Source organism: Suncus etruscus, chromosome 1 (genome assembly GCF_024139225.1).
Source record: "Suncus etruscus isolate mSunEtr1 chromosome 1, mSunEtr1.pri.cur, whole genome shotgun sequence".
NCBI lineage: Eukaryota > Metazoa > Chordata > Mammalia > Eulipotyphla > Soricidae > Suncus > Suncus etruscus.
Window position 1 is genome coordinate 7,469,369 of NC_064848.1, and position 142,544 is coordinate 7,611,912.

The window sequence follows — 142,544 nt, forward strand, 5'->3', positions numbered from 1 at the left end:
TCAAAATTTAAAATAAAAATGGCAATCAATTTTATAAAATGAGAAAATAGTAGAGCTAAATATAAGGTGTGATGCCTAAAAGAACTTGAACAATATTATATTAAAGTTACCATCCTGGGTTTTTGTTGTTGTTGTTGTTGTTGTTTTAGACCCACACCCTGCTGTGCTCAGGGACTCTGTGCTCAGGGATCATTCCTGGTGGGATTCCAGGGACCATCTAGTATGCTGGGGATCGAATTAATGTCAGCCCCATGCAAGGAAAACATCCTATTGGCTGTACTGTCACTGACTCCAACCATCCTGGTTTTGAACTTTATACTACCATCCTTTTGGGGAAGCTGAGAAAGAGTATCCTGAACCTCTTTACACTATTTCTGCAACATTTTGTAAGCTTGCGACAATTTCAAAATAAGTATTTCCAAAGATTCAACCCATTTTGTAAGATTTGTAATAGAAGTGGAGTTAATGGTGCTACTGGAGAACCACCTCAATGCCAGCAAAACAGTGAAGTGCAGGGCCCATGACCCCACAACACTGCAGTGGCTAAGGATGCAAAAGAAACAGGCAGAGATGGTGCTGCCAGGGCCAATATCAGACAAATACAAGAAAATTCAGGGGCCAGAGCAATTGTACAATGAGTAGGGCAATTGCCTTACATGCTGTGGACCTGGGTTCTATTCTGAGTCTGCCAAGAGTCATTTCTTTTTTTGGGGGGGGGGGTTTTGGGCCACACCCATTTGATGCTCAGGGGTTACTCCTGGCTATGTGCTCAGAAATCGCTCCTCGCTTTGGGGGACCATATGGGACGTCAGGGGATCGAACGGCGGTCCGTCCTACACTAGCGCTTGCAAGAGACACCTTACCTCTAGTGCCACCTTCCCGGCCCCAAGAGTAATTTCTGAGTGCAAACCCAGTAACCCCTGAGCACTGCCAGTCATGGCCCAAAATACCCTCCCCAAATAAAGGAGGAAGAAAACTCAGGGTGGCTAGGAGATGGCTCTGTGGGCTGGAGACTGGCTTTGCAAACGAGAGTCTGTACCATGTTTCTCAGGAACCACCAGGAGTTGCACCATCACACACATCAAAAAAAAAGAGAGAGAGATTAAAGAAAATCCATAGTGGTCCTGGATATGGTCCAGGCCTTGTACCTTGTAACCTTATACACATGTATTCTGTGCATGAGACCCCTGGTTTGACCCCCAGCACTGAAAATGATTAGAAACACCAAAGCTCCTTTCCCCAAGACATGGTATAGATATCAATGCTAAACTCAGAGATGATTTATCTGGATACTGTAAATGACTCTACAATTGTGTCCATTTCAAATATATGAGTCATTCTATAACAAAAACAATTGAATTATATTTGAAACTAAGAAACCATTTGAAATAAGAATTATGAATAAATTCTGTGAGTCCTCCACCCTTGCCATCAGAAGCAGGGAAGGGAATGGGGGGGACAGTTTGCCAGTGAATTGGCCAGGCCAGGGAGAGAGTAACCTTCGACTTGACCCTGAATCTTGCTACTATTTAGCTGCTTTTCTTTTTGAAATAATGAATCCAAGTCTGTCTGCACTTTCACTTCAGGATATGAGTGAACAGGCAGTAGAGGCTTCTGATTCCAGACAGGCTTCTCTTCTCCCCAACTCTGGTCCAGAAGCAGAGTTTATTCTGACTTTCCCACAGCTCTATATGTATCCTTAGTCCCAATGTTATGTGAGAGCCAGAACCTACCACCTTCTCAGGGTGCTAGCGCCTGAAGAAAACTTTTCTCACCAACCCTTATATCAAGAGTAATTAGCCTTTGAGCTTGTAAATCCCACAATTTGGGGTGAGATGTGAGGCTTGGGGACAGCAGGACTGTGAGGAGCTAAGAAGTGTAGCCAGGGGTCGGGTAGGTGGCGCTGGAGGTAAGGTGTCTGCCTTGCAAGCGCTAGCCAAGGAAGGACCGCGGTTCGATCCCCCGGCGTCCCATATGGTCCCCCCAAGCCAGGGGCGATTTCTGAGCACATAGCCAGGAGTAACCCCTGAGCGTCAAACGGGTGTGGCCCAAAAACCAAAAAAAAAAAAAAAAGAAGTGTAGCCAACCTAGAAGGAAAGGCAGGACCAACATACATGTGACATCCATCTAAGGGACCAGCGTCGGGGCACATCACAGTGTCTGTGAGGCCAGTGTTAGCCCCAAGTGTCACAGTGTCTAAAGAACCAATGTAAACATGTCACAGCATCTATGAAACCAGTGTCAACACATCATAGGGTCTGTGGGAACCGTATCAGGACAAGCATTGTCTATGGGACCAGTGTCAGAACATGTCACATGGTATTTAGGGACTAGTGTCAGCATTTTATAGTGTCTTCTGGGCTACGTCCCTGGCTTCAGCAAAAACCGTTGGAAGCCCTTGAAACGCCTCCAAGTGCTGGTCCTCTTCTATGTCTGGTCCCCACTCTGGCTCACATAGCCAAGCATCTCCTGGGGGTCCTCGGCTCTGCATTCGCTTTCCTCCGGATGCTTTCTGCCAAGAGAAGGAAGCTGTCACTCCTTCATGCCTGGAGCCTGGGTCCACTGGGGCACAATCTGACTGTCTACCAGAGCGTGTATTGAAAGTAATGTCTGTACTATCTCTTTGGCCTCAGAACTTATGTGTATGAGTGTATGTGTGTTTGTGAGTTTGTACAAGTGTGTGCATATGAATATATATATGGTTATAATTTTGTGTATATGAGTGTATATGTATAAGTGTGTGTGATTCTGTGTATATGTGTTCATGTGTGCATGACCAGGGGATCAGACCCAAGGCCTCATACATAAAAATCACAGAGCCTGTTCCCAAATACATAGCTGTTCCTTTCTTTGCTCTTGGAGGTCTTTTTCCCTCCAAGATTGTGTAACAATCTCTCATAGATTGATTAGATTAATCCGAGCAATTATTCAGATTGTGTAAGCAATCAGAAATGACTCAGGATGCTTTCAGCTGTAGCACTAGAGCAGTGTCAAGAGCAGGTGCAGAGCACATGTGGGGTCCTTGACACCTCATGTTGTGGTCCCGCTGGCCCCGAGACTTTTGGGCCCCAGCACTGCCAATGTTGCCTGGGTCCCTCTTGGATGTGGTTCCTGTAAGAAAACAATCAGTCTGCTTCTCTCTAAATGAACCAGCTATTTAGTCTCTATTGTTGTTGCCAGAGATGAGATCTACCCCCACCCCAAGCCCTGTTTATACAGAGCTGCACCCCTCAGCTTCTGGTCTATCATGATGCTGGTTAAAAAAAAAAAAAGTTGGGCTGGAGAGATAACATAGTGGTAGAGCATTTGCCTTGCATGATGAAGGATGGCGGTTCAAATCCTGGCATCCCATATGTTCCCCCGTGCCTGCCAGGGGTGATTTCTGAGCATAGAGCCAGGAGGAACCATTGAGTGCTGCAGGGTGTGAACCAAAAATTAAAAAAAAAAGTCAACAGAATCAGAGTCATAGTTCAGCAGGTAAGGGACTTTTCTTGCATGTGGCAGACCCAGGTTCTTTGGTACCACATATGGCTCCCTTATCTCTGCCCGGAGTGATCCCTGATTGCCGGAGCATCTCCGAATGTAAACCAAATTCAAACAAATAAAACATCAAGAAAGACCACAGTGGGCCTGGAGAGATGGCACAGCGGCGTTTGCCTTGCAAGCAGCCGATCCAGGACCAAAGGTGGTTGGTTCAAATCTCGGTGTCCCATATGGTCCCCCGTGCCTGCCAGGAGCTATTTCTGAGCAGACAGCCAGGAGTAACCCCTAAGCAACGCCAGGTGTGGCCCAAAAACCAAAAAAAAAAAAAAAAAAAAAAAAAGAAAGAAAGACCACAGACTGTTCCATCCTTATTCCAAACTAACAGGGGGTGGGGGGAATCAAACAATAGAAGGCTAGAGAGGAAGAAATGTTGGGCTCAGTGTCTTGGGGCTGGATTGACCAGGGATCATTAGTGCCAACACAGATGAAGAAAATCAGGCCTCTATAGGCATACTCATTTGCTCAAGGCGACAAGAGTTCACAGTCACCACCTTAACATGGGGAGGGGGGTGTCTGATGGGACTTTAGGGAGTGTCCTGAATTCCATTTCTGACCAGGAGCCAGGAACTTGCTTACCTGCCAGCTCCCTCCTGCCAATGGCCATGAGACCCTCGAATAGTCCTTTGCAAGGGTTCTCACTGGCAGTGGTCACCCCATGAAGCCAGATGAGCAGCATCCGGTGACCGTGCTCTCGGTAACTCTTGGTGCCTGAAAACCACAGAGGGAGAGAGTGGTCATGAAAGGAACCCACCCAGATGGCTATGGCAAGCCCAATTGCAAAAATGCCTCAGCCAACAATATCTACCCAGAGATGCTGAGGGCCTCAAAAATGAAAAATTATTTTAAAGACAAAGATACCATTCATACAGATTTTTTTGTTTAGTTTTTGGACCACATCTAGTGGCTCTCGGGGGTTTCTGCTGGCTTTGTGCTCAGAAATCACTCTTGGGGCCGGAGAGATAGCATGGAGGTAAAGCATTTGCCTTTCATGCAGAAGGTCATTGGTTCAAATCCCGGTATCCCATATGGTCCTCCAAGCCTGCCAGGAGCGATTTCTGAGCATAGAGCCAGGAGTAACCCTGAGTGCTGCCGGGTGTGACCCAAAAACCAAAAAAAAAAAAAAAATCACTCTTGGCAGGCACAGGGGACCATGTGGGATGCTAAAGATTGAACCTGGTTGGCTACAAGCAAGGCAAATACTTACCCTATCTGCTGTGCTATTTTTCTTTTGCCCCTATATAGGATATATATATATATGTATGTATGTATATATATATATTGCTTTTTTGGGAGGGCCACACCCGATGACACTCAGGGCTTACTCCTGGCTATGTGCTCAGAAATCGCTTCTGGCTTAGGGGATCATATGGGAAGTCAGGGGATTGAATCATGGTCCGTCCTAGGTTAGCGCTTGCAAGGCAAACGCCCTATCGCTTCTGCCACCACTCCGGCCCCCATATAGGATATATTTTTAAGGGGGGAAAAATAAGGCAAGGAACAGGGATTGGAGTGATAATACAGCAGTTTGGACACTTGCCTGCAGGCAGCCAACCTAGCTTCAAGCCCCGGCATCCCCATGAGCCTTGCCAGGGATGATCCCTGAGTCTTCGAAGAACCAGGAGTAACCCTGAGCATCACTGGGGAGGGCGAGGGAAATAAAAAAAAAAAAGGAACAGACAAAAACATTCCAACTCCCAACCCAACCATGATGCTTGCATATCTTAGATTTAGTCGTAATTTTTTTTTTTTTTTTTTTGGTTTTTGGGTCTCACCCGGCAGTGCTCAGGAGTTACTCCTGGCTCCATGCTCAGAAGTCGCTCCTGGCGAGGACGGGGGACCATATGGGACACCGGGATTCGAACCGATGACCTTTTGCATGAGAGGCAAACGCCTTACCTCCATGCTATCTCTCCGGCCCCGATTTAGTCGTAATTGATTTGTTTTATCCCAAGTTTAAAAGTTGACTCTTCTAGACTTCCTATATTTGTGTTTTTTGGCATTGACAAATTTCTTATCCTTATTAATATTTACTCTATTTTCCCCTTTATTGGGGGGGGCATCACACCTGAAGGTGTGCAGGGGTTACTCCTGGCTCTGTTCTCAGGAATCAAACCTGGCCAAACCCTGGTGATCAAACTGAATAAGCCTGAGTGGGCTGAGCGCAAGGCAAGCGCCCTGCCTGCTTTAATATTGCTACAGCCTATATTTAGTCCTTTTTTTTTGGGGGGGGTCATACCTAGTGGCACTCAGGGATTACTCCTGGCTCTGTGCTCAGAAATTGCTCCTGGCAGGCACGGGGAACCATATGGGATGCTGGGATTCGAACCTATCCGTACTGGATCTGCTGCATGCAAGGCAGATACCCTACCACTGTGCTATCTCTCCAGCCCCTATTTAGTCCATTTTTATGTCTGTAGACTGCCTTCATAAAGGATCACAATTCCTAAGTGAATGTCGATGGCCCAAGCTGCCCCTCTTCCCCAGGAATGCCTTGGGCTTACTGTGTGCAGATGGTCATGGCTGAGACTAACTTCACAAAGTTCATGGTCCATGCAAAGGCCTGGGAGTCAATGAACATGGGTTGAGATGTATCAAATGCGGCCTGTAGTGTTGTGGGGCTGCTCATGCCAGATTTGTCCCCCTCAACACAGAAGTCTACACACCCTTCCTGTGTCCTGACCCCTTGCCACCAGTGGTACCTGTCCACTGCTGCTCAATGGCATGGATCTGGGGCTCAGTGAACCCCCAGCAATCCGCAAGCTGCTTCCACTCGTGAGGCCGCAGATATTTGGAGGCCAGTTGCCATAGCACAGACCGCAGATGCCGTGTTTCGGGACGATGGTCCAGCCTAAAGGTTACACTCTTCCCAGCGGGGTCAGTGGAGTCCTCACATGTCAAGCGCTGAGCCTATGGGGTAGAGCCTCAAAGTCAAGAAGTAGTCACAGGTCTGGGGGCTTCGGGACCACTCGGGTTTTTGACTCCCTGACTTGTCTGTCTTAGAGCTGAGTTTCTCACACTCAAACTCTCCCAGATCCTTCTTCTTTCCTCCCTGTGCTCTTGCCTCCCCCAATGCACCTTTTCCATGAAGCCATGGCAGCCCACTTGCCCCCATGACCAGATCCTGGGAGTTAGAATGACTCCACAGTTGTGGCTCCAAGCAGGTAGGCTGGGCTTGCAAATCCTTGCGACTGTAAGGGCTACACATGGATTCTGCCTCACAAAGCACATGGCAAGAGGCAACGTTATAAAGAACCATGTCATCGTACTGATGAAATCCATACAGGCCTACAAAGCCCTTAGAAGAGTGTCAATTATTAGTGCTCAGGGTGAGAAGACCAGAAAGAGGACAGGGATTAAGGCCTTTGCCCTATATCAGTCATTCTCCTGGTTCAATCCACACCACACTTGGTTTCCTGAGTTCTGGCAGGAGTGATCCCTGAGTGCAGAGCCAGGAGTAAGCCCTGAGCACTGCCAGGTGTAATTCAACCTGTGCACAAGAGCTCTCTCTCTGTCTCTCTCTCTGTCTCTCTGTCTCTCTCACAAACACACACACACACACACACACACACACACACACACACACACACAGAAGTTCCCAGTACAGTGGTGTCTCAAACCTGACATTAATATCTTACAGTTATAGTTTAAAGGACCCGTAAGGCTAAGGAGAACTTTCAAAGAGCTGGAGTTTGAACTCCCCAGGCACTGAATCATCAATAGTCCCTGAGGGTTTTGGGGTATAATCTCCAAACCTAAGTAAATTAAAACCCTTAAAGACATTAAAAATCTTCCCACTTGCTTCCCCTGGTTAACATCTGGGTCAGCAAAGCTGCTACTACTTCTGCTTATCCACATCACCAATTAATCTCAGACATCACCAATTAATCCCAGAACACTTTCTGGGCCCAAGAAGTCACCTAAATACACACAAACTGCAGAGTCATCATCAGAAGAAGTGAGCAGTTGACTGATCCTAGTAACCATCTATTTCAGGGGTGGCGAACATGTGGCCTCCAGCCAAAATGAATGCAGCTCTTTGCCTCTTATCATTATTTTGTATCCTGTGACTCTTTGCCAAGTTTGGATTTTGTTCTGCTGCTTCTGAGGAGGGACCTCTGAGGAGAGATATCAGAGCCCGTAGTCCCGCCTCAGGCTGCGTCCTCCCGTCTCCCATCCCTCGGAAACAACTGTACGGGCCAGCGAGTGGGAGACCCGTGTGTCACATGTTGGATCACATCTGGCCATTAGTTCTTAGTGTGGAGGACGCAGCACACCCTCACCATGACTGCAGGATTTTGACCCTCACTCAAAATGGCAAAATGCAATATGTGTTTCATAGATTATTGTTAAAATGAGATGCTTTTGTGTGAGTGTTTGTCTGTTTTGGCAGGTCACTGTGTGGTGTGGCTCTCTGACTCTCACAGTTTAAAATTTTGGCTCTTTGTGTCAAACTTGTTCGCCACCCCTGATCTATTTGATGGCCATACCTGAAGGTGCTGGGGTTGGGGGGTAGACACTGTGCAGTGCTAGGGATAAATTGAGGGAGTCCCTCAGGCACAGCACATGTTCCAGTCCCTTGTGTCATCTCTATCCACATTTGCACACATTCATTCCTCACTCAGGAGAGATAGCAGTGGTCTGCATCTCCATATGACCTGAGCCTTGTTCAGCTGTGATTTAGTGTTATTTGTTCAGTCTTTAAAAAACATTTTGGCAAGAGATTCAGCGAGAGAGAGAGGGGAGCAATGCTCGGCGTTTATGCTTGCCTCTGTGCCCAAGGATCACTCAAGAGCTGCTTTGGGGATCGTATTTGGTGCCAGGAATTGAACCTGGGTTTCTCAGGTATAAAGCCAACACTTAATTCCCTATACTGTTGCTCTGGCCCCCGATTCAATGTGCTTTGGACAGTACCATCTCTAGTTCCTCACACCAAACTTAGCAGAAGGCAGGATAGGGATTCTCACTTGTTGGAAGTCAAGGTCAGTGTTGGAGTTCAGATAGCTCCACCTGGAGCCAAGCACCTCCCTTTCCCCTGAAGTAGGACCAAGCGCTTGTACCTGCTCTCGTTTGTAGAAACGTTCAGCTTTTATGATCATGTCCACCAAGCTGATGTGATTGCTGCGTGCAGCCACGGCCAGCGCGGTCTTTCCTTGCTGTAAGTAAGAAGGGAGTCATCAAGGACTGCTCCAGCACTCATCAAACACTCCCATCTAAAGAAAGTGGCTTCCAGCCATCTACACTGGAGGATAGTAGACTTGGCGGGGGTGGGAGCAGGCAAGAAGCACAATGAGGGTTGTGGTAAAGTCCAGCAGTATAAGGCAATCACCATCATTATCATCATCCCAGAAACTACTTTCTCCTTTCCTTTTTCCCTTTATTCCTCTCTCCTTCCCACCCTATCTTCATTCCTTTCTCCCTCCCTTTTACCCTCTCTCTCTTTTCTTTCCTTCCTTCCTTCCTTCCTTCCTTCCTTCCTTCCTTCCTTCCTTCCTTCCTTCCTTCCTTCCTTCCTTCCTTCCTTCCTCTATCCCTTTATTCCTTCCACTCTCCCTCCGTATTTGCTTTCCTTTTCTATTGACCATATTATTTTCTTTTTGGTACAGGGCTTCTCCTGCACCCAGAAGTCACTCCAGGTGGGGCATGGTATACTGCAGACAAAGACAGGCTTAAGAGTCTATGATGAGGGCATGTTATGTGGCATAGATTTGTTTGGGCTCACTGAAAATGAGCTACGTGTCTCAGGATTCAAAGTTACACAGAAAGTTTACTGAGTGAAGACAGGAAGGAGAGTGAGGAAGCACGAAGGATGGCTGCCGTGGGGCTATAGGTTCCCTTCCCCATGGCACTAGCTGGGACCACTTCACTATGACAAATGGTGTCAATAAACTTGTGCCACACTGAGACTCCTAGATAGAATTTTATAGACACTTCTGATGTTTCATTGATGTGCAATACAGCTCTGAGCCTTCTTTACTTCAGCTTTCTTTTTCTTTTGGATTTGGGGCCACACCTGGTGATGTTCAGGGCATACTCTTGGCTCTGCACTCAGAGATCATTCCTGGTGATGCTCAGAGGATCACCTGGGATCCCAGGTCAACCACATGCAAAGTAAATGATATGCCCTCTGTGCTATGGAGATGGCCCTGTTGACTTCAGCTTTTAGTTGAGGCCTTTGAAAGCTGCAGGGTCCCTCCAGAAGCTCAGAAGAGATTTTGGGGCCTATTTGGTACTTTATTTGGCCTGCAAGGATCAATTTCTGGCTGATTCTTGATTCTTTCCCTGCATTGACTTGTGAAGAATTATACCCAACAGCACTGATTCTCTAAGAATTCATTTTTACAAATAAACTTGATTTGAAGGAAGAAGAGTGATGGGGAATTTAAGGTGGTTTAAGGTCGAGTATATCCTGACAACTGAGCAGGAGAAAATGAGGAATCCTCTCTCAAGAGGACTGAACCTGGACTTCCTGCATGAAAAGCCTGAGCACAGCCAAGATCACTTCTTATGTTTCTTTACCACTGAAGAATTGAAGCGTGAGCTATAGAATAGTGGATATGGAACCTTCCTTGCATACAGCTGACCTGCGATTGATCCTGTCACCCCATAGAGTCCCATGAGTCCCACCAGGAATGGTCCCTGAGCACCAGCTAGTGTGGGACCAACCCCTCTCTCCCTCCCTTGAAAAATAAACCCATCAGCATCGATTCTGAATAGGTGTTCGCAACCCAGAGTCATAGACAACCCTAAGCCAGAGAAGAGGGCTTGGGCTCCTTCCTCTCTGTGCTGGCCCCTCCTCAATTCAGGTTCTTTGCTCTAGGCATCCTCACTTGGTCACAATCCAGAACACCCTAGTGCCACCACCAGCCTTCACTTTCTGGCCCTCCAGCCCCCTGAGAAGGACCCATGATGGAAATCTCATGAAGCAGGTGCTGTCAAGATTGTTCCCCATGAAGGGGGCCAGGTACTGAAAGAGTCTTTTTTTTTTTTTCAACAGACCCACCAATTGATCAGGGCTCAAAGTCTAATAGAGACCCTGGCACCTCACAGCCATCACAAGAGGGACCTGATAAGAATGTAGGGAAGGTGGTGAAGAGCAAAAAGGCTTTTTGGAGATGATAGCCTTTGTAGTCATTCATGAAAATATGGGAGGTTGTCAATACTTTAAGAGCAGGAGACATTTACAGCAGAATCTCCTGCAATGAAGGAGCCAAGAAAGCTCATATGGAAGGTCACATGTGAACAAGGTACCTTATCTCGAAGGTTTAAGTTCACTCCAGCGATGAGGAGCTTCTCCACGATGTCCTGATAGGCATGTTCTGTGGCAATATGGAGGGGTGTCTGCTGCTTCTGGGGAAGGAGTTAAGGGGACAGGGAGGTAGAAAAGCAGTGAGGGGTGACCTGTGGGGCTCAAAGTCAAGACAGGATCAGGCAGGACTTAGCAAAAGTTCTCTAAAAGTTATAGGAGCTGGCACACTGGGTTTAATCAAACAACACTGGGCAGAAAAAAAATTTAAAAAGAGTAGATAGGGGGCCGGAGAGATAGCACGGAGGTAATGCATTTGCCTTTCATGCAGAAGGATGGTGGTTCGAATCCCGGCATCCCATATGGTCCCCTGTGCCTGCCAGGAGCTATTTTTGAGCAGACAGCCAGGAGTAACCCTTGAGCGCCGCCAGGTGTGACCCAAAAATCAAAAACAAAACAAAACAAAACAAAACAAAAGAGTAGATAGGGGACAAAGCAATAGCACAGCAGGTAAGGTATTTGCCTTGCACGTGGCCAATTCAGATGTTATCCCTGGTATTCCATATGGTCCCTCAAACCTGCCAGGAATAATCTCTGAGGGCAGAGCAAAGAGTAACCCCTGAGTGCTGCAGGGTGTATCCCCAAAACAAATCAAAACAAACAAACAAAAAAGAGTGGATAGAACAAAAAGACCAAAATGAGAGAGAGGCCACTTGCCTTGTCGGTGGCTGACCCAGGTTCAACCCCAAATGGTGCCATGAATCCCACCAGAGTGAACCCTGATTGCAGAGGCATGAGTAAGTTCTGGGCACTACCAGATATGGCCCCAAAACAAAACAAAACCAAAAGAGGGGAAAATGTCACTAGCTACTCACTCTATAATCATTTTTTCTGGTACATTGTCCCTAGTAATTTCTTGAACTCAGGGAGTCAAATAGTGCAGGATCGAACCTAGAGACCCATACACAGAAGATTCATGCTCTGCCTGTAAGTTTCATCCTTAGGCTGAGATCTATTCTGTCTGGACCTACCCTGCCACTTCCCCGCTATTCAGGACCTGAGCCATTTTTACCTTGACAAGCCATGAGCAGTGCCACAATGCAGATATTTGCACAGTTCCATTTTTAGGTCTGCAATTGCTGATGGTTCTCAAGAATTGTCAAATTGCTCCCCATCATTGATGGTGCCTGAGAGCTCTGAGCACAGAGCCAGGAGTAACCCCTAATTGGTAGGTGTGGACTGTATGGACAGGGGCATCAGAGAAGGCAAAAAGAACTATGACAGATCAGTGGAGTGCCTCTTGCACAAGGTGAGTTGGGAGGAGAAAGGCTGCGTCCTGGAATATCTCTAGATACAAAACAAAAGAGCAAGCCCTGAGAAACAAAACAAAAGAGTAAGCCCTGAGCATCACCGGGTGTGGCCCAAAAACAAACAAAACATTATTTTTCTTTATTACTTTCTTGCTTGCTTTCCACACCTGTAAGTGTTCAGGATTACTTGGGCTCAGGGGACCATAGGGGATGCCAGGGATCAAACGCAAGATGGTAAATTCAAGGCAAATGTGATACTATCACTCCATCCACATCTACTTTTATTTTGTTGACCTGGGGGTTACTGAAAATTCTACTTAGTATCCATATGTTTGAACTGTTTCTAGTTTTCTATTTATGATTGAATTTCTAACGTCAAAGCACTACATTAAGAAAAAATATTTGTGGGGCCTAAGAAATAGTGCAGTGGGTGAAGTAATCACTTGCACTCAGCCAACCTGGGTTCAGCCCTGGCATGCCTCACCAGGAGTGATCACTGAGCATAGACCAGGTGTAAGCCAGCCCTGAGCACAACCGGGTGTGGATCCCAAACCAAAAACCTAACAAACAAACAAAAACAATGCTGCTTCCTTCCAGTTCTTTCAGTTCGAATACTGCAGACTCTGAGTGAAGGCAGGAGACAACTAACTCCTCCCTGGAAGGCCTGGTCATGCAGTGTAGAACAAAGTTCTCCATCACCCAGCGCAGGTGTAGGGAGGAGAGGTGCCTCTTCCTGAGGAGAAGCAAGAATGCAACAAGTTCCCCGAGTCAGCTGTGGATAGATTCTGCTTTTCCAAAGGTCTCTCTCTCTCTGTCTCTGTCTCTCTCTCTGTCTCTCTCTCTCTCTCTCTCTCTGTCTCTCTCTCTCTCTCTCTCTCTCTCTGTCTCTGTCTCTCTCTGTCTCTCTATCTCTCTGTCTCTCTCCTCTCCTCTCTCTTCTCTTCTCTTTCTTCCCCCCCCCCCCTCTCTCTCTCTCGTTTTCAGGAATAACTGACAACGGATAGTGCTGTCGGGACCATATGAGATGCCAGAGTTTGAACATGGGTTGGCTGCATGCAAGGCTAATGCCTTACTTGCTGTATTATCACTCCAACCCAGAAAGAAAAAAAAATTTTTTTTTTTTTGGTTTTTGGTTTTTGGGCCACACCCAGCGGTGCTCAGGGGTGACTCCTGGCTGTCTGCTCAGAAATAGCTCCTGGCAGGCACGGGGGACCATATGGGACACCGGGATTCGAACCAACCACCTTAGGTCGTAGATCGGCTGCTTGCAAGGCAAACACCGCTGTGCTATCTCTCCGGGCCCCAGAAAGAAAAATTTAAATACCTGAAGAAAAAATTAAAAACGTGACAAAAAAAATAAAAAAAAACATGAGCTCTTCAAGCTCACTTTCTCGAACACATTTCTCGCTTGCATGTCTCTATATGTTTCTTTGCTTAATTCCACTCTGGAGAAGCTTGCGTTCTCTCTTGAGCATATACACTTCTCCCTCACAGCTTTCTAAATAAGTTTCAATAAAAACTTCCTTGCTTCACTTAAAAAAATATTAAGTCAATTTTAGTTGAATTAAAATGCCAAATTCAGAATTTTATTTGTTCTCCTGGACTAACAGAGAAGTTAATAGTATTGAAGGCCTCATAAAAAAAAAAATCAGGGGACGGAGCGATAGCATTTGCCTTGCACACGGCCAATCCAGGATGGACCTTGGTTTGATCCCTGGCATCCCATATGGTCCTACCGAGCCAGGAGCAATTTCTGAGCGCACAGCCAGGAGTAACCCCTGAGTGTCACAGGGTGTGGCCCAAAAACAAAAATAAATAAGTAAATAAATAAATAAATAAATAAATAAAATAAAAATCAAGGGCTGGAGAGATAACACAGCAGTAGGGCGTTTGCCTTGCATGCGGCCGACCCAGGACTGACGGTGGTTCTATCCCAGCATCCCATAATGGTCCTCCAAGCCTGCCAGGGGTGATCTCTGAGTGTAGAGCCAGGAGTAACTCCTGAGCACCACCGAGTGTGATCCAAAACAAACAAACAAACAAACAAACAAAAAAAATCACAAACCAGTTAACCTTAAAGCAAAAAGAATTGAAAAGAAAAATAATAAAATCAAAAGTTTAGTAAAAAGAAGACAAAAATTTAAATAAAAACTAAAATTTAAAGAAATGAAACCCCAGGGGCTGGAACACTAGTACAGCAGGTAGGGAGCTTGTCTTGCACATGGCCAACCCAGGTTCAGTCTCTGACAACCTAAGTCTCACAAAGAGCACTGAGCTAGGAGTAAGCCCTGAGCATAGTTAGGTATGGCCAAGAAAAAAAAAATATATATATATAAGCATTCAAAACAGTATAATATGAATAAATAAACTATTCTTTTTTATTATCAAAAAATAAACAGGGACCAGACTGGTGGTGCAGGTGGTAGGGCATTTGCCTTATACACACTGACCTAGGATGAACCTTGATTCAATCCCCCAGTATCCCATATGATCCCCCAAGCCAGGAGCGATTTCTGAGTGCATAACTTCTGAGCATCACCGGGTGTGGCCCAAAAAACAAAAAAATAAAAATAAAAAATAAATAAACATTTTAGACTTAAATTTAAAAAATTCTAAAAAATAAGAAAAAATAAAAAGATTGCCCAAATGATAGCACAGCAGGCAGGACATTTGCCTTGCATGTGGCCAACCCAGGTTCCATCCTTGGCATCTCATCCTATATGGTCCCCAAACCTGCCAGGAGTGAGTGATTCCTGACTGCAGAGCCAGAGGTAAGGTAGTACTGGATATGACTCAAAACCAATAAGAGAAAAAAGAAAAAGAAAAGGAAATGTAAGAGGAGAATTGGGGGGCCGGAGAGGTGGCGCTAGAGGTAAGGTGTCTGCCTTGGAAGCGCTAGCATAGGACGAACCAAGGTTCGATCCCCCCGAGTCCCATATGGTCCCCCCAAGCCAGGAGTAACCCCTGAGCGTCAAATGGGTGTGGCCCAAAAAGCCAAAAAAAAAAAAAAAAAAAAAAAAGGAGGAGAATTGCACAGAGTATAAATCAATGGCATAATATATGAGAGGTCCTGAAATCAATTCTAGAACACACACACACACACACACACACACACACACACACATAAATATTACGAGAGAAACTATAGAAATATAAAAGAAAATTAATACTAAAGTATAGTATTATTCTGATATTAAAACTAGGCAAGGCAATCACATGCAAAAAAGGAAAATTACCTTCAATGAATATAAGAAACTAGAAACTCAAACCCAACAAGACATCAAAAGGACCATATAGTATAGCCAAGTGAAAATGATTTCAGGCATGTAAGGATAGTTCAATAGATTCAAATCAATGTCATATCCATCAATAAAAAGGAAGACAAAGATCATAGGATAAGGGCCAGGAGATAATTTAGAGGCATCTGCTGCACATTAACGGAGACACAAGCCCATGCCTACATGCCCACATTCACCAAACACGATGAAAAACTCCACAGCCACACCACAATCAAGTCTACGGAAACACTAACTAAAGAGCACAGCAAGAACCACAACTGAAAATCAGGTGCATGAGATCCACAGCTAGCTAAGCAAGCACAGTCCTTGGTGAGCAGACCAAATGACCTGGGTAAGCACCACATGCAGGCATGTCAACTAAAGGAGTGCAAACCTTGGTGAGGCATCTCAGCTAAAAAAAAATATGCAAGTAGCTGGTGTAAACCCCACTCATTGGAACAACAGTGACAACGATGAGGAAAAAGTGTGTGTGGAGGGGGATTGCGAAAGGGGAGGAAATAAAACTTCATTAAAAATTTAAATTTCTGGGGCCGGGCAGTGGTGCTAGAGGTAAGGTGCCTGCCTTGCCTGCGCTAGCCTTGGATGGACCGAGGTTCAATCCCCTGGTGTCCCATATGGTCCCCCAAGCCAGGAGCGACTTCTGAGCGCATAGCAAGGAGTAACCCCTGAGTGTCACCGGGTGTGGCCCAAAAACCAAAAGACACAAACAAACAAAACAAAACAAAACAAAAAAATTTTTAATTTCTTTTATTTGCAAACAAATCCTCTAATTTTACAAAAAGCAATCTAGGGCCCGGAGAGATAGCACAGCGGCGTTTGCCTTGCAAGCAGCCGATCCAGGACCAAAGGTGGTTGGTTCGAATCCCGGTGTCCCATATGGTCCCCCATGCCTGCCAGGAGCTATTTCTGAGCAGACAGCCAGGAGTAACCCCAGAGCAACGCTGGTGTGGCCCAAAAACTAAAAACAAACAAACAAACAAAAAAAAGCAATCTATACATTTAATGAAACCTCAATTTTTAAAAATCCAGTTAAGTGGGAGTTGAAGAAATAGTAGTAGTCCCCTGAGCACTTACAGGAGTGATCCCTGAGCAGAGTCAGGAGTAAGTCCTGAGCACTACCAGTTGGTCTCAAAAAGTAAAAAAACCAACTAAAATTTAAAAATAAATAAATAAAGATAGAGCTCTCGGAGAGATAACACAGCGGTGTTTGCCTTGCAAGCAGCCGATCCAGGACCTAAGGTGGTTGGTTCGAATCCCGGTGTCCCATATGGTCCCCCGGGCCTGCCAAGAGCTATTTCTGAGCAGACAGCCAGGAGTAACCCCTGAGCATCGCCGGGTGTGGCCCAAAAACCAAACCAAAACAAAACAAAAAAGATAGAGCTCTAATATGATCCAGCAGTTCACGTTTGAGCATCTATCTGAAAACTATAAAACATATCTTCACCCCAATGTTTACAGTAGTATTTACAAAAGCTAAAATAGATGATTAGATAAAAAGAGGAAGCAACACATTCTGCAGTAGATACTTTCAGCTATGCAAAAAGATAAAATTTTGCTTTTGAAGCAAATGGAAAGAGTTCAAGGGGATTAAGGGAAGTAAGTCAGGAAGGAGAAGACATGTATTGTTGGATGATTCCTCCTACGTGTGCAACTTAAGAAAACAAAACTGGGGGCCGGGCGGTGGCGCTAGAGGTAAGGTGCCTGCCTTACCTGCGCTAGCCTTGGACGGACCGCGGTTCGATCCCCCGGCATCCCATATGGTCCCCCAAGCCAGGAGCGACTTTTGAGCACATAGCCAGGAGTAACCCCTGAGCGTCACCGGGTGTGGCCCAAAAACCAAAAAAAAAAAAAAAAAAAAACCAAAAAAAAAAAAAAAAAAGAAAACAAAACTGAATAGATAAAAAGAAATGTCAGATTAGTGAATGCTGACAACAGAACTATTTATTGATGCAAAAAAAAGAGAAAGTAGGAGGTGCGTTGAAAAGATAATGGGGGGGCCGGAGAGATAGCATGGAGGTAAGGTGTTTGCCTTTCATGCAGGAGGTCATCTGGTCCCCCGTGCCTGCCAGGAGCAATTTCTGAGCGTGAAGCCAGGAATAACCCCTGAGCACTGCCGGGTGTGACCCAAAAACCACAAAAAAAAAAAAAAAAGAAAAAAGAAAAGATAATGGGTTTGGGGGCCAGAGAGATAGCAGGAAGGGTGCTTGCCTTGTACATGGCCAACCTGGGTTTGATCCTGGGCATCCCATGTGATCCCCTAAACCCCTCCAGGAATGATCCCTGAGTGTAGAACCAGAAATCAGCCCTGAGCATCACTGGGTGTGGCAAAAAAATTAAAACTCATAAGATGATGGGTTTTTACTTGTAAGATCAGTTAATTAAAAAATTTATATAAAAGGGGCTGGAAAGATAGCACAGCCATAAGGTGTTTGCCTTGCAATCGGCCCACTCAGGACCTATGGTGGTTCGAGTCCCGGCATCCCATATGGTCCCTCATGCTTGGCAGGAGAGATTTCTGAGCACAGAGCCAGGAGTAACCCCGAGCGCCACCGGGTGTGGCCCAAAAACAAAACAAAAGCAAAAAGCTCCTGACTAATCCAAGCTCTGGACTCAGGGGCCCAACAACCTCTTCTACAACTCAACTACCCTGCACATTGTCCCTAAGGATCACAAAGTGAATGATGAAAGGAAGAAGGTCACTGTGATGTCACATATACTAAAGCCAAAGCTTGGAAACAATCCATATGTTTAAAACGGGGACAGTTAATGCAATGACATTACTGCCAACATGCTCTTCACAGGTCAGAACAGTGTCCTGCAGCTCCAGAGATCAGAAGATTTTTGCAGCCACTTACGTTGTCGGTGACATCCAGGTCACAGCCCGCATCGATGAGGAGCCGCAGGAGCATAGGGAAGTTGCGCCTGACGGCAAGGTGCACAGGAGATGTGTCCTGCTGCAGGACAGACATCACCTATCATGGCTTCCCAGGGACAGAGTAGTGCTGGGGGTGGACTTCCTCTCTCCGACCACTAGGATGCTAACTTCCCCAAAGCTGTAAGAGTCCCTCCCTAAACTCAAAGCTGACCATAGAGCAGAGTAGGGTCCTGAGGGCCCAAAACTCACCACTCCATTCCAGAAGCTCTATAACTGATTCAGGAAGTCATTTATTTCCTTTCTCTGTTATGTGATGAGTGCTTCTTGCTAAAGCACAATGTTCTGTTCCCTCATTCCATCCATTCATGAACCCGGGGGCAAATTATCCTGGCATTTGCCATTATTTTATTTTATTTTATTTTATTTTTGGTTTTTGGGGCCACACCCGGTTACTCCTGACTATGCGCTCAGAAATCACTCCCGGCTTGGGGGACATTATAGAATGCTGGGGGATCAGATTGCGGTCTGTCCTAGGCTAGCACAGGCAAGGCAGACGCCATACCGCTTGCATCACCACTCCAGCTCCTTGCCTTTATATTTTTATTTTATAAATGGAACCACTGACACTCAGAAAACTTAGCCAACATGCCCAGGATATGTGACTAACGAGACCTTGTGTGGCTGTTAGTTACCTCAGTACCGAGATAAAGGCTTAATCATTATTTATAAATGGAATAAAAGGGGCCCGGAGAGATAGCACAGCGGTGTTTGCCTTGCAACCAGCCGATCCAGGACCAAAGGTGATTGGTTCAAATCCCGGTGTCCCATATGGTCCCCCGTGCCTGCCAGGAGCTATTTCTGAGCAGACAGCCAGGAGTAACCCCTGAGCACCGCCGGGTGTGGCCCAAAAACCAAAAAACAAAAGTAAATAAATGTAATAAAAGGGGTGCAGGGAAGAACTGGCAGTTCAGGTGCAGTGCCTGGATTCCAAATCTAGCTCTCACAGGAATGAAGGTCCTTAAAGATGGCCTGGACACCATGTCCGCCTCAGCAGTGTCCTCTAGGTGTCACTGTAGCACACAATAGGACCGTACAAAGTCAGAAAATTGTTCTATATCTCTACTTCCTATACAGAGGTACCCACACTCTTGAGTATAAAAAACTGTCAGAGCAAGCTGGAGTGATAGCATGGCGGGTAGGACATTTGCTTTGCATGCAGCCGCCCCCGGTTTACTCCTCAGCATCCCATATGGTCCCCCGAGACTACCAGGAAGAATTTCTGAGGTGCTAAGTCAGGAGTAACCCCTGAATTCTGCCACAGGTGGCCAAAATAAAGCAAACAAAACAACAAAAATAAAAGTAATGTAGGGGCCGGAGTGGTGGCGCAGGACGTAAGGCCTGCAGGTGCTAGGCCAGGACGGACTGTAGTTCGATCCCCCAGTGTCCCATATGGTCCCCAAAGCCAAGAGCAATTTTGAGCACATAGCTAGGAGTGACCCCTGAGCATCACCAGGTGTGGCCGAAAACCAAACAAACAGAAAGTAATTTAAAAAATTAAAAATTGGGTCCGGAGAGATAGCACAGCGGCATTTGCCTTGCAAGCAGCTGATCCAGGACCAAAGGTGGTTGGTTCGAATCCCGGTGTCCCATATGATCCCCCCTGCCTGCCAGGAGCTATTTCTGAGCAGACAGCCAGGAATAACCCCTGAGCACCGCCGGGTGTGGGCCAAAAAAAATTTAAAATACCAGAATACAACACACACATACAATGATATCTTTTATTTATTTTTTGTTTTGTTTGGGGGTTTTCTTGGTGGTTTGTTTTTGTTTTTTGTGCCACATATTTAGTGCTCAGGGCTTATTTTTGGTTCTGAATTTAGGAATAAGTAAATAATAAGTGGTGGGATCAGAGGACCATATAGGAATGCCAGGCATAGAACCTATGTCGGCCGTGTGTAAGGCAAGTGCTCTACCCACTGTACTATCTCTCCCACCCCACATTTTTACCTTGTGATCTGAGAAAAATAGGAAGTTTAGCAAAATTGGTAGGAGAGTTGTGGAGTCCCCACAAAGGTTAGGGCACATGCCTGTGTGTGGACCCATTTCAATCCCATCACAGGCTTCCTGAGCACCAACAGGTATGGCTCTGGTGGTCTCTCAACATTGGCAATTTCTTCCTGCTCGGGTCCCCAAGCAACACAGAGCCTTTGGGACCAACACTAGACCAACACACATTTGGACAACAATGGCTGGAAGTGACCCCAGCTCCTCTGAATACTACTTGGGTGGTTCCACCAAAAAATATCTGGCATGATACCTGAGTGCAGAGCCAGGAGTAAGTCCTGAGTACAGGTGGGAGTGAGTGAGTGAGTGAGGGAGGGAGGGAGGGAGGGAGGGAGGGAGGGAGGGAGGGAGGGAGGTAAGGAGGGAGGGAGGAAGGAGGAAGAAGGAAGTAAGGAAGGAAGAGGAAGAAAGGAAGGAGGAAGGAAGAAGGAAGGAAAAAGAAGGAAGTAAGAAGAAGGTAAGAAGGAAGGAAGGAAGGAAGGAAGGAAGGAAGGAAGGAAGGAAGAGAAAGGAAGAAGGAAAGAAGGAAGGAAGGAAGGAAGGAAGGAAGGAAGGAAGGAAGGAAGGAAGGAAGGAAGGAAGGAAGGAAGAAGGGAAAAAGAAGGAAGGAAGGAAGGAAGGAAGGAAGGAAGGAAGGAAGGAAGGAAGGAAGGAAAAAAGGAAGGAAGGAAAGAAGGAAGGAAGGAAGGAAGAAGGGAAAAAGAAAGAAGGAAGGAAGGAAGAAGAAGGAAGGAAGGAAGGAAGGAAAAAGGAAGGAAGGAAAGAAGGAAGGAAGGAAGGAAGGAAGGAAGGAAGGAAGGAAGGAAGGAAGGAAGGAAGACTGGCTATAAACTCAACAAGCCAAGTTCATGCTTTGCCTTCAGAAAGTCCAAGTTCAATCTTCAGCATCATGTGTGAACATGAGTATATCTGAACATGGCAAAGAACAATCCATGAACACCAAGCACGGAGTAGTCCCTGAACCCAGCTTACCTATGTTCAATCCCTGGCACCACAAAGAGTCCTGTGCGCCCATATAGTCCCCTAAGCACCACCAGAAGTGATCCCTGAGCACAGCGTCTGGAATAAGCCCTGAATATATCCAGGTGTGACCCTAAAACAAAACAAAAAAATTCTTGGATCATGGATTTATGGAAATTTAAAATTTGGCCTTTGAAAGATAATTTAGCCCATCCATTGCCACCATCTTTCCAGCAGAAAAATGGCCCAGCTCCTCCATAAAGCTCTAAAAGAAAATAATGGCCACCAATGCCTCCCAAGTACCTCCTGGATCAGGGCTGATGCCCCTGTGGCATTCTCAGAAAGTAGAGTCATTCTCATTTCTACATAAACTACAGAAGCCCAACACCACATCCTACACCCTCCAACAGAAACAGCCAGTTTTGGGGGCCAGAGAAATAGCATGGAGGTAAGGTGTTTGCCTTGCATGCAGAAGGCTGGTGGTTCAAATCCGGCATCCCATATGGTCCCGAGCCTGCCAGGAGCGATTTCTGAGCATAGAGCCAGGAGTAACCCCTGAGCACTGCCGGGTGTGACCCAAAAATTAAAAAAAAAAAGTGACCAGACTGATAGAACAGCAATAGGGCATTTGCCATGAACGACGTCAACCCGGGATGGGCCTGGATATGATCCCTGGCATCCCTGAGTCTGCCAGTAGTGATTTCTGAGTGCAGAACCAGGAGTAACCTCTGAGCACTACTGGGTGTGGCAAAAAAAATTATTATTTATGGGCAAGTATATTCAGTTTCTAAACATAGAATATGTTTTTAAATAAATAAATAAATAAATAAATAAAATAAAGAAGGGGCTTGGGAGGTGGCTGAAAGGGCTGAAGCACAGCTTTGCATGCAGGAGGTTTCTATACCATATAGTCCCCCAAACACTGCCAGAAGAGAGCCCCAAGTACAGAGCTAGGAATAGCCCCTGATTACCAGAAAGTGTGATACAAACCAAAAAGAAAAAGATTATAAAAAAAAAAAAAAAAAAAAAAAGACCCCGGGGCCAGAGAGATAGCATGGAGGTAAGGCGTTTGCCTTTCATGCAGAAGGTCATCGGTTCGAATCCCGGCGTCCCATATGGTCCCCTGTGCCTACCAGGAGCAATTTCTGAGCATGGAGCCAGGAGTAACCCCTGAGCACTGCTGGGTGTGACCCAAAAAAAAAAACCACACACACACACACACACACACACACACACACACAAAAAAAAGACCCCACCACCAAAAATTAAAAGAAGATCATAAGACTTAATTTATTTAGGAATAAAAATATTTCTGTTTTAGGATAAGAGGTAACAGCAGGCAGGGCTCTTGACTTCCATGTGGCCTACCCAGATTCGATCCTCAGCACCCCATATGGTTCCCCAAGTCCCACCTGGAGTAATCTTAAACAAAAAGCTCAAGAAATAAACCCTGTATACTATGAGGTGTGTCCCAAAAATAACAATAATAACAACACGTGTGTTTGTAAAACTAGTCAGGAAAGAGAAAACATGGATTTCATCCTTTTTCAGTCCTGTGTCTTTTGTCCAAACACAAACCAACCAACCAACCAAACAACAACCAAAAAACCCACAAGAAACAAAAGAATATAATAAATAAATATAAGGGCTGATAAGATAGTGAAGGGATTTAGGTAACTGCCATACATCTCACATATGGTCTCCCAGCACCTCTCATTCAGGAATGCCTGATCACAAAGTCAGGCATAGTCCCCAAGCATCCAGACATGGCCCCAAAACAAACAACAACAAACAGTATAAATACATAGGGAGACAAAAACATCATCAGTGTGAAAAGAAAATAAGTCAGGCCTGGAGAGATAGCACATCGACATTTGCCTTGCAAGCAGCCGATCCAGGACCAAAGGTGGTTGGTTCGAATCCCGGTGTCCCATAGGGTCCCCTGTGCCTGCCAGGAGCTATTTCTGAGCAGACAGCCAGGAGTAACCCCTGAGCACTGCCGGGTGTGGCCCAAAAACAAAAACAAAACAAAACAAAAAAAAAAAAAACGAAAAGAAAATAAGTCACTTAGAAGAAATCTTGGGGGGTGGGCTGGAGTGATAGCACAGCATTAGGATGCTTGCCTTGCACATAGCCGACCCAGGACTGACGGTGGTTCGAATCCCAGCATCCTATATGGTCCCCCAAGCCAGTCAGGAGCAATTTCTGAGCATAGATCCAGGAATAACCTCTGAACGCTGCTGGGTGTGGCCACAAACAAACAATAAAATAAATCTTTGGGCAGGAAAAAGAATACAGGGATTAAAGCATTTGCCTTGCTCGTGGTCCACTCAGGTTTGATCCCCAGAATCAAATATGGTTCCTCAAGTCCACCAAAAAATGGTCTCTATCTCAGAACCAGGAGTGATCTCCAGTATTAAGCCAGGAGTAAGCCCTGAGCAACTCTGGGTATAGTGCAAACCCTCCAACCACACACACACACACACACACACACCCCGAAAATTGAGGCCAGAGATAGTACCATAGGTAGGGCTGCTCTTGAATTTATTATTTATGGTTGAATGGTTAGAATCTACTTCAATGGCTAGTCATGGAGATGCTCTGTGATGTGGTCACTGAACCAATGAATCACACATACTTACAATATCTTCCAGATAATGGGTTTGACCCCAGAACCTTGGAATGGTTCCTTGGAAAACTAAGTAGCAATAGTTGATGATGGCCTGGGAAAACAATGTTGATCTAGAGAAAAATTCTGGCATCTTCATGGGTAAAAAACAAGCAAACAAACAAGCAAATATCCCTCCCTCGTAGAATTCTTCCTTAACTTGTATTTTTTCTACTCAGAGGTGCTACTGAAGCAGACAGATTGGGAGGTTGGCCATGAGCTCTTGGGAAGGAATAAAACCAAGATGTAACCAAAGAAGTTAATCTATCACATATTCTAAAGTAGAAGAAAGCATGAAGCCTGGACCCACTTTATGGACACTGAGGTTTATCAGTCTAAGTGGCACAGCACAGACCAGAGAAGTCTGGATCCCTTCAGAAAGAAGCTCCAGGGTCAGAGAAATAGCATGAAGGCAGGACTTTTGCCTCTCATGCTAAAGGACCGTGGTTCGAATCCCGGCATCCTTTATGGTCCCCCGAGCCAACCAGGAGCAATTTCAGGGCATAGAGTCAGGAGTGACCCCTGAGCACTGCCAGGTGTGACCCAAAAACCAAAAAAAAAAGAAAAGAAAAGAAAAGAAAGAAGCTCCAGCAGGAATAACTGACTGTGATAGGAACACACAAGTGGATACACACTACCAAGGACTTCTCCTAGACAAGGCCATAGCAATGGATATACTTATTTACATAAAAACTACTTACATAAGGGACAGTTTGGAAGAAAAACTATAAAAATAACTCTACAGAAGTAAGTGGGGACCTCCCTATTCTGGGAGTGGAGATGCCACATCTCTACTTCATGCCCCCATTCCATTCATTCTCTCTCTCCCTCCCTCCGTCCCTCTTCCCCTCCCAGGCTTCCTCATAATTTCTAAATAAAACATTTTATTTTATTATTCATCTCCTCCTGAAGTTCTCTCTGAAAAAAAAAAGGCAGTGTTCCTGAAAAATCCAGGTAGAAATGAGATTTTTCTTTTTTTTGTTTTGTTTTGTTTGGGGGCCACACTCAGTGGTGCTCAGGGATTACTCCTGGCTATGCGCTCAGAAATCGCTCCTGGCTTGGGGGACCATATGGGACACTGGGGGAATCGATAACTGTGGTTTGTCCTAGGCTAGAGTGGGCAAGGCAGATGCTTTACCTCTTGCACTACCGCTCTGGCTCCTGAAATGAGATTTTTCTTTGCAAAGACAAATTTCTTGTTTCAGCCTCAGTTCTACAGTGTCTGAGAAATTGGGGGACAGGGATCATTTCCCCTATCACCACCAGATCAATCAAGTGGGACTCAACTTGGCAACTGCCATATGGAACTGGTGGAATACCAGGTCTGTACCATACAGGTGCTCAGAGCAAATGCTCATCAACCTAAACTTCCTCCAGGGGATCAAGGTGGGCACCGAGGAGGGTAGGGCAGGACACCTCCTCTGAAGCTTTCATCTCTCTTCTTCCCACATCACATAAGCCACCTGCAACACTACTATATATGTGAGGGGGGAATGGAAGAAACTCAAAACAAGCCAGGGCTGCTCAGGTGGTAAAATAAAGGATGCCTTTTTTTTTTTTCCTTTTGGGGGAGATACTAAGTGGTACTCAGGGTTACTACTAGCTCTGTACTCAAAAATTATTTCTGGAGGTACATGGGGAATCATATGAGTGTTGGGGACCAAATCCTAGTTGACTACATGCAGGCAAGCACCCTACTCACTGTACTATCTTTCCAGCCCTATCGCTTTATTTTATTTAATAATTCCAACAAATTGTGCTCGACCATAATTTTTAGTGGTTATTTCAGCTATATGATATGACTACTTTCCACTAGAAATAGTAGATGTTTCTCCATTTATGCAAGGGCAAAAGAGCAGTAGCTATCAGTGAAAAGTGGCTCTGGGAAGTCAAGAGCAAGATTACTCTGTGTGTGAGTGGAAGAGCCAAGTTTTCCGGCACCAAAATACGTGCTTCAGTCTCACAAGGTCACACACTTTGCATGTGGAAAGAAACACCAGAGGTTAGGTCTGCCATAGAAAAGATCAGTATGGGGCCGGGTAGGTGGCGCTGGAGGTAAGGTGTCTGCCTTGCAAGCGCTAGCCAAGGAAGGACCGCGGTTCGATCCCCCAGCGTCCCATATGGTCCACCCAAGCCAGGGGCGATTTCTGAGCACATAGCCAGGAGTAACCCCTGAGCGTCAAACGGGTGTGGCCCAAAAACCAAAAAAAAAAAAAAAAAAAAAAAAAGATCAGTATGTGGCACTGCAGAGACAAATGGGACATAGAGGGAAATGAGACACATGTTCCTTTCCATCCCCAGCACCACATGGTCCCTGAGCATCCATCGGAATGACCCCTGAACACAGCATTAGGAGTAAGCCCTGATGCCAAGTATGGCCCCAAAATTAAAAAGAACAATTTAGGGCCTGAGTGACAGCACAATGGCAGGGCATTTTTCTTGCACACAGCCAACTTGGACGAACCCTGACATCCCATATGGTCCTCCGAGCCTGCCAATAGCAATTTCTGAGTGCAAAACCAGAAGTAATAATCCCTGAGTGCTGCCGGGTATGGCCCAACCCTCCAAATAAAGAGTATTTTTAAAAAAGAAGCAAAATATCATTACTAAAATCCAATGGATAAATGAGCAGAAAATAATCCCTGTGGAAGTGAGAACAAACTGGGTCTCTAGTCTGGAGCACTGGAAGGTGCTCAGATGCCTCAAATTCCTCCATCCTGTGCCTCAGATCCCCCCAACCCAACACAGCAGAGCCCCAAAGCTCCTGTCTCTCTCAGCTGTGCCATCCAGGCCCCACACTTACATGATCAACCACGTTGGTACAGGCTCCTGCTTGGATGAGGGCTCGAGTCATTTCTGTGGAGCCAGTGAGGGCAGCGTAGTGGAGGCAGCTACGTTTTTTCTAGAAGAGCAGAAATGTCAGGTCATTGCCCTGAAGACCCTCCCCATCAGTTTTCAAAAGCACTTGGGGATGAATCACCCCATTTGTATCTCACACACCCCAAGAGCTACTATGTTCAGTTAAACCTAAGGCTGGAAAAGTCAGTGACCATCCAGCGTACAGGGACTTATCACTAGGCAGAGACCAGAGCCTGCTGGATTTACTAGCATGGAAATAGATTCAGAAAGGTTTGCAGAGTGGAGAGATAGTACAGCAGATAGGTAGGGAGCTTGCCTTGTATATGGCTGATCTGGGTTTGATCCTTGGTACTACATATGATCCCAAGCCCACCAGGAGTGATCACTGAACATTGCTAAATGTTGCCCTTCTCCCCCCACACCACCACCAATTAAAAGTTTTGCAGAAAGTGCCAGACTTGGTGGCTGGTTTTAGTGAACCCATCCACAGACACCATGCTTGGTACGCACAAGCACAAAAGAGAGCTTTGAGAACCCAAGAGCCACTCAAGCAATGTTGGGTAAATGCCCCCTTTCTTGGGGCCCTCCTGTGCCCACTTGGCCTGAGGTAGCAGTTCCTACAGGTTCAGAGCTGTTCTAAAAACTCATCTTAAATGGCATCATAACATTCAGGAAAGCATAACTTTGACAGATTATCACCATTTCATTTCCATTTACCATTTTCTCTGTCACTGAGCTTTTTTTTTTGCCCTGATTCTCTCTGATTTCTTTGTGTTATATATGTGGTTGGGGTAGCTCTTTATTTATTTTATTTTTTGGAGCAGGGAAGAGGATCTAATCATTTTCATCCCTTTTTCCAAACCATATGCTATTATTTGTGTTTATATATATTGTTCTTTTTGCTATCATACTCAAATTTCTGAAGCCCAGAAAGAGAATAAAAATATAAAGCCAACAGGCCAGAGAGATAACATGAAGGTGTATATATATATATATATGTAAAGCCAAATTTGGCATAGGGATACGGCTCCATAATGGGTACATACATGGTTTATTCAAGGTTCTGGGTTCAAGTCCCCAGCCCTGTATGCCCACCCTGAGAAATGAGAGTATACCCCACAACCACAACAGCAATAGTCATAACAAAAGGAAACACAAAGCGAAATACTGAGCTGACCCTAAAGAAAGTTCCATCCTGCCCAGGACCCAGAGAACATCCCATGCCCATCTGACGGGCATATGGTGAGGGAATGACACAGTACCAGAGATCATGAAGGCCCTGCTCCATGCCTGACATAACCTCCTATGAGGTCCCCAGGCAGAGATGTCACTGTAGACACAATGATGAGTGCGTTGTGTATATCAGCCCCATCATTGTACTGGAAAATGAGGCTCAGAGAGATAAAGCAGCTGACCAATAGTACAGGTGACATGACCCTGGTTTAAATCTCAGCATCTTATGTACACAGCACAGGAGTGATCCCTGAGCACAGAGCCAAGAAAAATCCCCAAGCACTGATCCAGGAAAAATCCATGAGCACAGGGGCCAGAGCAACAGTAGAGCAGGGCGGGCATTTTCTTTGCATACAGCTGACCCAGGTTCAATCCTCAGTACTCCTTTTGGTCCCTGTTCTAACCAGGAATGATTCCTGAGTTTAGAGGCAGGAGTAACCCCTGAGCATCGCCAGGCATGGCCCAAAACCTGCAACCACCACAAAAAAGGAGAGAAAAAAGAAGAAAAAAAACAAAAACATCCTAAGCATAGAGCCAGGAAAAATTCCCAAGCACAGGGCCAAAGCAGTAACACAACAGTAAAGCATTTGTCTTGTACGAAGCTCACCTGATTCGATTCCCTGGCATTCGATATGGTCCCCTGAGCCTGCCAGGGGGCAATTTCTGAACACAGAGTCAGGAATAACCCTTGAGTGCTGCCAGGTGTGGCCCCAAAACAAAACAAAACGAAACAAAACAAAAATTCCCAAGCACGGGGCTGGAGAGATAGTACAGCAAGTAGGGCATTTGCTTTGCACACAGTCAACCCAGGTCCAATCTCTGGTACTCTATATGGTCCCCCAATTCATCCACGATGATCCCAGAGCCAAGAACAGCCCCTGAGCCCCACCGATGGGGGTTAGTACAAATGGAGGGAAAGGTTAAGTACCAAGCCCACTTAAAGAGTTTAGCAGTGGGAGGCCCAGGCCAGAAACTGCTAAATTCCCAGCACATCCAAGAGTACCAGTTATCCCAACCATTCTGGGAAGACAGACACAGGTTGGGTCCTACCTGGGTAAGAGCGTTGGCACTGCTCCCAGCACGGAGGAGGAGCCGCACACACAGCGCGTGGACCCCTTCCACAGCAATGTGCAGGGCTGTCAGGCCATCCTGAAATGAAGCAGGTGTGAGCCTAGGGCCTAGGCAATACTGTGCCCCCCCTGAATGTTCTCATTTTGGGGGACACATTACCATCAGTCCCCCTATCCCCAATCAGTCTGTTCCCAGAATCCTTTGCACCAGCCTCGTGTGGAGTATTTCTACCAACCCTCACAAACCTGCTACCCCATGGAATTTCTGAGTCCTAGGGTGGGACCTCTGCTTTGGGGCTGTGCTCCCCAGGTGCCTCCCACCTCCCCCAGCCAGACTCACCTGGTTGCACTCCTCCAGCCCCAGCCCGATGTTCACAAGCCTCTGTAGCACAGCAGCATGCCCCCGGCTGGCAGCCAGATGCAGTGCAGTGTTCCCCTCCTGCGGGGACAGGGAGCAAAGGCCCTCACCAGCCCTGGGACCCTCACAGGCCACCCTTGAGTTGAAGCTTGGGGAGTAAACGTTTCATGTCCACAGACAGACTTGAGGCCCTGGGAGAAGCTGCTGGCCTCTGATACTGGCCCCTACAGCCAGGTTCCTCATTTCCAAAGGCCAAATGCTGCATCAGAGTCTCTGTCTCTGTCTCTCTATCCATCTCTCTCTGTGTGTGTGTGTGTGTGTCTCTCTCTCTTTTTGTTTACATGGTGGTGTTGGCACTCTAACCCAGGGTCCCACATAAGTAAGCCACGTCCCAGTCCTCTCCTTCCACTTCAGGATGAACATTCTTTCTTTCTTTTTTTTTTTTTTTTTCGTTGTTGGTTTTGGGGTCATACCTGGCATCGCTCAGGGGTTATTCCTGGCTCCACGCTCAGAAATCGCTCCTGGCAGGCTTGGGGACCATATGGGATGCTGGGATTCAAATCGATAACCTTCTGCATGAAAGGCAAACGCCTTACCTCCATGCTATCTCTCCAGCTATTTCTTTTTTGTTTTGATTTGGGGCCACATCCACCATATTCAGGGGTAATTTCTGACTCTGTCCTCAGGGCTCACTCTCGGAGATGCCAGGGATCTAACCCAGGTAGGGCACGTGCAAGGCAAATGCCTTCCCCACTGTGCCATCACTCTGACCCCAAGTGATCCTCAGTTCTAAGAGAAGAAATGAAAGGGAGACTCCACTGAATGTACTTCTGGACCCCTGCAGCTATGCTTTCAGCTCTGTGGCTTAGGAACTTCTCATGGCCTGGTGGTCTATGAAGATGGGAACTCTGCCTTCCACTCCAGCTCCTGGAACTGCTCCAAGGCACCATCCACCTAATAAACAGCTCTTGTAGTTGTCTGCTCTGCTTTTTATTTTTTGATGACTGCCAGAATGTCTGTGCACATGACAGGCTCCTTTATTGGGTCTCTGAAGATTCCTAAGGACCTAGAAAAAGGCTAAAGAGACAGTTCGATGGACAGAGCTTAGGAGACCCAACAATCCCCGCATGGTTCCTCAAGCACTTGGCCACACTGGCCACACTGCTGGGTGTGGCCCAAAATCCAAACAAACAGGAAAGTTTGAATAGGGTCTGGGATACATGCAGAGGTTCAGTAAGTATCTTTTCAATGGGAAAACTATGTGGTGGTGGGCCAGGAAACCAGTCCAGTGGTTAGTGTCCACACCCATGCATAAAGCCTAAAATTCAACCCTGGCACTACTCCATATAGGCCAGTGTACTTCCCTGCACTGAGGTCACTTGTTGGTGCAATAATCAAGTGTTGACCTCCCCCCGCCCAGTCATCATAACCCCAAAGGAAGAGTAATATTAAGGAGAGCTGGACACCTGTCTCTGCAACTCGAAAACAAGAGGACCAGTCACTTCATACTCATGCCTAAAGGTGACAGGGCTAGAGACAGTGGAGTACCTGCTTTGCATGTGTAAGGTCCTGAGTTCTACCCTTGGCCCTGCAAAGTTGAAGGGTGATAGTGCCTTGCAATCTACCAGTTCATGTTTGATCCGATCATCCCAAAAGGGCCCACAAGCACTGCCAGATGTGATTCCTTAGTGCAGAGTCAGGAGTAACCCTCAAGCACAGCCCGTCCCTCCACAGCCATTTCTCTCCTCATGAAGTCTGGATGGCTCAGGGCTGCCATCAACAGAGACTGTGAACATGAGGTTGCCACACTGCCTCTGTTACAGACAAGAAACATGAGAAACAGGGCAGTGTGGAGGAGGGGTACTGGGCTGGCATCATCCTCTAATTTATAAATAGCTGCATCTTCACAGCAAATCACCTGCCAGAAGCTGGGGGCCCTCAGGAACTTTCTCATAGCTCCCAAGACACCCCAATGGGATCACAACCCCATACCTGCACTCCATGAAGCTCTTTGCTCACTAAGCCAGAGATATTCACAGGGAACCGCAAATGTGGTGACACTGGGCCCACCAGTCCAACACTAACCTGGGCTTCTGTGCTACGGAGGCCAGAGCAGGCACCAGTAAATGGGTCCCCACCAGAGTAGCCATCTAGTCAGAGCAGGGTGTTCCCGGTTGTGTCCTAATACCTTGTCCTTGACACCTTGGTCACAGCCTGAGCCCACGAGGAAGTCCAGTGCCTCCAGTTGTCCGTTCTCTGCTGCCCGATGGAATGGGGTCCTGCCCAGCTGGAAATAGACATGAACCTCCAGACCTGCCACCTCTGTTCCCCACCTCTGGGCTCCTAGCACCCTCCCTGAAAATCACAGATGAAAGTCATAGTAGTGTCCACTGACCCTCAGATCCACTGAGGCTGTCCTGAAGTGGGGAAGGAGTCTCACCCCCAGGATTCCAGGCCATCCCAGGTAGGAGTTCCCCCTCCTTCAGGATGCCACTGCTCCCTTGCTCCCCAGCCACACCTCCACATTCACCACATACACAGATGTTCCTCCAGAATTATGCACTGTGGCTTCCTAAATCCATGGAAATGCAGAGCCCCCCTCTCTCCATCAGGTCCCCTGCCTTGCTCACCTTGTCAGTGCCATCCAGAGCCACCCCCTTCAGGTCCCCTATGATGAAAGCCAGCACTGGCACGTGGCCTTTCGTTGCGGCGCAGTGCAGCAGGCTCAGGCCGTCCTAAAACAAAGCCAACACAGTCTTGCCTGAGGTACCATAGGCACTCCAGGGCCCTTAGCAGTGAGTGTGGGACACCTAAGACGTCTCCACAGAAACAAGCCCAGGAACAGGGGTGGGCCCCAAGGAGGACAACAGATACTACCAGCCCACAGGGCTAGTGGGCCTCAGGGTGTCACAGTTGGGCTAGCTAGTTGTCTGCCCCTTCTCTGCTGAGGGTTTGTGTACTTTTGGTTGGTTGGTTTTGGCTTTGGTTTTTTTGGTTTTGGGAGACACACCCAACAGTGCTAAGAGCTTACATCAGGCTCTGTGTTCAGGAATCATTCCTGATCTTTTGGTATGTCTGGGAACAAACTGGGTTGACTGTGTACAAGGCAAGCATCCTACCCACTATACTATCACTCCAGCCCCCATTTTGTAAAACTGATAATAAATTAGGATCAGAGCAATGCTATAGCAGGTAGATGCTTGCCTTGCACATGGATTTGATCCCCAGCATTCTATCTGGTCCTCAAAGCCCACCATGAGTGCCTGGAGTAACTCCTGGGCACCACCAGATACACAAATTAGAAAATAATTTTGGGGGGGCCGGCGCAGTGGTGCTAGAGGTAAGAGCGCTAGAGCCTTGCCTGCACTAGCCTAGGACGGACCTCGGTTCGATCCCCCGGCGTCTCATATGGTCCCCCAAGCCAGGAGCGACTTCTGAGCGCATAGCCAGGAGTAACCCCTGAGCGTCACTGGGTGTGGCCCAAAAAACAAAAAACAAAAAACAAAAAAAAAAAAAGAAAAAGAAAATAATTTTGGCACCAAAATAAGATGTTCAGATGGAAAATAAGCAAAATAAAATGACACCTGACATTAGTCCTTACTGAAATGCAAAATAAAACCAGGAAAGGTTTTTAACACTGGATTATGAAAAGCAGAAATGTCAGAGGACTCGCCTACTCCACACCAGGTGACCCACAGTGTCACAGGTTAGATCTAATCCCTGTCACAGCTCCTAAGAGAAAGGAGTTTTGTTATGTTAATGAAGTGACTAGGATACCCCCAGGTAACTTCAGGATAGAGGCTGGTTGCCATGGAGATGAGCTGTGGATTCCACTGGAGTTTAAGGCCTCACCCACTTAAGCACCCACAGGAGTTTAGGATTCTGGCAAGGCCTAGGATTCTATCAAACACATCTATCATTAAACCTTTATTAAAAAGGGAGGTGGTAAGAGCAATAGTACAGCGAGTAGGGTGTTTGCCTTGCACCTTGCAGCCCAGGGATCGATTGCTGGAACTGCATATAGTCCCCCATGCATCTCTAGGAAGAAATAATCACTGTGCACCACCAGGTGTGGCCCATATTCCAAAATGAAAAAACAACAACAACAACAACAACAAAAAAAGAGCAGAGCTAGACAGCTAGCTCTGTGCAGCCAGGCAAAGCCAGATGGAATCTTACCTTGTTCTCACATTGGACCTTGGCCCCAGAGCTGACCAGAATCTGGAGGATTTGTAAGTGGCCGAACCAGGCAGACAGGAGCAAAGCATTCATTCCAAACTGGGGGAGAAGGCACAGGTAAGGGGACACGAGCATGAGGAGGGTGTGTCTACCTTGCAGAATCTCACATAGGCATAGGGAGCCCTGCAGGAAGCTCAGCCTTGGGGAATTTAAGTCTTGAATTTAAGATGTTATGCAAACTTTCTTTTTTCTTTAGGCTAAATGATCATTTATAAATGAACCAATTGTGGGCCAGAGAGATAGCACAGGGGTAGGGCATTTGCCTTTTTGCCTTGCCTAACCGGGGGATCGAACTGCGGTCCGTCCTACGCTAGCGCTTGCAAGGCAGACACCTTACCTCTAGCGCCACCTTCCTGGCCCCATCCATTGAGTAATCTTTGTATCTCATAATCATTGTATCTTGGTTTTTTATTGTTGCTTTTGTTTGCTTAGGGGTTCCTCCTGGCTCTACGTAGGCTCAGAAATCACTCCTGGCAAACTTGGGGGACCATATGGAATGCCAGGATTCAAACCACTGTCCTCCTGTATACAAGGCAAATGCCCTACCTCCATGCTATCTCTCCGGGCTGTATCTCGGTTTTTTGTTTATTTATGTTTGTTTTTTGCTTTTTTGGGTCACACCTGGTGACGCTCAGGGGTTACTCCTGGCTATGTGCTCAGAAATCGCTCCTGGCTTGGGGGACCATATGCGATGCTGGGGGATCGAACCACGGTCCATCCTAGGCTAGTGCAGGCAAGGCAGACGTCTTACTGCTTGTGCCACCACTCCAGCCCCAAGAGGGTAGATTTTGCACATGTGTTGGACCCTTTGCTCAGAAGAGGCTGTGAGGTTCTTGCTCAGTTTGAGAGGTGCCCCCTCGAGTATCAATAATATGGATGTTCAGAGTCCAGACATAATGTCCCATATTATGTGTGTGGCTCTAGCCCTGGACAGTGTGTCATACACAGAATGAGCCCACGATGAGGCCTGGTTCTGAGAAAAAGCCCCTAAAGACATAAGGGATAATTTTTTTCTTTTTTGGATTTTGGGTCACACCCGGAAGCGCTCGGGGGTTACTCCTGGCTCTACACTCAGAAATTGCTCCTGGCAGGCGTGGGGGATCATATGGGATGCTGGGATTCGAACCACCATCCTTCTGCATACAAGGCAAACTCCTTACCTCCATGCTATCTCTCTGGCTCCAGGGATGATTTCTGTAGGCAAGTATCTCCCTGCCCACAAGAGGAGAAATGCAGGCTCATCTCAGATGAACAGAGGGGCCGGTCACTTAACCTGCCTGTCCCCAGCATGCTCTGAGCTGCTTGCAGGTTGGGCCAGAGGCCAGAAGACAAGACAGGCCAACCAACAACACCCCCACTCTCCTTTCAATCCAATGGCCTCTGTCCTGAACTTTACAATGGACTTCTGAGACAATAATCACTCAGGGGTCAGGTAGGGTGGCAGAACTGGGGTGTTGTTTTCCCTAGCAACTGCCTGATGTACCCTGGCATGCAGCCCCCACCCCACTGGATTCACCAAAACTTTTAAGAACCAGGAAAAGGGGCCTGTGTGGTTGACTCCTAACTCCAAATCCTCATCAGTACCAAAGTGTGTTGGGATAAAAGTGGTTTGGGTGAAAAGTAAAACCCGGTCCAGACAGACAGAACAAAGGAGAGAGTGCTTGTTATGGATGTAGTTGACCCAGGTTTGGTCCACAGCATCACAATCAGTCCCCTGAACATTACCAGGAGTGATTCCTGAGCACTGTCAGGTGTGAAAACACCCCCCCCCCCAGAGAAAAGAAAACAATTTGTGCCCTTTTGTTCTCTGGAATCTTGGAGAAGCAGCCAGGGCCTGTGATGGCACCTCACAGAGGGAGGCACAAACCTGGGCCACAGCAAAGCCCCAAGAGACCCCTGGGCTCTGGCTCACAGTAGCCAGAAGGGGAAGCAAAGGCCAAGGCTTCTGAGCTGCTCAGAGCCCCAGATTTCCTTTTCTGAGACTCCCCAGTGGCCTCTCCCTATTGCTAATGGCTGTACATGGCCTGCTGCAGCTCAGAGGAGCAGGATTTATGAAGGCCACACCTGCAGTGCTCAGGCGCCCTGCACCAGGCCACACCAATGCTGCTGGGGTTGGGGCTATGGGGCCAGGATCAAACCCAGGACCTCTCAACATGTGGTCCCATCCCGGGACCCTGAGACCTTTTTTTTTTCACTCGTCCCACTGGAAAACACACTTGGGGTCTTTGTGGACAAAGAACTAATGTAAGAGGTTTCAGAGTTCTACTTGGGGTTTACTTGGTTTGTTTTGGGTCATACCTGAAGGTGCTCAGGGCTTACTCCTAACAGGGCCTTGGGGATCCTAAGCAATCCCCCAATATTCACCTCTCAGTGAGGCCCAGTAGGAACAGGAAAGCGTTGCCTCCGGGGAGCCCCTCATGACTGTACAAGGAGAATGGAGTCAGTGCAATGCCCCTGGCTCCTGCCACTGTGACCTGCTGCCTTCCCACCGCACTCACTTCTGCTTAGTAACAACCAAACCAGTTCAGGGTGAAGGAAGGACAGACATACAGACAGACACACAGACATGCCTTATGCCGGTCCCTACCGCATCCTCGTCGTCCACAGCAGCCGCACGGTCCAGAAGCAGCCGTACTGCTTGCTCGTGCCCAGCGCCTGCGGCCCAGTGCAGGGCCACCCTGCCCTCCTGCCGGGGCATAGGTAGCCATAAGGCCATGGGGCTTACGTACTCCTGCCCAGGACTGGCAGAGGAACCTTTAGGGGTGCTAGGAACAGTGACCAAGACCCCCCCCATTCTGGTCCCTTCCTTCCCAACTCAGAACAGCTGAAATGAAATAACTCACAGCTCCTGGGGCACTTTCCAGCACTGTGCACCCAACATTGCCCTCAGAAGCCCAGTTCCCTGAGACTGTTCTCCTATATCTCCCTCCTGTGTCACAGAGGCCTCAGGAAGAGGGTGCCTCATCCCCACCCCAGTGCCTGCTCACTCTAGCATGCTCTGGGCCCTCAGAACACCCCAGAGGACATTCAATTCTGGCCCGATAGCTTCTAGCTGTGAAGGGACAACAAAAAGAATCGCAATTTTTTCTGTGTGGTCCTCTGGGGACCAACTCTTCCTTCCACCCCTGGGCCACTGGTCCATGATGTCCTCTCTGTCTGTCCCACCTGGTTCTAGTCAAAATGCCACTTCCTCAGAGAGCTGCCCCTGTCCCCTTCACCCAGGCCTTCACTTGAGCTGCCCCAGCTGGGCCTGTGGGGGATAGGGAGAGACAGAATGTGTATCTGTGAGTGTTAGTGTGTGAGAGTGAGGGAGAGAGTGAAGGAGGGCGAGAAAGTGACTGAGTGTGAGAGAGAAGGTGGAGAGTGAATGAGTGAGACAATGAGTGAGATGATTCCGTTGTTGGGAGATGATTTAAAGACCTAGTGCTCATGCTTTGCATATGGCAGACTCAGCTTCGATTCCCAGCACCCCATATAATCCTCTGAGCACCTCCAGGAGTGATCTCTAATCTCACGGCCAGGAGTAAGCCCTTAGTACCATTGGATACAGCCCAAACTCCCCTCACCCCAACCCCATAAATTCTTCTGATTGAAGCCATAGCAGTCTCTGGAGACCCAGGCCCTGATTCCCACATCACCTCAGAAAAGGGATGCTGCAGTTAAGCCTCTCCTAAGCCCCAACCCACTCCCAAGCTTTAGCCTCAAGAAGCTCCTGCCAGCTGAAGCACCAAGGCAGGAATGGACCACCACCTCATGGGGTCCTCAGCCTCTTTTCAGATCCATCACCAAAAGGAAAGACTTTTCCCATCTCTTTCTCTGGCAAGCATGGGGCTTCCCTGAAGCCTTACTGTCCTCCAAGGTGGACCCCACATATTTCAAAGCTGCTTTCTAACTGTGTAGCCTCTCTCAGCATTGAGCCCCTGGACTTGGGAGTGCAGGTACTACTCGAACTGGGGTTTACCCCTTTCTACCTCCCTCCCAGTCTCTGACCCCTTACTTTTGACTCTGTACTGCTTATTCCAACCCAGGTTCCTCAGACACCTTTGGACCAGATGTGGGGATTATAGAGTTTCTGGAACTGTCCAAATCTGGCTCTGAGTTGAACTTGACCTTGAGGGCAGTCTGAGGCCATGATACAGGATGGGCAAGAGAATAAGGCCAGCACTGTCTGGTCCACACAAGCACATGCAAGATGCGGCTCTCTCATGGCCCCTTCCATGGGGCCTCCCCACAGCACCTCCTCATCCCAAGTACCCCATTTAGAGGAGCCAATCACGTACATGGTTTCTGGCTCTGACGTTCACTCGCCTGGCCACCAGCTCCTTCATCCTGCCTACGTCGTTCCGCCTGGCAGCCTCATGCAACTGCCTCTCCAGAGGAAGCACTGTGAGGGCAAAAAAGGAGACAAAGGGTCTCACTCTACATCAAGAGGAAGAGAGAAGCCCCTCCTCAGGCTTGGAATCATATCTTCCCTCCAGGAGGTCCCTCATCTCATCACACGTTCACATGAGAGAGACCTGGCAAAACCCAAAAGATAGGGCCAGAAGGATAGCACAGCGGTAGGGTGCTTGCCTTTTAGGTGGCTGATCCAGGACGAACCTCGGTTAGATCCCTGGCCTCCCATATAGTCCCCCAAGCCAGGAGCAATTTCCGAGCACATAGCTAGGAGTTGTCACCGGATGTGGCCCAAAAACAAACAAACAAACAAACAAAAACTCCAAAAGATGGAAGGATACTTGCAAGCCCACCTGGGGGTCTGAGGTATGCCCCCACCCTTCTTAGGACCTGAGGGCTGCCCTTGGGGGCAGGATAGAGATTTGCTTCCACCAGCACCATAATATTTGTCTCTTTTTCTAATTTTTTTTGGGGGGTCACACCCGGCAGCACTCAGGGGTTACTCCTGGCTCTACGCTCAGAAATTGCTCCTGGCAGGCGTGGGGGACCATATGGGATGCCGGGATTCCAACCACTGTCCTTCTGCATGCAAGGCAAACGCACCATCTCCATACTATCTTTCTGGCCCCATCTCTTTTTCTTTGTTTTCTTTCCCCCCCACCCTTTGTTTTATTTATATGTTTTGAGGTCACACCCAGCAGTGCTCAGGGCTTGCTCCTGGCTCTGCACTCAGATCACTCCTGGCAGGGCTGGGGAGGAAACCGTCTGTGGTGCCTGGAATTGAATGCAGGTAAACTTCGCGCAAGGCAAATGCCATACCCATTGTACAATCATGCCAGCTCCACAACCTTTTCCATGGCTTCAGCCAACTACTTTATTTGCCTGTGCCCAGAGGGTCAGTGACTCAGCCCTGAGAACCCATGCCCAGGACATGGTTCAAGACTTGGCCCCCATCTTACTCTCAGCATACACACATGTAAGGGCTCAGCTGGACCAAGAATCTTGGGAATGGGGCCGGAGAGATAGCATGGAGGTAGAGCATTTGCCTTGCATGCAGAAGGTCGGTGGTTTGAATCCTGGCATCCCATATGGTCCCCCGAACTTGCCAGGAGCGATTTCTGAGCATAGAGCCAGGAGTAATCCCTGAGTGCTGCTGGGTGTAATCCAAAAACCAAAAAAAAAAAATCTAAAATAAAAGAATCTTGGGGGGGCCGGGAAGGTGGCGCTGGAGATAAGGTGTCTGCCTTGTAAGCGCTACCAAGGAACGGACCGCGGTTCAATCCCCCGGCGTCCCATATGGTCCCCCCAAGCCAGGGGCGATTTCTGAGCACATAGCCAGGAGTAACCCCTGAGCGTCAAACGGGTGTGGCCCAAAAACCAAAAAAAAAAAAAGAATCTTGGGAACTCTGTCTACACCTGTCTTCCCCCCAAACTCACACAACCACAGAAGCAGCAAAGCTGGCACAGGGAGGGAACCATAAATCCCTACTACAAGGGTTGGCATGAACAGTTCCCAGAGTGCTGGGCACCCATCCAACACCCTTCCATAGACTCAGACAACTATTTGCAGGCGCTATGAAGCAGGTTGTCATTTGTTGTTGTTGTTGTTGTTGTTTTCATTTTAGGGCCATACCTATGGTGCTCAGGGATCACTCCTGCTATATTTGGGGACTAGATGCAGTGCCAGGGATCAAATCAGGGCCAGCTACATGCAGCTGTACTCTCTCAACCCCAGCCAGTTATGTTTTTATAGTCATCTGTAATGAGTTTTAGTCTTTTGTTTGTTTTTTGGGGGTCACTCCTGGAGGCACTCAGGGGTTACTCCTGGCTCTGCTCTCAGAAATCGCTCCTGGTAGGCTCGGAAGTCCATATGCGATACCGGGGATCGAATCACCAGCCATCCTGGGTTGGCCATGTGCAAGGCAAACGCCCTACCACGATGCTATCTCTCCAGCCCCATGAATTTTAGTCTTATGTTCATCTTCCCTCAGCTCCTGGTATCGTGGTGAATGCTGGAACCCTCACACTGCAAAGTGCTGCTGCTGTGGTTTACACACACACTGGGTGAGGGACTGAAGATCAACGCAGCAGAGCTCTGTGGAAAAGTGCCAGGAGTGAAACCCACGACCTCACTGCATAGAAAGCACAGGGGTTAGTTAAGAAACTTTTTTTTTTTTTGGTCACACCCGGCAGTGCTCAGGGGTCACTCCTGGCTGTCTGCTCAGAAATAGCTCCTGGCAGGCACGGGGGACCATATGGGACCCCGGGATTCGAACCAACCACCTTTGGTCCTGGATCGGCTGCTTGCAAGGCAAACACCACTGTACTATCTCTCCGGGCCCGAAATTTTTCTTGTCTAGAGGTGATCTCAGTTCCATCTTCATGACCCCATAGGGACCGCTGAACTCTGCAGCAGTGACCCCTGAGCACAAAGTCAAAAGTAAGCCCTGAGTACAACTGGGTGTGGTCCAAACTGCCCCCTACCACAAAGGAATGCTGAACAATGAAAACTTCCTAGTTTTCCAAAAATCAAAGCACAAGCTCAAAAAGGCAGGCGAGGAGCTTCGAGTCATGCTCAGGGGGTGAGGGGACACCAGTTTAACTGACCCCCCCCCAAGGTCTGCCTTCTTCCCAAGCCAACATAGCAAGCTCCTCAAAAGCCGCTTAGATCCCCAACACCTCCAGGCGCCACTGTGTCCCCCACTTTCCTTTTCTTTTTTTTTTCTTTTCCTTTTTTTTTGTTTTTTGGGTTTTGGGTCACACCCTCAGAACTCAGGGGTTACTTCAAGCTCTGCACTCAGAATTCGCTCCTGGAAGGTTCAGAGGACCGTATGGGATGCCGGGATTATCTCTCTGGCCCCACTTTCCTTTTCTGAATCTCATGGCTGCAGGTTGCAGGAACCAGGAACTGAGAAAGGAGGTGCTTCAGCTCAGAATAAAGAAACTCCTAGCACTTACACTGTCCACTCCCAGCAGGGCCCTGGGCTAGACATAGGGTGTGGGCCCTCACTGTAAAACCAAGGGGTTCGGGCTGGAATGTAGCTCAAATGGTAGGGCTCAGGCCTGTGGGGTTCTTAGAATCATACTTGGTGAACCCAGGTCCCCACCACCAGGAATAGCCCCAGGTCCCACAACACTGTTTATAACTGAGGGGCAAAATAAAGTAGCCTGGGGGGCCGGGCGGTGGCGCTGGAGGTAAGGTGCCTGCCTTACCTGCGCTAGCCTAGGAGACGGACCGCGGTTCGATCCCCCGGCGTCCCATATGGTCCCCCAAGCCAGGAGCGACTTCTGAGCGCATAGCCAGGAGTAACCCCTGAGCGTTACCGGGTGTGGCCCAAAAACCAAAAATAAATAAATAAATAAAGTAGCCTGTACAAATTCCGCCCATCTGCGACACCCTCAGCCTTAGCTGACCTAGAAGGGGTGTGCTGGTGTTTGGGGATCACAGTACCGAGTCCTAATCGGGGTGCAGACTCAGAGACCTGAGGAGTGAAGTGACCACAAAACTCCACCCCTGGTTCTTAGTCGGAAATCTTCCAGCTTGCTTCCAGGTTTGCCCTCACCCCAGGTTCACATGTTGATGGCAGCTCAGGAGGCAGTTGGCATGGGCCATGCATGTGAAAGCCCTGGTTCAGACCCCAGGACTGCAAGGGCCCCCATACACATTAAGGGGTCCCACAATCCTCTACCTAGGTACAAAGGGGCCTGTCCGCAATAGTTGCGCGCACACACACATACACACACACACACACACACACACACACACACACACACATGTACAAAGGGGCCTGTCTGTAATAAGTTGCACACACACACACACCTGTACACACACACACCTGTACACACACACACACACACACACACACACACCTGTACAAAAGGGCCACTCTGCAATAGCTGCACAGACACACACACGTACAAAGGGGCCACTCTGCAATAGTCGCACAGACACACACACCCATACAAAGGGGCCACTCTGCAATAGTTGCACACACACAGACACACACAAACACACACACACACACACCCATCCCTCGAGGGGATTCAACCTGCCCCTGGGGGTTGTTTTCTGGGCCCATCCCACCGCAGCAACTGGGGGCCGAGCCCTAGGGTGTTACCGCGCGCTGGCAATGCGACCCGGGCCCAGGCCAAGGCTTCCATGCTCATCCCGGGGCACAGAGCAACCTCGCTCGGCCCACTGGAGTCCCCACGCCCCGCAATCGGCTTCCAGATCCCCCCACCGACCCAGCCCGAGCCCGCCGCCTCCAGCCTGCACCCCGCCAGGACTCACGGCCATCGGCGCCCCCTGATCGCTCCGGCTCCCCCATCCTCTCCACTTGCAGGGCTGCGATCGCGGGGTGCAGGCGTCGGGTCTTGGGGACCCCGCTCCCACCAGCGCCGCCTCCCGCCCCACGTCCCTGCGTGCAGGCTCGACACGCCCACAGCGCCGCCCTCCTCTCCTGCACCCCAAGTGACCCCGAGCTCAGCCCTAGCAGTCCCTGAGCATCCAAAGCAACAAATGCATTCGATAAATAAAGTCACTCGGATGGTTTCTGCTTCTGTTGACATTGCCCCGGGTGACTTCCTAACAAGTTGGACAAGAGTAGGCAATGAATAGTTGGAGAACAGGTCGATTTTTCTTTCTTTCTTTATTTTGGTTTTGGGGTCACACCCAGCAGCACTCAGGGGTTCCTCCTGGCTCTATGCTCAGAAATCGCTCCTGGCAAGCTCAGAGGACCACATGGGATGCCAGGATTCGAACCCTCTCCTTCTGCATGCAAAGCAAATGCCTTACCTTCATGCTATCTCTCCAACCCCTAAGGAGAAGAGTTTTGAACCCCTTTTGGACCTTGTCATCCTAGACCTACCACTCCCACCCCCCAGGCACCCTGAGTCAATTATTTAGCTGGTGCTTAAGGAAACAAAATGCCAGCTAGCTTGTGTGAAGAGATGGCCCGATTTATTTCTGATCAGAAACAATACAAGTTTAAAATGGCAGCAGATCCAGAGAGAAAGTGCAGTAGGTAGTAGGTAGGGCACTCCCTTTGCACACTGACTTGGGTTCGATGTCTTGCATCACATATGGTTCCCAGAGTCCTATCGGGAGTGCAGAGACAGGAGTAAGTCCTGAACACACTGGCTGTTATTATCCAATAACAGGCAAACAAACAAAAGACAAAGAACCATTAGGAGCCAGTTTAGATGCTGGGTAATGCCAAGTGCTGGTGGGAATGAGGGCACTCTCAACCAGGGCACACTGTGAGGAGGCTTTCTGAAAAATAACCTGTCAGTAAGGAAGAATATAAATCTGCAGCCAGGACTCACAGGACCCATGAAAGAGGATGCTGATGGCTAGGTGGCTCTGTGGTACCCAGGGGATTGGAAGCAGCTTCAGTGTCTGGGCCTGGTGGTTCTATTGCTAGTAAGAAAGGAGACACAGACCCCCAACAGTAGAGGAGTAAGGTCCCCAGGTGGCTTTTGTGAAATAATGAGGAGAGGTCACAGCTTCCAGAAGAATTCTTCCACTTCCCTGTCTACCTACCTCAGTCACTTGAGGAAGTGCCTGGAAATTCAAGACTAATGAGAGTCTAGACAAAGACAGAACTCACATCTCACCAAGCTTTGCCTGCTATTCACTTGACTATATAGCATGGGAGATGATCCTTGTCACTTGATTTCTCAGGGGGGCCATGTCTGGAGTGAGGAAGTGCTCTTTTTTTCTTTTCTTTTTTTTTTTTTTTTTGGTTTTTCGGGCCACACCCATTTGATGCTCAGGGGTTACTCCTGGCTACATGCTCAGAAATTGCCCCTGGCTTGGGGGGGCCATATGGGACACCGGGGGATCGAACCATGGTCCTTTCCTTGGCTAGCGCTTGCAAGGCAGACACCTTACCTCTAGCGCCACCTCGCCGGCCCTGGAAGTGCTCTTTTCAAGAATGTCAGTTCCTGGGCCCGGAGAGATAGCACAGCGGCATTTGCCTTGCAAGCAGCCGATCCAGGACCAAAGGTGGTTGGTTCGAATCCTGGTGTCCCATATGGTCCCCCGTGCCTGCCAGGAGCAATTTCTGAGCAGACAGCCAGGAGTAACCCCTGAGCACCGCCGGGTGTGGCCCAAAAAACAAAACAAAAAAAAAAAAAAAAAAAAAAAAGAATGTCAGTTCCTAAACCTGATCAGGCTTTTTGGGTCCATTACCTTTTTCACTCAGAAAAGAATTTTAGGAGGAGATGAATAGTGAAGTACAACAAGTTTATTGGGGGAGATAAAGGGAGGGAAGGAGAGAAGGAGATGAAAAATCAAGAAAATGATGAAGGGTCCAGAGTAGAAGGGCACTTGCCTTGCAAGCTGATCTGGATTCAATCCCCAGCATACTAAAGCCTGAGCTATTCCTGAGCCTAGAGCCAGACATAACCCCTAAGTACTGCCAGATATGGCCTCAAAACCAAAAAAAAAAAAAGTGTTCAAGGTCCAGGATAGATTGTATAGCAGGTAGAATGATTACCTTCCAGGCCCGGAGAGATAGCACAGTGGCGTTTGCCTTGCAAGCAGCCGATCCAGGACCAAAGGTGGTTGGTTCAAATCCCGGTGTCCCATATGGTCCCCCGTGCCTGCCAGGAGCTATTTCTGAGCAGACAGCCAGGAGTAACCCCTGAGCATCGCCGGATGTGGCCCAAAAAACAAACAAAAAAAAAGAATGATTACCTTCCATTTACCTTCCATGGAACTGGCCCAGGTTTGATCTCTGGCATCCCAAATTCTCCCCAAATACCATCAAGAGTGATCCCTGAGTGCAGAGCCAGGAGTAACCCCTGAGCATCACCAGGTGTGGCCCAAAAACAAACAAGCCAAAAAATGCAATCAAGAGAAACAGAGACATCTCCAAAGTGGAAGAAGCAAATACACCTCCCAAGCAGAGTTCTGTTGCTAGGATGGTTGCCTTTGGTCTTCTTTTGATATTCCTCAAAGTGGAGGAGCCAGTCCTCAAGGGGATGGGGGTAAGGACCAGGCCTGGAATTCTGAAATTCTGTACCTCTGTGGTTTTTCCAGGCTCCTGAGAAGGATCTTTTGCTTCAGAGGTGTCCATGAAATACCAGGTTTCAGACACTTTGGGGCATCACCCCCCATTCATGTCTTCCTTCCTGCAACAATTCCCTATCCCCAGTTTAGGTGTGGCTTTTCTCCCACTGCCTGCTGACCTTACAAACAGGACTGAGACTTTTACTTATATTCTTCCTTATTCATGAGCCAAATTTTTCTTTTTTTTTTTTTTTTTTTTTTTTGGTTTATGGGTCACACCTGGCAGTGCTCAGGGGTTACTCCTCCTGGCTCTATGCTCAGAAATCACTCTTGGCAGACTCAGGGGACCATATGGGATACTGGGATTTGAACCACCATCCTTTGGCATGCAAGGCAAATGCCCTATCTCCATGCTATTTCTCCGGCCCTGATGAACCAGTTTTATCTGCTTCATTATTACTCAGGTGACCTGTTGTAGAAAAGGCAAAAGCCCTGCCCAAGCCTTCAGGTCAAATCCCTTCTTTCTTTTCTCACATGGGCCTCATCCCTGGCATTTCAGATGGTCATTGAGCTGCTGTATATTGAACACCACCATCTGTAGAATTTGTCTCTGCAGTGCTGCATGAGCTCTTCCAGTCTCCCTGTGGGGTGCATCCTCCTTTCAAGGGAGAAAATGGGTACCCAGCTGTAAAATGGCACCCAGCTATTAACCCAAAATAAAGGTGTTTCCTCATCTTCCACTTTACTGTAAACCTCTTCCTTTAACATGTAAAAGGCCACTTAGTCTACCCTGCCCCAGCTGATTGGATAGGTATTGGTTTAATGAAGAGAGGCAATTCTGGCTTTTGGCTCAGGCAGAAGGCATGAGGCCAAAAGCCATGCACAACATGATTCTTTCCTGACTGGTTTGGCTTATTAATCTTTTGTGGCTACCCTACCTGCTTCAGACCCATCTGTCTGGGGTTGGAGATAGTGCGTGGGGTGATCTCACAAACTGTGGGCTTTTATTTTATAACTGGTGCTTAAACAGAGACCCAGGACCCAGAGACCTGAGAAGACCCCAACAATCGAGTTTTTTGACCCTCTGGTGAATAACTACCATCATGGCCTTCTTGAACTGGACTGAGTGTGTTGTGCCCTTCACTAAAATATTGGTGCACAGAGAACCCTGTTCTGAGCAGAAAAGAGACCCCCTCAGGTGGGTCAGAAGTAGGCAATGAATGGGAGAGAGCTGAGATTCTGAGTAGCCTCCCAAAGGCCGAAGCCCACCACCTTTCTTCTACCAAAAGTGCTTTGTGCAAGGACCTAAGCTCCCTAACCTGAAGCAGCTTATTGAGGTCACTAATGGATGGGGTAGAAGCCAAAGAAAAAGCTCCATTTGAGGGGGACCAACAGCAGGAGATGAGCGGGCCCCCCCCCCCCACTCAGTTTCCAGGAACCGAAGACCTTTTCATCCCAGTTCCAGAAGACCTAAGCAGGGGCTAGAGCAATAGCACAAGCAGTAAGGTCTTTGCCTTGCATGTGGTCAACATAGGTTCGAATCCTGGCATCCCATATGGCCCCTGGAGCCTGCCAGGGCTGACTTCTGAGAGCAGAGCCAGGAGTAACCCCTGAGCACTGCCGGGTGTGGCCCAAAAACAAAAACAAAAAAAAAAGAAGGAGGAGGAGGAGGAAGAGATTTTTTCTCTTAGAAAGAGGAAGATAGGGCCTGGAGAGATAGCACAGTAGCGTTTGCCTTGCAAGCAGCCGATCCAGGACCAAAGGTGGTTGGTTCAAATCCCGGTGTCCTATATGGTCCCCCGTGCCTGCCAGGAGCTATTTCTGAGCAGACAGCCAGGAGTAATCCCTGAGCACCGCCGGGTGTGGCCCAAAAACCAAATAAAAAAAAAAAAAAAAAAAGAAAGAGGAAGATAGGAGGAGGATGCCTTTGTTTTGGATTAATAGCTGGGCATCATCTTACACCCAGACTGTAAGTCATGGGCCCAAGTGCCCGCCTGTGTGTCCATTCTTGAAAGAATAAGCCTGTTTTTCCTTGCCAGATGCTGCAAGCAGCTCCATTGTTGTTGTCTATTCCACATGTTGAACATTCCTGCAAATTCCAGTGCTCTTTCTGGAACTGGAACTTAACAATTTCCCAAGGGCCTGATTCTGTTCCAGACCTTAAGTCCAGGAAACCAATGGGGAATATCTAGGGAAGGTCAGACAGAGAACACAACAGGCTCTGAATGAGACAGACTGCCCTGTGAATCATCCGTCTCTGCAGCATTCTTGTCACATGACAAGTAACACCAAGACCCTGTTTTCCTATAAAAACCCACAAACTGAACCACTCTGAACTAAGCCATACTAAAGTTCCCTCCATACTGAGGAGTTTCTTTCTCTTCTACTTTGCAATAAACTTTTCTATTTTCTAATTCTGAGGCTTTCTAATTGTAAGGCTTCTTTATACTCAGTATTTCTTCCGAGGAAGGAAGGAAAGAAGCCCATATGGGCTGTTCCCCTTCTCACTTTTGCTATAATGACACGTTGCATACCCAATGATCTTTCAAACTCTGGTCTCCAGAAGCTGTATGTTAATTATCTGATATAGAATATAATTCCCGGGGCCGGCGAGGTGGCGCTAGAGGTAAGGTGTCTGCCTTGCAAGTGCTAGCCAAGGATCAGGACCGTGGCTTCATCCCTCAGCATCCCATATGGTCCCCCCAAGCCAGGGGCAATTTCTGAGCACTTAGCCAGGAGTAACCCCTGAGCATCAAATGAGTGTGGCCTGAAAAAGCAAAAAATAAATAAATAAATAAATAAATAAATAAATAAATATAATTCCCTTTTATCTATTGGAGAGAGAAAGCTCTGATTAATGATCCAAAGATCATTTTCCTACCTCGAGACAAAACCCAAACACACAGGTGTTAGCCCTTCACAGCTTAGCCTATCATTCTTTATCTGTGGAGTGTTTTTTTTTTTTTTTTTTTTGGTTTTTGGGTCACACCCGGCATTGCTCAGGGGTTATTCCTGGCTCTATGCTCAGAAATCACTCCTGGCAGGCTCAGGAGACCATATGGGATGCCGGGACTTGAACCACCAACCTTTTGCATGAAAGGCAAATGCCTTACCTCCAGGCTATCTCTCTGGCCCCTGTGGAGTGTTTTCATACACTTGTAAATCACTTTTTCCTTTCACCTTTTCTGGGTTAATTAGCACAAATACCCTTAATTAGGCCAACCCTGACCCTCAGGTGATTTACATTAAACTCTGGCTAATAAAAGTGGCAGGGAAAGCAGCAGAGGGCGAGTAGCTTAACTGGCTCAGTAAGATCTAAGAGGCTGCCCAATACCCCCGGCCAAAATGCACTTTCTCCTGTGATTCTGTCATATATCATGTGCACCGATTTTTGCTGCCCACCCATCCATTCCAGGGTCTGCACAAACAGAAACAGGGTGAATACTGCAAATTGCAAACAGCTGAAAGCAAGGTGCAGGCAGTAGCCGCCAACTCCAAGAAAACCAGTGAATATCACAATTAACCCCACAGTGGAGGGCACTTTTTTAGGGTGGTTGAACCACATCTGGCAGCGCTTAGGGATTACTCCTGACTCTGCGTTCAGAAAATACTCCTGGCAGGATCGGGGGACAATATGGGATGCCTAGGACCAAACCTGGGGAGTGTGCTGGGCTATTGCTCGGGCCCAAGAGGGCACTTATTTTAATGGGGGCATTTCAAAATGCCCAGAGTAGTCTCTGATTAGCAGTAAATGTGTCAGTAGAGTAGTGGGGGAGAGAATGCTTACTTGCAAATATAAGCTCCACTTTATAGAGAAAGCTCAGAGAGGGTTCTGACTGGCCCAGGGAAATAAAGCAGGGCAGGTGAAAGCTGGGGATGGGGATGGCCCCCAATGTATTCTCTCAAGTGAACACAGTGGTTGCCAGAGGGTTGTGAGATGACTCCACTCTAGAGGTCGACTCTGGTTGGAAAGGAAAGATTAGGCAGACCCCCACCAGCAGACAGACCCTGGGGACCACAGCGAAGCAGCACGGGGGTGCGACTGCAGTTCCAATTGTGACCGCGCAGGGGTGCCAGAGGCAAAGACTCCATCGGGGAGCTGCTTTGTTCCTCCTCTGGGCGCCGCTGGGATGTCAGGGGTACCCTCGGGTCAGCCTGGTGCAAGGTGGGTTTTCTGAGCCTCCAGCAGATTGTATCCCGGCCAGATTCCTCCTCCACACCCTGATCAGACCACTGGTGTGATTCGAGGAGTCCTCCAAATGGAGTTTTCTTTATTTTATTTTATTTTTTTTCTGGTTTTGGGGCCACACCCCATGTTACTCCAGGCACTGGACTCAGGCATCACTCTTGGCCGTGTCTGGGATCAAATTTGGATCAGTCACATGCAAGACAAGCAAGCCCTCACGATTGCTCCAGCCCAAGGAAGGGAATGCTGCAGTGGGAAACTGAGTCAATGTGCACTTAACTTGCCATTGAGGTCTTCTCTCCCTTCATTGAGGGGACCTCAGGTCTCTAAACACTCTGCATTCTTGTCTGGACAATAAACATGCTTTAAACCTGCGCGAAAGGACTCCAGGGCTCCTCACATAGTCAGCAACGCTTGCCCAAGAAGGGCTGCAGGACCTGATGTTCTAGGACAGTTTCCTGTGGCCAAGCACCGACAGGGTGCTCAACCCCAGCTCCACCTATGCAGGATCGCTTGTTCTATCATAGCAGTCCTGGGCCAGGAGGATAGCACAAGGATAAAGATGTTTGCCTTGCAAACCACTGACCCTGGATCTATACCCGGCAACCCATATGGCTCCATGAGCCCTACCAAGACTAATCCTGAGAGCAGAGGCAGAAATAAGCCTAGAGCACCTTCCAGATATGGCCCAGGTCAGTCCAGCCTCATCTGCTTACATGAGAAAGGGTTGAGGGGCAAAAAGGGGAGATGAGGTTAGAAGTCAAGAGAAGGGAAAAGAATATTGGGAAACTGGTGCCAGAGTGATAGTAAAGTGGGAAGGGCACTTGCCTTGCACATGGTCAACCCAGGTTCGATCCCTGGCATCCCATATGGTTCCCCAAGCCCCATCTGGAATGATCCCTGAGCACTGCTGGATGTGAGCCTTTCTCCACACAAAAAAAGAAGGGCAAGACCTTTATTCCCCGGATTTCAACTCTCCTCATCTGAAGGGTACAAAGCCTCCTCTGTGGAGGCCTCCCTGATTTTTTGTTTTGTTTTGTTTTGTTTTGTTTTTTTGTTTTTGGGCCACACCCGGCGGTACTCAGGGGTTACTCCTGGCTGTCTGCTCATAAATAGCTCCTGGCAGGCACGGGGGACCATATGGGACACCGGGATTTGAACCAACCACCTTTGGTCCTGGATCGGCTGCTTGCAAGGCAAATGCCGCTGTACTATCTCTCCGGGCCGGCCTCCCTGATTGTTCCAACCCAAAATGCTGATGTTTCCGGAGGGTAGCAGAGCCCTGGAGTCAGGAGGGTTACTTGTTTTACACCTGTCTCCCCCACACTCAGCCCAAGTTCTGCCAAAATTACAGAACTCCTCAGGGCAGATCTGATAGTTGATTCAGCCATGAATTCATTCAAATACTAGGCCTGATAAGGCTTGTCACACGGACACTCAAGTTCATCTGGAATGAATAAGCATGAACAGACAGCAAAGTTACAAAAATAAGAGCAGTGAAGTGGGGAAATGGGCCCCTAGGAATCAGTTGAAATAAACTGATGAGTTATCAGACTGTTTTTAATGTCCATACACTTTCTATTCAGCAACTTTATTTCTAGGAATCCACACCACAGAAGTGACAGCAGTGATGGGGCAAAGATAAATGCCCAGGGACATTTGGCTCCAGGTTTGTTTCTAATTGTACCAAGACCTGGCCCCAACCCAAAAGCCTCTCGGTATGGGGAGAGTAAAAGAAGCAGAGCATACAGTAGAATGAGCTGAGCTGTGGTTAGAAAAAAAAAATGAGTGTGTGAGTGCTGAGGTACCTAAGAGATAACAAGAGACAGGACAGGAAGCTACATCTGAGTCTATTTCTTAAAAAAAAAAAAATTGTGGGGCCGGAGAGATAGCATGGGAGGTAAGGCATTTACCTTTCATGCAGAAGGTCATCGGTTCAAATCCCGGTGTCCCATATGGTCCCCCGTGCATGCCAGGAGCAATTTCTGAGCGCGGAGCCAGGAAAAACCCCTGAGCACTGCCGGGTGTGACCCAAAAACCACAAAAAAAAAAAAAAAATTGTGTATCCTCTTCTGATCCCTAAGCACAGAGCCAGAATTAAGCCTTGACATAATTGGGTATAACCCAGAGAAAACACACACACACACACACACACACACACACACACACACACCTTTTCTTTCCTTAGTTTTCTAATTGCTTGCCCATTTAATACTCTTTTCATTTGATTTTTGTTTGGGGACCACACCCACTGGTACTCTTACTCTGAGTTCAACGGTCATCCCTGGTGAGCTCAGGGGGGACGGGGGACTCTATGTGGTGCCTAGGATGGAATCAGGTCATCAGTTTGCAGGCAAAAGTACCTGCTTTGTTTTGGCTTGTACCATCTCTAGCCCCATGTAAATGTCCTTTTCAAAAACTATTGATTTCTAATGTGCAGTAGCTCTTTTTTTTTTTTTTTTTTTTTTTTTTTGGTTTTTGGGCCACACCCGGCAGTGCTCAGGGGTTACTCCTGGCTGTCTGCTCAGAAATAGCTCCTGGCAGGCACGGGGGACCATATGGGACACCGGGATTGGAACCAACCACCTTTGGTCCTGGATTGGCTGCTTGCAAGGCAAATGCCGCTGTGCTATCTCTCCGGGCCCAGCTCTTTATCTGAATTTGTTACAAATTCTTTTTTGCAGTGTGTAGCTCAGATTTCATTTTTGTTTTTACTAGTTTTCTCCCTTCAGGTTTTTCTTTGGTATTTTTGGGCTTTTTGGTGCCAGGATCAACCCAGGGTCTTACTAAACCACATCCCTGGCTCTTGGATTTTTACGTTGTTTTTTTTTTTTTTCCATCCTTCTACTTTATCAGTCTTCTACAGTAAGACTTCTGATTTGGGTATGAGACAGTCCTTTCCTTTTTCAGAACTTTCCAGTTAATGTTAAATGTTGCTTTTTCCAAAAGAAAAGTAGTCTCATTTTCAGTAGGTTGAAAGAACTTCCTGCTAACAGACCCCAGAGGCAAAGCCCAGCAATGTTGTGGCTATACATGGTCCCCCCTTTCTGAGGTCATGGACACTTGCTGAGAGGTGGGAGTGCTGCCTTGCCTGGGACTCAACCCCACAGTCGCCTATGGGGAGGACACCCCCAGTCCAGCAAGGGCAGCCCTGTGGTTGGGCAGAGGGTGAGCAGAGGAGAGAGGAGCAGGACTAAAGGAGACACTATGGAGTAAAACCTCCTGGAAGGAAACATTCCTTGGAGCCCAGGAGAGGGGCCAGAGGGCCGTCAAAGCCCTAATTCACGAGTAGACTTCACAGAGCAGTGCCTTGTTCAAGACACTAAATGCAGTCAAGACTTTGCCAAGAAAATTCCACTGGCCTGACAGCCTTAGAAGGAGCTGGGGTCCCTGGCTCCTGAGGAGGTTTGGGCAGGACAGGCTCCTTCAGGTTCCTCCCCAACACAGCTCTGGTTTCTCTTCTTTCCCAGGCCCCCACTCAGTAGCTACATACCACTCCTGATCCAGGCAGTTGTCCCAAAGGGCCTCCAGCTGCCCTAAGTAACAAGCAAGAGGGGAACATTTACTCAGTGTGGCTCTGGATAGCCTACTCTGCATCAGCTGTTCCTTAGGCCAAGCTCCTGGGGCCAGAGCAGTGGTGCAAGTGGTAGGGCATTTGCCTTGCACGTGCTGACCTACGACAGACCTAGGTTAGATCCCCCGGCGCCCCATATGATCCCCCAAGTCAGGAGCAATTTCTGAGTGCATAGCCAGGAGAAACTCCTGAGCATCACCAGGTGTGCCCCCCCCCAAAAAAAAATAGAATAGCTCTCTTGGGGATACAGAGATAGTGTAGTGGATAAGACACTTGCTTTGCACATGGTCAACCCAGGTTAGATCCCTGGCACTACTTAAGTCCCCTTAGCCCTGCAAGAGTGATCGCTGCTGAGTGTGGCCCAAAACAAATCAAAAACAGGCCTCCGGTAATAAAGATAATGTTAAAAGAGCAACTTCCACAAATATTTGAATGTATATGTAATATTTCTACTGTATGTGCAAATGTTATGTAAATTTTATGCAAACAAAATGTGGGTGAATTTTTTTCTGGTTTTGGGGCCACACCCAACAGTGCTGAGGGGTTACTCCTGGCTCTATGCTCAGAAATCAATCCTGACAGGCTCTGGGGACCATGCGGGATGCCAGGGATTAAACCTGGGTCCATTCTGGGTCATCTGCATACAAGGCAAACGCCCTACTGCTGTGCTATTGCTCTAGCCCCTACAAACAAAATATTCATAAACACCAATAGGGAAACACAGAGTAAAAGAACTGAGACAGGAACTAGGAAGGCCAAGGAAGGAGGCTTTGCTGGGGCTTCCATCTGCCCCACAGTCTGACTCAACCTGGGGCAGGGGGCATGCCAGGATGCAGAATAAACACAGCGGGGTTTATCCCACTGCTCCCTCCTTGGAATGCCTCAGTGACTCCTGTCTGTCAAATGTCCCTCGGAACGGTGCCCTTTCCATTCCAGAAGCCTCTTCTCTGCTCCCTACTCAAGACTGGAAATAATCTGTGCCCTGACACCTCACTCTTTCTGGGGATTGCTCCCCAGACCCTCATATAAGGGTCAGAGTGATAGCATAGCAGGCATATAGCCCTAATTAAGCTGCATCTGGGAGGCTGGAAGGCTGGAAAAGACCTTGATCTAACTAAAGAAGCCAAGGGCTAGGAACAGAGTGAGCAGAGAGCAGAGAAGTGCTACTCAAGAGTGAGGGTATGGAATGAGAATATAGTGGACAAGATGCTTGCCTTGTAGGCAGCCAACCCAGTTTGATCCACGGCAACACATATGCCCCCCTAGATCACCACCAGCAGTGATTCCTGAGTGCAGAGGCAGGAATAACCCCTGAGCACAGCAGGATGTAGCCCCAAAACAAACAAACAAAACTAAGAGTGAGCATGGGGGCTGAAACAATAGAATAGAGGGTAAGGCACTTACCTAGAACATGGCCAACCTGAATATGATTCCGGCATCCCATAAGGTACCCTGAGCCTACCAGGAGTGATCCCTGAATGCAGAGCCAGGAGTAAGCTCTGAACATCACTAGATGTGGGCACCCCCAAAATATGCAATTGCAGAGGTAAAGGCTTAACTTTGTCCTAGAAGTGGGGTTAGCAGCTAAAGGGCTCCAAGACTGAGCCAGTCTTTATTGCTCCAGCTGCTTAAGACCAGAATTCAAGTACCAAGGGTTAAAATGGGGGCCCAGTGGGTGGTTATTGCTGACTCAGGTGATGTGAGAAACAACAGCAGAGACCAGAGGGGCACAGATGAGAGGATAGGACAGAATATGGAATATTAGAGGGTCAATAGAATTCAAGGATTGTACCTTCAGGACTCAGCCAGGCTTCTAGGATCCTGGTGGCAGTTTCCTCTCTTTTCTGCAGGCCTGGAGGACCACCAGACCTCAAACAACTTACAGCCCTCCACTTGGGGCTATTTCTGCTGGTTCCAAATCAGGGTCAGGAGTGAACTCAGCCCTTGAGCACTGGGGAGAGACTAAGCCATAGTCTTAGGCAACTGCAGGGTACTTTCCAGGTAGCCCTAGACCCATGCTCTGTTCCCAGGCCCAGGAGCCACTCAGACCAAAGAGACCCTGTTTCCTCTTCCATCTCTAGTTCCCCATTCTTTCTCTCAGCCTTGTGCAAAGGAAGCCTGAAGGGGGTGACCCCTTCCTCTAAGCTCTCACCAGCCTTTGTCTCTTCTCCCCCAACAGCCTCATATCGATTCTCTGCTCAGTTCTAGGTCAGTCTAGACATAGGAACTGAGCAAAGGGACAGGGACGGACAACTGATAGTGTCCCAGTGGTTTAGGAGCATCCCAGAGCACCTTCCTTCCTAGGACCACTAGGGTCTCTGGCTCTGAGATCTGCTTTTTAGAGTAGGTTTTGGAGAAGCCAGAGCAATAGCATAGCAGTAGGGCCTTTGACTTGCACATGGCCGACCAGGGATGGACCCAGGTTTGATCCCCAGCATCCCATAGGGTCCTCCAAGCCTGTCAGGAGTGATTTCTGAGCACAGAGCCAGGTGTGACCCAAAAACCCAAAAAAAATTTAAAAATTAAAAAAGAACAGAGTGGGTTCTGGAGAACCAGCTATCACCCACACATGAACTGGAGCTGTTGCCTGGCTTCTCCAATCTGTTCCGTCTACTGACCTTGGTCACCCTGGCACTCTGGAAGCCCATCTTAGTACTCAATTACCTGCAGTAACTGACTTAACCCAGGGACTGACCCACAGGACATACTCCACAAAAGGCAGTGTTTTAAATATGCTCTATCTGCAAGTAGAGAATCTGAGGCCCAGAGAGGAATGAAACGTGGTTAAGGCCATCTGGCAGGGAGATAGAGCCAGGATCCCTGTGTCCTTCTCACATTCATCTACCCTCCCCTGTATTTCTTTCTCCCCTGACTGAGAGGACAGTCCAATGCAGGTGTTCAGTCAGAAGCCAAGAATTGACACCATGAGAGGCCCCAAGAGCTGGGGAGGCATCAGCAACATTTGAGATGCAAAGATGAATTAAATGCAAAAATGAATTATGGGCTGGAGAGAGCGTAGAGGTGGCCAATTCAACACCATATGTGGTTCCCTGAACACCACCAGGGGTCACTCATGAGCACAGAGCCAGGAATAGTCAGTCCCTCAGCAGTCATCGGATGTGGCTTTTAAAACCACACAAAAAATAAATGTAAAGATAGATACAATGCAGAGAGGAGTCAGATATTGTATCATCCACAGAGACTTCCCTGTATGGAACTGGGACCCAGGGTTCTTGGGACAGAGCACCTCTCCCTACAGAGTTTCTGGGCAGCTTCCAGGTGGGATGACACCTGGATTCCTGTATATCACAGGCTCCTTAACAGGTATGACATATCTGAATTCTGACAACAAACTATGTCTCAATCATTCTGGTCAGGCTTTGCATGCAGAGCACCAGGTTCCCAAGCATGCCCCCATGAAACAAACTTAAGAAATTGTGTTTTGGGGCCAGAGCAATAGCACAGCATGAGGATGACCTGGGATGAACCTGGGTTCAATCTCCAGCATCCCATATGCTCCCCTGAGCTTAAGAGGAGCAATTTCTGAGCGCAGAGCCAGGAGTAACCCCTGAGCACCGCCAGGTGTGGCCCAAAAAAACAAACAAAAATGTTTCTGTTTTGCTATTAGAACAGAGAATTAAGTCCTCATGGAACCCAGTCCTTGGCGCCTAAATGTCTCACAGCCAGACAATGGACCTCAAAAATCCATGTTACTTCACACATCCCAAGTTTGACAGAGTCCCCTTTATGTCATACACACACACACACACACACACACACACACACACACACACATCATATATGCACATGCTTCTATCACAGCTATTTGTTGTGTTTTGTTTTGGGGCATCCTAAGGGCTTACTCCTGGCTCTTACTTAGGAGACATTATGATATGACTGAGTCCAAATCTAGGTTAAACGCATACAAGACAAGTGCCCTACATGCTGTACTGTCTCTCCAGCAGCTGCTGTCCCAACTTTGTCACAGACATAACACCAGCCTACAGCTAAGGGCCACCTACTCTTAGTCAGTAGATGACTTAGTGACTATTTCCCTTCCTGTGACAATCCCCATCACAGGCTACAAACACATCTGGTAGGAACTTTTGATTCCTCAGAGAAAGATCTTGCCTTACAGAGGTCAGCATGAAGGGCAAGGTTGGGTCTAAGTGGCCTCACTCACAGTTCTACATGTAGCTCATGTGTCTCTAACAAGCATGCAATTCTTAGATATGATGCTTCTGCTCCTGCATATGCAGCTCTGCAAGCTGAGTGAGCTCTGGCTGCAGGCTTGCCAGTCCCCAGGCTGTAGACTTTTGGTTTCATTTTTGAGCAAAGAAACAAGTACTGCCCTTCATCCATGGGGCCCTTCACACTCTCCTCCCTCTGTCCTTCCTTCCATCTCCCTATGGATGGGAAGGCAATGGTCCTTGGCTCTGCAAGAAAGGGAAAGGGAGAGCAAGCCTCACTAAGTTTTAGGCTGGGGTCCCTGGTTGAGCTCTGAGTGGGAGGAAGGGGCTCCCCAAGTCGTCAGTGTCCCAAAATTCACATGCCCCTTCCTGTAAGCACTCTGGGGCCCTCTGGGCCATTCGGGCCACTTGGCCTCTCTTCCATCCTGTTACAAGAAGTAAAATAATGGGTGGTGATATCTGAGGCCCCCAGTGCCTGACCTGGAAGTCTGAGAGACAGCTCAGTGAGGCTCAGCCCCTGGTTCCCCTTTCTTTTGAAAGCAAGCAGGTTCAGATAGGGGTCTTCCTCCAAAGGCTTCGCGACCTGAGATGAGTCCCTTAACCTCTTTAGCCTTCATTTTCCTACCCCATAAAATAGGGGTGCCTATGAGGATGAATACTCTGAAAGGCTGTGGTCCCATATTGCAGCCCCAAAGTCGTCCCCCCCCCCCATACAAGATGTGGCCACTGCCTAGACTTTGGTTCAATGCAGGAAACCCACCTGGTTTCCCCTGGCCTGGCCACCAAACACCTGACCCAATGAACACCTGGGCCCCCATCTCTACTCAACCACACGTCAGAATATGGCTGGGGACTAGGTGCTAAGAGACCCAATGAGCCCAATTCCTAAGCCTGCCAGGCCCTCTGTCTGCCCAGGCCACCCCAAGTTACCCAACACCCCAACCTCCATGCCTGAGTCTCTCCGCTGAGTCACTCCTTCTCCCCTGTGCATTGTTCAGACCCAGCTCGAATGTCACTTCCTGGGAGTCTTTCCCTTGACCCTCCATGGGGCAAATAATAGCCTTCCTGGGGCTTCCTGGGCTCAGAGTTAGGCCTGTGACAGGGAGACCAATCTCCCTACAAGGGGCAGAACTCAGTCAACTCTTCAGCACCATGGGTTCAGTAAGCAGGTGTCCCCAACCCCACATTCACACACACGCCCACCAACCAGCCCTGCTGCACCCACCACTCCTTCCTTCCTCCAGCTTGTGGCTCTTTCCGGTGGCTCTTGAAGTTCACGCCCCATGGATGCTGAATGTCCACGGCTTATTGGACAGTCAATGATAATTGACATGCCTCAAGGCTAGTAACTGACCTAGTCCTTCCCAGAGGCACCTGCCTTGTGATCCATCTTTGGTCCAGGGCCTCTTGCCAGCCTATGTATCCTGATTAGGACCTCTCCCCTGGCCCTAAGGCAGAGGCTCTGTCATAGGTGCGGTCTGTTAAGGATATGGTCATGCCACATAGAAATAGAAATGGCTTCTGTTCACCCACAAGAACGAGACTTCCCCTACGGGAAGGGGTGGATGTTGGGGCACCCCTCTGGCCCCTCAAACATTGCTGCAAGGCAAGTTGGCTGCAGCAGCAGCTCACTCTACAGCCTCGGGGCTGAGCGGTTTGCTGCCATGTTTTTCTCCTGAGCCCCACACAGCAAGATTGGGACAAAGCAATGGAGGCAACTGTCCCCAATATTAACATTACCAGTTCTTTTCTATGGATTGGGGATTTGCTCAAGGGTATCTTTGGGTGATCCTAAGGGCTCTGCAATGCCAAGAATGGAATTTGTGACTCCTGCAGGTGACGTAAACACACTTCTTGTTGGAATATATATGGTGGCCTCTTGAGTATATATTCAAGTTGGCCACCCAGCACCTGAAAGCCCGTGCCATATACGAGGAATTCCTCCCCCTACAACAGCGCTGAGTGGGCCTCACAGGCCTCTGCATTCCCTGTAGCTAGGGCAGGACCTGTGAGCAGGCCTGACCAAACAGAACACACCAGCTCTGGCTAGGGCTGGGCTTGTGAGCAAGTCTGGACAATCAGAACTCTCTAACGCTGGTAGGTCTGGCCAATCCGAATGCCTGTCCTGGAGATGGCACTGTTCCACAGAGTACATCATGTTTTGAGCCCCCAGTGGACTTCCAGCAGCCAAAGCATCATTCACAGCAGGGAGGAGTGGCTGTTGGAGCCAGTGTTTGCACCTGATGATCGCAGGCCCTGTTGCTCTGAGGAAGAAATCCTGTTGCCTGCCTGCAGGTGGGAATGTCTGCTGCTCCCTGACCCCCAGGCCAATGAGGTGGCAGAACCTAGAAATGATAAGAGAGTTTGAGGTAGGGTGACTTTCTCAGATGGTCCCTGAGTGGCCTCAAGGGCCTCTTCCTCATTTCCCACCTCCTCATCCCAATGTTCCAGATTTTTGCAGCTGTGTTTCCTGCCTAGACATTAGACACAGCTCCTCCATAATCCTCCTGCTTCCTCTCTTCCTAATTACCATCTCTTATTCAGGAGTCAGAGTGAGTTTCCAGCTCACAGCATCAATGGCCTCACACCCTCTCTTATTTTTGGTTTGGGGCCAGGCCTGGCAGTTCTCAAAGATTATTCCTGGCTCTGGGCTCACGAATGCACTTGGTAGTGCTCTTAGGACCATGCAGTGTGGAGACCAAACCTGTGTTCTCTTCATGCAAAACAAGTGATCAACACATTGAACTCTCATTTGTGTGTGTGTGTGTGTGTGTGTGTGTGTGTGTGTGTGTGTGTGTGTGTGTGTGTGTTTGGGCTACACTCACCTGTGCTGAGGGCTTATTTCTGCCTCTGAACTCAGGGCTCACACTAGGCAGTGCCTGGGATCAAACCCAGGTTGGCTGTGTGCAAGGCAAACACCCTACCTGCCGTATTATCTCTCCAGCCACATTCTTTTGAGTTTTTTGTTTGTTTGTTTGTTTGTTTGAAGTATGAGGGAGAGAGTTGAGCTGTAACTGGTGGGTGCTCAGGGCTTACTTCTGACTCCCTCCTAGCAGGGCTTCAGGAAGTATATGGGGTGCCAGGGAATGAACCCAAGTCTGCCTCATGTCTTGCCCATTATACTCTCTTGTTCATTCCTTTTCTGTTTGTTTTTGGGTTACACCTGGCTGTGCTCAGGGATTATTCTAGGTTCTATACTCAAGAGATCATATGGAATGCCAGAGATCAAACACAGGTCAGCAAAGCAAATATGCCCACTGTACTACCACTATGGCACCGACCTGCCATTCCTTCTTTTTTGTTTGCTTGTTTATGGGCCACACCTGATTGTGTTCAGGGGTTATTCCTGGCTCTACGTTCAGGGGTCATTCCTGGCAGTTCTTGGGGGATCATATGGGATGCCAGGGATCTAACCTAGGTCAGCCACATGCAAGGCAAATAATGCCCTACCGCTATGCTATCTCTCTCACACCCTGCTATCCATTCTTTAGTTAGTGTCAAATTCCAACTCAAATACCAAGCTTTATCACCCCAATACCCCTCCACACACACACAAACATCCCCACACACTTCCTAGACCCCCAGACTACCATTTTTTCTTTAGAACTTTTCCATGGTTATTTCTGTAATACTTTCTGTTGGTGCTGCTGCCTGGACAGATACTATGTCGGAGGAGGATGAGAAACCAAACAACCTCACTCAAATCTACTCTCAGCCTCTTATATGCTGGACTCCACATTGTGGGTAAGTAGATTAGCCTCTCAGAGGCCCCATTTCTTCATTCTCACTGACCCCCTGATAATAAGTTGTTTCTCTATTATTCAATTGAACAAGGAAGTGCCATCAGACCCACGTCACACCATGGGCATCATCTAGAGGGTCATCTTGGATAAGCCATAGGGGACCTTTACTCTCCCAAACAGTAAGACCTCATGGTCTCTTTGTCTCAGCTCCTTCCCTTCAAACCCACCCTCTACTCTGGAAACAGGAGGCAGATTTGAGGGCACAGGGGAATCTGGGCATCTTCTGGCATAATGTAAGTGTACCAGTTTCATCTGTATGCCCGAGGGAACATGTCCATGATGTATGAGCAGGCAGCTGTGTGTACAAACGGGGATGCATATGTCTGTGTGTCTACGTAGAAGACATGTACTTGTATGTGTAACCACTGTGGATGTCAGTGAGGAACTCAAAGAGGGCAAAAACAAAGCACACAATTCCTGTCAAGAATCAACAAGAGAGGGCTGGAGAGATAGCTCAGTGGTAGGGCATTTGCCTTGCAAGCAGCTGATCCAGGACGAATAGTGTTTCAAATCCTGGCATCCCATATAGTTCCCCGAGTCTAATAGGAGTGATTTCTGAATGCAGAGCCAGGAGTAACCCCTGAGCACCCCCGGGTGTGACCCAAAAACAAAATAGCATACTAAAAGAGAATCAACAAGAGAGGAACTAGAGTGATAGCACAGTGGGTAAGGTATTTGCCTTGCATGTGGCCAACTTGGGTTCCATCCCTGCCATTCCATATGGTTCCCCCAATCTTGCCAGGAGTGATTTCTGAGTGCAGAGCCAGGAGTAACCCCTGAATGCCACCAGGCCCAAAACAATAATAATAAAATAATAATAATAATCAACAATGGGGCTGGAGAAGTAGCATGGAGGTGGAGCATTTGCCTTGCATGCAGAAGAACGGTGGTTCGAATCCTAGCGTCCCATATGCCCCCCCCGAACCTGCCAGGATCAATTTCTTTTTTTTTTTTTTTTGGTTTGGGCCATACCCGGTGACACTCAGAGGTTACTCCTGGCTATGCGCTCAGAAGTTGCTCCTGGCTTGGGGGCCATATGGGACACCGGGGAATTGAACTGAGGTCCGTCCTAGGCTAGCGCTGGCAAGGCAGACATCTTACCTCTAGCACCACCGCGCAGGCCCCCAGGATCAATTTCTGAGCGTAGAGCCAAGAGTAACCCCTGAGCACTGCTGGGTGTGACCCCAGAAACAAAAATAATAATAATAATAATAATAATAACAATATAATCAACAAGAATGAGGCAGATAAATGGTACAGCTAATAGGTCTCTTGCCTTGCACATGGGTTTGATCCTCAGCATCCCCTGATCTCTCCCAGGAGTGATTCCTGAGGCAGAGCCAGGAGTAACCCTGGAACATTGCATGATGTGGCTGAAAAACAAGCAAACAAAAGAATCCATGAAAGCGTTTCACAGAGAAGGCTGACTCACCCCCATGTCACTTCTGTGTCCTCAGCCCTGAAAGGAAGGATAAGCAGGACTATCAGGCCTATGTCACATCCTGACCTAAACAAGTCACATCTCTCTCTGACCCTTAGCTTCCCTTTGTGTAAAAGCCAACGGGGGAATGAAGTTAGATGATCTCTGAAATGCTCCTCCACACCCATTTTTTGTTTGTTTGTTTGTTTTTTGGGGGGTATCACACCTGGAAGCGCTCAGGGGTCACGCCTGGTTCTATGCTCAGAAATTGCTCCTGGCAGGGTTGGGGGGACCATATGGGATGCCGGGATTGGAACCACCATCCTTCTGCATGCAAGGCAAATGCCCCACCTCCATGCTATCTCTTCTGTCCCCCCACACCCGTTTTTGCAAAGACCCAAATAGGCTGTAGGTACACTCCCCCTCAGAAAAAATCCCAACAGCACACCTCACCTGCTTTGTTGATTTAAGCATGTCCTGTGATCCTTTCTTGCTTGTGGTGGGGGAGAGGAGTCAGAGAAGGCAGAAGATTTCCAGTGGCATCCTGTCTCCCACCACAATAAGCAACCTCACCCCTCCTCTGCCCCCCTTTCTCCCATTTTCCACACCCTCAACTACAAGAGAAATAAATTTGTTCCTCAATAGGAAAGGTCTAGTGTCCCAGCCCTTCCATGCACCCTATCTGCAGTAGCAGAGACTGATTTCCAAGTCCAAGGTGTCCCCACAATTCATGGACCAGGAAGTTCCTGGACCCAGAATTCCATTGAGTTCCTTAAGAGTCATGATTCGGGGCCAGAGAGATAGCATGGAGATAGGGCGTTTGCCTTTCATGCAGAAGGTCATTGGTTTGAATCCCGGCACCCCATAGGGTCCCCTGAGCCTGCCAGGAGCGATTTCTGAGCATAGAGCCAGAAGTAACTCCTGATCACTGCTGGGTGTGACCAAAAACAAAAACAAACAAACAAACAAAATCATGATTCAACCATTACAGTCCCTGGACTGAGCCCCACTGCCTACAAGTGATCAGGCTGGCCCTTGTAAAAGAGGCCCTCCCACTGGTACAGATAGAACACAAGGACAGGAGCACCCTTGGGACTTGTAAGAGTCAGTGTTTTCCAGGAAGGAGCCCGGGCGAGAAGGAGCACTGCCCTCACTGGCAGTGGGGCCAGGGGACCTGGGATACAACTACTCTGGTGAGGGAGAAACAAACAGGCTGTCTGCCCATCACCCTGCAGGAGGGCACAAGCGTCAAGGACAAGGAAGCTGCCCCAACCAGGCCCTTTCACCCACAGTCATGGAGAGAGAAACTGAGACCCAGTTTCTAAATGACTTTCTAAAGCTAAATGACTTTCTCAGGGTCAAACACCTGAAATTGGTAGAACCTAATTGAGATGATACCAAAGTTTGGTTCTTTCCGCTAGTTTCCCAAAATATGACGGGGCTGGAGCGGTGGCGCAGCAGTAGCGCGCTTGCCTTGCATGCGCTAACCTACAACGGACCGCAGTTCGATCCCCCGGTGTCCCATATGGTCCCCCAAGCCAGGAGCAACTTCTGAGTGTATAGCCAGGAGTAATCCCTGAGCTGTCATCAGATGTGCCCCCCCTCCCAAATTATAATATGACCCAGGGCATGAGCAAATCTGCAAAACAGAACAGCCAAAACCAACATGGCCCATAAGATCAATTTAGATGATATGTGGATAAACTTTTTGGTCTTATGCCTTTTCTTTACTTTTGTTTGTTTTTTGCTTTTGGACCACACCAAATGGTGCTGTGGAGTTTTTCCTGCCTCTACACACAGGAATTACTTCTTTTGTTTTGCTTTGTTTTGTTTTGTTTTGTTTTGGGGTCACACCGGCAGCGCTCAGGGGTTACTCCTGGCTCTACGCTCAGAAATCCCTCCTGGTAGGCTCAGGGGACTATTTGGGATGCCGGGATTCGAACCACCGTCCTTTTGCATGCAAGGCAAATGCCTTACCTCCGGGGCCAGAGAGATAGCATGGAGGTAGGGTGTTTGCCTTTCATGCAGAAGGACGGTGGTTCGAATCCCAGCATCCCATATAGTCCCCTGTGCCTGCCAGGGGCGATTTCTGAGCATGGAGCCAGGAGTGATCCCTGAGCGCTGCCGGGTGTGGGACCCCCCCCCCCAAAAAAAAAGGCCTTACCTCCATGCTATCACTAGGAATTACTTCTTTTTTTTTTTTTTTTTTTTTTGCTTTTTGGGCCACACCCGGCGTTGCTCAGGGGTTACTCCTGGCTGTCTGCTCAGAAATACCTCCTGGCAGGCACAGGGGACCATATGGGACACCGGAATTCGAACCAACCACCTTTGGTCCTGGATCGGCTGCTTGCAAGGCAAACGCCGCTGTGCTATCTCTCCGGGCCCAGGAATTACTTCTTATAGTGTTACGGAGACCACAAGGAATGCTGAGGATCTAACTTAGGTTGGCCATGTGCAAGGCAAGCACTCTTCCTGCTATACTATTTCTCGGGTCCCCTTTATTTTTTTTATTTTTTGGGTTTTGACTCACACCTGTCATTGTTCAGGGCTTACTTCTGGCTGTGGCTCTGACTGTGTACTCAGGGATCACTCCTGGTAGCTTAGAGGACCTTATGAAATGCTGGGAATGGAACCTGAGTTGGCTGCATGCAAGGAAAATACCTTAATTTATTAGCCACCTTGTGTTTTATTTTCTAAACAATATATTAACTTGATCCTATATTTTGGTGTGGCCCCCTCAGCCCTCATAAATAGAACTAAATCAGAGATTTATATGACTTATTTGACCTGTTGTACCCTTTTCAAAAATCGCACAATACTTCTCTGAAAATTACTTATTTTCTTTTTTTTCATTTTGTTTTGTTTTTTGGTTTTTGGGCCACACCCGACGGTGCTCAGGGGTTACTCCTGGCTGTCTGCTCAGAAATAGCTCCTGGCAGGCACGGGGGACCATAATGGGACACCGGGATTCGAACCAACCCACCTTTGGTCCTGGTTCAGCTGTTTGCAAGGCAAACGCCGCTGTGCTATCTCTCCGAGCCCTTTTTTTATGTTTTTTTTTTTTTTCACTTATTTTCTTAAAGTGAGTAAACCAGACATAACTCTCAAATGCCTCACCTTGTCCACTACCAAGCCCGCATTCCAGCAGCTACTGAGGTCAGTACCACTTTGAAAAACACTAAAATGTATATAAACAGGAAAGAAAGGAATTGTTTCATCACACTTGTGATTTCACAAATTTTAGTTTTTGTTTTTTTTCTGGTGGGGGCACATTTGGTGGAGCTCAGGGGCTTCCTTCTGGCTCTGTGTCAGGGATCACTCCTGGAGGGCTCAAGGGACCATATGGAGTATGGGCGTCAGATCTGGATTGACATGTGCAAAGCAAACACTCTGATCACTGTACAATTGCTCTAGCTCTGGTTTCACAGGTTTCATTGTTTGAGAGAGAAGATTTGAAAGGAATTTATTAATTTGTGTCTTTTTTTTTTCCTGTTTAGGGACCACACCTGTTGGTGCTCAGGGGTTATTCTCGTCTCTGTGTTCAGGAGTGATAGATCCCTGGACATTCTTGGGGAACTATTTGTGGGGCAGGGAATTTGAACCTGGGTCAGTAACATGCAAAAAAAAATGCCTTAAGCCCATTTTTTGGTAAGGAAAAGCCATTAGCTCTACACTCAGCAATCATTCCTGGAGGTTCTCAGGGACCCTTTGAGATGCTGGGGATTGAACTTAGGTCAGCCGCATGCAACACAAGGACTTTACCCACTATACTATCTCACTGTCCTTAATCCCTTTTCTGTCTCTCCAGCTCCTGAATGGAGTTGATTTAATGAAAACTATCGAATAAATAATGACTCAGGTGGCAGAAATCTATAAAATCATTCATGAGGAGTTAAAGCTATAGAAACATTGCTTGACTTCCTCCCTTCCTTATTTTTTATTTTATTTTATTTTATTTTTTTTGGTATTTTTGGGTCACACCCGGCAGCGCTCAGGGGTTAATCCTAGCTCTACACTCAGGCACGGGGGACCATATGGGATGCCGGGATTTGAACCACTGTCCTTCTGCATGGAAGGCAAATGCCTTACCTCCATGCTATCTCACCGGTCCCCTCCCTTCCTTATTAACACACACACACACACACACACACACACACACACACACACACACACACACACACACACACACACCAATTCTGAGCCTCTGACCAGCCACCCTTACCATCACAGGGTGCTGGGCTTCTGGCATGTAGAACTAGAGAGAATAGTGGATAGTAGGAAGTATAGGCTTGGGAGGATCTCTGAGCTGTAAGATGGAAACTAGGGGGGGGCATAAGGAAGTACTAGTTGGTGGAGGCTTGGAGCTGTAAACTACATCAGGTGGAGCCCAGAGCAGCTCTGTGGGAGGCCCACAACCTCCCTAGTTTGCCTGTGGGGAGACACTTTCCTCTCAGTTTTAGCTCCTCAATTTCAGTCCCAGTTCTCCTCTCCTTTATTTCTATCAGTTTCAGCATTGCTTACTGTCTGAGGAGCTACATGAGCAATGGGGGAGACAGCGGAGCTGGATCACACAGCTGAGCATTAGGCCTGGCTACCAGCCAGTGCCTGGGCCCAGGGGACTGAGTGGGGATGCTGATCCCAGTGAGGGCCATGACCCACTGACCCAGAAGTCAAAGGTTGGACCCAAGCAGCAGGCCTCTGGAAAGCTGCGTGCACTCACTCTGGGCTGAACCAAGAGTGTCCAGGCAGCGTCTGCCCTGCAGTATGGAGATGCTGCATTTCCCCTTAGCATACTAGTCTTTGCTATACATCCCTCACCTTCATCATTTATGACCTGTCCACTCCCTTAGAACCTCAATCCTCAACCATCATAATCACATTCATCAACAAATACTGCTACAATTTTGTCTTCCAGAGTTTGGGGACAAGTGCTTCTCACACAAGACTTTTCTGAGTCTTTCTAATAGGTGATGAACAGAGAAGTCTCAGAGACTTTTCCAGTGGCCTGAAGTGATGGTACAACAGGGAGGGCTTTTGTCTTGTATGAAACCAGCTGATCCCAGTTTAATCTCTGACATCATATGTGGACCCCTGAGCACCTCCAGGAGTAATTTATGAGTACCAAGCCAGGAATAACCTGAGTATTGACAGGAATGATCTCTCCAAATAATTCCCTCAGAGATTTGCTGAAGGCTAGGAGTAAGGCAAGGTGAGCCAGATTTCACTGTGTCCCATTGTACATGTGACATTTCTCATCCCCAGGGAGGAGAGGAGTCAGTCTGTCACTTAAACTCAATTCCCAGCTTACATCCAGCACCCACTGAAAAATTACCCAGGATATACTGGTGCAAGTGAGGTAATGAATATCATGACCATGTACCATCTATGTTTTCTCAATGGCTATCTGTTCTAGTCCTTGCCAATAGGAGCAGATCAGGCGCCATCACTTTATGGCTAAGAAGCTGAGAACTGGAAAGCCAGTGAGGGGTCCACACTGCACCAATGGGCACAACAGTTAGCCCCTCTTTGGGTTTGTTCTCTGTCCATATCACCGGCTTCTCTGGGAACCTGCTGTAAAAAATTGGGAACCCAGAGCCAGAGCAACAGTAGTGGGTAGCGTGCTTGCCTTGAACATGGACAACCTGGCTTTGATCCCAGCACCCCAAATAGTCCCCCAGAGTTGTCCAGAGTGATCCCTGAATGCAGTGTCAGGAATAAACCCTGAAACTGCTGGGTGTGGCCCTAAAACAAAAACAAAACAAACAAACAAACAAAAAGGACTGGGGCCCCAAAAAGGGAAAGTGATGGAGTCTAAGAGGCAGCTTGAACAAAGCAAGGAGAGGTAGACACTTGCTGGCCAGCCTGCTGGGTTTCCCAGAGCTGCAGCAGGACTGTGAAGATATTTCAAGAAAGCAGAACAGCTGTCTGTGTCCTCGTCCTGTTCTCCAGCCTCTTCAATGGTGACTAAGGTGTCAATGGTGTGCATATGAATGTGTATGGATGTGTATGTCAGTGTATACGTATATGTGAATGTTTATGGAGAGAACATGCAGTCCCTCTACTTAAGTAAATAAATTGTTTCTCGTTTCAGCCAAACAATGCAGTCAGGTCAGACAGATAGTGTGGACTCATCCCCCCATTCTAACCAGGTAACTTGATCTTACCTGCAAGACTCCTCCCAGGAATGGGCGGGGTCTTGCAGGTAAGATCAAGTTACCTGGTTAGAATGAGGGGGATGAGGCCACAAGATAGTACAGTGCTTTGCGTGCAACTGACCCAGGTTCAATCCTGGACATCCTGTCTGATCTCTGAACCCTACCAGGAGTGATGCCTGAGCATAGAGCCAGGTGTAAGCCCTGAGCACCGCAGGATGTGGCCCCAAAGCAAAACAAAAAAATAGGGCCCGGAGAGATAGCACAGCGGCATTTGCCTGCAAACAGCCAATCCAGGACCAAAGGTGGTTGGTTCAAATCCCGGTGTCCCATATGGTCCCCCGTGCCTGCCAGGAGCTATTCCTGAGCAGACAGCCAGGAGTAACCCCTGAGCACTGCCGGGTGTGACCCAAAAACCAAAATAAATAAATAAATAAATAAATATATATATATACACATATATAGCCTACCGGAGTTTATTACTATATATATATTTTTGTTTTGTTTTGTTTTGGGGCCCAACCAATGACACTCAGGGTTACTCCTGGTAAGCACTCAGAAATCGCTCCTGGCTTGGGGGACCATATGAGACACCAGGGATTGAAAACCATGGTCCATTCTAGGTCAGCTGCATATAAGGGCAAACACCCTACTACTGCGCTCTGGCTCTTGGTTGCCATATTATTATTATTATTATTATTATTATTGGTTTTTGGTTTTTTGGGTCACACCCGCAATGCTCAGGGGTTCCTCCTGGCTTTACTCTCAGAAATCACTCCTGGCAGGCTCTGGGGACCATATGGGATACCGGGATTTGAACTGTCGTCCTTCTGCATGCAAGGCAAATGCCTTTACCTCCATGCTATCTCTCCGACCCCATTGCCATATTATTGAAGAGAAAAATTCAGGTGGAGATTAGTGAGAATTATGACGTTGTATTGTGTTGTGTTGTGTTTTATGGCCACACCTATTGGTACTCAAGATTACTTTTGGCTCTGTGCTCAGGGACTCAGGGGATCATCTGAGATGCCAGGATCAAACTTGAGCTCTGAGCTCTGGAATCACTCTTGGCTAGCTCAGGGAAACATGGGATGCTGAGTGTTGAATCCAGTTCAGCCCATGTGCAAGTTCCTTATCTACAGAACGATTGCTCTGGCCTCCCTCTTCCAAATTTTTTTTTTTTTTTTTTTTTTTTTTTTTTTTTTTGTTTTTGGGTCATACCCGGCTGCGCTCAGGGGTTACTCCTGGCTGTCTGCTCAGAAATAGCTCCTGAGCAGGCACGGGGGACCATATGGGACACCGGGATTTGAACCAACCACCTTTGGTCCTGGATCGGCTGCTTGCAAGGCAAACACCTCTGTGCTATCTCTCCGGGCCCCCCTCTTCCAAATTTTTAAGCCTCCTTGAATTCCAGGTCTGTAATCTTGGTGGACAATACAGAGCTCTGTGTGTTCACTGTAAGGGCAGACAAAGACCAACAAGATAATCTTCCTACTTTTGAATGAACTGTCTTTACTAGAGGCTGTTCTTCCAGTTGTCAGGGAGAAACTGGTAACTGGAGTGAGACAGTAGGGACTCGTATATTTGGGAATCTGGGTAGGGCTCCTAAAGGACTTGGCTTGTGTTGTAACCACTGAGAGATAAACACAGATCTTTGGTAATCTGATGGCTGTGAGGGGAAAAAAAAAAAAAAAAAGACTCCTTGAATTCCTCTCCTTAGATCTTTGGGGGTTCAAAATTCTCAATTGTTTCAATTAACTGTTGCATATATTATGTAATTTTTGTCATAGTTTTCGAGGCAGAAGTGAGCACTGCCAGGTGTGGCCCAAAATAAAAACAAAAAACAAAAAGAAAAGAAAAAAAAAAAACAGTTTGCAAACCTGATTAAATGTACACATTCAGCAGAAGCAGGCAGGTCTCAATGTATGAGGACTTCCTGGCTTCCTGCTGTGTTTTCTCCACTCTTCTGGGAAACGTAGGGGAGCTTCCAACGACCCAGGGAGGCACTGTGCCAAGTAGGCACAGACTGCCCCTCCCAGGCCTGTCCTTTCACCCTTCACACTCATCCTTCACAGGAAAGGCATCAAACTAGGTCTGAGGACATGTGACTGGCCCTTGACCCTGGCAGGATGGTGGCTTCACCGCCACCCACAAACCCTGAGGCGCCCCAGCCAGGCCCTAAGCTGCCTGCATCCGGGAATCCCCCAAAAGGCCTTGGGCGCCTGCTTCCCCTCTTGACTCATCTGGCGGTCACACCAGCACAGTCACGCGCCCGCTGACAGGGTCAGGGCGGACAGGCTCACAGGACACAAGCGCCTGGCGGGAAGTCAGCTGAGCCCTGGGGCTGAAGCAAGGGAGGCGTAGAGGAAGGTCCAAGCCAGACCCTCAGGCTTTAGTTTATGTTCTGACTTGCCAGCGTTCAACCCTCCTCCTGTACATATTCACACACACACACACACACACACACACACACACACACACACACACACTCTCTCTCTCTCACATACAGACACTCTGAATCCTGCTGCTTCCTTATCAAAGCAATCTGTTCTGGATCACATCTATGCTTGGGCTTAGTGAAATGCATGCTAGCACCAACATGGGCTAGCCTTGACTCTGAACCTAATCAATGTTCTCCTAAGTAAAGGGCTTGTTTACATGGATTCCCAACAGTTTCACAGTGTTTATATGTGCAGTCATTTTACAGATGTAACGCCCTTTCAAACTTATAATATGAAACTCGTGACTGACAAGTTGTTGGATTTGTACCTTTTTGTGTGGGTGTGGGTTGGTGGGTTTGGGCCACACCAGGCAATGATCAAGCCATAAGGGTCAAGTTGCCTCACCCTCTGTACTATCTCACTGGTTCTGTTTAATATATTTCCCTATTCGCAGGACCCTTCTAGAGAAATAACAAAACTATGATTCTAGTGAGAGCGGATGGTAGGACTGAGAATGTGGGTGTATGTGCAGGTATCTAGGGTATTCATGTACATATAATTTCTACTGCCTCTACGAAACCAGGGCCTGTTTTAAAACTTTTCCACTTATAACCCTTCTGTAGGGGTGGGGGAGGTTTGAGGGGTCACACCGGCTTCGCTCAGGGGTTACTCCTGGCTCTAAAGACTCCAGAAATTGCTCCTGGCAAGGGGCTCTGGGGGACCATATGGTGATACCAGGAATTCAAACACACTGTCCTTCTGCATGCAAGACAATACTGTCCTACGTCCATGCTATCTCTCTGGCCCAAGCCCTCTTCCTTTTTTTTTTTTTTTTGGTTTTTGGGCCACACCTGGCGGTGCTCAGAGGTTACTCCTGGCTGTCTGCTCAGAAATAGCTCCTGGCAGGCACAGGGGACCATATGGGACACTGGGATTCGAACCAACCACCTTTGGTCCTGGATCAGCTGCTTGCAAGGCAAACGCCGCTGTGCTATCTCTCCGGGCCCCCCAACCCTCTTTTTTTGTTTGTTTATTGTCGGGTTACACTTAGTTGCTCTGCTTAAGACTTACTCCTAGCTCTCTGTCAGGGATGACTCTCATGGAGAGTCTTGGGAGACCAGATGGGATGCTGAGGATTCAACCTGGGTTGGCTGCAAGCAAGGCAAGTGTCCTCACAGCTGTACTATTACTCTAGCCCACCTGTAGCTAGCTCCTTTTTGTCCAAAAATTACAATTAGACAAGCACTATTAAAAAACACCTCAATTCGGGGCCGGCGAGGTGGCGCTAGAGGTAAGGTGTCTGCCTTGCAAGCGCTAGCCAAGGAAAGATTGCTACCTCGGTTCAATCCCCCGGCGTCCCATATGGTCCCCCCAAGCCAGGGGCAATTTCTGACTGCTTAGCCAGGACCCTCAAACAGGTGTGGCCCGAAAAAACAAACAAACAAACAAAAAACCACCTCAATCTCACTAGGTGGTTGATTCTGAATTAATTTCTGGTCACTTTTTGGGGGAGGTTGGGCCACACCCAGTGGCACTCTGGAATTACTCCTGGCTCTGCGCTCAGAAATCTCTCCTGGCAGGCTTGGGGGACCATATGGGATAGTGGGGTTTGAACCTGGGTCTGTCCCAAGTTGGTCGTATGAAAGGCATTTGCCTTTACTATTTTACACTTATCTTTTATTATCATTCCTGTCCCTTGGTCACATTTTTTTTTTTTTTGCGATCCCTATTACGTGGAACACAGTCTAGCTGGGTATAGGGGCCATGGTGATCCCTGAGTGCAGAGCCAAGAGTAGGAGTCAAGTGAGAGCCAAAAACAAAGCAGCAGCAACAGGTGGTACTAAATAGTAACCTAAGACATTCCCTTCTAGGAAGGGTTTTAAATCTGGGCAAGGGTTTGAAAACTGTAGCTGAAGTGATAACACAGCATGTAGGACATTTGCTGTGAATGCAGATTGATCCCCAGCATCCCATATGGTCCCCCAAGCCTGCCAGGAGCAATTTCTGAGCACAGAGCCAGAAGTAGCCCCTGAGTTCTGCCGGGTGTGACTCAAAAACCAAAAAAAAAGAAGAGTTTTAAAACTCCCTAGAATGCCCCCTCCCACACTGCCCAACTCAGGAAATGGACAAAGCTGGCCCAGACCTGCTTCTGCTTTAGATGTGACTCATCCCACTGGCCACCATTGCTGGGCCCTGGGGTCCTTCTCTCCCAGAGATCTCTGCTCCAGACCCAGCCATGCCTCCAAGGAGGGTTTGAGGGTCTGAAGTGTGACATAGTAGGGTTGGATTTGGAACCAGAAGTTGGAATTTCAGATCCCACTAAGCTCCCATTAGCTGTGGTCTTCTGGGCTGTTCATTGATCAGTGATCCTTTCTGGTCTTTTTGTTTTGTTTTGTTTTGTTTTTGGGTCACACCTAGCAGCACTCAGGGGTTCCTCCTGGCTCTAAGCTCAGAAATCACCCCCTGGCAGGCACATGGGATGCCGGGATTCAAACCACCGTCCTTCTGTATAAAAGGCAAATGCCTTACCTCCATGCTATCTCTCCGGCCACTGACCCCCCCAGGCCTTTTTGGTCTTTGAAGAGGCTGCCATGGGGGGCAGGAAGGAAGGAAGGAAGGAAGGAAGGAAGGAAGGAAGGAAGGAAGGAAGGAAGGAAGGAAGGAAGGAAGGAAGGAAGGAAGGAAGGGAGGGAGGGAGGGAGGGAGGGAGGGAGGGAGGAAGGAAGGAGGGAGGGAGGGAGGGAGGGAGGGAGGAAGAACCAGGAATGAATACACAATGCAACAAATAATAATTCAAATAATCACTTTTTGGTTTAAATTTTTGGTTTTGTTTTGTTTGGGGCCACACCCAGAAATGCCCAGATGTTACTCCTGGTTCTGTGGTCATAAAATATTCCTGGCAGGTTCTGGGGATCATATGGGATCCCAGGAATCAAACCCAAGTTGACCACATGTAAGACAAATGCTGTGCTCACTGTACTATCACTCTGTCTCCCTTTAGTTTAATTTTTTGCATTTTGGGCCCCATTCAGCTGTGATCAGGAATTATTCCTGGCTCTGCAGTCAAGGATCACTCCTGGCAGTGCTCAGGAAGCTGTATGTGGTACATATACAAACCCAGGTCAGCTGTTTGCAAGGCAAGTGCCCTACTTGCTGTACTATCACTTCGGCCCCAGAAGTTTAACAGTGAACAATTTTTAGCTCTTATGACTTGTCTCCTAACCACAGAGTATGTGTGCAATGCTTCTCATTTCCTGATTTATCAATTCCAAAGTAATGCTAGTTATTTCTGGGCCAGAGAGAGGAATAGTACAGTAGGTAAGGTGTTTGCCTTATATCTCAATGGGCTGAGAACATACTTTTGCGTGTGGAAGGTTGAGCTAAACACTGGCACTTTGTGGTCCTTTAAACTTCACCTTGAATGACCTCCTGCATAGAGCCAGGAGTAGCCCCTGAGCAGAGCTGGGTGTGGCCCAAAATCCACCAATAAATAAATAAACCAACTTTAGAAACATTATACCAGCTCCTGCAGCTGCTGCCACCGCTGTATTTCAGGAAGCCCAGCCCTGTACAGTTGGGGCCCCTCGAGGATGTCAGACAGGACACTTCCCATCACCCCATTTCCTGACTCCAGCCTCAGTGCTGAGCTGGACAGAGGAAAACAGCCTTTTGGCGATGGGGGTGCTTCCCTGGAAAAGTGCTCAGTGGCCTGCCAGGGGAAGGGAGAGAAAGTGCTTTGCCAGATTCTAGCCCTAGATGGCCAGCTGCAAGCCCTAGCATGACCCTGGGCAAGTCCTTTCTGCGGTGGAAGTCTGTCTTGTCCCACTGTCCTCTTGCTGTGCTGAGTTGATGATGGCTCTGGAACGCTTGGGGACAGAGCAGCTATACATAGGTAGCACGATCTTACTATGGCCAAGCCCAGGCTCTGAGCATGCTCAGTAGGGTCCCCACCAACAAGAAGCCATAAAACAGCTAACCCATAAGGGCACTGGTGAATGTTCACAAGACAGGGGGCTTCTGGGACCTCCGGCACCAGCACTGCCCAGACCTCCCTATGTAGGCCAAGAGGCTCAGGGCCCTCATCTGCTTGCAGATAGAAACAAGATGGTAGAAGTGAGGCCACTTGTCATTGAATATCAGGCTAGAAAGCCTGTGTCACTAACCCACCCACATTCTTGTCCAGCTGAAGAACTTGAATATTAGATACTCAAGTGTCCTGTGATCAGGAAGAGCAGGTGGAAGAAGAGAATGAGCCTTTCCTACCTCAGATTCCCCTTAGAGACTCACTCAGTCCTGAGGCCTGCTCCACAGAGGGGTCCTGGCACTGCCTTTGCTCATCTGGGCAGGAACTTCAAAGGGTCCAGAGTGGCTTGGAGGCTGTTGCCCCTCTACTCTCTGCCCCCTCCCAATGGCTGCCCCTCTCAGTCATGGCAGATGCCTGGCCTGCTCAAGGCCACCACAAGGTTTGTCATCATCAGAGCTAGGGGTACAGACTGGGAAAGCAATGAAGTCAGAAGAGGCCCAAAAATACTGACTTGGGGGTTATTGCTAGGAAAAGTCCGGAAAGTCAGGTCTGGTCCTATGAGCCCTGGGCCTTGCTGCAGCTAGTCCACCTCAGGACAAGTGTTCCATGGAGTCACACTGTCAGGATGGGATGGGAAGGAATGGAAACCTGGCTCCTGGATTAGACTTTGCCCTCTCTCCACAGGGTGGCCAGTGAGCATGCCCATGTTCCACATAAGCCCCTTCCTTAGAGGCCAGCTGGCGATACTGTCCCTTGAGACATTCAGAGACAGAGACAGCAAGCTGACTCCACCCTGCTCTGGGACAGTCAACCCTCCAGGAAGGTCCGCAGACAGCAATCCAGGACCTGGGTGTGAGCTGCCACTCCCTACCTCAACTCTGAGATGAAGGATGGGTGCCACATAAGCCTCTGGAGGCCCTTCCTCTCCACATGCTGCCCTGTATGCACGAGGAGAAATGATGCAAGGCTGGGGAGGGCCCCCAGGCTGAGCTCAGATGTGATGCAGGAGGCCCAGGGTCCCTCCCCAGTAAGCATTAATATCTGAGCACTGGGCCAGGAGTGGACCTTGAACACCTCTTGGTGTGGCCAAAAAGAAAAAGAAAAACTAAACACACAAGGGCCGGAGCAGGTAGGACACTTGCCTTGCATGCAGCCAACCCAGATTTGATTCCCAGCATCCCATGCGGTCCTCTAAGCACCACCACAAGTGACCCCTGTGTGCAAAGTCAGGAATCAGCCCTGAGCACCACTGGATGTGGCCAAAACAAAACATAAAAAAAGAGTCATCCAGGTCAGGGCAGCTCAAACCAACACCACCACTGAACCTTGTGCCAGAGGCTGGGGCTGTCCAATAGGTCATTTGTCTCAGAAGTCACTCATCGAATGAAGTGTTGGGACCCGAACACAATACTGGCAACCACCCACTGACCCCCAGGCCTGAGCCACATGGTCTTTCCTATTGTTTTGAAGCCACTATTGGTGGTACTCAGGACATATTTCTGGTTGTGTTCACAGTCCTTCATATGAGGTTCAGAGGCCAAAATGCAGCGTGGGGATTGAATCTAGGATGATTAAATGCAAGGCAAATGCCTTACCTTGGGATTATATTTCCAGTTCATTAAAAATCTAACTTTAGGGCCGGAGATAGAGCACAGTGGTAGGGCGTTTGCCTTGCAAGCAACCGACCCAGGACCAAGGGTGGTTCGAATCCTGTTATCCCATATGGTCCCCCATGCCTGCCAGGAGCGGATTTCTGAGCAGAGAGCCAGGAGTAACCCCTTAGTGGCACTGGGTATGGCCCAAAAACAAAACAAATAAAACAAAAAAAAATCTAATTTTAGGGCCCGGAGAGATAGCACAGCGGCGTTTGCCTTGCAAGCAGCCGATCCAGGACCAAAGGTGGTTGGTTCGAATCCCGGTGTCCCATATGGTCCTCTGTGCCTGCCAGGAGCTATTTCTGAGCAGACAGCCAGGAGTAACCCCTGAGCACCGCCGGGTGTGGCCCGAAAACAAAAAAAAAAAAACAAAAACAAAAACAAAAAAAAAAAATCTAATTTTAGGGACTGTAGAGATAGCACAGTTGTAGGGCATTTGCCCTGGATGTAGCCAACCCACTCAGTTTGATTCCCAGCATCCCATATGTTCCCCTGAGCCTGCCAGGAGTGACTTCTGAAAGCAGAGCCAGGAGCACCCCGTGTGCTGCCGCGTGTGGCCCAATAACCAACCAATCAATCAAGTTTAAAAAAAATAAAAATAAAAATCTAATTTTAGCTCTCAGAATCTCCGTGTGGTAGAGATGAGACCAAGACTTAAAAAGATGGAACTGGGGCCCGGAGAGATAGCACAGCGGCGTTTGCCTTGCAAGCAGCTGATCCAGGACCAAAGGTGGTTGGTTTGAATCCCGGTGTCCCATATATGGTCCCCCATGCCTGCCAGGAGCTATTTCTGAGCAGACAGCCAGGAGTAACCCCTGAGCACCGCCGGGTGTGACCCCCCCCCAAAAAAAAAAGATGTAACTGAAGAGCATCACTGATGTAGCCCCAAAACAAGAATCAGAGAGGCTAAGCAGAGGCTTTGGGTCACACATGCACTGCCAGGTCAAAGGCAAATTCACTGATTTCATGTTGGGGACTTGGGGGGAGAAGGGGGAATCCAGCCCAGATGTGGTTTCCAGAAGAACACCAAGCAGAATCCTTATTTTCCCTTAGCAAAGTTGCCCTTGATTCATTTACATTTATAACAGATGATTGACAAAAAAATTGATAGATAACATAATAAATAAGATGATATAGAGGGAGGCCGGAGAGATAGCACAGCGGCCTTTGCTTGCAAGCAGCCAACCCAGGACCTAAGGTGGTTGATTCGAATCCCGGCGTCCCATATGGTCCCCCGTGCCTGCCAGGAGCTACTATTTCTGAGCAGATAGCCAGGAGTAACCCCTGAGCACCGCCGAGTGTGGCCCCAAAACACAAACAAAACAAAAAAAACTAAGATGATATAGAGGATAAATTTCTTAGGATTTTTGTTTGGTTGTTTGGTAGGTTGGTTTACAAAAATAGGCAAGTTCAAGCCCACCAATACTTGGAGCTGTTCTTCCTCCTTGAACTTGGAGCTGTTCTTCCTCCTTGAACGCCAGAAGGAGGGCCCAGAAGGTCTGGAAGATCTTATCAGTCTGGCATCCTGTGATCCGGGTGTCTTGGCTGGACCTGGTGGCCGAGGGCAGGACGCTAGGGACACAGCGATGGGAGGGGAGAGGCTTGTATTCTACACTGGCTGGTCCCCAAGCCCACACCCCTTTAGGACTCCACATTAGGGGTCCAAAGGGAAGGGAGCCCAGTGCAGGGGCCACCCCACCCACTCTTCTGGCTCTCTGACACAGCTCCCACCCCATCTCCTGGCACCTACCCAAGCCCAACTCCTCCCTCCTGCACTGGGACAGTGGAAAGCACTTTGGGCGATGACCCGGGCAGGGGAGCAGGAGGCGGCCGAGTTCCTGCAGCCTGCTTCCGCCCCGCCCGCGTGGGGCTGTGCAGCTTCTCAGTGCAGCACTGTGGCCTTATAAGGGCAGGGGCCTCAGCGCCAGCGAGCATCTCCCAGGCGGTGGCTGCTGCTGGGGAACCCAGTAGAGAGGTGGATGTCCCAGCCCCCACATCAGCCTCCAGCTGCAACCCTGGACTCAGACAACAGCAGGATGCAGGCTGCAGCAGCCCCAGGCCAGAAATCAGAGGGCAAAGCCAGGGCCAAACTCTCTCTCATTTGTGTTCTCCTAAACAGATCCTCTGGTTCCTGGTGGGGTGAACACAAACATGCCTTCCTGCAGGCCCCCTGTGTCGGCAGAGGACCAGTGTGGTAGGTCTGCTACATGGCCCCAAGGATGTTCTGGATGTTTCCTCTGTTGGGCCTCAGCATCACAGTACAAGGAGAATCAGGCCCTACATCCACTACCTGGGTATCTGAACCGACATTCCTCCTTCAGTGGACTTCGAGGCTGCCACCACTCCCCACTCGCCTTGGCTAAAGACTCCACCGCCACACCCCTGGAGCAGGGATGTGGCTCTCAAAGGGTATCAACAGCAGGGACTAAGGTAGAGGCTGTGGAAAAGGCTCCAGAAAGACACAGAGCTCCTCGGGCCCCAGGCTGGAGTGGGAGACAGCGTGTCCCCAACTCTCACCCTCCTCCCAGCCCTCGATAATAAGGAAACCCTCCTGAAAAGTCACCAACCCCAACCAGCAGGCTTCCCACATCCTTCCTCCACCTCAGCTGGCCACCAGCACCCACTCAACAGTCCCTTCTTTAAGATGGCCCTTCAGGGGCTCCACTCTTATTCAAATTGGGCCCATCAGTGGAGGGACCCATGCTGAAATCCATTCCCTTGGTTCCTCCTCATTGCCAGGGACTACCGAGGTGAATGCTGGGGTCCCTCAGCTTCCACTGGTTCCTCAGCCCCTATGACAGTTCCACAGCAGGCCAGGGGACTGTGGGGTCAGGGCCATCATCCACAGCCCCTGCTCAGGTGCTTCCTGTTATGCTGCCTCTGGCTGACCAGAGTCCTGGGGAGGAGCCTCCCTCAGAGGACTCAGAGCTTTCCCACTTGGGGCCGGTGCTGAAACAGTGGATTGCTTTCTGGAGTACTGGAAATAAAATCCAGGACTTCACACATGCAAGGCAAGCACTGATCACTGAGCCACCTCCCTGGTCCCTGAAAGCCCTCCTCAACAGTTGTGAGACAGACTCTCCCCATGTTCTTTGCAGGGTTTGAACCCTGGTAGCACTGACTTAAGAGCTCTGTCTAGACTCGAGAGCCTCAGAGTCCTGGGGTCCGACTGAGAAGTATGGGGGTACCAAGAGCATCAGACAGGGCCCATGTTCACCCCTTGTCAGTCCCCAGCACTGAAATTAGAAGAGCTGCAGGCCAGAACTGGAGTGCTAGTACAGTGGGTAGAGGGCCACTAGCCTAGCACATGACTAACCTGGATTCAATTTCTGACTCCCCATATGATCCTCCTAACTATGAGAAATTACCCCTAAGTACAAAGTCAGGAGTAAACCCTGAGCATCATCAAGTGTGGCCCCAAACAAGACCCCCCAAATATTCAAAATAAAATAACAGAATCATAGCATTATATCTGACATTTTTTTGGTGGTGGTGGGGGTCTTGAGGGCTGACTCCTGGCTCTATCCTCAGGCATCACTCCTGATAGGGTTTAGGGGGCCATATGGGATGGCAGTAGTTTAACCTGGGTCAGCTGTGTGCAAGGCAAGTGTGCTATCTACTGTCCTATCAACCCCTGGAGTCACTTTAAAGCAGCACAAGAATGACCTTTGCAGGAATACTACTACAGGATGAAGTATTGAGGAGGGACAACTTTGTGACTGGTCTTCAGCTGCCTCCCAGACAGTTTGGAAGTGCAAGAGCAAAAAAAAAAAAAAAAGAAAAGAAAAATAACTGCGGGCCAAGAGATAGCACAGCGGTGTTTGCCTTGCAAGCAGCCAATCCAGGACCAAAGGTGGTTGGTTCGAATCCCGGTGTCCCATATGGTCCCCCATGCCTGCCAGGAGCTATTTCTTAGCAGATAGCCAGGAGTAACCCCTGAGCAACGCCGGGTATGGCCCAAAAACAAACAAACAAACAAACAAAATAACTGTGGCCAGATGGTTGAGCTCATATCTAGGACAAGTGGTAGACAGTGGTGACATCTTCAAATGTGATATCCTGAGAAGGACCGAGCAGCACCTGAGAATCCAGGACCTCACTCTAAAGAGAGTTTCTCACCTCCACACAAGCAAAGTCCTATTAGTAGGGGATTGGGACAAAGAGATAGGATTGTGGGGAGGACACTTGCATTGTACATAGCCAACAAAGATTCAATCCCCAGCACCATATATGGTTCCCTGAGGGCCACCAAGAGTGATCCAAGTGCAGTGGTAGGAAAAAGACATGAGTACTTCTTTTTTTGTTTGTTTGTTTTTGGGCCACACCCTGTGACACTCAGGGGTTACTCCTGGCTATGCGCTCAGAAGTTGCTCCTGGCTTCTTGGGGGACCATATGGGACGCCGGGGGATCGAACCGCGGTCCGTCCTAGGCTAGCGCAGGCAAGGCAGGCAGGCACCTTACCTCCAGCGCCACCCGCCCGGCCCCGACATGAGTACTTCTTAAGTGTGCCTCTGACCAAAATAAAATAATTTTTTTTAATTTTTGGGTCACACCCAGCAGCGCTCAGGGGTTACTCTTGGCTCTATGCTCAGAAATCGCTCCTGGCAGGCTCAGGGGATAATATAGGATGCCGGGATTCAAACCACCATTCTTCTGCATGCAAGGCAAATGCCCTACTTCCATGCTATTTCTCTGGCCCCTAAAATTTTTTTTGATTTTAAAAATAAAAAGGAGGAGGTGGGCTGAGAGATAGCTCAAAAGATTGAGCACAGCAAATTCCCCAGAACTAGAAATGGCCCTAAAACAAAAAAATAACAACCCCCCCTCAAAATTAAAAAGTACAATTAAAAGGAAGCATGGGCCAAACTATTCTAAGCAGCCAGAATCTGGGCCAGGGATGCCTCCAAGGCCTAGAGTGTGCAGAAGGCCTGGATTTGATCCCTGGTATCCCATGATCCCTTAAGCACTACCAGGTGTGACCCAAAAACAACAACAACAAAAAATAGGTTATGACAGAACACGAATATAAACAGTAAGTACTATATCAGTATTATATTCACTTAAGTTTGTATCTATACTCTGATCACGTTGAAAGATTAAATTATTTGTACCCATAAAAACTTAGGGGTGTACTGGAGAAATAGCATGGAGGTAGGGCATTTGCCTTGCAGAAGGGCGGTGGTTCAAATCCCGGCATCCCATATGGTCCCCTGAGCCTGCCAGGAGGGATTTCTGAGCGTAGAGCCAGGAGTAAACCCTGAGTGCTGCCGGGTCTGATCCAAAACCACCCCCCAAAAAAAAAAACCCAAACAAACAAACAAACAAAAAACTTAGGGGTAATAGATAACCAACTCAGATAAGGGAGGCTTATACTGGTGGTGCTCAGGGTTTACTCCTGGTTGTGCTCAGGGATCACTGATGGCCTAACTCGAGGGAACTTATGTTGTGCTGGGGATCAAAACTGAGTCATCCACATGCAAGGTAAGTGCTCTCTCCACTGTCCTGTCTCTCTGGCCCAAGGATAACTAACCCTTGATGACTCAATCCAGAATTATGTGTGCCTGTGAAAGAGCAACAAAGCTCAAAGAAACAACCATATCCATGTCGGTAGAGATGACAGTGTTCTTTGAAGTATCTCTCTTTTTTTTTTTTTGGAGGGGTCACACCCGCTCAAGGGTTACTCCTGGTTCTATGCTCAGAAATCGCCCCTGGCAGGCTCAGGGAACCATATGGATGCAGGGATTCGAACCACCATCCTTCTGCATGAAAGGCAAACGCCTTACCTCCATGCTATCTCTCTGGCCCCGGGTTTGAGAATTTTTCTGAATAAAGTTAAACTTGAGAAGTGCCTAGCACTAGCCTCCAGTCTACAGACATGTTGTAGGTGTTGTGGGTCTGGCTGAGGTCAGCAACTCTTGCAGATAGCCCTCAAGCAACTGCCTTTGCTCTGGTTTTGCTTTGCTTTGAGATTTGTTTTATTTGGGGACCACATCTGGCCACACCTGGTAGTGCTCAGGGGACCCTATGTGGTGCTTGATATCAAACCCAGATCAGCTGCATGCAAGGCAAGAGACCTACCCACTGTACTATCTCTATGAACCCTGATTTTGGGTTCAGAGCCACATCTAGGGGCATACAGAGGCTTTCCCAACTCTGTGCTCAAGGGGCCCTTGTGGCAGTGCCCAAGGGTCTTCAATTAGAACCTAAGGAAATAGTGGACCCCCAAGCTCCTTTCTATGAAGCCAGCACTGAGCCCACTGAGCTGTCTCTCTGGGCCCTAAAGCAGTGCTCCTCAATCACCACCTTCACTACCCCAAAGCCTGCACTGGAGCTCGCCCCACAAACAGTCTGTGGGCCAGAAGGTCCATAAGATAGGTTTATTATCAAACCTCATGAAAGGCGCTTGAAGCAGAAGACATGGAACAGCATCAGAGGATGGAATAGCAGCCCCGTCAAGTAGACAGGCAGTAGGCAATGTGGTCCCTCGTTCACCTGAGAGCTGAGCAGTCAAGGCCTGGGAACCTAAGGAAATAGTGGAACTCCAAGCTGCTGGCCCAGCCTGAGTACTTAAAAGGGGGAACTAAGGCCATTAACTGCCCAGGATGCTGGTGAAGAAAGTTGTTTCCCCAGGGGAAGCCAGCAGGGCCCAGGGGGCTATGGATGCCCAGAGATGCTCTTGGCCTCACTGAGACTCTACAGGCCCAGTTTGTCTCCAAAGGGTAGTTTGGGGAGGCCTATAAAGGCTCCTCAAACCCTTCATTCAGTCCAGGCTGCAAAGGGGCTCAGATCAGCCATATTCCGTATCCCCCACCATTCCTCACTACCAGCAGCTCAGTGGCACCCCCGGTGTCTGGGAAACACCATGGAACAGCTGCATCTGCTCCTCCTTTCAGTAAACAAAGTGCACAAGTGACTGCATGGCAGGTCTGTCCTCACCCAAGGGCTGCCTTCTGTCAGCTGCCACTGCAGAAAGACCCGGATGTGTAACAGAGTTGGGAGAGGCCAGGAACAGGCGTTCCTACCCCATGATGGTGGAAATAGCAGACACCAGGGACCCAGGTCACAGTAGGGATACCCTCAGACCCTACAGATCCCACTCACACGGGGCACACGCTATTGGTGCTAGGCCCACGTAGGAGGCACAAAGGTGGGAGCATATCAGGTCTGGAGCCCGATTGCTTGGGACTATCCGAGGCCCATGCAGGGGCCTCTCTGAGTCATCCTGACCAAAACATGCAAGGCTAGATCCAGCAGGCAGCCACCTTTCTCCTCTGCCATGGGGTGCCCCCTCCTAGCTCACCAGGGGCCATGCTGCCAACAACCCATCAGATCTTCACAGTTGACTTGCCTAGCAGGGTACCAGAACCACTTCTGCGTTCCAGGTGCCATATATACTAGGGCTCACTATATACTAGGCCCAGGCTCCAGGCTGAGCCTGGATAGCTGTTAGGAAAATGGAGAAGAGGAGAGGCAGGCCTGGAGGGGTGCAGCTGTAAACTCTTGAGGCATTGGAATACAGGTGGGCCACCCCAGAAACCCAAGCAATGGACCCAACCCCTAGGGTGGTCTGAAATGACCCAAAAGCACTCAGGTCCAGAACCCCTATTCAGAGCGGGCAGCAGAGGCCAGGCTGACAGGCAGCAGGCGATCCTGGTGGCACCAATGCCACCAGGCCAGGCAGGCTGGGACAGACACAGACAGAGTTTCCTCTGCGGGGCAGCTCTTGGACCAGTTCCTGGACGAAGGTGGGCCGAGGCCTAGGGCGCGCTGCGGCGGTAGAGGCTCACCAGCTCCTTCTTTTTCTTTGCCAGCGCCAAGGTGTCTGGAGCATCCTGGCTGTGCTCCCCCCGGCCACGAAGCTCCTGAAGGACTTCTGTGGCCTGTCGCAGCTGCTCTACAGCCTGGCTCAGCAGCGCCTCGGCATTCACAGAGTCTGGCTCGCCACTGCGCATCTGGTGCATCAGCTTTTCCGTCCGCTCCGATGCCACCTTCACCTCCAGCTGTGCCCGGAACAGCCGTTCTTTGGGCTGCTGGGACCCCTCAGCCAGCAGATCTCCCAGAGAGGCACAACGGGGGTGCGGGTGAGGTGACACATCATGGGGAGGAGGTACAGAGCCCACAGGGGACACTTCAGGATGTGTCTCTGGGCTGCTTGAGGCCTGCACTGGCTGGACAGGCTCGTGCCCCTCGGCCACGCCGTTCACGGCCACCAGGGTGGGTCCGGGGACAGTCTCAGCAGTCTGAGCAGTCTGGGTGTTCGGAGCAGGCCCAGACACCTCCATGGAGACCCTCAGTCTCTCCGACAAGATCTTGGGTGGGGGTGTCGGTGGCTGCCCCCCTTCCTTTGGCTCAGGAGCCTCAGAACCCAGCACTGAAGTCGGCTCCTCCCAGCTCACCTTCAATCTGTTACCTTCCGGGACTGCTTTGCTGGGAGGCTGCTCCGGGACCTTGTCATCACAAACTAAAGTCACCGAGTCTTCTAAGCTCTCACCATCAGCCCCTGAAACGGCGGGGGCAGGGGGCTGGACCCTTTCCTGTGCTGGGGACTCTGATCCGGATGTAGGGTGGCTCCAGTCAAATTCAGGCAATGGTTTGGAGGGAGGCATGGGGGGCCGCAGCGCCTCTCGGGCTGGGGTTACCACATCAGGGTCACTGGGAGTGAAGGTGGGAGGTGCACTGTCAGGAACGTCCAGATCCAGGCGAGACAGGCCATCAGACGCGGCATTGGCTACCTGGGAGGGGGGTAGGAATCATTGGTGACCAGCAATTGGGTGGGGGCTCTGCAGGGGCCCTGAAAACCATTCCATTCAAAGCCCCTCCTCAGCATCATGCCCACAAAATTCTCTTGTGTGAGAGTCATAGGCGTCTCTGCCACCAGGGAGGATGCCCGCTTAGCCTGGGTGCCAGGGACAATGTTTATTTTTTTGTTTTGCTTTGATTTTTTTCTTATTTTTGGGCCACACCCTGCAGTGCCCAGGAGTTACTCCTTCCTGGCTCTGAGCTCAGAAATTACTCCTGGCATGCTTGGATACCATATGGTATCCTGGGGACCGAACCTGGATTGTCTGTGTGCAAAACAAATGCCTTACTGCTGTGCTATAGCTCTGGCCCAAGGGACAGAGTTTGAGCTGGTCTCTGACCCTCCCTGTGTCCTGCCTGGCTCAGAGGGGCTCCTCTGCTGCCACCACTGTACCATGCCATACCCAAGACCCTTGTTCCCCACGCCAGCCCAGCAGCTTGTGTGCCTTGTCCTCACCTACCACATGGTGTTGGACACAGGCTGACCCAGACCATAGTGGACCACCAGCAGTCAGGATTTCTGAGGCCCCTGGGTGGGGCTGTGGGAGAGGCAGGGGATGGCATCTCATGGCCTTACATGGTAGGGTCTGACCCAGGAGCCAATCTCACAGTCTCAGCCAACAGCATCAGAATGGGCTGACCAGCTCCCTTCCTGGTGACCCAGCTGTCTCCTCAGCCATAGGCACTCTCAGGCTGCCCCCTAAGCCACAGCACTCTGAGGCTCTCCACCCTCCCTGGAGTCTCCCAATATACCTCCAGAACCCCCAAATGCCCCCAGGACTTACACACCCTCCCCTAAGACCCCCACACCTCCTCTGCCCTGGAACCCTCATCCTTCATGGTAAGCTCAGGTGTCGTATCTAGTGTCTCCAAGGTTGTTGCCTGGGCCTTGGCAGTGACAGTTACCAGCTCTGCTTGGAGCAACCTGAAGACTAATATCTGCAGCTTGGGGGGTGCGGGACTTGGGCCCCAGTCTGCTGACCTTACCTCCTTTAGATGAATGCGTGTCGGTGGCCGGCGCTTCTGGCCCCCACGGACACGGTCACGCGTCACATGCTCCAGGGCACAGGTCTTGTCCACCTTTACCTAAAAGGGGAGGGAGGGTTGTGAGAACCCAGGGCTGCCAGGCAGCTGGGAGGAAGAGCTGCCCCTCCAGACAAACACGGAAGCAGAGCTGAAGTTGGCAGAGTCCAGCCACCAGTCCAGTAGCACAGGGACCTCAGAAAAATCCTCACCTGACTCAGACAGTAGCAAAAAGCAGATCCTGCAAGGTCGTACCTTTCTGAGGGTCAAGAAATGGGGTGCCTTCATAGGGAGAAGTCACAGAGTAACACTCACAGGGAAATCCACACTCTAAACACCAGGGCAAGGCCAGAGACAGAACAGTGGGCAGAATGTTTGACTAGTTTGTTCCCCAGTATCTCACAGAGGTCTCTGAGCCGCACCAGGACTGATCACTGAGTTCAGGGCCTAAAATAAGCCCTGAACATTGCAGGGTGTGTAACCAAAATAAATAAATAAATAAATAGTCCAAGTAATGAGGAGGGGAACAAAATCTCTAGCTCACAGGATATATTTACAGGTTCAGGCCAAGGAGGAACCAAATTTCTGTTCCTCACTGGAGGGACACACCAGGGTTAGAAATCACTTGACTGGGCCCGGAGAGATAGCACAGCGGCGTTTGCTTTGCAAGCAGCCGATCCAGGACCAAAGGCGGTTGGTTCGAATCCCAGTGTCCCATATGGTCCCCTGTGCCTGCCAGGAGCTATTTCTGAGCAGACAGCCAGGAATAACCCCTGAGCAATGCCGGGTGTGGCCCAAAAACAAAAACAAAACAAAAAAAAAAGAAATCACTTGACTGTACTTTTACAAATTGAAAAGGTCCTTCTCTGGCCCAGAACTCCCGCCCAAGTGCTCCATGGAGGCTGCAAGGTAAGACACCACCCTCAGCTACTCATTCATTCTTACAGTCCATTTCTTCCTCTACTGCCTTCTTTGAGGAGCAGCACTGTGAGAGCAACAATAACCCCCAATCAAGGGTTTGGGGAGAAAACAGGGCCATACATAGACACACCTCATCAAAAGCCTTGTTCTTGCCTCGGTTGATGCCCTCATTGAGGGCTCTGATCCAGGACTCCTTCTCCTCGCTGCTGGGCGCTTGGAATTTGATGTCACTGACCTGCAGGGCAGGGCGGAGAAGGCAGATGCCTGACACAGAGCACATTGGGGAGCTCAGCACCTCACCCAAGGTCCCTGAGACTGTTGCAGCACAGCTGGCAAGCATCTGTCAAAGCCCTGTGAGAGATCTGATGCAAGGTTCAAGCAAGGGAAAGACAGGCTTTGCAAAGAATCTGTCTGGGGGTGGGGGAATGTTAGTCCCTGAGACTCCCCAGGATGCCTTAACTCTGGATTTCCACTTTCTTGGTAAAGAACTAAGGGTGGAGAGAGAAGCTGTGCATGTGGGAGGCCCAGGTTCAATCCCTCTAGCTCCACGGGTGACCCCTGCCAGCTCCCTTCAGGGCTTGAACCACAGGCTGTGGGAGGAAAGGGCATGGGGACTCCCCTCTAAGCCTAAATATCCTACTCGGGAGGCAGCAGGTGTGGTGGAGAGGATAGCCCAGCCCATTCTAGGATGCCTTGTCACACCAAGTCCTAATGATCAAGCAGGGCTCTGAACTTCTGCATCAGAACCGGAAGCAATCTAGGGCCATAGAAGTTATACAGCAGGTAGAGTGCTTGCTTTGCATGCAGCCAACCTGGGTTTGATCCCCAGTATCCCATATGGTCCTCTAGACACCACCAGGAGTAATTCCTGAGAACAAAGCGAGGAATAACTTCTAAGCACGATGAGGTATGGCCCCAAAACACACACACACACACACACACACACACACACACACACACACACACCAGGGGTATCTCAGAGAGTCCTGTCCCCTTTGCCCCCAACGTTAGCCATTTATCAGAAAACAGAGAGGCTGCAAAGACTGAGTCTGGGTAGGGACCCAGCAACAGTGAACACAGAAGCCATCCTAGCCAGTGGTCCTGGGTTTTGTGGTCTGCATTGATGGAGCTGCCACCACCAGCCTGAGTGATCTGGACATACTTGGGCCTAGAAATCCTCCCCATCACCTCCTCACTATATCCGAGTCCCAGTTCCCTCATCTAGCAAGTGGGTAACACCACCTGCACACCGCAATCAAACAACTCAGGCAGGCAGGAGGGAAAGCACAGTGGTAGTACACTTGTCTTGCAGGTGGTTGACACAGGTTCAATTCCCGGGCCCAGGGAAGAATGATCCCTAAGCACCTCAGGTCTGTGACCCCCCACCCAAAACATAAAAAAATAAGGACAATGACAAGTATGCTCTGTGTTGGTAGGTGTGTAAAGGGAACTGCAAGAGTATTGGCAAGCTGTGCAGCGCAGGAAAGAATGACAAAGCCAGAGTCTAGGGCTGCTGCCCACTCTCTGACCCCAGTAAGAGGCCAGTCTGCCCATCCCCCCCGGCTTGCTTTCCTTCCAGTTATGTAATACTGAACCCGCCCTGCCCCTCAGCATCCTTATTATATAACTTCCTCCTGGCCAGAGCCTCCTCTCAGGGCCCAGGGTTCCACCCATCTCCCCAGGACAGGCTGGCCCACAAGCTCATTTGCATGACAGGGTAAATCCGATCCTGGCAGATCTCAGCGAAGTCAGAAACCCCCGGGGCACCTTGGCAACTGCCAGTAACTGCAGCCCTCAGAGCTCCTCCATAAGGGCCTGCGAGGCTGCCTGCACCCCACCACCATCACCCACCACCACCCACCACCACCCCACCACGTCCCCCACCAGCAACTCTGAGTTAAGGGGTCACTGGGGCCCTGTTGGAGCTTCCCACTGCCCAGAGCTCTGCACTAGAAGGGGCAACAAGGGGTAGTACAACACCGGAATTCCAGACCCCTGTACTCTATCTGCTCCAACCAGGAGGCCCCGCAGAACAAGAGAGAAGTACCAGCCCCACTGCATCCTGACCCATTGCTCATCACCTAAAGAGCATGCAGAGCCCCAAAAGGGAGTCCACTCTGTTTCTCCCATAGGGGTAGGGAAGGGCAGGGAAATGGAAAGGGATTTCCCGAAAGACCGAGTACCCCTCTCAGACTGAAGAGACAGTACAGTGGATAGGGCTTTTGCCTTGCTACCTGAGGTGTCATCCCCAGCACCCCATACAGTCTCCAGAGCACTAACAGGAGTGATTCCTGAATGCTCAGCCAAGCATCATTGGTGTACCCCCAAAAACACACACACACACACACACACACAAAATTGGTCCTCATGGCATACCCCGGACCCCAAGAGCTGAGTTTTAGGCTAGGCAGGACCACCCTTGCTCCAAACCCCCAGAAGAAGCTGAAGACCAGCCCATAGACCCTGCCAGAGGGGTAGCCCCACAAGGCAGAGAGGAAACAGTGTGTGTGTGGGAGGGGGGGGGAGGGCAGGAAAGAGGAAAGGGCCAAGCTGGCCCAGGACAAGCTGGGCAGTGAGGCCCAACAAGGCCACCCTGCTTCCTGGCAGCGTCTGCCAGTGACCTCATGGCAGGGGCGTGGGGACCGGGAGGCAGGGGGAGAGGGCAGGGAAGACACTGGCGTCTTTGTTTATTTGATTGGGGGGAAAGTGGCCCAGGACCAGACTGCTGGGGTCATGTGACCTCTCCGGCTAGAGGCCTCCTGAGGATGGGGAACACCCAGGGCGAGCGAAGGAATATGAGAGGAGGGAGGGATGGGGTGCTCTGAGGAGCCTCACTCTTTCTATGTCTCCCCATACCTCAGCTACTACTAGACTTTCCCTCATTGCCCTGTTCACAGGGTTGCCCTAGCCAAACTCAATTGAGTCTTGGCAGGAGAGGACAGAAGGTGTCAGCCAAGCAGCTGAGAATGTACAGTGCTGGGAGGAGAGGGACAGAGGAGAGACCACCTCCTGCCATGGTCAAGCAACGCACACTCAGACACACACACACAGGGCCACTAGCAGACACACACACACACACACACAGTCACACAAACACACACACACCTGCCCACAGTAATAGACACTCTCACACACACAGACACACACACACACATACACAAATAAAAACCTGCCAGCAGGGGCCAAGAGATAGCATCGAGGTAAGGTGTTTGCCTTGCATGCAGAAGGTCGGTGGTTCGAATCCCAACATCCCATATGGTCCCCTGAGCCTGCCAGGAGCAATTTCTGAGCATAGAGCCAGGAGTAACCCCTGAGCGCTGCCAGGTGTGACCCAAAAACCAAAATATATATATGCATCTGAGAAGCCCCACTTTGTACCCCACCATCCTGCAGCCTCTACCGCTCTTCCACTATTGCCCTGTTCCCAGAGTTGCCCTGTGCGCACACCTGTCAGGCCTTACAGGTCAGCACAAGATCCAGGAGAACCAAAGCCTGTCCCACACCTCTCCTCATCTTCAGAGACACCTAAGAAGGTCAGCTAGTGCAATGGGCTAAGCACAAAATTTGTGTGCAGGAGGCTTGGGGCGCTACACGGGCCTCGAAGCCCTGCCAGAATGACCCCCAGCAGAGTTGGGAATAGCTCACTCTCCCCTGATACCACCAGCTGTGGTGACCCCACACACACCGAAATGAGCAGCGGATAACAACCACAACCAACCATGAGACTTGTGGTACCAAAAACGTGTCCCTCAAGTTCACTCTTTAAGTTCCTGCCCCCGTTGAACATGTCATGTGTCACTTGTTTGACTCATTTTCTTTTGCTCATCCAAGTAAATTTCAAAATAAAACTCTTGCTTCACACACACACACACACACACACACACAAACTGCCCCTCCTCTCGGAGCCATTCCCAAGTCCCCAGTTGCTTTTTTGTCTCTCTCCATTGCAGTGCTCACACAGGATTCATCAGCAGAGGGTCAATCCCTGCAGGGCCCAGACCCCTAGGGTGTACACGGAGGCAAGGAAAGATGAACAGAAGCAGGAGGAAAGTCTTCAGCCCTGCTCTATCCCTACCCCCAGTGACTCCAGCTGTGAGACAGAGGTGAGGGAGCCCCCGCTACAAACAGACAAGCTGACTATGGTCATACCAACCTGAATGTGCCCAATTTCATCAGAGGCGAGCTGATGAGTTGGAATATAAACTCCACCCCAAATCTCAACTGCCCACCTGCACCCTCCAGCAGAAGACTATCCCGAGCTTCTCTGAGGAAGAAAAGGCAGGGAAAAGAGCTGGGGGCTTCTCAGAGAGTACAAGCAGGAGTGTGAGGAAAGCAGCAGCCCAGGGGGAAATGGGGACACAAAGACTCCTCCCCAGCTTTCCAGCCTCAGCAGAGTTAGTGAGGTAGCAGCTCCGAAGAGCACTTTGCAGCCAACAGCAGTCTGGGAAGAAGCCCTAGAGCTTGAGGGAAAGTAGAGAGTCTCAAAGGTGGACCATCAATCAGGTGATGAGGTGAGTAGTTCTAGCCTCAGCTCTCTGCAGCATGTACCCCTACAGGACCTTCCCAAGTGAGTTCCCAAAGGCCAGGCCGGGCCAGATCCACCTTGTTCCCAGGTGATCGCAGCAGGATGAAGCGATGCTTCCGTTTCAGAAGGGCTCGGAGTTCCTGGCACTTCTCATAGCTGCCCAGCTCCACCGTCTCCACACACTTCTGCTCATCCTGGAGAGAAAGCAGGGGACACGTCCAATCCTGAACACCCGGACTCCAGACCACATTGACCTCCAGTGAGGCATTTTCTGCTCAGAACTCAGGCGCCAAAGGACCAACACAGGACACAGGATTAACCATCCACGGGGCTGGCGGATGCCCCAGAGCTGTGTTCACATGAGGCGTGGGGCGCTCTGACCAGGCACCACTATGTAAAGATGTCTAAGACCAAAGAGGAGACAGAGGGAGCTGCAGAGGCTTGAGCAGGCCACAAAAGCTCACACAGTCTGAGGTTAGGCAGAAGGCTCCAGAACTGGGAACAAGATGGCACCCAATGAGAGCCAGAGAGGTTTGGCAGACAGCACCCAAAAGGGAGCAAGAATCAGACATGCCAGGGCTCCCTGCCCTGCCGTCTCCACCTGATCCTCACTTGACTTCTCTACCTGGCGTCTTCCTCCACAGACCCTGATGCGGCTCCCCCTTGTGCACAACCAACAGGGCAAATGATCCTGAGCAAAGAGCCAGGAGTAAACCCTGAGCACTTCTGGGTGTGACAAGAAGGAAAAAAGAAATGAAGAGAGGGGCCGGGTGGTGGCGCTGGAGGTAAGGTGCCTGCCTTGCCTGTGCTAGCCTAGGACGGACCGCGGTTCGATCCCCCGGCGTCCCATATGGTCCCCCAAGAAGCCAGGAGCAACTTCTGAGCGCATAGCCAGGAGTAACCCCTGAGCGTCACAGGGTGTGGCCCAAAAACCAAAAAAAAAAAAAAAAAAAAAAAAAAAGAAATGAAGAGGTAGGACAAGAGGAGGGCCAGCAGAAACACCCAGCCAGGGTCCCTCCAGGCCAGACAACATAACCCCAAGAACCCAGAAGCAGTGTCCCCAGTCCTGACAGAAAAGCGAACTCCTACCGCCATTCCCTCTGTGCTTTGCCCACACACTCAGAAACCTAGACCCCCAGCTGACCTCTCAGTCATCCCAAAGGTTTAGCACACATGATTTGATGCCAGTTCTATTTTGTTTGTTTTGTTGTTTTTTTTTTTGGGGGGGTCACATCCAGTGGCACTCAGGGGTTACTCCAGGCTCTGTGCTCCGAAGTTGCTCCTGGCAGGCATGGGACCATATGGGATGCCAGGATTTGAACTGGGGTCCATCCTGAGTTGGCCAAATGCAAGACAAACACCTTACCACTTGTGCTATCGCTCTGGCCCCTTGATGCCAGTTCTAGTTGGAGCTAATGCTTGGAGGAAAAGAGACTGCCCAGGGGCACAGGCCAAATAAACATAATGAGGTCTGAGCCGGAGACAGAGAGGGCGAGCACTGGGCGTAGATACTTGGTAGATACTTGATAGGCTTGATCCTCAGCACTGCATAGGGTCCCCTGAGCCCTCCCAGGGGTGATCCTTGAGCCAGGAGTAAGACTTGAGCACTGCCTGGAGGCCCAAAAACAAAACAATGACCTCAGTGCCAGGTCACAGATGATGGTTCAGAGGCTCAAAGTGAATTCACCCAGGCCTCCCCCATGCATCCTGTGCACACAAAGGACACCCTGGACCCTGTTGACATAGGTGAGTAAGAAACAAAGATGAGGGCCCGGAGAGATAGCACAGCGGTGTTTGCCTTGCAAGCAGCCAATCCAGGACCAAAGGTGGTTGGTTCGAATCCCGGCGTCCCATATGGTCCCCTGTGCCTGCCAGGAGCTATTTCTGAGCAGACAGCCCTGAGCACCGCTGGGTGTGGCCCAAAAAAAAAAAAAAAAGAAACAAAGATGAGGGGCCGGGAGGTGGCGCTAGAGGTAAGGTGCCTGCCTTGCCTGCGCTAGCCTAGGATGGACCGAGGTTCGATCCCCCGGCGTCCCATATGGTCCCCCAAGCCAGGAGGGACTTCTGAGCGCATAGCCAGGAGTAACCCCTGAGTGTCACCAGGTGTGGCCCAAAAACAAAAAAAAAAAAAAAAGAAAGAAACAAAGAAACAAAGATGACAGAGGGGCTTAAAGCTCCTGGGGAAAATGAGATCATAGTCAGTTTGCTGCTAGAGAGACCTGAAGAGTATCATGCTAAGTGAAGTTAGTGAGAGAGAGAGAGAGAGAGAGAGAGAGACAGAAAGACAGACAGACAGACAGAGACAGAGACAGAGACAGAGAGAACAAGACAGAATGGTCTTTCTCATATGCAGAATATAAAGAAACATAATGGTGGAATAACAAATATTCATTCAATGAAATGTATCAGAAATGCTTTCAGTACTGTAAACCACAGTGTAAAACCATAACTATATTTAAACCATAACTATCTATACACATATATAATTATATATATATATACATATATATATATATATGTATATATATATATAAAGCGCCTATTATCGAAGCAGGTGGGATGAGCATTAATGGAGGGAAGTGGACCCTGGTGAAGGGAGTGGTGTCAAAACATTGTATTCCATGGGGCCAGAACGATAGCACAGCGGTAGGGCATTTCCCTTGCACACAGCCCACCCAGGTCAGACGGTGCATCCCATATGGTCCCATATGGTCCCCCGAGCCTGCCAGGAGCTACTTTTGTGCATAGAGCCAGGAGTAACCCCTGAGCGCAGCGCAAAAACCAAAAACCAAAATCCAAAATAGAAAAAAGAAAAGAAACATTGAGTTCCAGTAGAGAAGGGATAGAAGAGGGAAGAAACATAAAACCTAATTACAAATAACTTTGGTTTTTTTTTATTGTTTTGTTGTTTTGTTTTTAGACCACACCTGGTGGCACTCAGGGGTTACTCCTGGTTACTCCTGGCTCTTCGCTCAGAAGTTGCTCCTGGGCTGGAGAGATAGCATGGAAGTAAGGCATTTGCCTTGCATGCAGGACAGTGGTTCAGATCCCGGCATCCCATATGGTTCCCCGAGCCTGCCAGGAGCAAGTTCTGAACATACAGCCAGGAATAACCCCTGAGCGCTGTAAGGTGTGACTTAAAAAAACAAAAAAATAAAAAGAAATTGCTTTTGGCAGTCTCTGGAGACCATATGGGATGCCAGGAATCAAACCAGAGTATGTCCTGTGTTGGCCTCGTGCAAGGCAACTGCCTATCTCTGTGCTATCACTCCAGCCGTGATCTCAAGTTGAAAATTGAAAGAAAAAAAATGGGGCCGGTGTGGTGGCGCTAGAGGTAAGGTGTCTGCCTTGCCAGCACTAGCCTAGGACGGACCGCAGTTCGATTCCCCGGTGTCCCATATGGTCCCCCAAGCCAGGAGCGATCTCTGAGTGCAGAGCCAGGAGTAACCTCTGAGAGTCACCGGGTATGGCCCAAAAATAAAAAATAAAAAAAAAAATTGAAAAAAAAATAACTTTTCCCCCTGTCCCCCAACCAAAAAAAAGAAACATTTTTTAGAATAAAGTCATAAAAAAGAAAACAAAGGGAAAAAAAAAAAAACAGAAACTGTAGATAGTATAGCAGGTAGGAAACTTGCCTTGTATTTGTCCTGTATGGTTTTTTTTGTTTTTTTTTTTTTTTGGTTTTTGGGTCACACCCGGCGGTGCTCAGGGGTTACTCCTGGCTGTCTGCTCAGAAATAGCTCCTGGCAGGCACGGGGGACCATATGGGACACCGGGATTCGAACCAACCACCTTTGGTCCTGGATCGGCTGCTTGCAAGGCAAATGCCATTGTGCTATCTCTCCGGGCCTCCTGTATGGTTTTTGAGGTCAGATCCTATGATGTTCAGGGGCTCCTACAAACTCTATGCTTGGGGATCATGCTCAGTGGTGCTCAGGGACCCAGCATTGCATTGTCAGGGCTCTGGCATGCAGTTCTGGGCCATCTATCGAGTTTGATCCCGGGTATCCTACATGGTCCCCAAGCACCACCAGGCGTGATTCCAGAGTGTAGAGCCAGGATTAACCCTTGAGTACCACCAGGTGTGACCCAAAACCAGAGGAAAGAAAAGGAAAAGGGAAAGAGAAAAGGAAAGGAACAGGGAAGGGAAAGGAAAAGCAGCATCCAGATCCACTGCCTCAGGATTTCTAGAATGGAGTCCACATATTCTGTCTGTTATGAGCTTTGGGATCACACTCAGGACATGCTCAGGAAACCAGGATACAGATAGATGGGAGGTAGGGTCTACCACGTGGGCAACTTGGTCCTACTTCTAGAGCCCCAGGCATTGCTATCAAAGTAGGTAGTGGTCAAAACAATAGTACAATTGGGGGCTGGAGAGATAGCATGGAGGTAAGGCGCTTGCCTTGCATGCAGAAGGATGTTGGTTTGAATCCCGGCATCCCATATGGTCCCCCGAGCCTGCCAGGAGTGATTTCTGAGCATGGAGCCAGAAACAACCCCTGAGAACTGCTGGATGTGACCCAAAAACAAACAATCAATCAAAAAAAAAAAAAAAAAACAATAGTACAACTGATAAGCATTTGTCTTGCACATGATTTACCGGGTTCGATAGCTGGCACCCCATAAGGTCCTCTGAACCCTAAGTTTGTTTGTTTTTGGTTTTTGGGTTACACCCGGCAGCGCTCAGGGGTTACTCCTGGCAGGCTTGGGGGACCATGTGGGATGCCGGGACTCATCCTGGGTCGGCTGCTTGCAAGGCAAATGCCCAACTGCTGTGCTATCTCTCCGGCCTGCTTTGTCATGAGTAAGTCCTGAGCATGGAGCCAGCAGTAAGCCCTGAGCACCACTGGATGTGACCAAACCCTCCATCTCCTCCCCCTTCCCAAAAAAGGCAAATGATAGTGAGGCAGGGAGTTGGCTCAGAGCCCAGAACTGCACGCCAGAGCCCTGACTTCAATCCTTGGCAATGCTGGGTCCCTGAGCACCACTGGGCGTGACCCCCCAAACATAGATCTTAGAGGAACTCCTGAACATCATAGGGTAGAACCACAAAAACTAGAAAATACATGCCTGCCTGGGAACAAACATCAATCCAGAGCAGGAGAGATAGCATTTGCCTTGCACAGGGTCAAACGGTTCCATCTCCAACACCCCACAGTACCCCCAAGCCATCAGGAGTGATACCTAAATGTAGAGCCAGGAATACGTCCTGAGCACTGCAAAATAGAACCCCGACCTCACTGAGGCCAAAGTGACAGTATAGCAAGTAATGCTCTTGCCTTGCCAGCCTAGGTTTGATCCCCAGCATCCCATATGGTCCCTCAAGCCCCACCAAGAGTAATTCCTGAGCACAGAGTGAGGAGTAACCCCAAAATATCACTAAGTGTGCCCTTCACCAACAAAACATAACACAGAACCACCTATATCAATCCATCTCTATCACCACTCACCACATAATACCTAGCCTGGGTCAGACCCCCACACCCACCCCACAAACACTGAATCATCCTAGCCCTTTTTTTGGCTCAGAAAAACTATAGCACAGCAGGCCCTGGGCGGGGGCAGCATTTTTGGAATGTCAACCTCACTGACAGTAAAGAGACAGCCAAGAGGCGTTTGCACTCAGGAGTGACTTGCCTCCAAAAAGAGGAATTGAGCAAATAAGCAATTCTCAATTCCTGTGCCGCTCTACCACCCCTGAGTGTGAAGTTCCTGAAACAGTCCAGAGGTTTCTCTATAGTGCCTTTCTGTTTCTTTTCCTTTTCCTTTTTTTTTTCCGGTAAAGCACGAGTGGAATAGTTCATGCTTAGCAGATGCGTAATCCTTTCTGCTTCCCAGCTGTGGCCAGATGTGATGAGGCGCCCCAGAGAAGCCAGGCAGTGCCTGACAGCTGACAGCTGAGGGCCGATCACTCAACTCTTCCAGCAGCTGGAGCGGAGGAAGACCGTGTGCTTATAAAAATAGGCCCCTTCTGCCTTTCTAACGTAGTGAGATCCGGAGGCAGTAACAGCACAGAACACAACACATCTGGGGGGGCAGTGTCTGTGCACACACCCCCATCTTCTAGCCCTCTTGTCTCCCCTTTTTCTCCAGCACCTCAACATCCTGAGCCAAGACACTGGGCAGGACAGATGAATGGTCCTCAAAGTCAGCTCCTCTAACACTCAGATCTGATTGCCTAATCTTGTTTGCCTGGGATATGTTGGAATTTTCCAAAATAGGCCAAGGCCTGCTGGTGGGGACCAAACAGGAACCCCCTTCTTCTGCTCCTGCAACCCCTTCTAGCCATTTTTTTTTGGTCACACTCAGCAATGCTCAGGGGTTACTCCTGACTCTACACTCAGAAATCACTCCTGGCAGGCTTAGGGGACCATATGGGATGCCAGGATTCGAACCACCCTCCTTCTGCATGTAAGACAAACGCCCTACCTCCATGCTATCTCTCTGGCCCCAGCCTTCCAGCCATTTCTTCCCTTCAGATTCCAACTACCAAGGGTATATGGGCCATCACACCCTTTACCAGCATGCAAACAGGGTAAGTAAGTATGACTGTAGCCTCCAAGGCTGGAGAAGCAGCAGACAGAACCAAGATGGGACACCCATCAGAGAAGGGAAGATACAACTATGTCTGCAAGGGGGACAGGGATGGCCTGATGCTCCCAGAGAAAGAACAGCTACAAAGCACAGTGTGAAACTCTAGGACAGACTGAGAAGAGCAGAGAGAGAGAGAATCTGGATTAGAAGAAGACTGAGGGAGCGGAGAGATAGCTCAGCAGTAGGGCATTTGCCTTGCATCCTGAAGGACGGTGGTTCGAATCCCAGCAACCCATATGGTCCCCTGAGCCTGCCGGGGGTGATTTCTGAGCATAGAGCCAAGAGTAGCCCCTGAGCGCTGCCAGGTATGATCCAAAAACCGAAAAAGAAAAGAAAAGAAAAGAAAAGAAGACTGAGGGCCGGAGAGATAGCATGGAGGTAAGGCATTTGCCTTGCATGCAAAAGGACGGTGGTTCAAATCCCAGCATCCCATATGGTAGGTACCCTGAGCCTGCCAGGAGCAATTTCTGAGTACAGAGCCAGGAGTAACCCCTGAGCGCCATCGGGTGTGACACCCCCCCCCCAAAAAAAAAAGAAGAAGAAGAAGATGCCATAGATATAGCATGGAGATAGAGTATTTGCCTTCCATTCAGAAGGATGGTGGTTCGTATCCTGGTGTCCCATATGGTCCCCTGAGCCTGCCGGGGGCGATTTCTGAGCATAGAGTCAGGAGTAGCCCCTGAGCGCTGCCAGGTATGATCCAAAAACCAAAAAAAAAAAAAAAGAAGAAGAAGAAGAAGAAGAAAACTGAGAACACTGAACATGTTTTAGAGGATTTCTGCCAAAAGAAAGTTTGGGCATATTTGTTTGCTGGTTTCATTTAGGTACACCCAGCTGTGCTCAGGGCTTACTCAATGGCTCTGTGCTCAGACATTACTCCTCACAGGGATGGGGGAACCATATGGAATGTTGGGGATTGAACCCAGGTTGGCACAGTACAAGGCAAATGCCCTACCTGCTGTAACAGTTTTGGCATCTACTTGGGCTTTCTGAGCAAGCTTTCTAGACCCCCACGCCTTCTCTCACTGAGCTGCGTGCCTGTTTTGAAACTGTGGGCCTCAGTACAGACCTCTATAGAGTGTCATCACCATCTGGCCTCATGGGACTATTGGGAGTGAGAGCATCAGAGCAGACAGGTTAGAGCCCACATAAGCCCAGGGGCATATTTCCACTCTCCTTTCTGAAAGGCACGAGCTCCAGGTCTCTGGAACATTCCATTGTGTAGAAACTACCCTAGGGCTACTGAGTGCGGTGGTTTTGCTGAGGAGGTTTGCACACTTGTTCAAAGGCTCTTCTGCCTCCAAAGGCCCCGCACCCACAAGTCCTGACCTAAGGCATCTAGCTGATCCCATCTGTAGAGGCCCAGGGACCATCAGAATAACAGACTCATCTTGAAGCTGATCTGGAGGGGTCAGAGGGTTCTGGCCCAGTAACCCAAGCCCAGGGCCCAGGTAGCTACTTACCTCACTCTCACAGACCAACAGCTGAGCCTGGCAGAGAAGCAGATACCGGTCTTTCCAGAGCCCCAGAAAGCCCCCGCTGCTCTTCTTGATCCAGCCGGCCTTGTCAGCTGTCTGCGCTCCCCGAGGCTTCTCACCGCCCTCCTTCAAGTCCTAGAAGACAGCACCAAGTTAAAGGGTCACCCAGGCCATGCTAGGATTGGGTCCCTGACCTGGACACCTATTCACATCACCCTATTGTCTTTACCATAAGACCATACCAGCTGTTCCTAAGCCAACAGCAGCATAAACAGCAACGAGGGGCTTGTCTTGCACCAAGTTCAATCCTCAGCACTCTATTTAGTCCTCCAAATACCACCAAAACTAATTCTTGAGTGCAAAGCCAGGAGTAACTCCTGAGCATTGCCGGATGTGGCCCCAAAACTAAAACTGAAGAGAGAGAGAAAAAAAAAAAAACAATAATGAGGGGCAAGAAATATGTAATAGGGGGCCAGAGAGACAGCACAGAGGCAGGGTGTTTGCCTTGCAGCTGATCCAGGACAAAAGATAGTTCGAATTACGGCATCCCATAGGTGTCCCCCCTAACCCCTGAGCACCACCAGGTGTTACCCAAAAACAAAAAAAAGAAAGAATAAAAGAAAAAGAAATATATAGGGGCCAGAGAGATAGCATGAAGGTAAGGCGTTTGCCTTTCATGCAGGAGGTCATCGGTTCGAATCCCGGCGTCCCATATGGTCCCCCGTGCCTGCCAGGAGCAATTTCTGAGCCTGGAGCCAGGAATAACCCCTGAGCACTGCCGGGTGTGATCCCCCCAAAAAAAAGAAAGAAAGAAATATATAATACAGGGCCCGGAGAGATAGCACAGCGGCATTTGCCTTGCAAGCAGCCGATCCAGGACCAAAGGTGGTTGGTTCGAATCCTGGTGTCCCATATGGTCCCCCATGCCTGCCAGGAGCTATTTCTGAGCAGATAGCCAGAAGTAACCCCTGAGCAATGCTGGGTGTGGCCCAAAAAAAACAACAAAAAAACAACAACAACAAAAAGAAATATATAATACAGTGGGAAAGGTGCTTGCCTTTCAAATGGCTGGCCTGGGATCAATATCCAGCATCCTATATGGTCCCCAGAGTTCTTCCAGAAGTCTTCTCTGAGCAGAGTCAGAAGTAAGTCACAGGTGTGGCCCCAAACAAAACAAATAGCAACAAGCACCTTACCTAGGTAGCATTATGTTTCTATGCATGGGGGTCAGGAAAGGAACCCCTAGCTACACATGACCACAAAGTCACACCCCAATACCACACAGGACTACTTACATAGCCCATCCCATTCCCCCAGTATGACCGTCCTCCACGGACAGAGCTTTGAAGCCAATACAACCCGAGGTCACAGCAGACTAAAGCTGGAACAGGGAGATGGCTGAGGCATGGGCCAGTGGACAAAAAGGGTGCTCTGGGCTTCCTACTCCCACCACTCTGCTCCCATGCACTTATCCCACTGGTCACCAGACATTGTGCCAAGCACTTGTGCTGGAAGAGGATGAGAAAAACAAAGTGGGGAGGCTGGAATGAATGTACAGAGGGTAAAACCCTTGCCTTGGACACGGCCAACCTGGATTCAATCCTCAGAACCCCATAGGCACCCCCAGTCCTGCCAGGGAGTAAACCCTGAGCATTGCTGGGTGTGGCCCCAAAACTTAAAACAGAAAAGGAGAACCAGACAAAACACCTCCGCCTAGTGCTCACAGTGCAACAGAAGTTCAATTTGCAAACACAGTGATAGGCATGATGATAGGCCGGAGACCTATCATGAGAGCCAAGGGAACCCCTGCTTCCCATTCAGGCAAGGACCCAGAAGCACTGCCTCACTTGATGGAGAGTACAAGTTGGAACATAACTCCCTCCTGGGCCCGGAGAGATAGCACAGTGGCGTTTGCCTTGTGAGCAGGACCAAAGGTGGTTGGTTCGAATCCCAGTGTCCCATATGGTCCCCCGTGCCTGCCAGGAGCTATTTCTGAGCAGACAGCCAGGAGTAACACCTGAGCAACGCCGGGTGTGGCCCCCCCTCAAAAAAAAAAAGAACTCCCTCCTTCTGGGGCCTCGCATGCAGGAGGATGGTGGTTCGAATCCCGGCATCCCATATGGTCCCCTGAGCCTGCCAAGAGTGATTTCTGAGCGTAGAGCCAGGAGTAACTTCTGAGCACTGCCGGGTATGACCCAAAAACCAAAATAAAAAAATAAAATAATAATAATAATAATAATAATAATAAAATAAAAAATAAAAGAACTCCCTCCTTCCTCCACAAGCTGGAAGAGGGGCTAAACATCAGCCCTTCTCTCAGACATGCTGGCACTTCAGTCTTTCAGGCCCACGGTTGACTTTTTTTTTTTTTGCCACACTCAGCAGTGCTCATAGGTGGCTCTGCACTCAGAGATCACTCCTGGTAGGCACGGGAGACCATACGGGATGCTAGAAATCGAACCGGGGGCCAAGTGGGGTTGCCACATGCAAGGCAAACAAACGCCTTGCCACTGTGCTATTGCTCTGGTCCCCCACAGTTGACCTTAATAGCCAACTTAGGAATGTATCCAGGTACCAGGTTCATACCTACCAGAAGGGGCCCCTTCCACTTCTAGCACCCAGGACCCAGGGCTGCTCCTTTATACATAATGGGGATGAGCCAGAGAGACAGTGCCGAGGTTCAGGAACTTGCCTTGCACAGTTCTAATCCCTGGCACTATATTGGGTCCCCTAAGCATTGTCTAGATAGGATAATGCCTTGAGCCCAGAGTCAGAAGTAAAGCCTGAGCAATACCAGGTGTGGCTTCCAAACAAATAAAACAAACAAACAAAAACAACAAAACATAACCTGGTACAAGGAACATCTGTGAAATGAAAATAAAAATATCAATTCCCTAGGCACTTTGCTCCAGTGACTGAAACTGTCAGAGTGACTATAAAAGGAAGAAGGAACAGAGGGGGTCCTGCATGCAAGTATGTGTGTCAGCACTTAGACAGAGAGTGATAGGAGGAAATTAGCACTAGCTAATTCTGACTACTTTGTTAATTTACATGTGGCTCAAAAAGGGAGCCCCAGTGAAGTGGGACCCGCCTCTCCCCAGGGGTCTCTGTGGCCACAGCTGCCTGAGGAAAGACAAGCCCAGGCAGATGAGCAGGGTGAGCTGTCAGCAGATGGGCAGGGCTTCCCGCTCCACAGCAATGGTGCCCCAGCCCAGTTCACGCCATAGCCCGCCCCTCTGAGCCGAGCTGCACACTCCACTCCACACTTTGAAGTACAAGGCCTTAGGGCCACTGAGATCTCCCTCAGCCTCTGGCTTTTTCATCAGTAAAACTTCGATAGGGGGGCCGGGTAGGTGGCGCTGGAGGTAAGGTGTCTGCCTTGCAAGCGCTAGCCAAGGAAGGACCGCGGTTCGATCCCCCGGCGTCCCATATGGTCCCCCCAAGCCAGGGGCGATTTCTGAGCACATAGCCAGGAGTAACCCCTGAGCGTCAAACGGGTGTGGCCCAAAAACCAAAAAAAAAAAAAAAAAAAAAAAAAAAAAAAACTTCGATAGGAACAGAAAACTGCAAAGATTGTTAACTCCTGAACTGGGGAGATGGCCCAAAGCTGAATTCATACAAGGCTGTGTCATGCAGGACACAGGTTTCAAAACTCCAAGTATGATCCCAAGGACTTCTGGGGAACTTGTCCCCTCACACGGATGACTGTTTACTACTATATCCCAGGGTGTGGGTAATGCTGGATACACCAAGGGCATCTCATCAGCACTGGACCCCTAAAACAAGGCTGGGGGACCCTAAGGCAGCTTGTTGGTGCAGTCCCCTCCATAATCCTGGGTCCCCCTCTCTTGGAACTTCAGGACTTGATCTTCCTGGGCTGAGTTGCTGAACCTTAGGGAAGTAAAGTGCCTGGAGGGGGCTCACTTGAACTTACAGAACTTACAGGCGCAAGAAAAAGAGGGAAGTGGGAGGGTCCTAAAGGTCTTCCCAAGGGGGAATGAGGAAGTGGGGGCGTGCCAAGCCTGGTGCCTCTCTTATCCTAGTATATACCGGACTTACAACCCTTCCCCCCTCCCCCAAACACCCCAGGATCCAGGTCCCAAAAACTGTGTGACCAGGGACCTCTAAGGAGCCTTAGAAGCTAGAGCTCAAGAAGGAAGGCAGCAGGCCCTGGCACAGCCACCCTCATACCACACCCTTCACTCCCTCCCTAGTACCACACCTCTCACCCCCAACCCTCTCATACCAGCCCTTCACCCCATATTCCCTTACATAGCAGCTCTCACACTGCGTCCTTCACACTGAAGCCTAAATCCCTGCACTTTTCACCCTACACCCCTCACCCCACACTGCCTCCCTTAAACACAACCTTCATACCACAGTGCTCTTACCCACACCTCTCATCCCACAACACTCACCCCTAACAACAGACCCTCATCCCCTACTCCTTCATACCACAGGCCCCTCACCCTATATCTTTTCACACAACAGACCTCATACCACAATGTCACCCTCCACCCCTCATCCCGTACCCCTCAGAAACTCTACAGTTTGTTCCATCACACACACACACCCCACCTGTGGCTCTCCACTGGAAGCCTCTGCCCCGCTCACCCACCCCAAGCCCCCAGCTTGCCTCCTACTTCTCCAGGGGACCTGACCCACTTTTCTCAACCCCCACCATGTCTTCTCCTTCCCACCTCACACACTATGGCTGGAATCCCCAGGGTGCTCTGTGCCTTCACCCACCTCAGGAGAGGCAGAGCAAGACCCAGAGGCCCCAGTACTGAGAAGCTGAAGAAGTAATGGCAGCCTCCAGGATAGGACTGGGCAGCCAGGGTGGGCCTGAGGCAGGAAGTACTATGGAGTGGCCTGGCTGCCACATGAATATCAGGGGCCTATCTGGCCCCTGTCCATTTTAAGAAGTGGCCCTGCCCCCTAAAGGACTCACAGGGAACTTTTTGTCCCAGCCATCAGCTGGCCTGTCAAATTCATGTCTCCCCTCAGCATACTCCTGCCCATAGTCCAGCACCCTGGGCACCAGCCCAACTCCCTGTGCCTGCAGCAGGGAAAGGGTCCCTGAAAAATCAGGGGAAAGAGAAGCAGGACTATGTCTTAAGCAAGGACTTAAGACATAGTGATCCCAGCACCTCACATTACAGACAGTTTATGAGGACGCTTGTCCTTTGACTGAACCAAAAGATGCCCTGAGTGAACTCTCACCCAAGGAGAGTTGTGAGAGATGAAGGAGGCCTTAAGGGAGAGAAGCCTAGCTGGCTCTGCCTTGGGAAATTTCGTCTGATGCAGGGAACAAGAACCCGCACAAGGTCTGGGGGCTGGCATGGGCACCCCGAATCTGCCAGGACATAGGGAAAGTTGGTGTGGTTCAGAGGGACCCAATGTAAGTCTAGTAGGACAAGACTGGGGTTGGTGAGTTTAGAGGGCCCCCCACAGGCAGGTCTGGGTGGAACTGGAAGGAGAAAGACATGCCCCTGGGCTCTGTCTCCACACATCAAAGGACTCAAGACAAAAAGAGTAGCCCCAAGGGGCACAGACAACTCACAGGGATAGAGCCAGCCCCAAAACAAAGGGGCCAGAGAGATAGCAAGGCGTTTGCCTTGCGTGCTGAAGGTCAGTGGTTCGAATCTCGGCATCCCATATGGTCCCCTGAGCCTGCCAGGAGCAATTTCTGAGCATAGAGCCAGGAGTAAACCCTGAGCGCTGCTGGGTGTGACCCCCCCCCAAAAAAAAAGGCAAAGGACCAATGAGCAGACCCAAGGCATTGGAGGGAACCCCTGGAAAGCTCCAGAGAGCCTGTAAGAGGTCAGGGGAACAGAACCCAGTGTAGGGACCTAAGAGAAGAGTATAGGGAAAGCATTTGAGCACAAAGTTGATCTGGATTTAATCCCAGTACCCCCAGACCCACCAGAAGTGAGTATAGAATCAAAAGCCCTAGGCCCTTCTGGGTGTACCCCCCAACTCTCTCTCTCTCTCTCTCCATACACACACACACACACACACACACACACACACACACACACACACACACACACACACACACACAAGTCCAGGACAGACAAGAAAGCCTGTGTCCAGGGTTTTCAGGTTCACTGCAGCAGTAACAATCCCCCACAGAGCTAGTTGCAGTTTCCAAAGTTTTTGCAAATGCATCATATCAATTCAGGGGCACCTCCCTCTGTCATTTTACAAATGGGAAGACTGGGCCCCCACGAGCACCAGTGGACAGATATTCAGGGCTCGACCGGTTTACTTCACTACTCCCTAGCCTCATGGTGACTTCCAGTAAAAGCCCAGAAGAACTCCCAAAACTGAGGGGCACTCAGCACGGGAGAAGCTGGGCAGGAGGGTACTCCCAGCTAGGAAGAAACTAAAGGCAGCAGAATAGAAATGAGATGGTAAGGTCAGGGGTCAGGGAGTCAGAACCAGTGACTATGGCTGGGTGGAGGGGCAAGGAAAACAGGTATGAAGTCTCAAGAAACAAGGTAGGTACCAGAGTGACAATACAGCTTGCCTTGTATGCAAGCAGCCCAGGTTTAACTCTCGACTTTCTATATGATCCCCTGAGGACACCAGGAGTAATTCCTGAGCACTGCTGGGTGTGACCCCAAAACAAAACAAAACAAATAGAAAAAAAAAGAAATAAGTCAAAGTTACTGAGGGAAAGAACAGGAGGAAGAGAATTAAGGATGCCAAAGGTAATGTGGAGGGCAAAATGGGGAGAAGAGAGGTCAGACCTAGACTATACTATAGCTAGTAGGGAGCTTGCCTACTACCAGGCTATCATGGGTTCAAATCCCCAGTACCACATAGATCCCCCAAGCCTAGGCAGGAGATATTACTAAGCATAGAGCCAAGAGTAAGCCCTGAGCACCACTGGGTATGGGCCTTCCCCCACATCCCCCCAAAAAGAGACAAGTCAGACCTAGTCAGCCCAGGTCTGTGGGAGCTTTGGACCTGAGGGAGTCAGCAAGTAACAAGTGAGGGAGATTCAGGACCAGAAGCCAGGCTGGGCTGGGCTGGCCATGAGACAAACTAGGAACTGGGAGGCCCCAGAAGAAGTCCCTTCCTTAACTGGAACACAGCAGTCCAGGAGATGGAGTAATCCTGTCCCACATCCTCTAGGAGAAGGGGAAGGACCCAGCCCTGCAGTCCTGCAGCAGGGCTGGGTGCCGCCTGGGGGCTAGGAATGGAAGAGGAACAGGGGACAGACTTGACTGGACAGCAAGCAAGCAAATTAGAAAGGGGCCACATCACCATCAGGAGGAGGGCTGGCCCTCTTTTGCAGAGAAAAGGAAACCCAAGCCGAGAGGGGAAGTGACTTATCTACCATCCCACAGAAAGGCAGCCCCCAGGAAGTGGGGCGCTGGGCACTGAGGCAGCCTTGTCCCTTGGGCTGCCCTGAAATCAAACGATGACACTCTGCCTTGGCCTGGAGGGGCAAGTACAGGAATCCCCCCCTTCAAGGAAGTCAAGTCCCCTAGATTCAGCAAGATGCCCCTATCTAGATAGCAGCAGGGCTTGCTCCTCTACTCAGCTCAGCACCCCAGACTCAGACACCCCTGGTAGGCAGGTACCAAGCACTAGTAGTGAGGAATTCGCAGACACTAGAGGGGCAAGGGCTGGGGTCACGAGCGCTTGGCCCTAGGAAGGGAGGAGGACGGTGGCAGGCCCCGCCCGCCTGTCCCTGGGTCTGAGTCCAGGCAGGGGAGAGGAGGGAAGGGAGAGATCAGGGGAGCAGACCTGGGCACTGACCCTGCTTGGCCAGACACTCCCCTAGAACCGCACACTGTCCTCAGCTCACCTCCAAGTGCTCCAGGGCCCAGCCTCAGTTTCCCCACAGCCCTAGGGGACGAAGCCCACCCGCCTCCACGCTGAGGAGGACGGATCTGCAAAGAGGGGGTGCATCCCCGACCCCGATCCCTGTCCACGGGGTTGGGCTCTGCCCTAGCGAGCCCCATGGGGTGCTCCTGACCGCGGGGGACTGCTGCTGCACTGGACCCAGTGCAATTAGGACCAGGGCCTGCAGGGATCCGGGACCCCCCCCCCATTTCAGGAGGCGACTTTCCAGACCCGCTCTCACCTCCTCCTCCATGGCGAGCGCCTTGGCGTCTGACCGATCGACCGGTCACTCTGGCGATCACTCCCGGCGGCGGACGGCTTCGGCCTCCCGCATCCACGCCCGGCGGGGCGGCGGCTCCCAGCGGTCTGCCCCGCCGCCCGCCCGCGGCCCAAGAAACTTCAAGGGGGCGTGGTCAGGGGCGGAGAGACGCTTCCGGGGGCGGAGACCACGCCTCCTGGTGGGCGTGGTTTTAGCGGGAGGCCCTGTATGAGTCGTGGAAAGGGGCGTGGGCATGGTGGTGGGCGTGGCTTCCGGGTTGGATGGCAGGGCGGGGCCGTCCGAGGGCGTGGTCGTTTGGGGGCGTGGCCTGGGTTGGCTCGGGTTGCAGCGGCCGGCGGGAGGAAGAGGGAGGGCGGGCCTGGGTGGAAAGAGGTTTCCCGGACCCGCGGAGGGAGAGTGGAGAGGGGATCCGGGAGGGGTTCCGGCCAGATCCGAGGCGCGGGGATAGGAGGGGCGGACCCTGCTAGCGGCCCAAGCTCCTGGCTCACCATGATTGATGCCTTAGAGGTAGGTCAGCAGGGGACCAGGAGACAGAGAGATAGCATGGAGGTAAGGCATTTGCCTTGCATGCAGAAGGTCGGTGGTTCGAATCCCATATGGTCCCCCGAGCCTGCCAGGAGCGATTTCTGAGCGTAGAGCCAGGAGTAACCCCTGAGCACTGCCGGGTGTCACAAACAACAACAACAACAACAACAAATAAAGCAAGGGACCAGGGGTGGGGTGGGATAGTGGGGTGGGATGGGATGTGTGGACTGAGGGTTCTAGGAGATGGGGAGCAGATTGGGCCAAGTGACCCTGAGTAGCTAGAGATGTAGTAGCAGAAGGCTATTTATTTCTCCATCCTCCCAGAAGTCAGAGCCAATCCAGTCAGACTCTTGTCCCCCTGAGTGGACTGGCAGGACAGGGCCTGAAGCACATGGTCCTCCTGGTCTGCCAACCCAAAGAGCCGAGACTAGGGGATCTAGACTTTGAGATTCCTTTTTGGGGGAAGGAATCTGCTCCTAATTGCATGCATGGCCTTGCTCTCATTGGGCTTTGTTGGAGCTGTGGTCCTCTCGTTCTTAGAATGAGTCTCACCCTGACGTTGCCATCACCACCGCCAGCCCCAACACACACAACTCATCCCAATAGTGATCTGAGAGCCGCTACACTTGCTAGGAACTGGGGCTTAGAGGTCAGCAGAGTATGGCATTAATTATGCAGAGGTCCTCGTTTTACTCTAGAGAAATAGGTTCGGAGCCAGAGACACTACATTTCAGTCTCCAGCACCAGCCTTCTTTCTTCCTAACCTCTTCCCCTCAGCTTTCTCAGGCCAACGCTGCCTGTGCCTCAAGCAGGAAGAATTAAGTGCGTATGGAATCGATGGTGGCCTCCGTGGTCTCTGGCCGCCATAGCAGCAATTGTATTCTTGAACAGAGTTCCAGGCTGCCAAGCCATCTCCTATCCTGCATGGAAGACTCAGAACAACATGGGAGAAGATAGATAGGGCACATTTTCTCCTCATGCCTTGTCCTTTGCCTAGAGGAATAAACAAAATCCATCCTAAAAATCAAAGAAAGTTGTCGTATGTGGTAGGTACCAAGTGGTTTCATTCCATCAGTCTGCAGAGCTAGCAGCTACTGTCTCCATCCCTAAGGGGTGTGAGGAGCTGGACTCTGGGAACTCAGATCCCTCAGCAGACCAGAGACCTTGGAGGATGGCCATGATAGTGGTGTTAGGGGTGAGTTCAGTTTTGTTATCTAGCCAGCTGTCACTCTGGGGAGAGAGCCGTAGGCAGTCACTCAGGTCTGTTTCCCCATCTGCTCCAAGTTTGGTGGGGGTCTCCATACCACAGACATTCATTCAACATAAAATTAGGGAAGGGGGCTGGAAGAATAGTAAGCGGGGGCCGGGCGGTGGCGCTAAAGGTAAGGTGCCTGCCTTGCCTGCGCTAGCCTTGGACGGACCGTGGTTCGATCCCCCGGTGTCCCATATGGTCCCCCAAGCCAGGAGCAACTTCTGAGCACATAGCCAGGAGTAACCCCTGAGCGTTACCGGGTGTGGCCCAAAAACCAAAAAAAAAAAAACCAAAAAAAAAAAAAAAAAAAGAATAGTAAGCGGTCAGGGCATTTGCCTTGAATGCACTTGACCCCGGCATCCTATATTCCCTCAAGCCCACAAGGAGTGGTCCCTGAGTGCAAAGCCAGGAGTATGGCCCTGTACGATGCTAGGCATATCTCTCTCTCTCTGTCTCTCTCTCTCTCTCTCTCTCTCTCTCTCTCTCTCTCTCTCTCTCTCTCTCTCTCTCACACACACACACACACACACACACACACACAAAGTAAATAAAGTGTAACTGGAGGAATTGTGGAATTATTTAGGGCTTAAGTCCTTTCCCTGAAGTCCTAGAGGCCCCTATGACTGCCATGACTACCAAGGTGGTTGGGGTATGATATGACTAGCATAGCAGCTTCTTCACTCTAGCATTCTGGTTGGCTGACAATTGGCTTGGAGGTAGCAATAGTCTTCATGGGTATCACTTAGAAGAATAAAAACAATAATAAAGTAATAAGTAAATACATAAGGAACAAAAAGAATTTAGAAAACCTCTGATAATTACTCACTGTTACAAAAATAGGAATAGGCTGGGCTGGGGGAACAAAAGTAAGAATCCATCCATAAAAGACATCATTGTCATCCTCAATGTACAGTTCAAGGGCTAGAGTGATAGTACAGCAGGTAGGACACTTGCTTTGCGCACAGTGAACCCGAGTTTGATCCACAATATGATCCACCAAGGCTGCCAGGAGTGATCTCTGAGTGCAGAGTTAAGAGTAATCCCTTGGGGCCGGGCGGTGGCGCTGGAGGTAAGGTGCCTGCCTTACCTGCGCTAGCCTAGGAGACGGACCGCGGTTCGATCCCCCGGCGTCCCATATGGTCCCCCAAGCCAGGAGCGACTTCTGAGCGCATAGCCAGGAGTAACCCCTGAGCGTTACCGGGTGTGGCCCAAAAACCAAAAAAAAAAAAAAAAAAAAAAAGAGTAATCCCTGAACATGGTTGGGCATGACAAAAAAAAAAAAAAGTTTACAGATCAAAATTCTGAGGCTGAGGGCCAGAGACATAGTACAACATAGTGCTGGTTTGATCCCAATACCTCATAGGGTCCTTAGAGCTCCCAGGAATGATCCCTGAGCATAAAGTAAGGAGGAAGCCTTGAGAACTGCTAAATGCCTCTCAAAAAATTTTTTTGGAGATAGAAATAATTTTTTGTTTTAGACCATACCACACAATGCTCAGGGCTTCCTCCTGACTCTGCAGCCAGGAATAATTCCTGCTTGGAGAAGCAAATAGGGTCCTGAGGAGCAAACCCACATTGGCTGTGTGCAAGGCAAGAGCCTTTTTCTTTGGGCTATTTCTCTCAGCTATGGAATTGGAAAAGAGAAAATAAGACAAAGTCTTCCCACATTGAGGGTCTGGTTCAGAAAGAAGAATTAGCAAAACAGAAGCAAAGGAAAAGTCAAAATACAGGAAAAAAAAAACTAGGAGCATTCTGCAGAATTTAAGTTAAAAAAGACAGTTTCTGGGGCCCGGAGAGATAGCACAGCGGCGTTTGCCTTGCAAGCAGCCGATCCAGGACCAAAGGTGGTTGGTTCGAATCCCGGTGTCCCATATGGTCCCCCGTGCCTGCCAGGAGCTATTTCTGAGCAGACAGCCAGGAGTAACCCCTGAGCATCGCCGAGTGTGGCCCAAAAACCAAAAAAAAAAAAAAAAAAAAAAAAAAAAAGACAGTTTCTGGACCGAAGAGATATTATAGCAGTAGGGTGTTTGTCTTGCAGGCAGCCAGTTCAGGACTGATGGTGATTCAAATCCCAGCATCCCATATGGTCCCCTGTGCTTGCCAGGAGCGATCTCTGAGTACAGAGCCAGGAGTAATTCCTGAGCGTCGCTGGGTGTGACCAAAAAATAAAACAAAACAAAACAAAAAAAGAAAAGAAAAGAAAAGAAAAGAAAAAAAAACCAGTTTTATGGAGGGAGTGATTAGCTGAATCAAAGTTTTGGGGTTTTTTTTGGGGGGGCATACCCGGTGACGCTCAGGGGTTACTCCTGGCTATGTGCTCAGAAATTGCTCCTGGCTTGAGGGACCATATGGGACATTCGGGGATTGAACTGCAGTCCATCCTAGGTTAGCATGTACAAGGCAAATGCCCTATCGCTTATGCCACCACTCTGGCCCCTGAATCAAAGGTTTAATGAAATGAGTGTGAAGGTATGTGAGGTGAAGTTGGTTTTTGTCACAGCATTAACATACTAGAAATCTTAATATTTCTAGGGGAAGTCAGTCAGAAGGCCTGCTAGGATGTTCATACCCTTAGTGTGGGTACCTGATCAAAAATTTCTGAAGAAATATTACTTGCAGGCCCATTGAGAAGTTTTTTCCCTCAAGTGGGATAGCTGGAAGATTCCTGAGAGATCTCTCACCAATAGGCCCACTGAGTCTTCTCTCTTAGTATGGATAATTGACTGAGACATTCTGTTAATGAAACTGACATTCTGCTTCCTTTACTACGACATTTAATTTATATATACATATATTTGTATGTTTGTATGTATATACTCCTTTCTGCTATGTATATAGTAAAACATTTCTCATCCTAACATAAGGATTTTTACAGGCAATATAGCCCTGATTAAATTTATCTTTACCTGGAATACTCAGCATCAAAAAAGCAATTTCTGGGGCCAGAGAGATAGCATGGAGGTAAGGCGTTTGCCTTTTATGTGGAAGAATGGTGGTTTGAATCCCAGCATCCCATATGGTCCCCTGTGCCTACCAGGGGCGATTTCTGAGCATAGAGCCAGGAGTAACCCCTGAGCAATTTCTGAACACAGAGTCAGGAGTAATTCCTGAGGACACTCAGGTGTGCCCCCAAAAAAAGGTAAATAAAAATTTAAAAATTAATTGGTGGGGGCTTGAAATGAATGCTTTGCATGCAGGAAGACCAGTCTGATCTTGATACTAACTGGTCCCCCAAGTGTGTGTGTGTGTGTGTGTGTGTGTGTGTGTGTGTGTGTGTGTGTGTGTGTATAATACTATTTTGCTATGATTTTTTGTTTGTTAATAAGTTCTGATAAACCACTGTCATCAGACCAGCTAATATTACACTTTATTTGGGAAAGGAGGGTACCATCAATCAGCTGGAGCCTTGACTTGTTCCCAGTACTGCATAAGCCTTCTGAGTGCTGGTGGGAACAACCACTAACAACAGAACCAAGAGTAGCACCTCAGCATAGCAGGGTGTGACCCCAAAACAAAAAGTTCTGGTTTTTTAAATTATTATTAAAAACGAAAGAGGTGGTTGGGCTGAGATCACTAGAGAGCTTTCCTATCACGTTCTTTATGATGAAGAAAACTCATTCCTCCCCAGAACTTGAGTTTACCAGATTTGAGGTTGCATGAGGCCATCCAGAAAGGCACTCACAACTGACGGGTAGCTGGCAACAGAGAACAGAGTAGCACTGAGTGGGAGGAAACCTAGCCCTGGAGCTAGACCCACTCCAAACCCCCAAACAAACCCCCAATAAAAATCCACTGGAGGAAAAAGCTGCTGGGTACAGAAGAAGATGGCACGAAGGACTGCTAACCCACTCTGAGATTGCTTCTAATTATTCACTTTTTTAATGTATGTTTGTTTTTTTGCCTTTGAGCCCACACCCAGAGGTGGGCTTTCTCCTGGCTCTGCGCTCTGGACAACTCCTAGTGAGACTCAGGAGGCCAGACATCGAACAGGTCAGCCACGAGCAAGGCACACTCCCAACCCTCTTTACCATGGCTTTGGCCCTTTAATTATTCACTACTTGTTTAGTGGTTTTTTTTTTTTTTTTTTTTTTTTTTTTTTTTTTGGTTTTTGGGTCACACCCGGCAGTGCTCAGGGGTTTCTCCTGGCTGTCTGCTCAGAAATAGCTCCTGGCAGGCACGGGGGACCATGTGGGACACCAGGATTCGAACCAACCACCTTTGGTCCTAGATCGGCTGCTTGCAAGGCAAACACCGCTGTGCTATCTCTCCGGGCCCGTTTAGTGGTATTTTTGTTTTTGGTCCATACTCTGGGTGGTCAGGACTTATTCTTGGCTCTGCTCTCAGGGATCACTCCTGGTTGTGCTCCAAGGGTCCTAGTGTGGTGGTGCTGGGTTGAACCCATGTTGGCTATGAGCAGAACAAGTGCTCTACCCATTGTTCTATATCTATCCTGTCCCTCTTTTGCAGCTTTTACAAAAATCAGGATGGGAACTAGAGTGATAGTTCAACAGGTAGAGTGCTAGCCTGATATGAAGACGACCCTAGTTCTAACCCCGGCACCCCATATGGTTTCCTGAGCCCCACCAGAAGTGATTCCAGAACCCAGAGCCAGGAGTAAGTCCTGAAAAGGGTGGGCAAACAGTCACTTTTGGAAACATTCTACCAGTTCCAGGTAAATTTACAGAGTTTAAGATTCAGCACTTTGGGGCCGGAGAGATAGCATGGAGGTAAGGCATTTGCCTTGCATGTGGAAGGATGGTGGTTCGAATCCTGGCATCCCATATGGTCTCCGGAGCCTGCCAGAAGCAATTTCTGAGCACAGAGCCAGGAGTAACCCCTGAGCGCAGCCAGGTGTGACCCAAATACCAAAAAAAAAAAAAAAAAAAAAAAAAAAAGTAAGATAGCATACAATAAAACACTGCATGCAATAAAAAAAAAAGTGGAGGAAGGGGGGAAAAACGAAACCTTTCTAGCTTTTCTATACAAACAAAATGGATGAATCTCAAAGTCAATATACTGAGTGAAACAGAATATATATTGATCCTTTTTTGGTGTGTGTGTGTGTGTGTGTGTGTGTGTGTGTGTGTGTGTGTGTGTGTGTGTGTGTGTCTGCATGTGAGCTATACAACCAAAGCTCAGGGATCACTTTTTTTTGTGGGGGGGCATACCCAGTGACGCTCAGGATTATTCCTGGCTCTGTGCTCAGAAATCGCTCCTGGCAGGCTCAGGGGACTATATGGGATGCCAGGGATCGAACCCAGGTCCATCCTAGGTTGGCTGCATGCAAGGCAAATGCCCTATCACTGTGCTATCACTCCAGCCCCAGGAATCACTTCTGTTTTCTTTTGGTTTTTGGATCACACCCAGCAGTGCTCAGGCGTTACTCCTGGCTCTATGCTCAGAAATTGCTCCTGGTATATGGGATGCCGGGTTTCGAACCACTTGTCCTTCTACACGCAAGGCAAACACCCTATCTCCATGCTATCTCTTTGGCCTCTAAGGTTTTATTGTTTTGTTTCGGGGTTCACTTCTTTTTTTTTTTTTGTGTGTGGTTTTTGGGTCACACCCGGCAGTGCTCAGGGGTTATTCCTGGCTCCAGGCTCAGAAATTGCTCCTGGCAGGCACGGGGGACCATATGGGGCGCCGGGATTCGAACCGATGACCTCCTGCATGAAAGGCAATGCTATCTCTCCAGCCCCGGGGTTCACTTCTGATTGGCACCATATATGGTGTCGGGGATCTAACAAGACAAAGGCAAGGCATGCACCTTAACCCTGTAATTATATACATACATATACATAAGTATGTATATGTATACACACACGTATGTATATATACATATATACTTTTTGTTTGGTTTTAGGGTCACACCTGATGATGCTTAGCCAGAAGTTACTCCTAACTCCATGCTCAGAAATTACTCCTGGCAATCACCCAGGACCATATAGGATGCTGGATATCAAACCTTGGTCTGTCGCATATAAGGCAAACGCCCACCCTACCCACTGTGTACACTCTAGCCTCAGCCCTGTACTATCGTTCCAAGCTGTATATAATCCCAATTTAATAAATTTTAAAACAAGTTCAAATCATTTGTAGCAATTAGTCCCATAGGCATTGCCAGAGGTCACTTTTGAATAAAGATGGCTGGAGTGCATGCTTCATAGGCTGGAGGCCAAGCTAAGAGCACTGCACTGCCTGGTCCCAAAACCCCACAGGGAATGACACCCCCTCCATATGGCCCCCATGCTAATCTAGGATATTCCCCTACTAGAACTACAGGGTGTGACCCCCAGAACCAAAATATCCCCAATCTACTTAGATATGTTTCTCATTTGCTTTGTCTATATTTCTGCTTCTCTTTAAACCTGTGATCTCTCTTGAACACATATTTTCTCTCTCTTTCCTCACATCTAAGTAAATTGTGTACAATAATACTACCTCACTATTTTACCTCCTCCTGAAACTTTTTCTGCAAGAGAAGGCAACAACAGAACCAGAAGTCTATGCCAAGGCTAGGACTGACTCTCCTTTCCTGCAAAGAGCGGTTCCTCACTGAGCCTGAATTCACATCCTGGTTTGGGGTTGCACAAGTCCACATATTTGTCAAAACTCTGTCAGTCTATGAGTGATTCATTCCACTGTATGTAAATTTCACATTAGAAAGATAAGGGACTGGGACTGGAGAGATAGCATGGAGGAAGGGCATTTGCCTCGCATGCAGAAGGTCAGTGGTTCAAATTTCGGCATCCCATATGGTCCCCTGAGCCTGCCAGGAGTGCTTTCTGAGGTAGAGCCAGGAGTAACCCCTGAGCGATGCTGGGTGTAACCCAAAAACAAACAAACAAGCAAACAAAAAGATAAAGGACTAAAGTGATGCCGGTTGCCTTTCACATGGCCAATCCAGGTTCAGTCCCCAGCATCCCACACGTCCCTCGAGGCTAGCAGGAGTAATTCCTGAATGGAGAAAAAGAATTCCTGAATGCATAAGCCCTGAGTAATGCCAGGTATGGCTAAAAAAAATTAACCAATGGGCCGGAGCGATGGCACAAGCAGTAGGGCGTTTGCCTTGCAAGCAGCCAATCCAGGACTAATGGTGGTTCAAACGCTGGCAGCCCATATGGTCCTCCTGCCTACCAGGAGCGATGTCTGAGTGCATAGCCAGGAGTAACCCCTGAACGTCATTGGGTGTGGTCCAAAAAAGCAAACAAAACAAAAAAGAATGATAGTACACCAAGTACATCACTTGCCTTCCATGTAGCCAACCAAGGTTCAATCCCCTGTAATGAACATGGTCCCCAAAGTACTGCCAGGAGTGATCACAGGAGTACATGGGTTGTCAGAGGTCAGAGCAATAATACAGTGGGTATTTGCAAGGGCATTTGTCTTGCATGCAGTTGATTTGGGTTTAATCCCTAGCACCTCCATATGGTCCCCAAAGACCATAAGGAATAATCCCTAAGTATAGAGATAAGAATAAGCCCTGAGCACCACTAGGTATAATCCCAAAACAAACAAAAGTAGTATGTTAATATTATGCTATGAGTATTTTATAATTAAAAAAGGTGAGGCAGAGAGATAGCACAGTGGGTGGGATTTGTCTTGCATGAGGTTGACCTGTTTCAATCCCTGGTATCACATATGGTCCCCAGCTCTATTAGAAGTGAACCCTGGGGGGCCCGGAGAGATAGCACAGCAGCGTTTGCCTTGCAAGCAGCCAATCCAGGACCAAAGGTGGTTGGTTCGAATCCCGGTGTCCCATATGGTCCCCCGTGCCTGCCAGGAGCTATTTCTGAGCAGACAGCCAGGAGTAACCCCTGAGCAATGCCGGGTGTGGCCTAAAAACCAAAAAAAAAAAAAAAAAAAAGAAGTGAACCCTGGGCCAGAGAGATAGCATGAAGGTAAGGCGTTTGCCTTTCATGCAGAAGGTCATTGGTTCAAATCCCGGCATCCCATATGGTCCCCTGAGCCTGCCAGGAGCGATTTCTGAGCATGGAGCCAGGAGTAACCTCTAAGCGCTGCTGGGTGTGACCCAAAAAACAAAACAAAACAAAACAAAAATAAAAAGAAGTGAACCCTGTGCACAGAGCCAGGAGTAAGCCCTGAGCAATGCTGGGTATGACCAAAACAAAACAGAAAAAAAAAGAAAAAGAAAAATAGAATGTTAATTTATGTTATGTGCATTTTATCATTTAAATATTTATATATATATATATATATATATATTGGGGCCAGAGCCATAGTGCAGTGGTAGGGCATTTGTCATGCACACAGCCTACCTGAGACAGACCCGGGTTCAATTCCTGGCATCCCATATGGTCCCCCAGCCTGGCAGGACAATTCCTGAGTACAGAGCCAGGAGTAATTCCTGAGTGCAGCCAGGTGTGGCCCCCCCAAAAAAAATGTTTATATATCATAGGTAATATACTATATAAAATAATATGTGTTATAATATATTTATTTACTTATTTTGGTTTTGGGACTACACAATGCCACCCAGCAATCTCAGGGGCTGTTCCTGGCTCAGTGTGTAGGTATGACTCCCAGTGGTGCTCGGGGAGTGCTTGGAGTGACCATCACATGAAAAACCTGTGTTTGGAATTTAGTGCTAATCCTTTTTTATTTTTTCCCTTGTTTTTTGGGGGGTCACACCTAGCAGCACTCAGGGGTTACTCCTAGCTCTGCACTCAGAAATTGCTCCTGGCAGGCTCTGGAGACCATATGGTATGCCAGGAATCAAACCAGCGTCTATCCAAGGTTGGCCATGTGCAAAGCAAATGCCCTACTGCTGTGCTATCACTCCAGCCCCATATTTTATAAATTTTAAAAGATGGGCCATAGGGCCTGGAGAGATAGCACAGCGGTGTTTGCCTTGCAAGCAGCCAATCCAGGACCAAAGGTGGTTGGTTCGAATCCCGGTGTCCCATATGGTCCCCCGTGCCTGCCAGGAGCTATTTCTGAGCAGACAGCCAGGAGGAACCCCTGAGCACCGCCAGGTGTGCCCCCCCCCAAAACAAACAAACAAACAAAAAAAAGATGGGCCATAGCAATAATATAATGGGGTGGCCAGAGTGATAGTACAAATGGCCGACCTGAAAGGCACCCAGGTTAAATCCCCAGTATCCCCTGAGCCTGCCAGGAGCAGTATCCCCTGAGCATAGAGCCTGAAGTAACTCATGATCGCCGCCATTTTGTTTTGTTTTGTTTTGTTTTTTTTGGGTCACGCCTGGCAGTGCTCAGGTGTTACTCATGGCTTTACATTCAGAAATCGCCCCTGCCAGGCACAGGGAACCATATGGGATGCCAGGATTCGAACCACCGTTCTTCTGCATGAAAGGCAAATACCTTACCTCCATGCTATCTCTCTGGCCTTCCCCCAAAATTTTTTTTAAAATACAGATATTCCTCACTTAACAGCTTACCTGTTTAGCAACCCATCACTCTTACGACCATCTCTTCACCATTATTTTATTTTATTTTAAATATCCCTTTTCCATCTTGTACACTCTACAATACAGCACTGTAGTTTTTGGTGCTTTACTGTACCTACTTTACTAACTTTATGTTCTGTAATCCATTGCAGTACTGTGTGTAAATTGCACAACCTATGCAAATGAGAACAAGTGGAAGTTTTCAGTTTGATCTTTCTCATGACTTTACTTATTCAGAATACTGTATTGCCAAGTACTATGCATATACTGTACTACTGTACACAGTACATGCAGTTCCTCACTTAACGAACTTGGTCGTTAAGCGAGGAGTATCTGTAATATGATGGGGCATTTGCCTTGTATGAGACTCTCCTGGTTCCGTCCCTAGTTTCACATATGGTCCCCCAAACACTATGAGTTTAGAACCAGGAGTAAGCTCTGAGTACTGCTGGATGTGTTCCTCATCAAAAAAGTTGGGTTGTTTGTCTATGTTGTTTATTTGGGGGTTTTTGTTTGTTTTTTGGTTTTTGGGTCACACCTGGCGGCGCTCAGGGCTTACTCCTGGCTCTATGCTCAGAAGTCGCTCCTGGCAGGCTCAGGGGACCATATGGGATGCCGGGATTTGAACCACCATCCTTCTGCATGCAAAGCAAACACCTTACCTCCGTGCTATCTCTCCGGCCCCTATTTATTTATTTATTTATTTTAAGTCTGAAAGCCTATAATAGAAAAACACTGGGAGAAATCCATGCATAAGTGCATGTACCTTCTCTTGAGACTATCTGGGCAGGAAGTAGCTATGGGTGATGTCCCATTAGGAGCCATCAGTACTGAGAAGACAGAACATCTTTGGAAACAAACCTTTTTCATAGTACTGTCTCTTGCACTTTTCAGCCATAATAATTATAATTATTTTTCTTGGTGGGGGGAGTATTGGTCACACCAGGCAGTGCTATGGAGTTAAATCCCAGTTTCACTCCAAGGTAGCCTTGCATGTGGCCAATCTGCATTCAATTTCTGACATCCCACATGGTCCTCTAAGCACCACCAGTTGTGATTCCTTAATGTAGCATGAGAAATAACCTCTGAGCATCAACAGGTGTGGCCCAAAAACAAAAAACAATAAAACAAAACAACACCCCCCAAAAACCCAAGGCCTTGAGCTTTAGCCCTTTGCTCTCTGTCCTCACCCCTATACCCCTATTTTTATTTACTTTTTATTTATTTATTTATTTATTTATTTTGGTTTTTGGGCCACACCCGGCGGTGCTCAGGGGTTACTCCTGGTTATCTGCTCAGAAATAGCTCCTTGGGCCCGGAGAGATAGCACAGCGGCGTTTGCCTTGCAAGCAGCTGATCCAGGACCAAAGGTGGTTGGTTTAAATCCCAGTGTCCCATATGGTCCCCCGTGCCTGCCAGGAGCTATTTCTGAGCAAACAGCCAGGAGTAAGCCCTGAGCACTGCCGGGTGTGGCCCATTAAAAAAAAAAGAAAAGAAAAGAAAAGAAAAGAAATAGCTCCTGGCAGGCACGGGGGACCATATGGGATGCCGGGATTCGAACCAACCACCTTAGGTCCTGGGTCGGCAGCTTGCAAGGCAAACGCCGCTGTGCTATCTCTCCGGCCCCTTGTTCTTGTTTTGTTTTTTTTGTTTTGTATTTTTGTTTTTTGTTTTTTGGGTCACACCCAGCAGTGCTCAGGGGTTACTCCTGGCTGTGCTATCTCTTCGGGCCCTTGTTTTGTTTTTTTCAACAGTGCTCATGGGTTACTCCTGTCTCTACACTCAGAAATTGTTCCTGGCAGGCTCGGGGGACCATATGGGATGCCGGGATTTGAACCACTGATCTTCAGCATGCAAGGCAAACGCCTTAACCTCCATGCTATCTCTCTGGCCCCTATTTTTATTTCTGATTGCTACTGCTGTTGTGATAAATTACAACATAAATGTACTATACTGTGCTTTTGGAGACTGGAAATGTGTCTCATTGAGCTAAAATCAAATGCTAATTTTTTTTTTTTTTTTTGGTTTTGGGGGCCACACCCAGCATTGCTCAGAGGTTACTCCTGGCTCTACACTCAGAAATCGCTCCTGGCAGGCTTGGGGGACCATATGGGACACCAGGATTCGAACCACCGACCTTCTGTATGTGAGGCAAACGCCTTACCTCCATGCTATCTCTCTGGCCCCTCAAATGCTAATCTTTTTTTTCTTTTTCTTTTTAATTTCAAATGCTAATCTTAATGAATTTCAGAGGCCCTAGATTTGTAGGCCTCTCTCTCTCTCTCTCTCTCTCTCTCTCTCTCTCACACACACACACACACACACACACACACACACACACACACACACACACACGGAAAAAATAAATAGAATAAAATAAAAATGTTCAAGTTTCTTCTGTAGACACTATAAAGGCAATTTACTTCATTCCCTTATTTACTTCAGCCAATTTTGGATGGGTGAGGAGAGCCATATCCACCAATACTCAGAAGTTACTCCTGGCTCTGCACTTAGGAATTACTCCTAGTGGTGCTTGGGGGAACATGTAATCCTGGGGATGAAACCTGGGTCAGCCATGTGCAAAGCAGGTACCTTAACCATTATGCTAACTTTCCAGCCCCTACTTTTCAGATTTCTAGAAGCCACTATCTTCCAGCTGAGTTCTTGGGCATTTATTTTTTGTTTTTTTCAGGGCCACACCATCTGTGGTGACAAGGATTGAAGTATCTCACCTGTTATGTTCTTCAGCTTCTTTTGATCAATAATCTCTCTCTTCCCCTCTCCACCACCATACCAGTCAGTCATTGCAACAACAGCAAAGTGGTATTTAGGGGTCAGAGATGCAACCCAGTGGTTACACACATGCTTCCCATGTTTGAATGGCTGGATTCCACCCTGAGACCACCTCCACTCAATGAAAGGAATGCTTGGTAAAGAGTAGGTGATTGGGGCCAGAGAGATAGCATGGAGGTAAGGTGTTTGCTTTGCATGCAGAAGGACGGTGGTTCAAATCCCGGCATCCCATATGGTCCCCCGAGCCTTCCAGGAGCGATTTCTGAGTGTAGGGCCAGGAGTAGACTTTGAGCGCTGCCGGGTGTGACCCAAAAACAAACAAACAAACAAAAAAGAGTAGATTATTATTAGAAAAAAAAATTGGATGGGGCGGGAGAGATAGCATGGAGGTAGGGTGTTTGTCTTTCATGCAGAAGGTCATTAGTTCGAATCCCAGCGTCCCATATGATCCCCAGTGCCTGCCAGGAGCGATTTCTGAGCGTGGAGCCAGGAGTAACCCCTGAGCACTGTCGGGTGTGACCCAAAAACCAAAAATATAAAAAAATAAAAAGAGTGGATGATTAAGTTTGTGTGTGTGTAAGACAGAGTACAGACTGTGGTGTGTGTGTGTATGTGTGTGTGTGTGTGTGTGTGTGTGTGTGTGTGTGTGTGTGTGTGTGTAAGAGAGAGCACAGACTATATTAGATGTGTGTGGGAGATATTCTCTGGGTACTCAGATTTACAGAATAACATTCACTCTCATGGTAAAAGGCTCAAATCTGGACCCATGCCAGAAGCCCTGGTTAGATCATATGGTAGTCCTACTCTCAGCACTATGGAACAGTTAACTCCCTAAGCACCAACCAGCCCCCACCCCCTTTTTTTCAGGCAGAGGGCACAGCACAAATAGCAGAAGCAAAAGCTCTACCCTGCTGAGCCTCAGGTTCCATTACCACATAATCTGTGAGCACCACCAAAAGCTCCCCTAGTAAAAATTCCAGGAAGAGGAGGGTTCATACCTTCCTGTACTCTAACCAACAAATACCATAGTTCCTCCTGGGTGGATCTCTGCAGGATGGCAAAGACAAAAAGATTAAAATGACTGTGATAGAACCAGAGAGATAGAGAAAGAAACAGAGACACAGAATACAGCAGATAAGGCACTTGTCTTGAACATACCAACTTGGATTCAATCCCCATCACCATATATGGTGTCTTGAGCACAGCCAGATGTGAGCTAAAAAAATAAATAAGAGGGGACTGGAGCGATAGAACAGTGGGTGAGGTGCTTGCCTTACACGCAGCTGATCTAGGTTTGATCCCAGGCATCACATGTGGTCCACTAAGCTCTGCCAGGAGTGACCCCTAAGCAAAGTGCCAGGACCACCCGAGAGTGCCCCAAAACAAGAGACCACACTGTGAGAGGACCCCTGGAAAAGTGACCTCATTTCACACCACACTAAAGGGAAAGGCAGAGGGGCTCTGCCTGCGTGGGTCCCTGCAGAACCAGCAGTATAGATTTATTTATGTATTTAAAAATTTGGGGTTGGGGGCAGAGAGATAGCACAGCAGTAGTGCATTGGCCTTTGCAGGCAGCAGATCTAGGACAGACGATGGTTCGAATCCCGGCATCCCATATGGTCCTCCATGCCTGCCAGGAGCAATCTCTGAGCGCAGAGCATGGAAGAACCCCTGAGCGCCGGGTGTGACCCAAAACCCTCTCCCCAAAAAGCGCCCCCAACAACACGCGCCACCAAGCCTGGAGTGGTTCCGGAGGGGCCGGGTTCCCGTCGCCACTGTCATCCTGCCCATTCATACGCGAGCGGTGATTGGTAGAACCCTCAAAACCACGCCTACAACCACGCCCCCGACCCTGATTGGTCGGTGCGTTTAAAGAGCCGGCGCTGATTGGCCCGTTCTCCACTGATAGCATTTGAAAGTTCCCAGCCCAAGAAGTGTCGGACGCAGGTTGTCTCTTTGCTGCTCTTCCACCGGCTGCCCTCTCAAGTGAGTGTTCGTTAGTTTGTTCGTTCACCCCAACCTTGCAGCGGGAGAGCCCGGGGGACCCCGCTTCTTCTTGGAGCCCATCGCGGGAGGGTGAAGAGAAATAGGTCAGATGAAGGGAGAGCAGATTGGCAGGGCCCCCACCCCCGATTTCCCCAGCCCAATGATCTCTGCCCCACTTGTACCTTTGGGGGTGGGAACCCCGAATGCTGACCACGGCCAGACGTTTGCAACTTCTCTGGGCATGATTGCACTTCTTCCAGATGTGCAAGAATTGGGAGGCCCGCCGGCTGCAAAATAATAATAATAATAATAATAATAATAATAATAATAATAATAATAAATAAAAAGTTCTTGGAAGGCAGATGGCGCTTATGCCCAGATGCCCGTGTGAGATTGCTTCTGTTTGGGGATTAGAAACCCTACAATCCCCGGGCCCGTTCTGGGTGTCTGGGAGGGGAAGCAGGCCTACGGAGTTTCCCAACTCCGGGTGTTCTCTGACACGGATCCTCGACCACTCTTGGCGTTCGTGTGTGCGGATAGCAGATTGCAAAGTGAATTTCCTTTTTCTTTTCTGTTTTCTTTGGTTTTGGGGGTCACACCCGGCAGCGCCCAGGGTGGGGGGGTCACTCCTGGCTGTCTACTCAGAAATCGCTCCTGGCAGGCTCGGGGGGGTGGACCATATGGGATGCCGGGATTCGAAACACCGACTTTCTGCATGTTACCTCCATGGTATCTCTCCGGCCCCGAAAAGTGACTTTTCGGATGCCCATCTGTGTCGCCAGTGACCGGCCTTCAGGACCCGACGTCGTTTACACCTGCCCCCACCCTGGTTCATCTCACTCATTCTTTCTTTCTTTTGTTTGTTTGTTTGTTTGTTTGTTTTTGGCCACACCCAGCGGTGCTCAGGGGTTCCTCCTGGCTGTCTGCTCAGAAATAGCTCCTGGCAGGCACGGGGGACCATATGGGACACCAGGATTCGAACCAACCACCTTTGGTCCTGGATCGGCTGCTTGCAAGGCAAACGCCGCTGTGCTATCTCTCCGGGCCCTTTTTTTTTTTTTTTTTTTTTTTTTTTTTTACTCATTTTTGGATCCCTAATGGCTCTGCGCTCAGAAATCGCTCCTGGCTTTGGGGCACCCTATGGGACGCCTGGGGATCGAGCCCAGGTCAGCCGCGTGCCATGCAAACGCCCTGTCCCCCATTGCTCTGTGCTCTGTCTGTCCCTCTGCAGGGCTTCGACCCGGCGACGATGCTGCCGGGCCCCGAGGCGGACCGCGAGGACGCGGAGCTGCGGTGTCGCGTGGCCGTGGAGGAGCTGAGCCCGGGCGGGCAGCCGCGGAGGCGCCGGGCGCTGCGCTCGGCCCGGCTGAGCCTGGGGCGCAACGAGCGGCGCGAGCTGCTGCTGCGGCTGCAGGCGCCTCCCGGGCCCCCGCGCTGCTTCCCGCTGCGCGCCGCCCGCCTCTTCACGCGCTTCGCGGCCGCGGGGCGCAGCACCGTGCGGGTCCCCGGCCCCGGCGGGCCGCCCCAGGGCGCGGTGCAGCTGCTGCTCTCCGACTGCCCCCCGGAGCGTCTGCGCCGCTTCCTGCGCACGCTGCGCCTCAAGCTGGCCACGGCTCCCGGGCCCGGGCCCGGCTCCACCCGCGCCCAGCTGCTGGGCCCGCGGCCCCGAGACTTCATCACCATCAGCCCGGTGCAAGCCGACGAGCTGCGGCGAGCGGCGGCCACCCGGGGTTCGGAGTCCTCCTCGACCCGGGGGAAAGGGACCCCCGAGCCCCCCGCAAGATCGGACCCCAGCACTGTGAGCACTGGACAATGAGGAGGACAGGGGCCAGCAGCTGGTATTCGAGGGGCTGCTGGGCATCTCAGTGGAGTAGGATGTAGGACTTTGGGCAGGTTGTAGGACTGGTGCCTGCAAGCAACTGGTGAAGTGGCTGAGAAATTCAGCAAGGGCTAGTAGGAAAGGGACCCCAGCTTCAGAAAGGAAACAGAGAAGAGAAGAGGGTGTGAGGGGTGGTGAGGGTCTCTTGGGGAAGGCACATTCGGGGGTTCGCTGTAGAAGTCTGGTGGGTTTCGGAGAGATCGAAGATCTCAAGGTTTGAGACAGGGCTGTCTGTGCAAAGGTGGAGATGTGAGAAGGCACCACAGTGGCAACCCTGGCGCTGTTGGGTGGGTAGGGGGCTCGCCGAATGCTAACTGAGAGACACGTTTGTGGAAGGAAGCAAAGTATGAAGGAAACCCAGGGGGTGGAGAGGTCATACAGAACACACACACACACACACACACACACACACACACACACACACACAGACACACACACGGAGGGCCCTAGCTAGGCAGACTTTTGCTAAAGTATTGCTAAGTTGGAGACAGGTTTGTGGAAGGAAGCAAAGTATGAAGGAAACCCAGGGGTCGGAGCGGTCATACAGAAGTTAAGCAGCTTGCTCTGTACAGGGCTGACCCAGGCTTGATCCACGAGCCCAGTATGGTCTCTCTTAAGCTCTGCCAGGAACAAGTTCTGAGCTCAGAACCAGGAATAATCACTGATCACTGCTGGGTGTGGCCCAAACCATCCCCTCACCCTGTCCCTTGATCTCCAAGGACCCTCAATCGTCACTGGCATACACTCTCTCAGCTCCCAGGAGTGAAAACTGCTAGGCATCAAGGGCCTTGGGTCCCACGCTGTGTCTAGGCTAAACAGGAAACAGCACCTGTATGAGGGATGGAAGCCCCTGATTCACTGTTCCCTACAGGAAGCCCCCAAGTGGCCCCTACCTGTGAAAAAACTGAACCTGCCACCCAGCAAACCTCGGCTTTCAGTGGAACAAGCTGCTGTGTTGAGGGCTGTCCTGCAAGGCCAAAGTGTCTTCTTCACTGGGAGTGCAGGTCGTGAGGGCCTGGGGAACCAGGGCAGGCTGAGTGCAGATGGGGCTCAGGCAAGGTACAGCTGGACCTGACTCTACCCTCCCCTAGGCACAGGCAAGTCATACCTGCTGAAGCGCATCCTGGGCTCGCTGCCCCCCACAGGCACCGTGGCCACTGCCAGCACCGGGGTGGCAGCCTGCCACATCGGGGGCACCACCCTCCATGCTTTTGCAGGTGAGCAGGAGTATGTGCAGCCGGTGGGAGAGAGGGTTAGGTTGAGGGGCCCGGCTGAAGAGTGTCCCTTGTAGGCATCGGCTCAGGCCAAGCACCACTGGCACAGTGTGTGGCTCTGGCCCAGCGTCCAGGGGTGCGGCAGGCCTGGCTGAGTTGCCAGCGACTGGTCATCGATGAAATCTCCATGGTAGAAGCTGAGCTGTTTGACAAGTTGGAGGCCGTGGCCAGGTCAGTTCATGTAGCAATGACTGGGTCGATGAGGAAGTCACCAGTCCTACCACTAAGTCCCCTGGTTCCTTTCCAGGATGGTCCGACAGCAGGATAAGCCCTTTGGGGGGATTCAGCTCATCATTTGTGGGGACTTTCTGCAGCTGCCACCTGTAACCAAAGGAACCCAGCCTCCCCAGTTCTGTTTTCAGGTATCCCTCACCCGCTGGTTTTGCCCCCACCCCCCATGGGAGTATCTTAGGCTCCTTACACCCAAACTCTGCTCCCGTAGGCCAAAAGCTGGAGGAAATGTGTCCCAGTGACCATGGAACTGACTGAGGTGTGGAGGCAGGCGGACCAGACCTTCATCTCTCTCCTCCAGGCCGTGAGGCTGGGCAGGTGCATGCTGGGAGCAGTAGGACTTGAAGGCCTTGAGAGAGGCTCACCTGGCTCTGGCCCTTGAAAGGCAGAAACACTTGTCCATGAGAGTAGGAAGAGATATCTTTGAAAAGACAGAATGGGGTGAAAAGCATCAGGGTCCCATGGAAATGGTCATTCCTGGCTCAAGGTTATAGCTCCACTTAAATACAGGAAACCCAATCTCTACTGCTGGAACCTCATGATGACTGAGTAGTACAGTACTGATCTGGGGAGCAGCTCAAAGCACTCCTGGATAGGACCAAATATAAAAAAAAAATTGTCGGGGCCGGAGAGATAGCACAATGGTAAGGCATTTGCCTTAGACACAGAAGGACGGTGGTTCAAATCCCAGCGTCCCATATGGTCCCCCAAGCCTGCCAGGAGCAATTTCTGAGCATGGAGCCAGGAGTGACCCCTGAGCACTGCCGGGTATGTCCCAAAAACAAACAAAAAAAAAGTATTGTCATTCAGGGCTGGATAGATTGTATACTAAGAAAGGCTCTTCTCTGCAGTCAATCCAGGTTCTATTCCTCAGTACCCCATGTGGTCCCTCAAGCATCACCAGAAGTGATATCTGAGAACTAAGTCAGAAGGAAGCCCTGAGCACCACAGGTGTGGCCCCTCTCAAAAAAAGTCATTCTGGGGTCGGGGAGATAGCATGAAGGTAGGGCATTTGCCTTTCATGCAAAAGGATGGTGGTTTGAATCCCGGCATCCCATATGGTCCCCCAAGCCTGCCAGGAGTAACTCCTGAGAGCTGGTGGGTGTGACCAAAAAAACAAAAACAAAAACAAACAAAAAGTCATTCTGTGAACTACACCAGAGCTGGGCCTGTCCTCCACACAGAGAAGGATGAATTCCACCTAGAAAAATGCAGAGGTATCATTATTCTATGTCGCAGATGAAAGGGGTCAGAAGCAAAGGGATCTGTCCAAAGTCATGTCTAAGAAGGAATCAAGGGCCAGAGGGATAGCACAGTGGGTAAGGCATTTACCTCACATGCAGCCAACACAGGTTCAACCCCCAGCATCCCATTTGGTCCCCTGAGCCTGCCAGGATTGATTTCTGAGTGCAGAATCAGAAGTAACCTCGCAGTGCTGCCTGGTGTGCCCCAAAAATCAAAACAAAACAAAACAAAAAAAGTAATCAAGGGGCCAGAGACATAGCATGGAGGTAGGATGTTTGCCTCACATGCAGAAGGATGGTGTTTCAAATCCCGGCATTCTATATGGTCCCCTGAGCCTTCCAGGAGTGATTTCTGAGCGTAGAGCTATGAGTAACCCCTGAGCGCTGCTGGGTATGACCCAAAAAACAAAAAACAAAAAAGAAAACAACATAAAAGATTGAAGGACTTAGCTTCTCTCTCTCTCTCTCTCTCTCTCTCTCTCTCTCTCTCTCTCTCTCTCTCTCTCTCTCTCTCTCAGGGAAGGCACACCCAGCAGCACTCACAGGTCACTCCTGGCTCTGTGCTCAGAAACTGCTCCTGGCAGACTTGGGGGACCATATGAGATGCCAGGGATTGAACCCAGATCTGTCCTGGTCAGCTGCATGCAAGGCCAATGCCCTACCACTGTGATTCTCTTATGGGGAGCAGGAAAAATGAAGCCATAGGCCAGAGGTGGGTCTTGGAAGACAAATTACACTGTAATCGTGTGTGTGTATGTGTGTGTGTGGCCCTGTGACCCAGCTCACACCAATGTGGGCCTGAAGAAGTTTGAGTGGTGACAGGGCAGGGGAGTGTGGCCATTGCCTGCTCCCTTCCTCCAGCCTGGCTTATTGTTGTATCCAGATATCCACAACTGGAGGGAGGCTTGAGATGTGGGAAACTGAGGTTGGAGTTTTCCAGTACAGCAGTTGTTGGGAACTAGAAGGTGCCAGAGGGCCATAGATTATAAGAATTAGTTTTAACATCTGAACTTTCTCTGGGGCCTTTCAGGCAGGACCTGCCCACAGCTATTTTGGGTTCAGCGGCATCAAAAGATTAGAAATCTGGGCCCGGAGAGATAGCACAGTGGGGTTTGCCTTGCTAGCAGCTGATCCAGGACCTAAGGTGGTTGGTTGGAATCCCGGCATCCCATATAGTCCCCCGTGCCTGCCAGGAGCTATTTCTGAGCAGACAGCCAGGAGTAACCCCTGAGCACCGCCGGGTATGGCCCAAAAACCAAAAAAAAAAAAAAAAAAATTCACTATTCTAGGGCCAGAGAGAGAGAGAGAGCATAGAAGCTAAGGCACAAGCCACCCAGATTGATCCCCAATGTCACATAAGTCCCATCAGGAGTGATCCCTAAGCATAGAGCTAGGAATAAACTCAGAGCACCAAGGTCTGTGATCTCAAAACTAAAAGGAACATAAGGGGCTGGAGAGATAGCATAGCGGCTTTTGTCTTGCAAGCAGCCGACCCAGGACCTAAGGTGGTTGGTTCGAATCCCGGCGTCCCATATGATCCCCATGCCTGCCAGGAGCTATTTCTGAGCAGATATCCAGATATCCAGGAGTAACCCCTGAGCACCGCCGGGTATGACCCAAAAACAAAAACAAACAAACAAAAAAGGAACATAGATCTAGTAATAGTAGTAAGCCCAGAGCCCCACTGGGTGTGGCCTCCAAACAAACAACACAAAAAGAAAGCCACTGCTCTGAATCTCTGGCATGGTCACATTAGCCTCAGCCAGCTTCTTAGGATTACAGGTGGGAGAGGTACAAAGGCATAGCCACATGGCCAACTCCAGGTTCGGAACCCTCATCTGATGTCCACATGGAGAAGCAGCACTGTGACTAGCCAGCATGAGTGACTCTCAGATCCCCAGGCCTAGGCAGACTCAGTCCTGACAGATCTGTCCCACAGGTGCTCAGAGGAGGTGACACGCCAGCTCCGGGCCACTGAGGCTCACAAGGTGGGGTGTGATGGAATCGTGGCCACAAGGCTTTGCACGCACCAGGATGATGTGGCCCTCACCAATGAGAAGCAGCTTCGGGAGCTACCTGGTAAGCAGGGGCTGAGGGTGGACAAGACCAACTGGAAGCTGTCCTTTGGGTATCTGGACTCCGAATCTCTATATGGTCATAATGTTATAAGGCCAGGCAGAAGTGTAATGGACTGGGCTCATTTTTTTTTTTTTTTTTTTTTTTTGGTTTTTGGGCCACACCCTGTGACGCTCAGGGGTTACTCCTGGCTATGCGCTCAGAAGTTGCTCCTGGCAACATATGGGGACCATATGGGATGCCGGGGGATCGAACCGCGGTCCGTCCTAGGCTAGCGCAGGCAAGGCAGGCACCTTACCTCCAGCGCCACCGCCCGGCCCCAAGGGCTCATTTTTTGCTCTGGGTCCAACCCCTGGTACCACAGGGTCCTCCTAAGCACTGCCAGAAAGTACCCCTGGTCACTGAGTCATGAGTACTCGGGCCTAAGGGACAGAGCAATAGCACAGCAGATAGGGCACTTGTCTTGCACATAGCTAACCTGGATTCAATCTCCAGTATCCCTATATGGCTCCTTGTGCACTGTCAGCTTTGCACAAAACAAACCAAAAAGAATAGTCTGAGTGTTATAAGATATGATCCTCCCCACAACATTTTTTTAGTTTTGATTTTTGGGCCATGCTCGGCAACGCTCAGGTTATTCCTGGCTCTGCGCTCAGAATTCACTCCTGACGGCTGGAGTAATAGCATAATGGTAGGGCATTTGCCTTGTACGCAGCCAAATCTGGGACAGACCTGGGTTTGATGCTGGCACCCCATATGATCCCTTGAGTGATTTCTTCTTCCTCTTTTTTTTGGGGGGGAGGGGAGTTTGGGTCACACCTGGCAGTGCTCAGGGGTTACACCTGGCTCTACGCTCAGAAATTGCCCCTGGCAGGAACGGGGAACCATATGGGATGCCGGGCTTCGAACAACTGTCCTTCTGTATGCAAGGCAAACGCCTTACCTCCATGCTATCTCTATGCCCCCCCTGAGCGATTTCTTTCTTTCTTTCTTTCTTTCTTTCTTTCTTTCTTTCTTTCTTTCTTTCTTTCTTTCTTTCTTTCTTTCTTTCTTTCTTTCTTTCTTTCTTTCTTTCTTTCTTTCTTTCTTTCTTTCTTTCTTTCTTTCTTTCTTTCTTTCTTTCTTCTTTTTTTTGGTTTTTGAGCCACACCCGGCAGTGCTCAGGGGTTACTCCTGGCTGTCTGCTCAGAAATAGCTCCTGGCAGGCATGGGGGACCATATGGGACGCCAGGATTTGAATCAACCACCTTTGGTCCTGGATTGGCTGCTTGCAAGGCAAACACCGCTGTGCCATCTCTCTGGGCCCAACTGAGCGATTTCTAAGTGCAGAGCCAGGAGTAACTCCTGAGTGTTGCCAGGTATGTCCCCCAAAAAATAAAAGGAAAGAAAAAGAAATCTCTCCTGGTAGGATTGGGGGACATATAGGATGCCGGAGATTGAAGCTGGGTCAGCTGCATGCAAGGCAATTGCCCTAACTGCTATGCTATTACTTGGGCCCACACACACACACACAATTTTTTTTTTTTTTTTTTTTTTTTTTGGTTTCGGGTTTTGGGTCACACCCAGTAGCGCTCAGGGGATACTCCTGGCACCGTGCTCAGAAATTGCTCCTGACAGGCTTGGGGGACCATATGTGATGCCGGGATTGGAGCCACCTACCTTCTGCATGCAAGGCAAATGCCTTACCTCCATGCTCTCTCTCCAGCCCCAACACACAATTTTTTAAAATGGTTTTTGGGATACAACCAGTGATACTCAAAGGTTCCTGAGAAGTTTGGGGAATTATATATATATATATATTTTTTTTTTTTTTTTTTTTTTGGTTTTTGGGCCACACCCAGCGGTGCTCAGGGGTTACTCCTGGCTGTCTGCTCAGAAATAGCTCCTGGCAGGCACGGGGGACCATATGGGACACCGGGATTCAACCAACCACCTTTGGTCCTGGATCGGCTGCTTGCAAGGCAAACGCCGCTGTGCTATCTCTCCGGGCCCGGGGAATTATATTTTTTAAGTCCTGTTTGTTGACATGCCCATGACTTTGAGAACCGTGCCCGTGATTGAGCCATAGATGCTGGAAGTGAGTCTCTAAACCTAAAGCTTCCACAAGGCCTGTGCCACGCTTACTGCCTCTTTTTGTCCCCCACATTCCAGCAACTTGTCATCAACATCTCTAATCCCCTCCTGCCAGGTGAGCTGCACTGCTTCGAGGCCATGGACAGTGCCCCAGAGCACACCCGCACCCTGGACGCCCAGTGTCCCGCCAGCCGGCTACTCCAGCTAAAGAAGGGGGCCCAGGTGAATGGGAGGGAAGTTTGGCCTCCTTGGCCCTGTCTCCACCACCAGTGCTTCACCATCCTGGGCACATTCTCTTGCTCCCTTCTAGCACCCAGCATCCTTCAGGCAAGCCCTTCCCTGACTGTTCCTTTATTCCCTCTATGCTGAGAATCTGCTTCCTTTTCCAGTGTAGAAGCAGAGCCAAGAGAGGCACTTTGCTTCGGTTCCATAGCAGTGCCTGTACAGTGTTGGTACAAATGGGGTAGAAATGAGGTGATGGTGGGCCCGGAGAGATAGCACAGCAGCGTTTGCCTTGCAAGCAGCCGATCCAGGACCAAAGGTGGTTGGTTCGAATCCCAGTGTCCCATATGGTCTCCCATGCCTGCCAGGAGCTATTTCTGAGCAGACAGCCAGGACTAACCCCTGAGCACCGCTGGGTGTGACCCAAAAAACCCCCCCCCCAAAAAAAAAGAAATGAGGTGTGGTGCCTTAGACCCCCATGAACCCCAGAACATAGCCCAGGCCATCACAAAGCCCTGTGATATCTGGGATTGATTTTCTTTTTTCTTTAATTTTTGGTTTTTGGACCACATCGGCAACACTCAGATTACTCCTGGATCAGAAATCACTCCTGGCAGGCTCAGGGGGCCATATTGGATGCCAGGAATCAAACCCGGTTCTGTCCCAGGTCTGCAGCATGTAAGGCAAATGCACTATTGTTGTGCTATCATTCTGGCCCCCTATGGGACTAATTTTCTCTTTGCTTGGGCAAATGTCAGTTCCCTTTTCCAGAAAGGGAAACTGAGTCCTGAGAAAGTAAAGCAACTGGCAGAAGAGCCCCAGTCAGCTAGGACTGCGCCCCTTGTCGTGGCTCTGTGGTGCTAGGCCGTGGTTCTTGCTCACAGGTGATGCTCCTAAAGAACTTAGCAGTGTCTCGTGGCCTGGTGAATGGGGCTCGTGGCGTGGTGGTGGGCTTTGAGCCTCAGGGCAGAGGTCAGTGAGTGGGTTGTAGCCCAGGGTGCTGGTTGTGGGGGAGGAAAGGCCAGAGGGGAGCCCAGAAGGAGCCAGTGGTCCATTCTCCTACCAGGGCTGCCCCAAGTACGGTTCCTGTGTGGTATCACCGAGGTTATCCGCACCGAGTGCTGGACGGTGCAGAATCCTGCGGGTCAGCGACTTCGCCGGCAGCAGTTGCCGCTCCAGCTAGCCTGGGCCATTTCCATCCACAAGAGTCAGGTGAGGGGGAATCGGGGCAGGGGTAGGGGAAGGTAGGCTTGGGGCAAGCAAGGGCAGAGCTTGATGAGGCTTGTCACTGCAGAGGTTCTAGACCTTTTCATCCCTGTCTCCTATACACATACCTCTGACACTTTGGTTTGTTTGGAGTTACTCCTAGCTCAGTGCTCAGAATCTCTCCCAGTGGATTTAGGGAACTGTATGGGATCCTGGAAGTGGAACCTGGTTGGTTGCATGTAAGGCAAACACCCTACCTGCTATATATTGTTCTGACCCCTTCTGCTACTTTCTGACAGGTGAAGCCCTCATAGCTATAGGAATAGACTTGCCCATCAAGCTGGTGATGTTGAGGCACCGCCTGGCAGTGCCCAATTTGGGAGAGGAAGGGTATATACATGCAGTGCTGGATCTAACCCCCAGGCCTCACACACAGGACCCAGGCTTGAGCCACATCCCTGGCACCAGCAATCATTTCTGTTTTACAGAAAAAGAAACAAGCTTAGAGAGTGACTTGTCCATGGTCACACAGCCAGAGAAAGGCGGAGCTTTTCTTCCACCTCTATCCCTCTGCTTCCTTCCTGGGATCTTTACCCAGTCCTTTTCCGATTCCACTATCAGTCTAGCCCCGTTCCTCAGTGTGTTCAGGCGGGGTGAGATGCAGGGATAGTGGGTGAGTTGGTGAAAGTGGATCTGGTTCCTGGGCACAGCCTCCAGCAACGAAGCCTGTGCATCCTTCCGTAGGGCATGTCCCTGGACTGCGTGGAGATCTCACTGGCCCGGGTGTTCACCAGCGGCCAGGCCTACGTGGCCCTCTCTCGGGCCCGCAATCTGCAGGGCTTGCGGGTGCTGGACTTCAACCCCATGGTGGTTCGCTGTGACCCCCGGGTGCTGCATTTCTATGCTACGCTGCGGCATGCCAGGGGCCTGAGCCTGGTGAGAAGGGGTTCCCCAATGCTAGTGGCAGATGGAGGGATGCCTAGGGGGTCCCCTGGGGAGAGGTAAAAAGAAAAGAAAAAGAAAAAGTACTGACCCCAGATGGAAGTCCTGAGGAACAGTATGATGAGGCTTCTTTTGCTTTGATGCAGGAGTCCCCAAATGATGATGAGGAAACATCTGACCAAGAGAATGTGGACCCAAACCTCTGAGTACAGAGTATAAAGGGAGCATCTGTCTTCCCACTTCCTAGTATAACTGTCTCCCCTTATGAGGACTCCCCTACCAGGCCAGCTTCAAGGCAGAGGGTGTGTCCCTCCCATGACATTGGCGCTTCAGTGTCTCCTCTGCCCTGGGAAGCTGTCCTTTCTGTGGTCAGGAATGGGCCTATGGTGGCACTATAGGTCACCCAGGCAGACTGTCTGGAAGCAGTGACTGGCTCCAGAGAGAGGAGAAAGGAGAGGGAGAGCCCATGGGCTCGCCACAGCGAGGCCTAAGAATATATACTGAGTTGCTTCTCTGAAAATACTTCTCAGGAAAGAAATTGTGTATGGGATTGGTCAGAGAGCTCAAAGGATAGGAGTGGACCTATGGCATGTATGGGCCCTAAGTTCAAAGCTTGGCTCTGCCAGTCTTGGTCTCCCCCACAGCAGTGCCAAGTATAGTCCCAATAACTCCCAGCACTATAGGACTGGAGCAATCCCACATTTCTGGTCACCGAACTGTTGAGCCCATACCTTTGGGCCAAATACTACAGGGAATGGTGCACAGGCCTAGGTACTGCTGTGGAAGGCCCCGAAGTAGACAGAAAGAAATTGTGGGGGCCAGATAGTATTGTGAGTAGAGTCTTGAATACAACACCTCACAAATGACCTCCCCCTCCAGCCTTCTAGGAGTAATTCCTGTGTGCAGAGGTGGAAGTAAGCCCTGAGCAAAGCTCATTGTACCCGCTTACTCCAAAAAAGAAAGAAATTATGTGTATAATATATATAATTTATATTTTCAAATTATATTTATTTCATACAAATAAACTTGTGACCTGGTGGCTAACTTGGGTTTGATCAGTACCCCTGAGGGTACCCTTAGTTGCACCAGGAGTAACCCCTGAGTGCAGAGCAAGGAGCAAGCCCGGAGCACCCCCATATGTGGCCCAAAGACCTCTCGCCATAAAAATCATATAGAAGGAGCCGGAGAGATAGCATGGAGGTAGGGCTTTTGCCTTGCATACAGAAGGATGGTGGTTTGAATCTTGGCATCCCATATGGTCCCCCAAGCCTGCCAGGAGTGATTTCTGAGTGTAGAGCCAGAAGTAACCCATAAGCACTGTTGGGTGTGACCCAAAAACCAAAAAAAAAAAAAAAAAATCAAATAGAGGGGACCGGAGAGATAGCACAGCAGTAGGGTGTTTGCCTTGCACGCAGCCAATCCAGGATGGATGATAAATCGAATTCCAGCATTCTATATGGTCCCCCATGCCTGCCAGGGGCAATTTCTGAGTGCAGAGCCAGGAGTAACCCCTGAGCATGCTGGATATGATCCAAAAGTAAAAAAAATAAAATCAGGGCTGGCGAGGTGGCGCTAGAGGTAAGGTGTCTGCTTTGCAAGCTCTAGCCAAGGAAGGACCGCGGTTCGATCCCCCAGTGTCCCATATGGTCCCCCCTAGCCAGGGGTGATTTCTGAGCGTTTAGCCAGGAGTAACCCCTGAGCATCAAATGGGTGTGGCCCGAAAAACCAAAAAAAAAATAAAAAATAAATAAAAAAATAAAATATAGGATTAGCACTAAAGTCCAACCAGGTTTTTCATGTAGTGGTCACTCCAAGCACTCCCTGAACACACTGGGAGTCATACCTACACACTGAGCCAGGAACAGCCCCTGAGAATTGCTGGGTCTGAGCTCCCAAAAGCAAAGAAGCGAAAAGGCATATGGAGACAGGAACTAAGTCAGCACAGGCAGAGGAAAGGAATATCCTCTGTGAGCACCTGGGATGAAGGAGGTGCCACCCATCACTGATGTGCTCACAGATTAGCAAACATTTCTCAAGTCTCTAGGAGACCAGTTGCTGAGCTGACAATAGACATCTTAGGAAACTGAGTGACAAGCCCCGCTCAATGACCTGGGAGAAGTCTGTGTCGGCTCTTAAACAGGCATCAGAGGCCAGAATGCCTATGGCAGAGCACCTCACTCAAAATCGGAGGCTCTGAGTACAATCCCCAGCATCTACCCATGCTAAATGTGACCACCAATAACCCTCCTTAAGCACCACGATTGAGGACGGCACCCTGGTAATCACAACCACAAAAACACACTGACAGAGCCAGGCCCTTGAATGACAATGCTGTCACCTGGTTTGCAGAGGAGTAGCTGAGGCTTAGGGAACCTGGCGAGTGGGGGTGGGGGCAGGCCTGTCACCCTGGGATTCTCCCGTCACTCAGTTTCCCTGAGATGTAAGGGGAGTGGTGGGTGCCCAGCCCACCTTCACCAGTCCTCAGTGGGCATATCTAGTCATGATCTCATTGTCCCTGAGGGGCTAACACATCCCTAATACACTATATTGAGTTAAATCTTCAGGTTCCAACACCAGAACACAGGAGAGACGTGGGTCTGGAATTGGATGGAGGTCTGGAAAATAATTCACGGGCCCGAAGAGATAGCACAGCGGTGTTTGCCTTGCAAGCAGCCGATCCAGGACCAAAGGTGGTTGGTTCAAATCCCGGTGTCCCAAATGGTCCCCCGTGCCTGCCAGGAGCTATTTCTGAGCAGACAGCCAGGAGTAACCCCTGAGCAATGCCGGGTGTGGCCCAAAAACCAAAAAAAAAAAAAGAAAAAAGAAAAAGAAAATAATTCACACACATACGCATGGGGAGAGAAAAAAATTTTGAGGCATTCCCCCACGTACCCTAAGCTCCTAGCAAGCCACAGCTCCAAACTGCCAGCTCCCAGGAGATCTAGAAATGTAGGGGCCCACTTCCTCTACCATCTGAGTTTTGTTTTGTTTTTGGTTTTTTGGTTTTTGGGTCTCACCTGGCAGTGCTCAGGGGTTACTCCTGGCTCTATGCTCAGAAATTGCTCCTGGCAGGCTCAGGAGACCATATGAAATGCCAGGATTCAAACCACCGACCTTCTGCATGCAAGGTAAACGCTTTATCTCCATGCTATCTCTCCGGCCCCTAAACATCCTTTTCTTACACACACTTTCACACCCACACAATCTCTCACACACCCTGCACAAATCTCACATACCATACAGTCTCATACACCTCAGTTTCTCAAATACCCCACACATAGTTTCATACACCTCACACGTTCAGTCTTACGCACCCCACACATTCAGATGCCCCCCACACACAGCACCTGTGGTGCAGCTCAACCTGCCTCTTATCCAGCCCCAAAGTCAGGGGTCTCAAACTCAATTTACCTGGGGGCCGCAGGAGGCAAAGTCAGGGTGAGGCAGGGCCGAATAAGGGATTTCGCTTACCGAATATTCGCAATAAAAAATCGCATTAGTGGGCCCGGAGAGATAGCACAGCGGCGTTTGCCTTGCAAGCAGCCGATCCAGGACCAAAGGTGGTTGGTTCGAATCCCGGTGTCCCATATGGTCCCCCGTGCCTGCCAGGAGCTATTTCTGAGCAGATAGCCAGGAGTAACCCCTGAGCAACGCCGGATGTGGCCCAAAAACCAAAAAAAAAAAAAAAAAAAAAAATCGCATTAAACATTTGCATACCCCGAATGGAACTGCTCGGGGTATGCGAATGTTTAATGCGATTTTTATTGCGATTATTCGGTAAGCGAATCGTTGCGAATACTGCGATACTGTGATATTTGAAGGCCGGCCGCGGGCCACAAAATGTTGTACAGAGGGCCACAAACGGCCCTCGGGCCGAGAGTTTGAGACCCCTGCCCAAAGGTGAAGCCTCCAAGAGTCAGCTCCACACCCCGAGAGCCACTAGATAGCGTCAAGTGGTCATTCACTCCCTGCCTTGTCTGGCTCTGCCTCATGTTGGTGTCTGCTTGGTGAGCCCCTGGACTTAGGTAAATGTGGAGCCTCTTTAAATAGCAGTTTCTTAGATGGGAAACTGGCACCAGTTATCTGAAAGCCCTCTGGCTTGCCCTCACTCGTCCATTAGGGAAATCCTTAGAAAATACATTTTAGGGAGGGAAAACTGATGCTTCAGGTAGGTTTGAAACCAAGGTACGTGGACTTTGAGTCATATTTATGCTGAGCCAGCTAAAGACCTGATGCCAGATACTGGCCCCTCATAACCCTGTGCCCTCCACATCTGGTTCTGAGCTTAACCCAGAATTTTGTTGGTTTTGTTTTTTGTTTTTGGGTCACACCCAGCAGCGCTCAGGGTTTCTTCCTGGCTCTATGCTCAGAAATCGCTCCTGGCAGGCTCGGGGGACCATATGGGATGCCAGGATTTGAACCACTTACTTTCTGCATGCAAGACAAACACCTTACCTCCATGCTATCTCTCCGGCCCCATTAAGCCAGAATCTTTTTTTTTTTTTTTTTTTTTTTTTTTTTTTTGGTTTTTGGGCCACACCCTGTGACGCTCAGGGGTTACTCCTGGCTATGTGCTCAGAAGTTGCTCCTGGCTTCTTGGGGGACCATATGGGACACCGGGGGATCGAACCGCGGTCCGTCCTAGGCTAGCGCAGGCAAGGCAGGCACCTTACCTCCAGCGCCACCGCCCGGCCCCATTAAGCCAGAATCTTAACCTTTCCTCTGTGGAAGGAGAAATGGAAGACCTCGGGGATGGGGTGGGGGCAAGGCGAAACCTCCATGTCAGGTCTTTTGGCCTCCTGAGCCTTGAATCACTTGCTCAATCCTCCTCACCTCTCAGAAGATTGGAGGATCCATGAGAAAATGGGCATCCAAGATGGTGGAAGCTCTTCCTGGCCCTTCAGTCTCCTCCACAAGCTCCAGGGCCAGGTCTCTGGAGCATGTGCTTTGCTGATTCCTTCTCCTCTTCACCTGAACAGTTTTCAGGACTTGGGACCAGAGTGGTGACACAGGTGGTAGGGCGTTTGCCTTGCTACACGCTAACCTAGGATGGGCAATTCGATCCCCCAGTGTCCCATATGGTCCCCCAGAGATTTCTGAGGGCATATCCAGGAGTAACTCTTGAGCGTCACCCGGTGTGGCCCAAAATCAAAAACAAAAACAAAAACAAAAAGTTTTCAGGGTAGAATGCCATAGAAGCTCAGCAGAGCAGGAATGGGCCCCTGGGTCTAAGACTTCCACTTCCCTCAGTGACATATATCTTCTAGCTCTGCTCTGAACCCATTGACTCTGCATATTTAAGATTCCTTCCTTCCTTCCTTCCTTCCTTCCTTCCTTCCTTCCTTCCTTCCTTCCTTCCTTCCTTCCTTCCCTCCCTTTTTATTTGTTTCTGGGACCTACATGGAGTTACTCCTACCTTCAAGGTTTGGAGTTTGGGGGCTATCGCCAGCTTTACCAGGAGAACCAGAGGGTGAAGTGGGCATAAGCTCAGCCCTTGCCAATAGATCCCTAACACTCCGACATTTTTTGTGTGTGTGGTTTTTGGGTCACACCCGGCAGTGCTCAGGGGTTACTCCTGGCTCTATGCTCAGAAATTGCTCCTGGCAGGCACGGGAGACCATATGGGACGCCGGAATTCAAACCGATGACCTTCTGCATGAAAGGCAAATGCCTTACCTCCATGCTATCTCTCCAGCCCCCGACATTTCTTTCTTTACTATTCTGAGCACATCGCTGGTTTAGAGGACTCATTAGAAGGAGTGAGATGGAAGGGGAGTCTCCCACCCCCATGAGACACTATTTGGGAGCATGTAGTAGTAGAACACGTACCAGCAATGTGTGAGGCCCTTTGAGCTCCTGACTTCTAGCCTCAGAGGCCACATGCCATGATCGCTTTAGCAGCACATATACCAAAAACCAGAGGCTGCATATCACCTAACACCCGTCAGTTTCCAGCATTGGGCATCAGTTAGCTCATTGGCAGAGGACACTCTGGCCTGTGAATCCTGGGCTGCGTGGCCTAATCTGTGAAGGGTGTCACCTTGTGGATGGGGGCTCTGTGTGGATGAGTGGGCATCTTTCCCCTCATCTCTCACTCCTTTCATTTCCAAGGCCTACGGGACACATTTACTACTAAATCTTGTGTTCTTGGGTCAGAGAGTTAGTATAGGAAGCAAGGCACTGGCTTTATAGAACTTTAAGCAGAACCCCAGTTTAGCTGTAATGAGCCCTCAGCAACACTAGAGGTCACTCCTGAGCAGAGTGAGAAATAGCCCCTGAACACTGGTGGCTCAATACCAGCTCTTCCACTACAAAAAACAAAAAACAAAAACAAAAACGGGAGGCCTTTACCCACAGGGGTAGCAGCAATGCAGTGCTTGAATCTGTGGCTCTGCTTCTGCTCAGGACAGGCAGAGAAAGCTGGCCTACTCTGCAGAACCTCACCCTACTTCTGTGTGATGAGCCCTATGTACCTCTGCCACCTTTTTATTTGTTTGGTTTTGGTTTTGGTTTTTGGGCCACACCCGGCGGTGCTCAGGGGTTCCTCCTGGCTGTCTGCTCAGAAATAGCACCTGGCAGGCACGGGGGACCATATGGGACACCGGGATTCGAACCAACCACCTTAGGTCCTGGATCGGCTGCTTGCAAGGCAAACACTGCTGTGCTATCTCTCCGGGCCCACCTCTGCCACCTTTACTGCTGCAGCCATAATGGCCTTCGTGCCTGTCTTGTCCAGTACACGTTTTTGCCTTATCAACACTTTTTTAAATTTTTGTTTATTTTTGGGTCACACCCGGTGGTGCTCAGGGGTTCCTCCTGGCTCTATGCTCAGAAATCGCTCCTGGCAGGGGACCATCTGGGATGCAGGGATTTGAACCAACGACCTTCTGTGTGCAAGGCAAATGCCATACCTCCATGCCATCTCTCCGGCCCCACAAGTCCTATTTTTATTATGTTTTTTTTTTGAGGGGCCATCCCTGGAAATGCTCAGGGAATTACTATTGGTTCTGCACTCAGAAACTACTCCTGGCAGTACTCAGGGACCACACCTCCACACCGGGGATCAAACCTAGGTCAGTTGCATGCAAAGCAGAAGCCTTCCACTGCCATCTCGGTAGGCCCTAAACCCTATCTCTTGTTTCTTTATACTTAGCACCATTCATGTGAAATAGTTCATTTTTTTCTGGTGGTAGTCTTGATAATAACATGGACTTTCTGGGCTGGAGTGATAGCATAGTGGCAGGGCATTTGCCTTGCATGCAGTGAACCAGGACTGGCTGGGTTCAATCCTCGGCATCCCATATGATCCCGCATATGCTGGGTGTGGCCCTAAGAGCAAAAAATCAAACA

General features: G+C 49.5%; 3 protein-coding genes and 1 non-coding gene across 4 annotated transcripts; 2 read left to right on the forward strand and 2 right to left on the reverse strand.

Annotated features, from left to right (window-relative positions):
* Positions 1 to 1,602: 1,602 nt before the first annotated feature.
* On the reverse strand, positions 1,603 to 55,539 carry ANKDD1A (ankyrin repeat and death domain containing 1A). The gene is made up of 16 exons (XM_049782894.1): positions 55,510 to 55,539; positions 42,408 to 42,534; positions 38,002 to 38,105; positions 36,309 to 36,407; positions 33,662 to 33,760; positions 32,113 to 32,217; positions 31,671 to 31,769; positions 29,465 to 29,563; positions 29,105 to 29,203; positions 26,766 to 26,864; positions 10,792 to 10,890; positions 8,601 to 8,696; positions 6,243 to 6,450; positions 4,120 to 4,251; positions 2,088 to 2,512; positions 1,603 to 1,869 (listed from the first exon to the last, which is right to left on the reverse strand). The coding sequence occupies exons 1-15, from the start codon at positions 55,537 to 55,539 to the stop codon at positions 2,451 to 2,453; spliced, it is 1,557 nt and encodes a 518-aa protein (XP_049638851.1). The 3' UTR covers positions 1,603 to 1,869; positions 2,088 to 2,450.
* Positions 55,540 to 69,791: 14,252 nt separating this feature from the next.
* Positions 69,792 to 70,127, forward strand: LOC126033423 (small nucleolar RNA U85). Its single transcript, XR_007504449.1, has one exon. It is a non-coding gene; the product is annotated as a small nucleolar RNA U85 (small nucleolar RNA).
* Positions 70,128 to 84,303: 14,176 nt separating this feature from the next.
* Positions 84,304 to 108,136, reverse strand: PLEKHO2 (pleckstrin homology domain containing O2). Its single transcript, XM_049777900.1, has 6 exons — positions 108,022 to 108,136; positions 99,906 to 100,055; positions 91,923 to 92,039; positions 87,451 to 87,555; positions 86,364 to 86,462; positions 84,304 to 85,309 (listed from the first exon to the last, which is right to left on the reverse strand). Exons 1-6 carry the CDS (start codon positions 108,031 to 108,033, stop codon positions 84,335 to 84,337), a joined length of 1,458 nt encoding a protein of 485 aa, XP_049633857.1. The 5' UTR covers positions 108,034 to 108,136; the 3' UTR covers positions 84,304 to 84,334.
* Positions 108,137 to 125,296: 17,160 nt separating this feature from the next.
* Positions 125,297 to 135,400, forward strand: PIF1 (PIF1 5'-to-3' DNA helicase). Its single transcript, XM_049777864.1, has 12 exons — positions 125,297 to 125,845; positions 126,798 to 126,930; positions 127,018 to 127,143; positions 127,218 to 127,371; positions 127,448 to 127,562; positions 127,643 to 127,749; positions 130,615 to 130,754; positions 132,940 to 133,046; positions 133,931 to 134,018; positions 134,113 to 134,258; positions 134,997 to 135,188; positions 135,341 to 135,400. The coding sequence occupies exons 1-12, from the start codon at positions 125,297 to 125,299 to the stop codon at positions 135,398 to 135,400; spliced, it is 1,917 nt and encodes a 638-aa protein (XP_049633821.1).
* Positions 135,401 to 142,544: the final 7,144 nt, after the last annotated feature.

Bases quoted from the DNA above. Each gene is read 5' to 3' on its own strand.
- ANKDD1A (XM_049782894.1), bottom strand. From the start codon at position 55,539: ATGGGCTTCCAGAGTGCCAGGGTGACCAAG. The intron at 26,865-29,104 runs GTAGGACCCAAC...CTGCTCTTCTAG, and splicing joins GTGCCAACGCTCTTACCCAG to AAAAAACGTAGCTGCCTCCA. The intron at 6,451-8,600 runs GTACAAGCGCTT...TCTACCCCATAG, and splicing joins GTTTCTACAAACGAGAGCAG to GCTCAGCGCTTGACATGTGA.
- PLEKHO2 (XM_049777900.1), bottom strand. The intron at 92,040-99,905 runs GTAAGTAGCTAC...CTTTCTCTCCAG, and splicing joins TGTTGGTCTGTGAGAGTGAG to GATGAGCAGAAGTGTGTGGA. The intron at 87,556-91,922 runs GTGGATCTGGCC...CCTGCCCTGCAG, and splicing joins TGCGATCACCTGGGAACAAG to GTCAGTGACATCAAATTCCA.
- PIF1 (XM_049777864.1), top strand. From the start codon at position 125,297: ATGCTGCCGGGCCCCGAGGCGGACCGCGAGGACGCGGAGCTGCGGTGT. The intron at 125,846-126,797 runs GTGAGCACTGGA...TGTTCCCTACAG, and splicing joins CAAGATCGGACCCCAGCACT to GAAGCCCCCAAGTGGCCCCT. The intron at 126,931-127,017 runs GTCGTGAGGGCC...ACCCTCCCCTAG, and splicing joins CTTCTTCACTGGGAGTGCAG to GCACAGGCAAGTCATACCTG.